Genomic DNA, 144179 nt, shown 5'->3' on the forward strand with positions numbered 1-144179 from the left:
CATGAGATCAGTGTATGGGCGCCTTATATAAACAAGTTTTTTAATATATTAGTGGCCGGAGGGACTTTACCAGACAGCTGGCGGGGAGCAGAAATTATTTTAGTTTTTAAGAAGGGAGATAGATATGATCCTTCTAACTATCGTCCCATTTGTCTTTTAGACATTTTACAAAAAATCTTTTCGAGGCATCTTTTAAATCGAATGGATTTATGGATCGATGAGAACGAGATCTTTACAAAGTTCCAAGCAGGTTTTAGACGGAACACAAGCACGATAGACCAAGTATTTAGGTTTTGTTGCATTTGTTGGAAATATGTTTCTTTACTTAAAGGGCATATTTATGTAGCTTTTGTTGACCTTAGGGCAGCTTTTGATTTAGTTTTGCGGGATCGTTTATGGGATTGTTTGTTTGCACTGGGCTTACCATCATGTATACTCCAGCAGATTAGACGATTACACGACAATAACTTTGCAAGAGTACGTTGGGGCCCGAAAGGGGAATTAACAGAACCCATACCTATCAGACGGGGAGTCTGTCAAGGATGTGTGTTGGCCCCTACACTTTTTTCTTTATTTGTCAACGACATCCCAGAATACTTAGACAAATGCAATAATGATTCCCCAAAACTGAATGGTGTGAGGGTTCCTTCACTCCTATTTGCGGACGATACAATTCTGATTTCGCAAACGCCCATGGGTCTACAAACACTTCTAAATTCCTTTAAAATGTATTGTGATTCAAAAGGCCTAGAAATAAACACACAAAAAAACAAATGCATGTGCATAAATTCCCATAAATCATTTAAAGGGCAATTCTTTCTAAATAACCAGAGGCTTGAACTGGTTTCAAACTTCTCGTATTTTGGGGTTTCCCTAGATTCAACAACCTCATGGAAAACGCAAATTGAAAAAAGTAAAACTATTTTCAATCAGAGTACTTTACCTATTATAAAGCGCCATGGGGCAAGTTTAAGCAAGTCCATCTCACAAGCACTAGAAGTTTTTAAATTTAAGGCTCAATCTGGTGCTTTATATGAAGCAGAAATCTGGGGTGTAAAGGCAGGTAACATCTTTACGATTAATGAAAACACTTTTTATAGAAGGCTTTTGAGATTGCCCAAATGTACACCACTTCCATTATTTATGGACTTAAATATGAAAAGGACAGACCACATTGCATTACTTAGGCCACTTTTGTTCTGGGTCAGACTCTGGAGTACTCTAGATCTTGAAGATTATAGACAAGGAATCTTGGAAGTCAAGAACCTTGATGTTTATACTACTAACCCTTGGCTTAAGTATGTTAAAAATTGGTTTTATCGGATAGGCCTTGCCCATTTTTGGGATGATCCAACATGCTTGAGAGAAAGATGTAAGACTCTGGTCAAGGCAAGATTTTGGTCTTATATAATACACAATTTCCAAAATGGCGATTCATGTAGATCCATTACACGTAGTTTTCTTGACTTCAAGGACTCTCCATTTTTTGAAGACTTTTTAGATGAGATCCAACCACCCCTAGCAAAAAGCCTGTACTTAAAATTTAGATATGGTATACTTAGAACAAAATTTGTACTAACGAGATGGGATAAGCTTTCAGGGCAATCAAAAAATGTAAATTGCACATGCTGTCAGTTAAACCAGAGAGAGGATGACAGCCATATATTGTTTTTCAGTACAGTCTACGAACTAGCGAGGAGGAAATGGATTAAACCCTTGTGTAAAGCCTTAGGTATACGTTCATACTTGGAAGCATATAGGATTGTTAAAACAGACACTGGACGCCTTACAGTCTTTTGTGTTAGCAGATTCCTATTAAGTGCTAGTTATACCCGTAAAAACTTGGCTCTTGATCTGTAGACATTAAATGGGTGCAAATTGCATATAAGCTAGATTGCCCTGATACTGGCTAGTGGTGGTTTTTGTAAAAATATCTGTTTTACTATGCCTATTTTTTAACTTGGATATTTATTGTATTAGTTGATGAATTGTACATTTTCTGCTTCCCATTGACATGTTGAATTGACTGTATGTGTATCCTCCATGCCAAATGTACTGTTGTTGCTTATGCATCTTTTATGGCCGAATGAGCCGAAATAAAGATTAAATGATGATGATGACATGCAAGAGCAACAAGCATACTCTAAAGATAACAGAAATGTCTCTATTATAACCACCAAGAAAATATTAATCCCTTTAAATGTTTGCCTCTAGCTCCACCCCCAAACAACACCCCCTGGCCCGCCCCCTAGCCCACAACCTAACTTGGTGAGTACCTGCACTTATTTTTTTCCATTTAAAGCCCTGGGTCCCATGCCATCAAACCCCAGGGGCGAACATTTTTATTTGTGTATGGTGTATTACTATTATGTTTGTGCGTTATTCCTTCCCTCAAGGTTAGGAGGGATGTAGTGAGCCAACCAGGCTACTACTAATCAATGTATCAGAAATCACCCAGGGGCTGGGCGCGGCTCCTCGGCTATAAATAAAGGATGCGGGGTCGCTCCTGACGGCAGCACGGATCCGGGCTACATCTGGTGTGGTTGTATCCTGCGCCCTATTTAGTAGAAAGCCTACATGCCCATATTGTTCACCCTTACCCCCACACCACAGGGCTTCAATTTTGAACTCAACCGCAGCGCATTAATTGTAACACGCCTCTCCCGAGCTAAGCTTTTAGCAGTAAAGGGATTTCCCACTAGATGGCGATCGAAGGCTGAGGATGCGTCTCAGAGCTAGCGGAAAGGCAGCAGCTGCAGCAGGGCTCCTAAAGCTCCCTGGCCTCGGCCTGACTGCGACAATTTGATCGATGAAACGTCTGGCAGGGCAGCCAGGCAAGAAGCCTGAGAGTGAGGTCACTGGTTTGGGCTTTTCAATTAATTGAAGTATCCCGAGGGATGGAGAGGTCGGAGGATGGCTTGGGCCTCCCGCTTCCCCGCGCACAGCAGTTCCCCTCGCTAGCTTGTGTGGCAAAGGTTTGTTAACGTTTTATACAGCCAATTCTTATTTATTTTGTACATACAGCACATGTACAGGTTAAACTGCGCAATGGCGTGCTTCTCACAGCATATTCTTTAAAAGTTCAACGCGGAGGGGCGTTCATTCAGCAGAATATCTAAAAGTCAATTAAATAACTCACCCCGCTATTTCTAGGCCTGCACTCAGCCCCCCCCCCTTCCCAAATAAGCAAAAAAGCACAGCAGACCTGTCGCATAGTGAACCCCATCATTGTGAACAACTGCACATTCAACGTTTGCATCATTGACGAAATGAAACCTTTTACCATTCTAATAATGGGTTCTCAAAGTTTTATTGGGAAAATACAATTTCCTGTATAAACTCAAGTTCGACAGTGGAGCTGTGAGTAAACAAGCTGCCTCCGTTTACAACATAAGATATTAATCAATCAATCAATACATTTGTGCTGCTATTGCTCGAATAGCCAGGTCTTGAGTAGTCTCCTGAAGGTTAGCAGGTCCTGGGTCTGTCGTAGGAGCAGAGGGAGGGTGTAGGGTGTTTCAGGTCTTGGCGGCGAGGTGGGAGAAGGATCTGCCGCCGGTAGTCGCTCTTCGGATGCAAGGGACTGTGGCGAGGGCGAGGTCGGCTGAGCAGAGCTGGCGGTTCGGGGTGTAGAAGGTGAGTCGTCTGTTGAGGTAAGCCGTACCGGTGTTGTGGAGTGCCTTGTGTGCGTTAGTGAGGAGCTTGAATGTTATCCTCTTGTTGACAGCGAGCCAGTGTAGGTCTCTCAGAAGGGGAGTGGTGTGGCGGGGTACGTCGAGGATCAGGCATGCAGAGGTGTTCTGTATACGTTGTAGTCGATTCAGGAGTTTGGGCGGGGCTCCCGTGTAGAGGGCGTTTCCGTACTCCAGCCTGCTACTGACGAGGGCCTGGGTGACTGTTCTTCTTATTTTGGTGGGGATCCATCTGTAGATCTTGCGGAGCATGCGGAGGGTGTTGAAGCAGGAGGATGAGACGGCGTTGACTTGCTTTGTCATGGAGAGTGTTGAGTCGAGGCTGCTCCCAGTGCGGTCGGCCACCCGGAGTCGTCCCAGGTTGAGGTGTTGGAGCCGAGGATGAGGACCTCCATCTTGTCTGAGTTTGGCTTCAGTCGGCTGTTCTTCAACAATTCGGCGACGGCCTTCATTCCTTCGTGGAGGTTGGATTTGGCGGTGAGGGGATCCTTGGTGAGGGAGAGGATCAGTTGGGTGTCGTCGGCGTAGGAGATGATGTTGAGGTTGTGCTGTCGGGCGACGTGGGCGAGCGGGGCCATGTAGATGTTGAACAGTGTCGGGCTGAGGGACGATCCTTGGGGTACACCGCAGATGAACTCGGAGGCTTTGGATCGGATTGGGGGAGGCGGAAGTTCTGGGTTCTGCTGGAGAGGAAGGAGGTGGTCCATTCCAGAGCCGTGTCTCGGATCCCTGCGTTGTGGAGGCGTGTGCATAGGGTGCGGTGGCAGACTGTATCGAAGGCGGCTGAGAGGTCCAAGAGAATGAGGGCTGCGGTATCGCCGTTGTCCAGCAGGGTCCTGATGTCACCGGTGGAGGCGATGAGGGTAGTTTCGGTGCTGTGATTGCTGCGGAACCCTGACTGGGACGGATCCAGTATGTTGTTCTCTTCAAGGTAGCGGGTCAGTTGTCTGTTGACTATCTTCTCGATTACTAGCCGGGAACGGGAGCAGGGAGATGGGCCGGAAGTTCTTGAGGTCTCTCGGGTCTGCCTTGGATTTCTTGAGTAGGGCGTTGATCTCGGCGTGCTTCCAGCTCTTCGGGAAGGTCGCCGTATCGAGGGAGATGTTGATGACTTTGCAAAGATGCGATGCGATGGTGGCGTTGACTTTGTTGAAGATAGTAAGAGCCTGATGTAGGTAAAGACAAAAACCTGTAACTCATAGAGTCACAGCAATATTAATTTTCATAATGTACAGAGCCATCAGTTCAGGTCACACAAAAACACCTGAAATATATCTTCACTGGGGTCCCAGAATTCTTCGGGTGACGGAGGGTAGAGAGACATAGACAAACCCAGAGGTAGAGGTGGGCACAGAAGGGCACAAAGAGGAAAATAAGTTGAATTAGAAACATACATTTTATATTCAGACAAAGTTCACTTTCTCCGAGGGCCTCTTGGAAAATGAGGTCCGATGTAATTGCCCACTTTGCCCAAGTCCTCTGTTTTTTTGGTGGCATTTCAACTACATCCTTTGATTTACATATATTTTCTTGGTCTGTGTGATACACAGGGTCGAACTGTCCTGTAGGGTAATCATGCAGTGCCTGACAGGCTGGCCTGACAGGTCATTGTGTGGGACATTTTATTGCCTGTTTGAGGGTCTGTTTTATAGTCTGTTGGATTGGTTTTTACTAGCGATTGCCCCAATATTAAAACACGTTGCCTGTAGCAAGGTTCAATCCATTTAGTCTTCCTTACCTTGCAAAACACTCATACAGCATGTTTTTACAAGTTCAAAACTGTCCGAATTTGTAAACATGGGCCACTTTTTTTTACCTTTCTAATTCACTAATGGAGGCCATTTTTATTTTGGTGCCTCGGCCTACTGACCATATTGATCAAACATCATAAGCAAGGAAAAATACAAAATTTGAGGTAATCTTGCATTTTTCTTGTCTTTTATGAGTGGAAGTTCTAAAACTATAATGCTTGTATGCAGAAACAACTTAAACCAATGGATTTATTCTGTAGGAGGGCATCGTCAGCAGAGGTGGTATTCTACAAAGGGGAGTTTTATTCTGTATCTGTATAACTCAGCTTGGACGAACATTCAGGGCACAGATTTATTAAGGGCTTGCGTTGCCCTTGCATCACACAAGTCAACGCAAGGGCAAACCAAGCAGTTAAGTGAGATTTGCTATCCACGCAGGACCCCTTTGCATGACTCAACGTGGCATAGTTAATCTGGAGGAACGCAAGACCGTAATTTTCTGCCTGTTGTTACACTGCCTTGGGAAGGCATTCCGTGGCTGGAGGGTGAGTGTTCCTACACATCTACCCATGGTTTATGGCCGCATTCACAGATTTACTGACAATTGTAATCCTGGGAATGCATCAAAATGCTATGCCTTCCCAAGGGAAGTGTAACGAGGAGAAATATTTTTATTTCTGCTTGTTTTTTCTCTTTCTACTTATGTTGCATTCTGCATCACACATAGAAAGAGGAAAAACCCAAGAGGATTGTTTTTTATGCAAGTAGGTATCCCTTAGTAAATCTGCCCCTCAGACTTCCGTGGCTGTATATACGATGAGGAGAGCCTTGAAATCAGAGTCTAGCTGTAGTGCTTCATGCATTGTTATGACACGTTCCATGGACGCAGGTGTAGGAGCTGTCTTGTTGTTAGGGTTTTGTTTTCTTTACAGTTTTTGGTGTAGGAAGAGCAGGGCTCCTAGGCCAAGGCTATTTTAGCAGTATACTTGAGACTAGAGGTGGCGAAGGCAGCAAAATCAACATATTGAGCCATGGTAAAGCTGAGTCATGGATATGGTTTGGGAACCACCACTACCAATCCTTGTTTCACTATGGATATGGTTTGGTCCGAATATCCAATGTATGAGTTGAGACATGCAAAGGTTTGATATGTAAATTATACAACATACGTTATGCACACGTATAATGGCAACCCTTCCAAACAAAACCAAATATGTTTCTTGGATGTATGACGTTACAACGCATACTTTTACATCGCATGCCTTTACAACGCGGTATTTACAACGAATACCTTTACAACGCATAGTGCTTTGGGGCGCTGGATGGTGAATAGTTTAATTTACTATTCCAACTCCAGTCCCCGTGGATAGTAGGGAAGGTGTTGGACAGTAAATTAAACTTATTCCCTATCCTAGAGCGCCCCCAGCGCAATGCGTTGTAATGGTTTGCGTTGTAAAAGTTGCATCGTAAAGGCACTGCGTGGTAAAAGTTGCGTTGTAAATGATGTTTCCCATGTTTCTTCGGCTTTGACCTGTTATGTTTGTAGAGGGGTGATAATGTTTGATGTAGCAAAGGATTTGTATTAAATCATGCATCCATTTCTTTGTAGTCATGTGACTAGCTTCAATCATGCCTTGGCCGCTAATCCTCCTATCCTAGACAGTTGTGTTGGCATAGCTAACGTGGATGTGGAAATTTGGATATCTGGGGCACTGGATCAAATTGCACTATTGACAGATAGATTAACACAAAGCACTAAGCCTACAACTGATTTTTCAATGACAAACTTCGTGTTCTTAAAAAAGAACTGCAAGTACCTGGAACCCGTATGGCACAGAGACTTTGACACTGCTAGCAAGGCTAATTATCGCTCAGCTCTTAAAGCATATCACAGTCATAGCAGGCATGTTAATCGCGATTTTTATGCCAATAAAATTGCGGCCGCTAAGAATTAATCCTGAGAAATCTTGATTGTTAAGTCCTTATCCTCCTTGGACCGAGTCTCAGGTCTACCCCACCATTAGAGGAAGGCTACAATGCTCTTGCTCAGTTCTTTTTTGATAAAGTAGCTTCCATTTCCTCCACCTTTCTGGAGGCGTCTAGGAATGCCCCTTGCCTCAAGCTATGGTTCAAACCTTCAGTTGACAGCACAAGGCTGCTACAGTTCAAACCCATCAAACCTGATGAACTGTCTCACTTGATGGCGTCTATTAAGTCTGTCTCTCTGCTTGATCCTGCCTCCTCTGCCATTCTGGGTCGAGGAGTGGAAGCAGTACTACATGTGCTCTATGAATTACTTTATAGTTTCTTTGTGGTGACCCAGGTTCTGCTTCGCTGGAGGCATGCTTTGGTAGTCCCTCCATTAAAAAATCCCTTACTAGATCCAACTAAGCCTGAGAACTTTAGGTCGATCTTGCTAAGGAACTTTTGCATATGTTGCAGTCGGGCTATCACCCTCTCTGTAGTGCAGAGCCTGTTGTTTGCCTCTGATTCCATTCTTAAAATTCTTGACAGGGGTGAGACTGCTGCACTACTGATGTTGGACCTGAGTGAGGCCTTTGACACAGTATCGCACAACTTCCCACTTGAGCAGTTGTGGAGCTGCGGTGTAGGTTACAAGGCCCTGCAATGGTTTGCCTTCTTTCATCGGCGACTGACCTTTTAGGTGCTGCAAAACCTTTTCAATCTCTGGTTTTTCCATTGCTGTAGGGGGTGCCTCAGTGCCCTTCATCGAGCCCCACCCTTTTCAATCTATATATGCACCCCCTGGCTGACATCATCGAACGTTACGGTTTTGACATCATATCGTTCGCAACTGATACTCAGCTTATTGTCACCCTCTCACAGAATCACAGAATACAGCCAGTACGGCTAACTCACTGAGGACCTGTTTCTCAGAGGTCGCTCAGTGGACCTCAATTGCCTGAAACTAAATGCAGGGAAAACGGAGGTCCTAGCAGGGGCGGCTCCTCCACAATGGCGGGGGAGCATCACCCCACTGGTTCAGAGCCTGCAGCAAAAAAATAAAACAATATTTCAATATCGTTTTATTTTTAAGCCACTGGCTCAGCAGCATGTGCAGGGAGGGGCGGGGCTGAGGCATGGGAGGGGGAGGAGGGCTTCTAGTGCACGCTCTAAGTGCTCATGTGTGTTTGACCGACCGTCTCTAGCTGACCAAAACTCACATGCGTACTTAGGTTTCTCTAACCCGGCTGTTTTGAACAGCTGGGTTAGAGAAACCCTACCTACGTCTTCGGGGAGGAGAGAGGCAGACATACAGGTGCACCTACGGGAGACGCACCTTGATGCATGTTTGACTACAGGGGTCATTCCAATTTGCCCTCCTCCCATGGGGCATTTATGCTATTGTTGCAGGACTTCAAATTGAGTCCTCCTTTCAGTGGAGTGTGACATAGGTCACCCCACCCAGTGGCATCTTATCACCAGATGGTTGGTAAGAGCGGAGCCCTTCAATTTACTTAGGTCCCAATGAATGCCACGGACCCCACTGGGCCACATGGCAGAAACATGTTGAACACACCATTGACGGTGAGGCAACACTAAACTCCCCACTACACTGTTCTCTTGTATTTAAAGAACAATATAGCTGCTCACCACATTAAAAATAATCTGACAGCTACAATGGCCTTTTAATTCTCACTCACTTTTCACGGACCCCCACTTAGTTTAGAAGTGCATCCCTGTCGCCAGGTGAAAGCCCACCCTCCACCATACCAAGTTTCTGGAGGGCGAGGACCAGTGCTACACATTTTGTGAGATGCCTGTCGTCTCAATTTAAATTCTCTGCACCTAGGTCACCGATTCTGGGAGCAGTCCCATTATGTGTTGAACAAATCCCACAAACTCCCTGATTTGAGTGGAGCATCTTTCTAGCCTGCTCAGGCCAATCCCCACACTGCTCTGCAGCGCAGGGATTGGACAGGGAGTCTGTGACGTAGTCACAGTGTCTGCTGGGATAAGGAAGTCCCTGCACCAATGCGCAATGTGGGAGGCGGCCGGCAGGAGGTAAGTTAAACTTCTCAAAAATATAGTTTATTATTAATATTGTTCCCCCCTGCAGTAATAGTGTGGTGTTGAGAGTCCACTTTAGTTTCATTTTTAGTTTAATTTGTGAATCGAAAAAACAACACAGTGACTGAGTGATGTAACGGAAAGAGCATGGACACTACTGGAGCCATGCAGCACCGACAGAAAACTCCCAGAAAACCTAAACTGCTGTTCCCCAGTGCTGTGTTATTGCAGTTCTGGAGAATGTAAAAACATTGCTACGTTCCCAAAGCATTGAAGGAATTCACAGAGAAGGGGTCACCTAGCAGTGACACAGCCGTGCTAGAGAAAGCTCATTATGCTGCAGTCTTTTGAAGTCCTACCAGTTCATAGAGAAAAGGGCAGCTTTAGAGAAATCACCCTGTCAAGAGACTGCTGGCTCTATGTATTTATTTTTAGGATGCTAGATCACAGGTTTATTATGTATTGCAATCTAATTGCATTTTACTAGCGCTTGCTACCCCTGAAGAGGCGTGGACATGATTTATGTTGGGTAGCACAATACTCTGTAGGCCAAAGTTAGGAGTTAACCTAGTGGTTATTAATTATTGTTGCAGATTTGTCGGTTATTGGATGAGTCCTCTGTTCTAAGGAAACTGAAGAATTCCCTTCACTTTCAAGTGGTGAGGCATTAAGTTAATAAGGGTAAGGGGAAATAATTAAAGTCAGTTAATGCAAATGATAAAAGAGGGGTGAGTAAAGAAGGTTATATATTGTGAGATATTAGGGGGAGGTTAAACAGAATGAGAAATTGTGATTTATGAGAGTGAGTTGAATAGATAGGTAAAAAGGTTTTGATAGTGCATGAATGACCACTCAGAAGGGGAGTTTATGATTTTTATGGAGGGGTATGGTTGGTTTGCTGAAATTAAGTATACAGTAATGGAGTAATGCAACAGGCATGTGAACGGGTAGGGTACACTCGGGCACTAAGGTATGAAGAGTTTGGAGTGCAAGGAGAGTATCATTGAAATCAAGAGAGTATTGATACAGTCTATTGTTTTTTTAGTCATTTGCTATGACTAGCTTTGTAAGTAGTAGTTTGAAAGAAGATCATCTTCCTATTGGGAGCCAGTGTAGAGCCTTCGTTACCAGAGACACCTGAGTTTGTAAATTTACATTTAGATGAAGACTTGCTTAGTGTTGGATAATTTGTGCCCCTCTGATAGTTGAGAGTGAAGTGCAATGATGTAGTCCGTTAGCATAGCCAAGGTTTGAAAGGATGTGTAATGTTGTTGTTTGTATCTCTTGAGGAAATCCAAGATGTGGAAAGATGTGTTTAAGTGTTTTCCATGATTTTTTATGTTTGTGGCTATTTGTGGCACGGTCCCAGTTCCTCCTGCGATAAAGATATATGGTCATAGTTTTTCCAACCAATCACCGCAGGTCAATATGTCACCTTTTGAAGCATTCAACTTCAGGTGATACTGCATTAATAATTCATCTGCAGCTGTGAGCCAGGTGTTATGGTTTGATGTTCTTATGTCCTTAGCGTTTGCCAGTTTTAGACTTATCTTTGTGTCCTGTCTGCAAAGTTGTAGCAGGTGAGTTTGAAACTGGTGATAAGATGTAGTAGTGATCTCATATATATGTTAAAAAGTAGAGGTGAGAAGATAGATTCTTGTGCAAACCCTGTTTTTACACATTAAGGATTTGAAGAGAAAGGCAATGTGTGACTCTTGTATGATCTGTTGTTTTGGTGAGAAGAAATCCAGTTGAGGGTAATGCCATCTATTCCAGCTTCTTTCAGTCTAAGAGGTAATATGACATGATGTACTGTGTCTGTCAAAAGCTGCTGAAAGTTATAGGAGTAGTCATGTAGAAGCACCATTTTTTTACTATGTTTTTTCGGTTGTTCCTAAATTGCAATTAGGTTCAGTTCTTTATCCCTAGATGGAATCCTTTTGAATAAGGTGAAGAAGAAGATGTGCTCCTGGAATGATGCTGTAGAGAGGGTGCAATTACTGCTTAGGAAGGTTTATTAGAGATTTCCTGGCCTTTTTTATGCGAGTCTGATTGTGTTTGTGTGCTATTTGTGGGTGTAGGATGTTGATGTGGTGATGTGTTAAAACAGAATTGAGTTTTGTTGTGAGGTATTTTGGATGATGCTTAATTTGTGTGATTGGTGGTGTTTGCATTACTTTTTTGATTCTTGATAGTGTAATGGGTAAAGAATAGTGGGGTAGAGTGGTAGTTTAGTTTTAGAACTCTAAAATCAGCCATTGATGAGAGTCATTAATTGGTGCATATGAATGATGTGGATGAGTTGGTTTGTGTCATGTTTAGAAGTATTGAGCTGTGCCAAGTGATTAAGGTGTTGGATGAAGAAGGGGTTTGCAAGGATCAGGTTTGTGAAGGATGAAGGTGGAGAGATCAGTGATGTTTTCTGGTGGCAGGGTTGGTTTTGCTGTTAGATGAGGGCTGTTGGTAAATGTAGAATGTGAAGTGTGTTTGCGTTTGTGATGGGGATATTGAGTGTGGGTGAGAGGATGTTAAGGGCTGAGATAGTATTTCATATCAGTTTTGTTATAGGAGATGTTAGTGCTAAACAGAGGGAGGGGTTGTATGAGTTAATATAGGAAGGTGTGATCTGCGGTATGTTAGGGTAAGATAAAAGTAGGGCGAGCGTGTATATATAGGGGTGGGGTCAGCATGCTGTATTGGGAATAGGATTTGTGGAAGAGGGGGGTAGGAGTCTAGCAAGCATCCCCTAACACTTTTAAAAACATACTGAAGCTTTCCTAAGTATCCCAATTTGTCATGAAAAATGCTCAAACATGTATGGTGAGGGTAGTTAAAATGACATTCTGTGTCATACAGTGAAGTCAGTGACAATGTGTCATTGAATGGTTCACTGTAACACATTGAGCTTTATCTGCAGATGATTGGCAATTCTGAGTTTTATTTAGTGTCGAAGATTCGGTAGACCCATCCAATACCTCCATGAAAGCTGAGACACAATGGTTAATCCTTACAAACGTATGTGGTTTGTTACTACAGCAGAGTTCATGATACCCAAGGCTAGGACTCTGAACACCTTTGGTTATCGATGTGTGAGGACAAATCATTGAGTGCTCGGTGACATGTCTGCCATTATCCAAGACATTTTGATGTTACAAAAATTGTAAATATCATATATTTCCTTATGAGGGCTTTATGCCAGCCCTTTTGGCATGTTATTGTATCATTGACATTAGCTGACTTCTACGTGAGTAAGGGCATTCTGCCCTTTCACAAAGAGTTCATCCGTACACAAAGTAGTTCACGTCAATGCCAATGAGTACTATAGCAGTGTGTGCTTTTTGTGACCAAAACATACTTTTGATTTTAGCCAATGTTTCCTTTTGATATTGACAAGGGCACACCACCTTTTCCAACAATACATTTCTGTAAAAAAAAAGACAAAATAAGAATTGACAAGGCAAACGTCTGGCCACAATGCCAGATCTATTGGCTTTTACAATGCTTTTTTTAAATATAGTGATCGGTGTTTTAAAAAAAAATAAAGCCATACACACAATTGTACAAGAAAATCGAACATTTTAAATGTAACATAAAATTACGTTGTTTTTTTTTTGCGATCTGCCTGCAAATGAGTTTGCCTATGACTGGGAGTGAACGAGAGTAAAATTCTGTTGGTGAGGTTTTGTGAAGGTGATATATACTTCACTTAATGATGCCAGAAAGTTTCCCTCACAAAAAGTTTTTGCAAGGATATTCATTAAAGAATTCGAACACAAAAAGTATTTTTCCCCAACAAAGCTTATTCTGTGGAGTTTTTAAGCCTTGTTTTTCCCTTTGTCAAATCTGTAAAATTTTGAAGTTAGATGACTTTTATAAATGTTGCAGGAACGTGGCAGAAGCTAGCTTCAACAAATGTCCACAGCCCTAGCTATTCATAGTTCCTGAAAAAGTAGAAGTATTTGTGGTTTTAAAAATGTGGTTATAGAGTACTAATGAGTGGACAATATACATGGGCCACTTTCAAAACATTTTCAAAAGATGTTTTCAGTTTCCAATGCAACTCATTTTAAAAGGGTTGGACTTCCTCTAAAATGGCACACACAAGTTTAAAAGAATGAATCCTGCTCTCAGAAACAACTGTAATACATGATTGACATTAAGATTTTGATCGCATTTTTGCAATTTGTATTGGCTTCTACAGTGTGGCAAAGGTATGAGCAGACCTGGATCCCATACTTGCTTTTTTTAAGACTAAAACTATATCTCACTGATGAAAGTGCTGGAGGCAGTCAGGTGGCTTAGCTGTCACCAGTGAAATTGTTCTTGGTACAGGACAGGACTGATTAACTGTGGTATAGACTAAGGGGTTTATTGATGAGAGGCTTACACCGCCGGAGCATCACTTTTTTTGATGCTACGGCAGCGCAAGCCTCACAATCATTTCTATGAGGCGACGCAAAGCCACTCAGCGTGGCTTCGCATGGCCTCATAGATATGGAGTAATACAAAGCAGCGCAAGTCGCTGCCTTGCCTTACTCTGCCTGAAGGATGCATTCCATGGGCGTTGCAGTGGGTTTTCCCACGCAGCACCAGTACCCATGGTTATTCACGGTGTCCCTGATTTATTTAATCACTTAAATCTATGTCAGCGCCTAAACCTTATCCCTCCCCGGAGCAGGCATACCAAGGAGAAATATGTTAATTTCTCCTTGTTTTTTCCTCTTTCCATCAGTGCATTCTGCAGCACACATAAGAAGATAAAAACGCCTCATAGGATTGTTTTTGTGCCGGAAGGTGCCCCTTCGTGCACAAAAAAAATCTTGCCTGCCACTGAGGTGCAAGGGCTGCATTGGCACTAGGCAACAAATTGTGTGCCAGCAGAGGGGGGAAGGACAGGAATGCACTGTGTTTCATAAATATGTGCAATCCTGCCTTTTCACATTGGCGTAGGGCAGCGCAGGAAGAAGGCTTGCGGTGCTGCCTTCGCCAATTCCTCATAAATGAGGCCCTCATTTATACCATTTAGGTATAGGCTGAGCAGCAAGGCACCTGCTGTACTGCCCAATGCCAAAGTGAAAGGGCAGGAATGCACAGTATATATGAAATATGGTGCTTTCTTGTCCTTTCCCCCTGCGCTGGTGCAGTTTGCTGCCTAGCGCCAACGTAGGCACCATTGCGCCATGGTGCATGGCTGCCTTGTTTGCAGGCGGGATTGTTCCACACAAAAACAATCCTCTGAGGCATTTTCCTCCACCTATGTTTTCTGCAGAATGCAGCACACATGGAAAGAGGAAAAAACAAGGCGAAATTAACATATTTCTCCTCGCCAGGTCTCACATCAGGAGGCGTTTGGATTTGAAGCTTCCCTAGGTTTACATCACTTTGTAAATCTCGGGCAGCGTCAAATTCCATGGGTGTTGCGCAGGAAACACCACTTACTCATGATTTATGAGGCCACTCAAAGCCACGCAGGGTGGTTTTGCGTTGCTTCATAAATCATTGTGAGAGCCCTGCGTCATGCATGTACCTCTGTAAGTGGTGCAAAAGTGATGCAGGACCCTAATATATAAGCCCCTAAGTAAAAGCAAAGGACTGCTGCTCTAAAGACATAAAAGTAATAGTCAGTGAGGTAAGAAATGCTGGCTCAAGTTTACTCAGGATTTGTGTCAGCGACCAAGTTCTAAACTATGAAGTGAAAATGAATGAGCGAATAACCATATTTGTTGTTCAATACCATCATAGGACGGGATAGCAAATGCACTTTGCTCACTAAAATAAACAGAAGCAACAATATGGAAAGTGAAATCACAAGAATTTGATTAGAACAAATATACAGAATTAAAGCAACTGCCTTTAAATATTTCCTAAACAAACCTACAAGAAATACACTTTGTATAAATCCCTTTGAAATGGATGCATGTCAATCTATATCTGATCCGATGGAAATGAATACTCACACATCTCACATTTAAATACCATTGCTTCAATCTCACTGAACTATACTGGTAAAGGTTAGAGTCAAAGAGGAATTTAGCTTAGATGACAAACATTTACTTCTACATTTTGCATATGTGGATTATCCTAAGAGAAAGGGGGAGGGATTTGAAGAGAGAAGAGGTCACTGTCCACCTTCTCTTGCTCTCCTAACTCAAAGAACAATAGCCAGATTGTGGTCAGCAGAGCATAGAGGTCTGAGCAGCAAGGCACCTTGCTGCTGCCCTATGCCAAAGTGAAAGGGCACCACTTACAGAGGTACATGCGTGCTCCATTCACTGCTCCCGCCTCCCAGCTGCTCCTCCCTCCCACCTCCCCATATATGCCGGCACGCCGAAGGCAAGCCCGTCTGCGCCCATCCGCACCTGGACCGCGCTCAGCGACAGGAACTCTGGACCCCACACACACCACGACACCCGCCTCCGCTACGACTCCAGCACTCTCCACGCACTCAACGCCGGACGATCTCGCACCTGCTGCCTGGCCACCCCGGAACGCACCCAAGGACCCTTCTCCTGACAGAACTGCAGCTTCACCAGCATCCGGCCCGCCAACCCACCCAACATGGGAAACAACTTCCTCAGATGTATCCTGCTCAACACCCGCTCCGCCCGCAAACACGCCGTCGAACTCTGGGACCTACTCGACACCAACGCCCCAGACGTCGCCTTCCTGACTGAGACCTGGCTGAACCCCTCCTCCGCACCTGACATCACCATAGCCAGCCCGGAAGGGTACAAGATCACCCGCAAGAACCGCACCGACGGAAAAGGAGGAGAAATTGCCCTCGTCCACAGAAACACTCTCAAAATCTCGACACACGCCGACAACACACTCAGCACCGCCGAACACCTGCACTTTCAGATCCACACCGACCCCAACACCATCCTCAGAGGCATCCTCATCTATAGACCCCACAGACCCTGACCGCTGTTCTGCGACTCCATCACCGACCTTATCAGCACACACTCCCTCGCCTCCATGGACTACATTCTCCTCGGGGACCTGAACTTCCACCTCGAGAACAACAACAATGCCAACTCCTCCACCCTGATCGACAACCTCGGCAACCTCGGGCTCAGACAACTCGTCACAGCACCCACACACTCCGCCGGGCACACGCTTGACCCCATCTTCTCAGCAAGCACCCATGTCTTTTTCGACCGCACCACCGAACTCCACTGAACCGACCACCACTGCATCCACTTCACCTTCTGGAAACCCACCACACACCACCGCACCCAGCAGATGCCTCGCCGCAGCTGGGGCAAGATCACTGAGGACCAGCTAACCGTCGCCCAGAGCCCACCCGCTGACCCAGACCCCGCAGCCTCAGACAATGGATCAACGACTGCGCCAACACCCTCGCTCCGCTCAAGAAACCCCCGAACACCCACACCAGCAAGAGAGCCAGCTGGTTCACCGAAGACCTCCAGGCATCCTAGCGAACCTGCCGAAAACTAGAAAAAAACTGGACCCGCGAAAGAACACCGGAAAGCTACACATCCCACAGGAACGCCACCCGCCGACACCACCAACTCATCAGATCTTCTAAAAGGACCGCGCCTAGACAACCACGCACACAACAGCAAAGAGCTCTTCAGCATCATGAAGGAACTCTCCAACCCCAGCTCCAACACCAACGTCATCCCACCGTCACAAGACCTGTGCGACTCGCTGGCCACCTTCTTCCATCGCAAGATCACAGACATCCACGACACCTTCGACGCCGACACCACCCCGGCAACAGCCCACACCTCTGCCCCCTCGACCACCACCCGCACCAACCGTCTGCGCGCCTGGACCAACATCAACGACACCATCAAGATCATGAACACCGTCCACTCCGGTTCCCCGGAAGACCTCTGCCCACACCACATCTACAACAAAGCCAGCAGCACCATCTCACCACACCTCTGGAAAATCCTCAACATCTCCTTCGAGACAGCGACCTTCCTGGAGAGCTGGAAGCACGCAGAGATCAACCCCTTACTAAAGAAACCCAAGACGGACCCCAAGGACCTCAAGAACTTCCGACTCATCTCCCTGCTCCCGTTCCCGGCGAAGGTCATCGAAAAGGCCATCAACAAACAACTGACCAGCTTCCTTGAAGAGAACAACATCCTGGACCTATCCCAGTCAGGGTTCCACAGCAACCACAGCACCAAAACTGCCCTCATCGCCGCCACCGACGACATCAGGAACATGCTCGACAACGGAGAAACCGCAGCACTCCTCCTCCTGGACCTGTCAGCCGCTTTCAACACAGTCTGCCACCGCACACTAAGAGCACGCCTCCACGACACCGGAATCCAAGAGAAGGCCCTGGACTGGACCACTTCCTTCCTCTCCGGGAGAACCCAGAGCGTCCACCTCCCCCCCCTTCCGCTCCGAAGCCACCGAGGTTATCTGCGGCATACCCCAAGGCTCATCTCTCAGCCCAACATTGATCAACGTCTACATGGCACCACTCGCCCACGTCACCCGACAGCACAACCTAAACATCATCTCCTAAGCCGACAACACCCAGCTGATCCTCTCGCTCACCAAGGACCCCCACACCGCCAAAACCAACTTCCACGAAGGAATGAAGGCCATCGCCGACTGGGTGAGGAACAGCCGACTGAAGCTGAACTCTGACAAGACGGAGGTCCTCATCCTCGGCTCCGCCCCCTCGGCCTGGGATGGCTCCTGGTGGCCGACGGCACTAGGAGCACCCCCTACACCTACCAACCACGCACGAAACCTAGGGGTCATCCTCGACTCCACAGTCTCCATGACAAAGCAGCTCAACGCCGTCTCCTCCTCCTGCTTCAACACCCTCCGCATGCTTCGCAAGATCATAAACAGGATCCCCACCGAAACTAGAAGGACGGTCACCCAGGCCCTTGTCAGCAGCAGACTGGACTACGGCAACGAACTCTACGCAGGAGCCCCGGCCAAACTCCTGAAACAACTCCAACACATCCAGAACGCCTCCGCACGCCTGATCCTCGACATCCCCCACCGCAGCCACATCACACCTCACCTGAAAGACCTGCACTGGCTCTCCATCAACAAGAGGATAACCTTCAAGCTCCTCACCCACGCACACAAGGCACTCCACGACACCGGACCAGCGTATCTCAACAGACGACTCAGCCTCTACACCCCCGCCCGCCAGCTCCGCTCTATAGATCACGCCCTTGCCACCGTCCCCAGCATCTGAAGAGTGACCGCCAGTGGCAGATCATTCTCCCACCTTGCCGCCAAGATGTGGAACACCCTCCCCATCTGCATACCGCAGACCCCAGACCTTCTAACCTTCAGGAGACTCCTCAAGACCTAGCTCTTCGAACAGTAGCAGCAGCACCCGCACCTCCCTCCCCCCACCCCCCAGCGCCTTGAGACCCTCATGGGTATGTAGTGCGCTTTACAAATGATATGCTTGATTGGCTGATTGATAGAGGTCGAGAAGGCCAGTAAGAAGATATAAGATTGAACAGGAAGGGGACCCAGGAAGTGCATGGTCTTATGAGAACAAACTCAATTTGGAACACATAGAAACACAACTAACATCCACTACAGATCTAGAAACACTAAATTCTGTTCAAAAACTTTATGAGTGGCTACGGGAAGCATTTGATATCCTGATACCACTCAAAACCACACAATAGAACAAAAGAGAACAAGCACCAAACAGAAATAAAAGACATAAAACAACATATTAGAAAGCTGCAACGTGCCTGGCTCAAAACATAAGCTAAACAAGACACACTTCGCCTAGAGAACATTTACAGATTATACAAGTCAACTATAAAAAAGCAAAGAAAAGGTACTATTCAGACAGAATTAAAAAATCCTAAATGTGCAAATAAAAAATTCTATAAAATAGCCAATGAATTTCATAAACCAAATTGCCTAGAAGGAACTCATTCAGTTACTCAAGATTTCACAGACAAACTGGCAAATCATTACAAGGACAAAGCAGACATGTTGGACTCATACTTACTTAAAACAGAGACAAAGCCCCAGCACTAACCCTTTTACGGAACAAAAATCCAAGAATACTCTAACCCAGCCTCTCCGATCCTTCCAACACATTTCACACAATGAATTTATGGACCTGGTCAAAGCAAGCAGGCCTGCCGGCAGCCTATCTGACCCGTGTCCACCACACCCTTTCAAGACAATTCTTCTAACAACCTCTGCTGCCACTCCAGTAAGAAGAATCATCAATGATTTCTTAACTACCCGACTATTTCTAGAAGAACTCAACAAGTCATACATACACCCTTTACTGAAGAAAACAAACTTGGACCCGCTGAACCCTGACAACTATAGACCCATTACAAATGACCATTTCCTGGGCAAACTGATAGAAAGAGCAGCGTTTGCCCAGATGTCACAATTCATTGAAGAGAATTCTATACTTTCAGACTTCCAAACAAGATTCCGTTTGGGAAGAGGCACAGAATTTGCCATCCTTGGCATTTGGGATGACCTGGAGAACACAGTTGACCCCTGCGCTGCTCCTCTTCGACCTCTCGGCTGTCTTTAACACGGTTGACCATGACACTATGATACAAAGACTCAACGAAGCAGGAATAGAGGGGACTGCTCTTGACTGGATCGCGTCCTACCTTTGAAACAGAACTAATGTCATCCATACCCCACCTTTCTCGTCCAAACCATACTCCACAAAAGCTGGGGTCCCTCAAGGCTCTATCATCTTGCCCATGCTTTTCAACATCTACATGAAGTCATTATCGGTACTGATCAATCAATTTCACTTCACGTGCTATTATTATGCAGATGACAGACAAATACTCCTTCAAAAGGAATGTCCCAAAGACATTGGAAAATCGCCAATTTTCAGTTGTCTCAGAGCTGTGGATCAATGGATGACTTGGAGCCATCTCAAACTGAATGCTTCCAAACTGGAAATACACACGTGTGGTGATTGACCCGCTTGCCGCCTGACATGATGAACTGGGATCACGCCTAAAGTATCGAAGGAAGTAAGAAACCTCGGAATGACCATGGACTCCAAGCTATTGATGAATGCCCAAGTGGACAAACTAGCAAGATCAAGCTTTGGTTACTGTAAACACTCTGCAACAAATCTTCCCCTATTTGGAATTTCCACACAAGGTCCAAGCTACCATCTCCCTTGTTCTGTCCAAACTCGATAATGCTAAAAGCCTCTACCACGGATCACCTTTAAAGACCATGAAAAGACTACAACAGATTCAGAACTCGACTGCCAGACTACTCTTGCGTATCAAACCGCAAGACCACATCTCACCTGACTTGAAAGCCCTGCATTGGTTACTGGTTGCCAGAAGATCCACATTCAAGCTGCTTTGTATCACCCACAAAGAGATACGTGGAATGGGACCACTCTTCATCAGAAATAAAATCACCAAACACATTCAAGAAAAGAACATTCGCTCTAAAGAGGCACCTCATCTCAAAATCCCAAGATACAAATAAAAAACCATGAGAGGCACATCCTTCTCTGTTCAAACAGCCAAACTATGGAACTCTTCACCCCCAACATAAGATCCACGGACGACCACCTTATCTTCAAAAAACGACTCAAGAATTGGCTCTTCCCCCACATAAGCACCATACGTAAACAGAAATATGCAGCATATCCCTCTGTATATAAGCATTTATTTGCACTATAGATATGTACCTATATATGTGTATTGCTTTGTATAAACATGTAGAATAATTATGTTTTTTTTTAAAATAAATTAAAAAAAATTAAGTGCAACAACACTTGAAAACCAGAGTTTATCTAATGCATCTTGAATCTATATATACTTACTCCCTTTATGCATCTATATACCTTCCATGGACCTGAACCTATATATTTATTACTTTTTTCCTAAAAAAGCATATTCAATGCACTACCCTATTTCTCATCCTATACCTCTATCAATATCTGTCATGACATGAATATAGGTTAACACTAACCTGGTCAGCCGGATACAGCGGGAGCGATGGAAGATACTATGCTTCCCTTTCCCCCTGGAACCACCTGCGAGTACTGGAAACACTCAGCAGATAACACCACAATAGGGGAAGGGAAAAAAGGGACAAATGAAATATTAAAGACTCAGCAGTGGAAACACTCAACCGAGCGCTGGCTTGGAGTCTTGTAGATCTCACTCCTATGGTAGCCCAGTATTTCCTGTATAGATACACAACATACCACACTTAAGTTTCCACACAATACCTTTAATCTCTATCAATGTAACTATGTGCTGGAGTACACTTACATTTAGAACTGCTGCACGCATTCCATATCCAAAAGGCACAAAAGGTAAAAATAAAGAAAAGAAAACAAGTGATGTCTATATCACCATTCCTCAGTGATATGATAGCCTCTGTGGCACAAAAAACAGATAGACGTTCTGACATCAGATAATTCAATGTACTTATCTGTTACCAGATAGACCTCTGGTAAATGATGTCTGTATCCTTCAATGTTAAAATAAACAAGGTTCTTCTTTTCTACACACACACTGCGTGCAGAATGAATGTACAGATGGAACAGGAAAGTAACCAAACCAAGAATCTGAGCCTCTCAACAGCTCATTGGTACCATGAAATTATTCCTTCCGGTTTCAGGTAGTCAAGAAGCGCGACCGAGCGCTTTGTGTTTTAAATTATCTGCTTCAGCATGAAGAGGTGAAAACAAAGAGCACGTTTGGGCGTTTTTTAAATTATAATATGGAGCTCTTCCTTCTTTCTCAGGAAGCGCTGCTGTGTGCCTCCCATCTTACAGGAAGCACAAAGAACTATTCAACAGTTGAAAGCGCGTCCTTGCGCTTTCCATAAACAAAGGTATGTGCGCCAGCGTGAAGAAAAGGAAAAGTTTCATAGCGGCTTTGCGCTCTCAGTGCGTGAATCCGTTTGCTCCCCAAAGCTTGGCAAGAGCGAAGTTCGTGCTTCAGACAGGAGCTGGAACTCCTCAGTTCTCGCCGTGAATACGAAACTGCAGGGAACTGCAACAGAAAAGCCTGTCAGAATACCGAACGACTCTCTGCTTCGATTTCAGGTGACAAGCACTGGTAGCAGAGCGGGAGGGGCTTATGTACAGAGGAAGACAGACGTGGAGATAGGACTAAAGTCTCTCCTGGCATTCTGGGAGATGTAGTCAAATGCATTCATTCCCTCAATCATGCATCAAGAATCGTTCAGGACTTTCTTCCAGCATGTCTGTATGTAAAAGTGACAATATCTTTAATCTACATATACTTACCTCCTTTATGCATCTATATACTTTCCATGTACTTAGGGATCTATATATTTCTTCTAATTCAGCATATCCAATGCACTACCCTATTTCTCACCCTGTACCTCCCTCAATATATCTTCTACCTCAACTCTCTGACTCATCTCAAACCTCTTTCTACTACTCTTTCCAATGCACTACCCTATTGCTCACCCTATACCTCTAGCAATATATCCTCTACATCCACTCTTTCATTCATCCCAAACCTATACCACTACTATGATACCCAAAATAACCCTTTCTAGACTCTCCCCTACTCCACCCTTCCTTGCATCATCTGACAACTATTTTACTATACAGATCCCCCAAAACAAGCCTTTCTAAACTCGTCCCTCTGACTCTTCTCCTCCACATACCTTTTTACTCATCCCAAGCGTCCTCGTACTACTATGACCTCCAAAACAAACAAAAAAGTCTAAATCCTTCACTTTTATATACCTCTACTAGACACAAGGTAATCTTTAGGCTTCTTTATTCTTACCCTATAATCCTTTTGGCTGGCGCTCCCTCGCGCCGCCCCTCCCCATCCGTTTCCTGCCATGCCTGACCCGGAAGTCCTGGACAGAGTCAGGCATGGTGACACAATATCTCTGCCTTTTGTGATTTATCAGTTACCCAGGTCTTTCTATTCTTTAAAGTCCTTCAGTGAGTCGAACCGGTCTTCGAATGGTCCTCTGTGGCTGGCAAGGAGGACGACGCTTTCTGATTTCATCTGTGTCGATTACACGAAGACGTTCTTTGAGGTTGTCCACTCCTGGGTCTTAGGTGTCCGTGTCTCCGTCTGTTTCGTCTTCTTGATCATATTCCGCTGGATTCCACTTCTTGAAGTCTGACACATTTCTTGTGGTCCTCTTAGTTGTGGAGGCAGCTGTGATCATGGTCCGTTTCCTCTTCACTACTTGTAGCGGGTGGCCATGATAACAGCTGTCAGCTTTAGTTCTCCGTTCCTGCTTAACTAGTACCCAATCTCCTTCTTGAATGTCAGACGTCTTTGCACGACAACGATTATTGGCGTATTATTTCATCTTTGTTTTCTTGTCTCTAACGAGGTTCATCAGTGTCTCATGATTCAGGTGATTTTTGAATTCGGTGAACTCATGTCCATTGAAAGGTGATCCATTGTCTGTCTTCACTATCTTGGGGATTCCCCATGCGGCGCGAACACTTCGTCAAGGATAGGTATGACAGCAGATGCTTTTGTGGATGATAGTCGGTGTGCAATGGGAAATCGGGAATACTCGTCCATGATGACAATGACATATTTCCCAGACTTTAGCGGGCCAAAGAAATCGACCGCTACTTGTTGCCACACGCTGTCCGGGAGATCAGACATCTGCAGTGGAGCGTGTGGTTCTTCTCGCCTTACTAGTTGGCATTGAGGGCAGTCTTGAAGCGTGGCTTGGACCATTTGGTCAAGGGACGGGAACCAAACCCTCTCTCTCAGTGCTTTCTTTGTGGTTACTACGCCTATGTGGCCCTCGTGTGCTAGATTGATGGTCCCTTGCCTTAGTTGGTGAGGGATGACAATCCTTCTGTCTCTTAGTATCAACCCATCTGCACTCATTGTGAGATCATCCTTGACGTGTCTGAAATATGAGAGTTCTTGCATATTAATAGCGAGGGTAGTTTGCGAATTCTCCAGATGTCTCCATGAGTCAGTGCGGATGCGTTGTATGACGTCTTGGAGAGTGGCATCCTTGGCAGTGGCTTCTATATTGGCGTCCAGTGGGACAGCAGGAGGGCGTGCTTGGTTAATAATGAAATGGAGGTGTTCTTCGGCTAGCGAGTTGCGTGTCTGTGTCAGTGCTTGGGGATGACTGTGTCAGTGCTTGGGGATGACGTGATATGTAGTCCGCTGGGTTCTCTGCCTTTCCCGGTTTGTGAATAATGGTGTATGTGAAGTCTTGCAAGCGGATCCCCACCTCTCAATCCTTGGAGGCAGCTTTGCTCTTGGATTGCCGAAGATGGGGATTAAAGCCTGATAGTGAGTGAAAAGTTTGAAGTGCTTCCCAAATACAAATAAGTGGAAGTATTTGCATGCCCACACGACTGCTAGACTTTCCTTCTCCGGTTGGGAGTACGCCTTATCTGTGTCAGTGAGGCTGCGGTTGGCATTGGCTATGATGTGACACTGGTCTCTCTCATCATCATACTGGGCTAGGATGGCACCGAGGCCAACGGGGCTGGCATCGACTGTGATTTTGGTTTTCCGTTTGGGGTTGAAGTAGGCCAAATTGGTGGCAGAGCTCACAGCCTTTTTGATCTTGTTGAAAGTATGCTTGCATGTTTTGGACCAGTGAAACGCCTGGCCTTGTCTCATTAGCTCTCGCAGCGGGTAGCTGATGGTTGCATAGTCTTTGATGTATCGGGCACAATAGCTGGTCATGGCCATGGCCAGGAAGGACCGAATGTCGCTGACATCGCGAGGTTGTGGAGAGTGTCAGTGAGTGCTGAGACTTTTTAGGGATCCGGTCTCATGCTGTCTACAGAGAAGATGTGGCCGTCGAACTTGAGAGTGGACTTGTGGAATTCACACTTGTGTGAGGTTGGCGTTAAGAAGGTCAAGACACACGCGGTCATGGTCTTCGCATGTTGCACCAAATACAAGGATGTCGTCACTATAGTTGAATGAGTTTGGAATGTGGTGGATCACTCGCTGAACGGCTTCTTGAATGATTTCCGCTGCTGAAGAGATACCAAAATAAAGGCATTTATACCTGAAAAGTCCTTGATGGGTGGAAAACATGGTGATGTATCTTGATTTTTCATGGAGTTCAAGCTGGTGGTATCCTTTGTTGAGATCTAATTTTGAGAAGACTGTCGCTCCATTCAGGTGATTAATCATGTTGCTGATATGAGGTCCAGGGTGTCCTTCACAATGGCTGTGATCGTGGCTCGCATGTCCACGCACAGGCGCACTTTGTTCTCATGTCCTCGCTTAGGCATGACTACCACGGGTGACACCCATGGAGTAGGTCCGGATGACCGTTCTATCCTGTCCGCAGGTCTTGAAGCTCGTCATCGACTGCTTGTTGGAGGTGGAACGGTTCTTTCTCGTGGTGTTGGGCCACTGGCATTACTTGCTCATTTATGTTTAGTTTGACTTTGATGTTTGCTAATTTTCCTGTTCCCGAGAACAGCTTCGGGAATGTGTTTATTATATCAGGTGAGTCGGCCACTTTGAATAGTATCTCTACCAGCTTTAGCCATTCTGCTGTGGGTAGGCTGAAGAGGCAGTCAGCAGCTTCAGGACCTTCTATTACATGAATTTGGGCCTGGATTGTCCTGTCCTTGTAAGTTAGCGTTGTGGGAAATCGTCCTAGGCACGGCAGTGGTTCCTTGGACATCCACGTGTAGACGCGCTCTGCGGCTGGTTGTAACTTTGGTTTCGGGCGTATTTTCTCATATTCTGTCGTGCAGATGTAGTTGAGTGACGCTCTTGTGTCCAGAACAAAGTTGGCGGAGTAGTTTCCCATTTGATTGTCTAGTCGGGGGTATTTCTTCAACCGGTCGGGGTCTGCCACCATGCACACGTATTTATCACTGTCTTTTGATATGGTAGTGAAGGCGAATGATTCTCTTGATGTCAACCGGCGAGATCGATATGAGGCCTGTGACTTGGTGCTAGACCTGGACAAGCTAGTTGAGCGGTCTCTCCTTCCATGCAGGCGTGTTCCAGTGCTTCGTTTGGCTGGTCCTGCTTCTTTACGCCGAGTTTGGCACATAGCTTCAAAGTGATTGTCTCTCACGCATCAGTGACATTGTTGTCCCATGGCCGGGCAGGTGCCTATATGTGGGTAGTCCAGGCCACAACGATAGCAGTGTGGTGGTTGTTTCTGGGTGTTGCTGTTTCTGGACCCACCACGGGACATACAAGTAGGCTTACCAGGCCTCCGATGGTCCGACTGACGTCTTACTTCCGTCTGGGACTGAACTCAGAGGGCTTGTTCTCGTTTTTCTGTTTTCCCAGCTTCCATTTTCTTTGCATGTTCTTCGGCTTGATCATTTATACGTGTGAGTTCCTCAATGTCGCCGAGTGAGTAATGTTTCTTTAGTAGCCGGCCGTCGTAGTTAGGGGTGGGCGGAATTTGCGTAATCGTGGTGCGCAAATCTCCGCGAAATGGTAAAAAAATCTCCGTGAACACGCAGAAATTCCACGAACACGCGGAATTGCTTGTTCGCAATGCTTATTAACTGTTCGCAATTGCTGTTTGCGTGCTCGGAGGGACATATCTTGCGAACACGCAATTGAGAACGCAAAGAAGCAAAACATTTCGCGAAGTCGCGGAACCCAGACTTTTGGGCAATTTCGCGTTCTCCGCGGAACGCGAAAATACCCAGATTCCGCGAACGGAACGGAATTTACCACCCAGGCCTAGTCGTAGTGACTCTGATTGGCATCCTTCGATGATGCGTAGGTGAAGCGCATCTTCAGGAAGAGGTGTGGCACAGCGGCCAGGATGCCTAACTCTGGACCACGGGGTTCACGGTTCGATCCCCGGCGCCTGCGGCAGGTCAGCCCAGCACCATGTGACTCTGGGCAATAGCTCCCTTAATCTTCCCGAGGGCCCCCAGCGCCGGGAAACCACTTCGGAGGTAGCTGTGCGCTTTACAAATTCATGGTTATTATTATTATTATCAGTATTAAAGTTGTCAAATACACAGTATCGTGCCAGACGCTTTAGTCGCAAAATGGAATCTCCCATGGATTTGTCTCGTTCTTGGGATGTGAGATTGAAGGTGTAGCATTCATAATTTAGGTTATGTTTGTGAACAAATTTCCTGTTCAGAGCTTCTCTCACGTCTGCATACGACGCGGCATTCGCCGGAGGCAGTTCTTTGATTATTTGTCCAATGTCTTTACCCACTAAGTTTCTTAGTGCTATGAGTTGAAGGTCGGGGTCATTTACTCTTGAGCATTTCATAAAATCTTTTAAGTCCTCTATCCAGCTCATGCTGTTTTCCAGAGGTCAGTATTAGAGGTGCGGGGGATGCAGGAACGATAACCCCATTAGTATGGGTCCATGTGACGCAGCTGGGGTCGGACCTGGTGTTGCATCTCGTCTGGAATCAGGTTGAGTGGACTTGGTGACTTGTTGCTATCTTCACTGTCCCCTCTGATGCTTCCCACAGCGTTTACAAGGTCTCAAGATATCTTTTGGCAGGCTCGGGATGCTTTTGTTTCTGATATTTGCCTGACTTCAAGATGGCCACCGGACTGGTGACAATGCTTTCCTATGGGGGTGCCTGACTTCAAGATGGCCGCCAGATGTGGCTCCTGTATGCTGGTCTAATAATTGGGGAGTTAATGCTCTTACCCCAATGCTGTGCACTTTCATCTGTTTTGATGAATCAGGGGACGGTCTTGTGAGGTGCTCTCGTCGGGGCTGTGAAAGTGAGCCGATCAGCAGTGCTCACTCGCTTTGATGACAGCACGCCTCTTTTTGCGACCGTAGCGACCGTCAGCACCATTATCTCGTCATGCGGGGCTAGAGGGGGTGTCCTCGCATCCCACCTTCGTCACCAGTTTTTGTGTTGCGCATTTAAATAATACGCTGACATGAAGTAATCTTTAGGCTTCTTTATTCTTCCCCTATAATCCTCTTGACTGGCGCTCCCTCCGACGCCCCTCCCCATCCGTTTCCTGCCATGCCTGACCCAGAAGTCCTGGACAGAGTCAGGCATGACGACACAACATCGTTCACTTCTCAAATTTCATATTTCACTGTACTAAGTCACCACTAATCCTTTATGGGTTCTGGAGTAGCATGCTACTTTCCGAAAAGGCGCTTTAACTCTTCATCAGGGGTAGCAAGCACTAAAATGCAAACCTATTTCTCTCTTCTATCCCTCCGCTATCCTTCTCAATCCAAATAACTGACTAATATCCACCACTCAAATTACTTCCATATTTCACTCTACTAATTCACTACTAATCCTTTATGGGTTCCAGGGTAGTGTACTACTCGCCAAAAAAGCGCTTCAACCCCCATCAGGGTTAAAAAGCACTATATAAATGCAAACCTTTTTCCCTCGTCTATCCCTCCGCTATCCTTCTCAATCCAAATAACTGACGAATACCTACCCCTGAAATTACTTTCATATTTCACTCTACTAATTCAGCACTAATCCTTTATGGGTTCCAGGGTAGTGTACTACTCACCAAAAAAGCGCTTCAACACCCCATCATGGGTAACAAGCACTATATAAATGCAAACCTTTTTTCCCTCTTCTATCCTTCCACTATCCTTTGAATCCAAATAACTGACTAACCTATCCACCACTCAAACCACTTTCATATTTCACTATACTAATTCAACACTAATCCTTTATGGGTACCGGAGTAGTGTGCTACTCACCGAAAAAGCACGTTGACGCCTCGTCAGGGGTAGTAAGCATTATATATAAATGAAATAACAATACAATTTCAATGAAATATGTGGTGTGCTACTCACTTACAAGCCACACCTCTCTTGGTCTGTTGGAGAGAGTCCTCTAGTAGCTAAAGGTCCTGGAACGCAGGCGGCCTGTAAGCACAGCAATCACAACCATTGAAAAAAACCAAGTCGTTTTTATTTATTTTTTTATTGTGAAAAGGGTTTCTCACACTTCACTATCACACACAAACTACTACTGAATGGGAATCCACAGTGCCATGCTTTGTATACAAATAATACAAGTCCCGCAGGGCAGAAGCAGTGCAAGTGTATCCTGTGTGTAAAGAAAAGGTAAAGACCCATCACTGCCATACGAGGCACACAGAACACATACGGTAGGAGCAGCAGTAGTACCAACATCTTTACAAACACACAGAAAAGGTAAAGTGATGTTAGCACTGGTGCAGGCTCCACCCAGACACACACATATGCACAAACATATGCATAAATGCATCAAAATAAAATACGAAGTAGCACAAATGCTTTTACACACACTCTTTACGCAGCCAGTGAGCATTTACAGAGTGTGCTTGTTAAATCTCTTGTATTTAATATATCTTAAAAGGGGCTCTTTTCAGTTTCCAATGCCAAATTACTGTGTTCATTCACTTTCGTGTGGAACTTTTGTTAACTTCCCCTTGCTGCCTGCATTTATGATACTTATACTAAAGCTGTTCACACTGTTTAAGCCCCATTCACTGTCAAGATAAGATCTCTTCCCACAGAAAAGGCAGTCAGCTTCTACCAATATGCTGGAATGTTTGCATTTTATTACTTAGTTGTGTAAAGCAGATGGTTTAGCCTTATAATGTTTGTGGCATTTCCTATTCATGCCTCAGTACAGTTCTTTGTACTTTGTAGGCATTTTCGGATTGATTTTCTCAACTTAATCTATTTGATCATTATGATCACATTCTGAATCTTTAATAAACATTGTGTGTTAAAAATAAGGTTAATATACAAAATCTATGCTATATTTTACTACTAATCAGGCAGCCACAAGTGCAGTTACCTTGCAGACAAAGTATCATGATATGAATGGTGCAGCAGACGCAGAAGCACTGGGTCCAAAATTTGTCAGAACTCCATCTAAACACATAATATTGCAATATTTGACTACTAAACAATCAGTCATAATTGCAGTTACCTTGCAGTTAAAAGGTACTTGATTTGAAAGATGCAACAGGTGCAGTGGAACTGGGGCTAAAAGATATAGGAACTCAACTAAACCCAGATTATTGCTAAAATGTCAAACTAACCATTTAGTCACAAGTACAGTTACCTTGCAGACAACAGGGCCATGATTTCAGTGGTGCAGCAGGTGCAGTGACGCCAGTACCAAAAGCTCTAGGCACCCCACTAAACACCTAAAATGCTATATTTTACTACTAAGCAGGCAGTCACAGGTGCAGTTATCTTTAAGGCACTAGGGTCATGATTTGAATGTTGTAGCAGGTGCAGTGGCACCAGGCCAAAAAGTTGTTAGAACTTCCCTACACAAAATATTGCTATATTTGACAACTAAACAGGCAGTTACATTTGCAGTTACCTTGCAATTATAAGGGGCTTGATTTAAATGGTGCAGCAGGTGCAATGGCACGGGGGCAAACATTTGTCATAACTCCCTAAACACAACATATTGCTATATTTTACTACTAAACAGGCAGTCACAAGTACAGTTACCGTGCAGGCAATAGGGTCAATATTTAAATGGCCCTGCAGGTGCAGTGTTACCGGGTCCAAAAGTAGTTATAACTCCTCTAAAAACCTAATACTACTATATTTTACAACTAAACAGGCAGTCATAAGTGCAATTATCTAGCTAGCACTGGGGTCATAATTTCAAGAGTGCAGCACCAACCAAAAGCTCCAGGTGCCCCACTAAACACCTAATATTACAATATTTTATTTGTAAACAGGGAACAAGGAGTGCAGTTACCTTGTAGATAATAGAGTCATGATTTGAATGTTGCAGCAGATGTAGTAGCATCAGTCCCCGAAATAGTCAGAACTCCTCTAAACACATAATGTTGCTATATTTGACTATTAAACAGTCAGTCACAAGTGCAGTTGCCTTGCAGTTAAAAAGGACTTGATTTGAATGGTGCAGCAAGTGCATTGGCTCTGGGGCCAAAAGCTCTAGGTACCCCATTAAGCCGAGATTATTGCTAAATTGTACTACTAAAGAAGACAGTCACAAGGGCAGTAATCTAGCATTCAATAGTGTCATGATTTGAATGGTACATCAGGTGCAGGAGCACCAGGACCAAAAGCTCTAGACACCCCACTAAACACCTAATATTGCTATATTTTACTGCTAACCAGGCAGCCACAAGTGCAGTTAACTTGCAGACAACAGGGTTATGGTTTGAATGGTGCAGCAGGCGCAGTGGTACCAGGCCCAAAAGTTCTCAGAACTCCTCTAAAACCCCAATTTTGCTATATTTTACTGCTATACAGGCAAACACAATTGCAGTTATCTTGCAGTTAAAAGAGGCTTGATTTGAATGGTGCAGCAGGTGCAGTGGCACCAGGACTAAAAGCTCTAGGAACCCCACTAAACGCAGAATACTGCCAAGTTTTAGTACTAAACAGGCAGTCACAAGTGCAGTAATCTAGCCGGCACTAGGGCCATGATTTAAATGGTGCTTTAGGTGCAGTGGTACTGGGATCAAAAGTTGTCAGAACTCCTCTAAACACCAAATATTGCTATATTTAACTACTACATAAGCAGTCACAATTGCAGTTACCTTGCAGATACTAGGATCATGATTTCAAGGGTGCAGAAGGTACAGTGACACCAGGGCCGAAAGCTCTAGGAACCCCTTTAAACACCAAATATTGCAATATTTTACTACTAAACAAGCAGTCACAAGTGCAGTTACCTTACAGGCAATAGGGTCTAGATTTGATTGGTGCAGCAGGTGCAGTGGCACTGGGGCCAAAAGTTGTCAGAACTCTTCTAAACAAATAATATTGCTACTATATCAATTAATTCTATTATTTCTTTTTTCATTTAATTTTTCAAACTTTTTCTATAACTTACCTGCTCTATGCCACTAGTAAAAGCAGAATAACGCCTCTAAACACCAAATATTGCTATATTTTACTACTAAACAGGCAGTCACAAATGCAGTTATCATCATCATCATTATCTTTACTTCGGCTCAATGGACCATAAAAGTGCGTAGTGCAGAAAAAACCTTATACATGCATAAAAAAATCCTACAAACAGATCACAACCAAATACCAATGCACAGTAAAAAAGAAATAAAATCCAGTCATAGAGCAATAATTGACAAATGCTACCCCTGATTAAGACCAAGACCAGGAGACAAAAACCTCTATGAGACAAATCTTTAAAAAGTGCACCTAAAGGGTCCTCTATGCCACCTGAAATGTGTGTATAATTTACATTCCTTCATACCTTTAGTCTCTATTTTGGGTTTTACAGGCCATAAAATTCATCAAAGCATTAAAAGCGCATAAGTTGGATATGTACACATTAGGGTCCAGAGTGAATTAAGTAGCTAATCAGTTAAAAAGAAAGATATTAAAATAGGATTGGTTACTTTATTGACCCCCTGCACGTAGTATCAAAATCAAGTGCCACATTAGCACAGGCCTAGTCTTCATCATCAAAGAAGCCCTGTATTCTGATCAATGTGAGATGTCCATACCATATCCTAGGAACCTTTTCCTAACACACCTTATAGAAAAGAGATATCTAGATACTGCGAATACTATCTTGTAGTGGAGATCGTATGCAGTTATCTTGCAGGCACTAGGGGCATGATTTGAATGGTGCAGCAGGTGCAGTGGCACCAGGTCAAAAAGTTGTCAGAACTCTTCTAAACCAATAATATTGCTACTATATCAATTAATTCTAATTTTTCTTCTTTCATTGCATTTTTCAAACTTTTGCTATGGCTTACCCGAACTATACCACTAGTACATGCACAATATATTGTCTTTTGTATGCATAAACAAGTCATAACAATTCAACAGACTTTCTGTAACTTATATAGTACAACTACTCAACAAGCTACAACTTACAACAAAAAATGGCATATTATTAATCACATAGGTGAAACCTAATGTATTTACCAACGCTTGTTATTCGTGTCATCATCTAAGCAGTAACTGAAATTCAATTGCATTAAAAACAAAAACAATCAAAAAAGGAGCCTAATCATCTCATCATATATGTGGCCTATGACATTTTCAGGTTATAGCCACGTGTTCCCTTTTATTGTTTTTTTTCAATACTGAGCACATTTGTTACCTGCCATAGAACAAGATATAAACATATTTAAAGCTTTTCTACAGTCTAGCTTATAGGTAGGTGGTATTAAAATCCCTCTGATCTCAGGAAGAAGATCTAAACTAAAAAGAGAGAGAGTACACTGGAGGAATTACTTCCCACCTTATCATCTCTGTAGTGGAGCAAATTCTACCAGTTGATTTCTCTAAATTTTTTGACTTCCACAAGGATTCATAGAGTTTTGAATTACCACCCAATTTAGATTAGCTCAAAGTTTATGTTTTGGTGAAGTTCTTTGATCAGGTTTTTTACTCAGTGCACAGTCTGGTCCCTCAGAAATGCTGCTGGTTGCCTTCTGAACACACTGGGCCCAGTCATTAAGAAAACAAGCATTTGAAATGCAATCGGTCTCACCTTTGGGACCTTATATGTATTTAGCTACACAGCACATTAGCCTGGATGCTGAAACATCTACTGTTCTTTAACATGGAGGGAAAGTAAGCACCAAACTGCGCCAGGTATGAGAACACATGGAGAGAAATATTGCCTTTCAGCAGGAGATGGTATCGTCCAAAGCTCTGTTTTTATATAAAATCAGGGCCTTTGTGGTCATATCACTGAAAATTCAAGATTTGAAAAAAATATTATTGCCTACGGGTGCTCGTGGAAGAAATTTTTTATGGACTGGAATCTAGAGAATGCTAAAGTAATTCTGGTATTTTACTGACCTCTGCTGGCTGGTCGTTTTCTATCAAGAAAGTTAAATAGAGGCAGTTGAAAGAAAAATATAAAAAGAAAGTCCCTCAGTAGAAAGCAATTCTGGTATTTTACCTACCTCTACTGGTTGTTTTCTTTGAAGACAGTTAAATAGAGGTAGTTGAACAGAAACAAAAGTCCCTAAGCCGACGCAGACCAGTCCTAGGGCTGATCTCCATAGCCCACAAAGTACATACAAATATAAGTGTATAGTAAAGTATATACAAGAGGTCTCGAATCCTCGACCTTAAAAAAATCACACATTTTCACCAGGAGGTTTATGACTTTGCATGGGCACATATTTCTTAATTTTTGGAATTCACAAAGATTTTGCAAGGTGCCCTTGTTAACTTCAACTGCTGCGTCTCTCCAAGCATACACCTAGAAAACCTTAGTGAATTCTGGCTTACAATCATGCAGACAAATTGATACATGCTTAACTGTAAATAGTGTGCAAGAATGCACAGAAACCTCTGTGCAAGTAAATCATCTTACAAGTCTACTCTAAACCACCTTTTGTGAATTATAAAATCAGTTTTAAACTCATAACAAGCATTGACAAGGCCATTAGATATGACTTTTTTTTTTTTAAGGAAAAGTGTTTAGTAATATGTGGGTGAACTTGCATATGTTGCCCCAGTTCTTGAAAGTAAAATCTCATAATGAAGCAACTTCTCATGCTACAACAAAAAAAAGCTAGAAGTAGTGCTCCTTTGCTGAACAGACTGCATGAGCAGAGATAACCCCATCCAAGCAATGGCTGAAGGGACTGACTCAAAGCCCACACTCTCTCTCTCTGTACTTCTTATTGCATTTTTGTTAAAAATTGATGACATGACGTCTTTTAGATTGCTAAATCTGTACACAGCAAGACATTAAAAAAATTGCATTTTCAGGTTATATTCACGTGTTCCTTTTTGTTGTTTTTTACAATACTGCACACATTTCTTACCTGCCATAGAACTAGATGAAAACATATTTAAAGCTTTTCTGCAGTCTCGCAGCACATGGCCTGCTGCCCAATGGCGTGTTGTTCTGACATAAGTTGCACTTGTAAATAGCTCCGGAAACTGGGGCAATTACATGTATGTGGAGTGCAGGACACAGACCAATGCCTTTCCCTTGGCTGAGAAGAGAAACAAAGGCAGTGAATACCGACTGGCGAAAATCCATTTAGACATCAGCTAAACTCAGCTAGAAATGAAGCGTTTGAAGCCTCTGGGGATGGGGCTAAGTGTGTGTTTGTGGAGCCCCGTGCAATTACGACACCGCCGATGCAATAAAACGCATTACACGTCCATATTTATTATGATGCGGGATTTAAGTACTGCATGTGCAGTTTTTATTTAGACATAAAAGCTAAACGGAGTAAGAGTGTAAAGCGTTTCCCATGGATGAATTAATTGTGATCTTACGAATGCTTTTGTTTTGTCTCACGAAAATAACGCGTTTTCTCTGCAGCCTGAGAGTCACTACAAAGGCTTATCTGCAGAGAGCGCACACGACTGACCCACAACTGACTACTTTACAGAGTTTGACAGGCTATTCTTCATGGTTGTAAAACCTCTTGCTCATTTATAATGATGCAATGTGCTTTAGTGCGCCCCTGATGAAATTAGTGCACAATCCACGGTTTCAGCACAAATCCAAATAGGCGTGCGATCTGCTCAAGTCCGTTGTGATCCTTTCAGGCAAAACTGACTTTTTCGCAGATAGAGTTATGCAGGTTAGTGGTTTGTGGCATTGCCAAATGTGTAGTAATCTCGTCGCACCAGTCCCTTGAAAGTGTCTGAAGCCCACATTTCAGGTATGTTAATATGTGGCTTCTCACGTTTGCAGTATGGTGCTGTGTGGTGTTCACACGATTTCAGTAAGTGGACGTGTGGCATTCCCATGTTTGCTGTATAAATGTAAATGTATGTGTCTTGTAAAGCGCACTGCTGCCCTGAGGCGTCGTGGCGCTGTAGACCACTGGAGAACCCGTCCTGGCTATCGCTGTGAGATGGTCCCTACTGGGTATCTCCAAGGTGAAACCAGGCATCCCCGGCGAATGTGGGGGGCCGTTGTAGAGATGAGGCAAGCTAATGCCCAGAGTTGCGGAGTGTGATCCCTGGTTAGAGTAGGCACAGAGGCGAGAATTATCGAGTCCGCTGACCCTGGTCCACGACCCTGCCGCGTCAGGAATTGAACCCTGGTCCCGGGCCGTTCTCTGCTTCCGGGTCTGCCGCCTCTAGCCAGTGAGCCACACCACTCCATATACTGATGAGCCAGGTGCCCACCTTTCCAGTAATCTATTATGTGGCTTCTCACGTTTGCAGTGCACAGATATATGGATGGGGGCTCATTTACAAACCTCTTCCGTCACCAGTATGTCACTTTTTCCTAGATTAAAATGGACGCACCGGCGGTGCAAGGTGCTTGTAAATAAGCTCCTTGGCATTTACATGCTTTCGGTATGGTAATGCGTGACATTTCCATATTTGCAGTATTTTGTTGAGCTGCATCCTCATTTTTGCTTTATGTTTATCTGTGACATTTCTATGTTTATAAAATACTCATGTGTGACATTTGCATGTTTATAACACTGACCGAGCAGCCTTCCCAGATCTGAAGATTGCTGTTTGGCTGTTTTATTACGATAATTTTAATAGGCTAATGTGTATGACCTCAGGTTTATTTATCAGCACATTTCGCAACAATCTCAATGAACCAATTCGTGAATTTACGCTTTGGTATGTGGGCAACAAAGGATTTGATAGCCTGCTGGAAAGAACAACCAGCATCAAAATCAAGACTGCAGATTGTGCAACTACAAGCATGAATACCTATCACATATTCTCTGTGCATTTCCGAAGTTATTAAAAGAAAGATACTTTTGAAAGAAATATTCATTAATATAAACATGCCAACATGCAGAAAAGCTGTAACCACCTGGTTAGGTGGGTCTTCGATTCCGCTGGTCTGCCGGGTAGTTAAATTCATGAATTTGTACCTAAAGAAATTAGGAAGAATTACAGAAGAAAATCAAATAATTATAGATACAGTAGTATGATGATTATGGTCTTTAAGATGAGGACGATGTTAGGGGTGCAGCACTGTATGGACAATATATTCAGGTCTTGATTTTATGAAGTGTAGAACAATGAACGAAGATTTTTATTCTTTTCATTAACCACTTCCCTGCTGCCGTTGGCCGTCGCGAGCACTACTTTGCTGGTGCTGCGAACATCCAACGGCCGACGCAGCCCCGCCCACTTATTAAAACCGCTACACTGCCACCAAATAACGGCTGCGGTTAAGGTGTTAATGTTCTTTTTTTACATATACATATGGGATACTTTAAGTAATGTAAATGAAATTATACAGTGCAATGGTTTTAAAAGACTGATCATTTGAATAAACTTGACTTTGACTTTGTGTAGTGTTCAAGTTTGAAGTGCATTGATATGTATTATTTTCAAGATTCCATTATGCTGCTGTATGCCATTTCCAAGTTTGCAGTATCCTGACAGGCAGCATTACAACATTTACAGTTCAGTAATATGTGGCATCCCCAGGCCTACAGCAAACTAAAGTATATTGTTTTGCTTCATTCCCGTGTTTGCAGCAGGGAAAAGTGTGACATTCCCATTTTTGCAATACACTGTTGGGTGGCAAACTGAAGTTTGCAGGGAGCTGAGATACAGAATTCCCGATTTTGCGCTGTGCTGACTTTGAACATTACCACTTTTCAGCAATGTGATGAATGGGATTAACAGTACCCTGATATGCAAGATTCACGTGTATACGGCTTGCTAATGTGTTCCATTCCATGCTTGCAGTATGCTGATGGATGACATCTTTACCTTTTAGTACACTGATTCATGATGCATTCCTGTTTTTACAGTGTACTGGTATATGAGTTGTCATGGTTTGCAATGTGTTGTTACGCAAAATTCCATTGTTTGCAATTTTCCTATGCAAGCCATTACTTTATTTTCCACATGGTAATGTGGAGTGAACCTGTGTTTGCGCAAGTCCAGCCTGCTCACTTTTGCAATATGTTCCTATGTTTTCTGCATACTCATGCATAGCTTTCCAAGTTTTAAAGCAAGTTAATGTGCTGCATTCCTATGTTTGCAGTATGCTGAGGTGCGACTTTTTCCACCTTTGCTATTAATATTTTAATATTGTTGTATGCTGTTTTGTGGCATTTATACATATGCTGTTTATTGATGTGTGGAAACCCTAATTTGCTGTGAGTTGATGTGCAGCATTCCCACTTTTGCTCAATGCTGATGTGTGGCCTTTTCCCATTTGCACTATGTTGATATGCTCATTTGCAGCAAGCAAATGTATACAATTCCTATAGTTGAATCAAGCAGATGTGTGGCATTGCAATGTCTATGGTATGCTTATGAGTGACATTTACATGTTTACAGTTTGGTGATATGAGCCATTTCCAGAGCTTTACAATACGCTGGCGTCCAATCGTCCCAATTTTGTAGCATGTTGACGTGTGTAACATTCACACATTTACAGTATGCTGATTACTGACACTCTCACCTTTGCATACTATTGATGCCTGATAGTGTCCTGTTAGCAGTATAGTGATGTGTGAAAATCCTATTTTTAGAGTATACTGATATGTGATATTCAGACATTAACAATATGCTGCTATGAGGCAGTCATATAGTTGTGCAATGCTGTTGTGCGACTATTCTCTGCAGCTTGCTGGCAGTGGCATTAGGGAGGCAATATGGTCTAGTGACTTTGTTGCTGACTGTGGATGCTGTAGACCTTGGTTCTAGGTCCAACCTTAGTCATTTGCCAAATGTAAATGTAAATCCAGTACTTGTATAGCGCACAAATCACCCCCGAAAGGGTATCTCAGCGCTGGGGGCCGTTGGTGTAGGAGAGTAGGGTCTGCTTCCTATGGTCACCCCCACTTTTTGCTTTTGCTTTAATGGTTTTCGACTTAGATGTGGCTGTGGGCCTGCTAATCAGACCCACAGCCCAGATGCACTCTCTCTAAATTCACACCATGTACTCTAGGTACATCCACAATTGGGAATTGGCTCACCTTATCAGCCCCTGTAGAAGTGTACCCTAGGTACTCAGGGCATAGGTGTAACCAAGGCCTACCAGGGGCTGCAGCATGTATTATGCCACCCCTGCCTGGCCACTCAAACTGACACAACTGGCTGATCACTCAGCTGGGGCAAGGTCGTGTAACCACCCCTTGCTTAGGTATAGTATTCCTATATCTACCCTTAAATATAGACACACAGTAACATATAAGTCACTCCTATGGCAGGCCATAACAATCCTGGAGGCAGAGTGCTTGGTTATGTGTGGGATGGTGCTCTAGCATGAGCTGAGCCTGTCTGCAGCTTTCGGAACCATGTCCTTATAGCTGTTCCAGGGTATTGCCATACCATATACTCTTAAGTGCATTATGAACCTTGCGTTTAAATGCTATCTTTGGTTTGGCTTTATCCAAACATGTCGTGTAAGGTGTCATACGCTTTGGAATACTACCCCCTCGTCAATTCTGGCGACGGGGGTAGCATTCCACCCTTCTAGAGGGAGAAGACATGTTGTTGCTGACTATCCCAGTTAAAGTTAACCAGAGCCCCAGCGTCACAAAATGGATGCTGCTGCCACAGACACAAGTCTGACCTCCTGCTGCTGGGAGTCTTTCCAGCGAGGGAGGCCTGGACAATAGGTTTCCTGCCTGGAGAGGTGCGAGCACCACCCTAGACAGGATTTTGTGTATTGGGACAGGGAGGGCTGAATAGAATGAGACATGCCTGGGGCACACTAGGTGCTCCATGCATACCCCAGTTCAAACCGGTTGCTGGGGCACTCCAGCCCCAGCTCTGGCGCGAAACTGCACAAAGGAAAGGGGGTGTAACCACCTCCCTTCCTGGTCCCACCCATAGGAGGGACCTAGTGAGTAAACCAGCCCCCTTTAGTAGTATAAAAAAAGGAGCTGACCCAGGAGACTTTAGATTTGATCCTGAACTGAAACTTGAAACAAAACTCTGGGCCCTTCGACATTCAACCGACTTGAAGACTGAATAATCTCCCTTGTGGCCAAGGAGTGACCACCCAGGGAAACCAGGCACCATCCAGCAACTCGACGGCTTGCTTTGTCCATGTTCCCACTGGAACTCGAGCGCAGAGCCTGACAAGACCTCGACTCCAGGACTCCTCTGACCCCACTGCACGACTCCAGCACAGCTGAGCTCCGTGGAAGGCGTCAGAATCCGTGGAACCAGGCAACTTGGAAAGTCTTCAACTTGCTAACAGCACAGCTCCTGAGGCATCCTCGAAGCTGTGCACTGGGAACTGAGACACTCCGACACCGAGCTCCACCTGCACCGAAGACCAGCCCTCCACGAGATCTGCGTGGGGCCCTTCTGCTTGTGTTCTGCTCGACGCGTTGTCCGGTTGCTGGCCCGTTTGCTAGTAGCCCTCTGACGACGATCCTTGTGAAAATCCATCACTGGTCTGGTTGCTCCAGAATGGCCCTCGCTTTTCTGAAAAGGTGAAATACCTCAGACCCTCCTGGTCTGCACCAGAAGCCTTTTGTGTATCCTGCGTGGGTTGCCTTTGCTTAGGCTTGTTGGCTCCAATCTTGAAGTCGACCTCTCCATCTGCTAGAACCTTCGTGAGACAGCTCCTCTCTAGCACCTGGTCATCCTCGACACCTCTTGGTCGACAAGCTTCACATCCGTACCTGATTGCTACTCGACGACATCTGGTTCCTTGCTGGTTCCACCCAGTCACTGGCTAGTGACCCAGACTCTGTCCCCTCTGCTTTCAGGTCCTCTTCATCCTAGATCCACCCTTGGATCCACCCGGACATCTTCCTCCTGGTCGCCTGCAGCATCTTTCTTCAAGGCTCCATTGAGAACAACGACGAAACCCGACACACTTTGACACCTATGCACTCGCAGCCCGTGGGTGACGTAACGCGAGATTTACTAGTTGTTTCCTCCTAGCTAGACCGGAAGTGCCCTAAATCTTCATTTACTTACCTTCTAAGTTCTAATTGACTAAACATTGACTCCTGCGTGTGTGTAAAGACACAGCACGCGCCGCCTGTGGGCCTCCTACTCCTAACCTAAGGGTCAGATAGTGTATCCCCAGCGATTCTCTAGGCCCTAGGCCTTCTCCTTTCCCAAGTCGTGGTTCTTATACCACTTACTTAGTATATGGTTTTACGCGCCCCTAGGTCCTAACTGTAAATTGTGCTATTTAAAGTATTTCTAAGTGTAACTTGTTATGTAGAGTTCGGAGGAGTGTGTTAGTGAATAAATGTGTATTTTACATATGTATTTTATATATATCCTGTGTGGTGTACTTTCATTTGATATTCAAGGGGTTACATATGGTAAAACAGCTGGCTTTACACGCCCTCAAGAGTCTTTTAGCCTAAGACTGTTCTGTCCACGCTACCACTAGGATAGCTGGTCTATAAGGTTGACTTACAACCATCACCATAAGGGTTGTTTGGACTGGTGCAAGGTGCTCACTAGAATAGTGAACATCATATACCAGGCCAACTTCTCACATTGGTGTGCAGCGGTTGGGATTAGAGCTTGCTGTTGTTTTACCACTTGTAATCTTGGGATATCATTTGAATGATCACATAGGTACTTGTAGGTACATATAAAAACAAGTCTTAGTATACTTAAGTTCTACTGAACTTAGCTGTTGTTGAGCCTGGGCCTAGTACACCCCGACTACAACTCCTAGATAGGTTCTGTAGGAAAACACATAGTGTAGGTAGGTGCAACACCACACCTCACTAGAAACCATGTCTCAGACAGCGAACCCCAGTGGTTCTCTGCCTGCAGAGGTAGATCCCTTGGGGACTGCCTCAAGATATGAAGCCTTAGCCTTCCAAGAATTGAGACAATTGTGTACTTCTAGAAAGCTAAATCAGGGTTCAAACCCTACCCTAAAGTTCTTAGTTGAGCTCTTAGAAGAGTATGATGCTCAAAAGACACTTGACTCAGGTGCTTCAGGTAGCTCAAATGAAGTCCTGCCCTCCACAGAGGATACCACTGATACTATAGTACCAGATGAGATAGAAGAAGTAGAGGAAGATGATTCTGATCCTGAGACAAACAGCCAGGTCCCAGTCAGAAGATGTAGCCAGGCTAACTTAAGCATACATGGGAGTCAGTATGGGCAGCCCTCATACAGACCCCCAAGTGGGCTTAACCAGGGGCAGAGAAGAGGGAGATCCCACTCCAGGTACTCTATCAGATGTCATGCTTCAAATAGCTCTCATGGCCTTCCTCAGAGAGGGATGACTTCCCCTCAGAGAAGGGAACATGAGGCAAAGATGAGAGAGGCTGCTCTTAGGATTGGAAGACAGGAACTTGAGGTTGCCCTGGCCAAAGAGAAGCTTGCTCGTGCTAGAGAGCATAGAGAGAGTGGGTTAGAACCCACTGGTGGCAGCAATATCCCTAAGGATAAGGATAGGTGTGGCATCTTGATGCTACACCTTTTAGATTAGAATGTTCTTACATCAGTGCCAGCAGCCTGCTTAGAATGTTATGATTAGAAAGAGATTGGAGTCCTAATACAATAGACACCTAAGCAAGATTGTGCCCCCCTATAAAGAAGGGGATGACATCCACAAGTGGATTACTGCTTTGGAGAGGGCCTGCAAAGTGCAGCAGGTACCCCAAAGTCAGTGGGCAGCAATCTTATGGCGCTCCTTTTCTGAAAAAGGTAGAGATAAGCTCCTCACAGTTAGTGATGAGGATGCTAACAACTACTCTGTCCTGAAGAGTGCTCTGATTGATGGGTTTGGCCTAACCACTGAACAGTCTAGGTTGATGTTCAGAGATACCCAGAAGACTCAGACTCAGGACTGGACTGATTTTGTTGATTGTGCCACTAAGGCTCTGGAAGGCTGGTTATTGGGAAGTCAAGTTAGGGACTATACAGGATTGTATAATTTGATCATGAGAGAGCAAATCCTTAGCAACTGTCAAAACCAGCTATTGCATCAGTACCTGATTGACTCTGATCTGACCTCTCCACAAGAATCGGGAAAGAAGGCAGACAAATGGGTCAGAACCAGGATTAAGCAGAAAAACCAGAACCAAGGGGGTGATCAGAAAAAGGCAGACCAGAAGGGTCATGAGCAGAAACAAAAAGACCAGAAGTCTTCACCAGGCCCCCAAAAGGCACAGGGGGAGGGTGGCTCCAAAAAGAACAAACAGAAACATGAAGGTCCAAAGAAGCCCTGGTGTGGATACTGTAAATCAGTCTCTCACTGGTTTAGTGAGTGCACCAAGAAGGGCACAGCACTAACCACCAATGCCCCTAAGGCAACTGTTCCCCCTAGTCCAGCTGTTAGTGTTGGTTCCCAGCAAAAGGGTGTAATAGGGTTAACACTGGGAACTGAGGTGGACTCTGGCCTAGTCAGAGTACCAACTCAGGCTGTTCTTGTCTGTGATGGGGACATAGCAATGTCCTCTACTGTAAGTCCCAGTAATCTGAGCAAGTACAGACAGACACCTTTTGTTAATGACAAGATGGCTCAGGCCTACAGGGACACATGTGCCAGTGTCACTATGGTGACACATAACTTTGTGAACCCTGACCAGATCATACTAGGTGAAACCTACCTAGTGACCAACGCTAGCAATGCCACTACCTCCCATAGTATGGCAGTTGTTAACCTCTCCTGGGGAGGGGTAACTGGCCTCAAAAGAGTTGTTGTGAGTTCAGACCTTCCAGTAGAGTGTCTGTTAGGTAATGATCTTGAAACCTCAGTTTGGTCTTAGGTGGAGTATAGGACCCATGCAGAAATGCTGGGAATATCAGCACATGTCCTTGCTGTGACCAGGTCACAGGCCAAAAAGTGCTTACCTGAACCAGTGCTGGATCTTGAAACAATAGACCAGACACTACCCAAGAGAAAGAGCAAGAGGGTTAAGGCAGTGCGTTCCCCCTGCCTCAGGTTGAGGACAGCCCTCCCAGGAGGATGATTCTGAGATCCAAGAGGGAACTGTCCTGGAAGAACTTGAACCTGATCAGGTTGAGTTTCTTGGGACAGGGGGACCCTCAAGGGCAGATCTGAGGCAGGCTCAATTAGATTGTTCCTCTCTTGAACCCCTCAGACAGCAGGCTGCTGCTGAGGCTGCTGGGAATGCTCAAGGTACCCAATAAAGTGTATTGGGATGATGGGCTCCTTTATTCAGAGGCTAGAGACCCCAAGCCTGGTGCTTCCAGGAGGTTGGTTATTGCTCTGCAATTTAGGGGCCTCCTTCTTACCTTGGCCCATGATATTCCCCTAGCAGGACACCTGGGCCAGAACAAGACTTGGGACAGACTTGTCCCTTACTTTCACTGGCCCCATATGGCAGAAGTTACCAAGGACTTTTGTCGCTCGTGTGTTACCTGCCAAGCCAGTGGCAAATCAGGTGGCACAACAAAGGCCCCCCTCATACCATTACCTGTGGTGGGGGTACCCTTTGAGAGAGTGGGGATAGACATTGTAGGACCAGTAGACCCCCAAACAGCATCTGGGCACAGATTTATACTGGTGGTAGTGGATCATGCCACCAGGTATCCAGAAGCTATTCCCCTGAGGACCACAACAGCTCCTGTTGTGGCAAGAGCCCTACTTGGAGTTTTCTCCAGAGTGGGCTTTCCAAAGGAGGTTGTCTCTGACAGAGGTGCAAACTTCATATCAGGATATTTGACTGCAATGTGGAAGGAGTCCCTGATTTCTACCATGAATTGGAGGTGTGACTATTGGCACTGGACCCTGGACTTCTGATAATGGGGGAGATTGCAACTTATTGTTGGATCTCGCCAGGGATAGCACTTCTTCCTCTCCTGACACTAAACCCCGCTCACAATGGGCGCTTCAAGACATATGTAGCCACTTCTCCTTAATAGATGTTGAAAACAAACTACACCCGCATCTTGCGGATTACAGGCACTATTATGGATTCCATAACACATGGACTAGGTTAGACTATTGGTTGGTTTCCCCGGGAGTTGCTGGCTGGATGGGTGGATTAGTTACTCTACTGCACACACTTTCAGACCACTCTACGTTTGTGCTTAAGATTAACTCTCCCAGACCGGGAGGGTTTGAAAGGCAGTGGCGCTTTCCTGGAAGCGCTCTTTTAGATCAGGTTTTTCATGAGGAAATTAGAGAGGCTATTGAGGACTACTTTGAAATTAACACTGGGTCAGTGGACACCTGGGCAGTACTTTGGGAGAGGGTTTAAAGCATATGTCAGGGGCGTCTGTATTGCTAAACATGCAGGGGTCCTGCGAGATCTCAGCTCTGCTTTTAACCGTTTTGAGACAGACATCGCTGCTCTGGACCGAGATTTAATGGTAACTGCATCGGAGGCCGGGGACGCCTGACGCTTAGCTTTACTGCTTGAATTTAGAGAGGCAGCGGAATGAGAGCTATTGTTCCTTAACAAACAGCATGTCGCTAGGCGATATGGGGAGGGCAAGCGACCCAGAAAGATCCTAGCACACACCCTACACCCTCCGCGGGATAAAGCTTACATCACTGAACTCATTGGACCGAATGACACTCTATTGAAATCCACTCCAGACATATGCGACATGTTCCTCTCGTACTACAAAACATTATACACCTCCAGAGTCACAGGGGACCGGCGAGAACAAGGGGAATATCTTGCGGAAATTGCATTGGTCTACCTAAAACGGTATATGCAGGACTTCCTATCTGTTCCCATATCTCAGGAAAGCGTATTGGAGGCAATCGAAGCGTTGCGGGGCTCTTCTGCTCCTGGTCTCGACGGATTCTCGGCGGATTTTTATAAAGCGTATAAAGATATCTTGGTCCCAAGATTAGTTGAGGTGTATGCTGAGGCTCTGGAAGTGGGTAGACTTCATCCAACGTTCAGGGAAGCGGTAATTATCCTTCTGCCCAAACCGGGCAAAGACCCCAAAATCTGTAGCTCCTATATGCCGCTGTCCCTACTGAATCTTGATTAAAAAATATTGGCGAAGGTAATCGCAATTCGGTTATCTTTATTAATGGAATCTATCATTTCTCCAGCCCAATTGGGTTTCATGCCTCATAGATCTACATCACTTAACTTGCGGACTCTGTTCACGGTGCTGCACAGGATTGATCCCAACACGCCTGCCGCCGCTGTGCTCCTTGATGCCGAGAAGGCATTTGACTCCCTAGAATGGCCCTTTTTCCTGCCGGTCATGCGTCGTACGGGTATGCCCGAATGTTTTGTCTCGACGGTTGCTCTCTTATACACCGAACCCACAGCTAGACTGCACCTGAATGGTATGCTTTCCGGTCCTTTTTATCTATCTCGCGGCACGAGGCAGGGATGCCCCTTGTCCCCGTTACTTTTTATACTGGCAATGGACCCACTAGTTCGACACTTTCAAGAAAAACATTTACACCGCGGCTTACAATTTCGCACTGGGCCTCTTCTGGTTTCACTCTACGCTGACGATACCATTTTATATGTTAGACTGCCTCATCTTAACCTCGAACCCCTTATTCGGGAAATTATTCCATTTGGTAGGTTCTCAGGTCTCAGCGTCAATTGGCATAAATCGTTATTTTCCCATTGACTGCTAGCACAACTTCCTGGGACTGTGAATTCCCGCTTGAGTGGTGCCAAGATGCTGTCAAGTGTCTCAGAGTTTATATCCATCTGGACACCGGCACTATGATCAGACTAAATTATGGTAGGGCTATTAGCTCCCTGGAATCGCAGATTGTGAAATGGCTGCGGTTGCCTCTGTCAATGGCCGGGAGAGTGGCTATAATTAAAATGGTAGTCCTTCCTCGGTTTTTATACCTTTTTAATAATATTCCTATTCCTCTCACCCAGACCTTTTTTCTGCAACTGCGTACTCTCCTCTTACATGTCGTTTGGGGGGACAAGATACCGCATGTGAAATGGCAGACCTTGACCCTGCCGTATGAGAGCGGAGGCTTTGGGGTTCCAGACATGTATTTGTATTACCTGTCTGCACAATGTTGTTATGCATATGCCTGGTACCACCCGGACGCACGTGTCCCATATTTGAAACCGGAGGCTGACCTGGTACTCTCGCGGAAGCTTTCCGCTCTCTTACCCACGGGCTTCCCCAGGGATCCCCGCAACATCCAAACGGTCTCCATCACCTGCTGGGCATGGGACAGGCTGCGTAGGCTGTTGGCCCTCCTCCAGTTATATTCTCCGGTGTTGCCACTACCAAATCCTTCATTGCTTCCCATGACGGGGAAGGTCTTGATTCAGCGCACACTTGAGAAATTTCACGTCCACACAATAGGCGACCTGTTTCCTGATGATCATTTCTTCTCGGTGTCGGAGGAGGCTCGATTCAGTGAACGCTCCTTTATGGACACCTTTGTTTTGAAGCGTATGTATTCCATGCTTCGGGCCATGTTCCCTTCCTTTCCGTTGGCTTCTGAGCCGGCCCCACCACTGACCCTGCTTATCGAATGTCCTACAGGTGCACATTTGATCTCAAAACTATACAAACAATGTGTGATGTCCAGGCCATTCTCTGATGCTAAAACACACACTCAGGTACACGTCACACTAGGGGACATACACTCCATGCTGCTGCTGCCACCCCCTGAGATCGCACTGTTGGGGTATGTGGTTAATTTCCTTAGGAAGGTCAGGAAATTGGCAGCGCTAGGATTCCTGTTAGCTAAACGGGAGGTTGCATTACTATGGGGTAGCAATAGGGCTCCTTCACTACAGTCATGGCTTCGCAGCTTAGCGTTTTGCAACACTAATAGCGAGGAATACGCCACGTTGGTCCCTAGCTCTTCGAGACCGGTGGACATTTGGAGACCATACAAGACTTACATTGCTAAGAAACAATCTGAGCATGAATCACAGAAAGCTAGTGGTATTGTTCCTGAGGGGGTCGGCTAGGAGCATTGTCTGGGACAAGCATCCATGGAGTTGAAAAGTCTTTATTACCTAGCACTTGCACTGAAGTTTTATTTGGACTAAGGAGGGCTGATGGTAAGAAATATTTCCGTGTATTGTGTAGGAGAGTAGGGTCTGCAATTCTATGGTCATCCCAGATGTTTGCTTTTTGCTTCACTGGTTTACGACTTTCCCTGGCTGTGGGCCTGCTAATCAGACCCACAGCCTAGCTGTTCTCTCTCTAAATTGACATCCATGTACTTTAGGTGCATTTACCAATTGGTATTGGGGCACCTTATCAGCCCCTGTACAGTGTACCTTAGGTACCCAGGGCAGAGGTGAACCCAAGGCCTACCAGGGGCTGAAGCATGTATTATGCCACCCCTGGCTGGCCATCTAAACAGACACAACTGGCTGGTAAGACAGCTGGGGCAAGGTGGTGTAATCACCCTTTGCTGTAGATATAGTATACGGTATACACCTGTTACAACGCATTTTTTACTCCGCACTACCATTACAACGCGACCATTACTCCGCATACCATTACAACGCATTGCGCTGGGGGGCGCTCTAGGATAGGTAATAAGTATAATTTACTATCCAACACCTTCCCTAGGGTCCACGGGGACTGGAGTTAGAATAGTAAATTATACTTACCACTATCCAGCGCCCCAAGGCGCTATGCGTTGTAACGGTATGCGGAGTAAAAGTCACGTTGTAATGGTCTGCGGAGTAAAAGTATGCGTTGTAACGTCATACATCCATAGTATACCTATATCTAACCCCAAAATGGACACATATACTCCTATCAGTCACTCCTATGGCAGGCCTTATCAATCCTGAAGGCAGAGTGCTTGGAATTATGTGCGATGGTGCTCTAGCATGAGCTGAGCCTGTCTGCAGCTTGCGGAACCAAGTGCTTATAGCTGTTCCATGATAACGCTATACCATATACTCTTAAGTGCATTATAATCCTCGCGGTTATTGCTAACTTTGGCATAGCATTATCAAAACATGTAGAGTAAGGTGTCATGCGAATTGGAATACTACCCCCTCTCCAGTTCTGGCAACGGGGGTAGCATTCCACCCTTTTAGAGGGACACGACATGTATGTAACTGTGAACCCCGGTTAAAGTTAACTCGAGCCTCAGCATCACAAAATGGATGCTGCCACCACAGACACAAGTCTGACCTCCTGCTGCTGGGAGTCCTTCCAGCGAGGGAGGCCTGGACAAAGGGTTTCCTGCCTTGGGAGGTTCTAGCACCACCCCAGACAGGATTTTGTGTATTAGGTAGGACAGGCCTGAAAGGAATGAGACATGCCTGGGGCACACAAGGTGCCCTGTGCATACACCGGTTCAAACCAGTTGCTGGGGCACTCCAGCCCCAGCTCTGGCGCGAAACCGGACAAAAGATAGGGGGTGTAACCACCCCCCTTCCTGGTCCCACCCATGGGAGGGACCTAGTCGCTAGTGCAGCCCCCTTTAGCAGGATAAAGGTAGGAGCTGGTCCCATTCCAAGTTAGATTAATCCTGACAACTTTACAAGAAGAAACTCTGAACTTCGACGTTCTGCTCCACAGAAGACTGAAGAATCTCTCTTGTGGGCAAGGAGTGTCCACCCTGCAACTGCAGGCACCATCAAGCGTCCTAGTGGTTCACTTTGTCGTCCTTCCTGCCGGATCCAGACTTCAGAGCCTGACGAGACCTGGACTTCCAGACCTCTCTGACCTCTACCTACATCTGCAGCTCAGCTGATATCCGTGGGTGCGACGAGACACGTGGGACCTGCCATCTTGAAGAAACTTCACTTCGCTTCCAGCACGACTTCAGAGGCATCCTCGAGAAAGTGCTTTGGGGATTTAGAAGCCCCAGCCCCGAGCAGCTCCTGCACCGAAGACCAGCCCTCCAGCATCCACGAGATCTGCGTGGGGCCCTTTTGCTTGGTTGCTGCTTGACGCGTTGTCTGGTAATTTGCCGGCTGGCTAGTGACCTCCTAGACGACGATCCTTGAAATCTTCACTGCTGGTCTGGTTGCTCCAGACTGCCCTTGCTTCCTTACAAAAGAGAAGCACCCGGACTCTCCTAGTTCGCACCAGACGCCTTTTCCACTCACCGCGTGGGTTGCCTTTGCCAAGGCCTGTTGATGCCGAATCTGGAACAGATACCACCGACAGCGAGAGCCTGCGTGGGACAGCTCGTGCCTCCATCCTGGTCGAAGACACCTCCTGGTCCACGTGGCTGCAGAGTCAAGCGTCCACTCTTCACCTGATCGCGGCGACGACATCTGGTTCCTTCCTGGTTCCACACCGGTCACTGGCTAGTGACTTTGAACATTGTCCCCTCTGCTTTCAGGTCTTCATCTTCCTTGATCCACCCGTGGATCGCTCCGGACTTCTTCCTCCTGGTCGCCTGCAACATTTTTCTCCAAGGCTCCATAGACTTCCACGCGGAAACCCGACACACTTTGACACCTATTCACCCGCAGCCCGTGGGTGAGGTAACAAGAGCATTTCGGTGCTCAAAGGTAGATTGACTCTCCTAGTGTCCAGGTATCCTGTCGTTTTAGTCGTAACTAGTAGGAACTGTCTTTTACTTACCTTTTCGTAATTTGTTCTGTCCATTGACTTTGTTCCGCATCCCACGTGTGAGTTCACACTCTGCACACGCGTTCCGTGGCCCTCCCTTTACTTACGTAAGGTTAGGATAGGGTAGTCCCAGCGAACCTACAGCCTCTGGGCATCTTCATTTTCTAAATTGTTCTATTTATACCATTTACTTAGTATATGGTTTGTCGTGCCCCTAGGGCACCATTGTAATTTTGTGCAACTTATCGTATTTTTCCTAAGAGATTGTCATGTGCTTAGCCCTCTGACCTCATAAAGAGTTCAGAGGTGTTTGTTATTAATAAATATACTGTTTATTTTCATAACAACCTGTGTGGTGTCCTTTCATCTGGTATTCAAGGGGTTATATGTGGTAAAACAGCTGGCTTCACATGCCAAAAGAGTTTAGCCTAAGACTGCTTTGTCCATGCTACCATTAGGATAGCGGGTCTATAAGGTTGACTTACAACCAATCACCATATGGGTTGTTTGGACTGATACAAGGTGATCACTAGAACTAGTGAGCATCATATATCAGGCCAACTTCTCACATATTGTAAATGCCATGTTAAACAACTTATGGTATGTCTTTGATTCTCCCTCGCATTCCAATGTTTACCTACACCAATGGTTGTATCGTGTCATGCATATCACAATGTATATATTTTTTGTTGATGCCGATACTATATACCGCAATGTACTATACACCTTGTCCATGTATGTATAAAACTGAAAAATAAAAAAACAAGTGCTTGTACTCCAAACACCATATGCAATGCTTGCAATACTAATATCATTGTACACTTACATCACAATTCACACATGGATGACAGTTAGCAACAAATCCATGTTGGGGACACATAAATCTGAAAACAAAATCATAATATGCTTTATTAAGCAAAATATTATGATTATTTTAATGCAAAAAAGGCCAATGGCCAGTCCAATGAATTTTGTACTTTTATGGGCCACAAACGTCATGCCCTTCATCACTTGCCTGCACTAGTCATGCAAAGGGACACCTCCCATGGGAGGGGCATCTAAGTGGCAGGCCAGGCACCAAGGGTACAAGACTGGGGAGGACTGGGTTGGGTTTTGGGAGGGATTGAATCAGGAGGGGGGTTGGACAACTGCAGTGGAAGGATCAGATAGAGGGGGGTAGGAGAACTGCAGTGGGAGATCAGATGGAGACGGGGTGGGTCAACTGCAGTGGGAGGGCTAGATGGAAGAGAGGATTGTCTAGGCTTCACAAGTTTGATCCGGTAGTCTGCAAGGGAATGGGGAGGGCAATTGATTTCTAGGGTGTGGAGGTACTGGGCTGGAATGTGGAAGTCTGTGTTTCAGGAGGGGATTGGGACTTTCTGGACCAGGGGGGTTTTGTTTTGGGTGAAGCTTTGGAGGTACTTTTTTTGTGGTGGGCGGTGGGCTGAAGTAAATGGTATGGGTCGCAGGGTCATTTTCTTCTTTTTGGGGGGTTGGGAGGTTTTGGTAGGGGAGAGGTCAAGGGAAATGAGGTGGAGTTTCTGGGCAGAGTGGGTATGAGTAGAGGCAAGGGTAGGGGTTGTGGAGGCAGAGGAATGTGTGGCCTGCTGCGGCATGTCTGAGGAGGGTGGTGTGATGTTTGTTGGTGAGTGTGATGCCTGCCTTATGAGTGTGCTTGCATGTGTGTTTGCTCTGATGTCTGTGTATTTGTGTGCTGCATGTGGATGTTAAGGTGGATGCATGTTTATGTTTGCATGTGCTTTGGTCAGGGAGGGAAGTCAGGATGTGGATGGGGAAGAGGCAGTAGGGGGTGGGAAAGCTGAATCTGGGACAATGCTGCCAGCAGTGTGGAGGTTAGCGCCTGATTGGATCTGTTTAGGGCAGACATGTCCGAGTGAATGCCCTCCACGAATGATACCATTTGTGTAAGGTGATTTTGTCAAGAGCATTAGCATCCTTCCCTTGCATGGGTTCGCTTCCGTATGTGAGCATAGGCTGGAGGCGTGCTTTAATCACCTGTAGGAGGGGGTCAAATGATCGATCAGGGAGAACTTTTTGTAGCGGCTTCATTGAGAAATGAAAAGTAGTTCCCTTCCGTGCTATAGCCTCTAGCTGGGGTTTGAACGAGCCTCTGCTGTCTAATAATACGCCAAGGTATTTATAGTTGGTAACTCGGTCCAGCCTTTGTCCAGCCAAGGACCATGCCAGTTTCTTTGATTTGTTGTAATTCACTGACATAACTTTAGTTTTGTTTAAGTTAATCTTCAAAGCGTTATTTATTGAAAATTGATTAGTAGTGTCCAAGAGATGTTGCAGTCCAATTGGGGAGCGGCTTACCAAGACCAGGCCATCGGCGTAAAGAAGGTTTCATAGCGAGATGTCTCCCAGCCGTGGCGCGTGTGAATTGGTTTTGTCCAATTCTCCGGCCAAGTCTGCCAGGAAAAGATTAAACAACATGGGAGCAAGGACGCATCCTTGTTTTAGACCTTTAGCGGTGTTAATTTGTCTGAAAAGGTGCGTCCCGCTACCAAGTTTGATCTTGACCCAGGTGTTAGTATGGAGTAGTATCAGCTGCTTCAGGAGTGGCCCCGGTATCCCCCACTTGTCCAGTTTCAGCCAGAGTTTGTTTCGATCAACATGATCAAACGCTGCACTATAATCTATAAAGCATAGAAATAGTGAGCTCTTGGTTGTCTTGGCACCGTCTGAGAGTAGGGTTAACGCCATGATGTTTGTGATTGTGCCCTGTCCTCTACAGAATCCAGTTTGGTTGAGGGGAATGATGTGTTTTAGGGTTGCCCACGATGTTAGTTCCTCCAGGAGGAGGCCCACGTAGTACTTTGCCTCTGTCAATTAGGGCTAATCAGAATTAAATAGAAGGATAAGATCATATGAAAGAATTCAGGAATTTTGGAATATAAAAAGTTTACATAAATACAGGTACTAAGTCAACAGGCCTGCCTACCTGTCAGAGGCAGGGTGGTTTTAGAGGTTGGGGAAAGAGAGGTGGCCAATCTATTATTGGAGTAGATATTGCAGCACTGTCCAGAGCAACCCCTCTATTCAACTAAAGGATAAGGTCCACCAAAGTGCCATGGGATCCCCGCCTGGTTGAGGTATTCCGTGAAAACAGAGACGAGACAGGAAAACATTCTACAGAATGTCACAAGGCCACTAAATACCACACATACCCATGGCCTCAGAAGCCTGCCAGCCCTCCCACTCAAAAGAGACCCCGGGGCAGACCAAAGGGCAGTACAAAGAAAATCAGGAGCCTGCCAGTTCTCCCATTCAGAGGAGACTTATAGGCAGATCCAAGGGCAGTTTAAAGAAATGCCACTCACAGAAACAAGTAGTAGGTGCACAATGTTTTTTCTTTAAAACATTTTTTTGGGTGAGTTTTATATAGCGCAAACTAGACCCAAAGATATCAGGTATCAGAGCGCTTAACATAGCACCAGTTTCGTTACACAAGGACACATTACATTTTTGGTAGGCACAGGCCCCCACATGCATCAAGCATTTTTGTATTCGCAAACGGTGCGATTCCTTAAAATCGGCCGTTTGCGAATGCAAAAGTGCTTTTTGGGATGCATGAAGCAATTTTAGAATTCGTAACATGTGTGCGAATTCCAAAATTGCGGGTGCTTTTAAGAAGTCGCAGATGTGCGATTTCTTAAAAGCAATGCATCATTTTTTTAAAAAGTGAAAATTCGCAAATAGGGTGCCAAATTTACCGAGTGGTTGAACCACTCGGTAAATTTGGAAAAAGTGTGTAAAATGTGTAAAATGTTTTTTTTTCAACATTCATGTTACGGACACACATGTCCTTAGGACATGTGTGTGTGCAACATGATGCGAAAAATACATTTCAGGGGTGCATGGGGGGGTCCTTTGGACCCCCCCTGCACCCATGAAATTTTCTAAGTGCCACTCGCAATTTCCATTGACTCCTATGGGCCTTTTGGCCCATAGGAATCAATGGGAATTGCGAAAATTAAGTTAAGAAATCGGTATTTCTTTGGGATTCGGTAAAAATTGCGATTTTTACCGAATCCCAAAAGAATACCGAAAATATTGATGCATATCATTTTGCATTTCTTAATTTGCGATTCCTTATTTTTCGCAAATTAAGAAATGCAAAAAGACACAATGATGCATGTGGGGGAGGGAGATTAAGTGATTTGCCCAGAATCACAGGATGTTGAGCATCTTTGCGAAGAATCAAACCCGGTTTCCCAGCTTCAACGTTAACCGTCACCACAACACTGCAAAATGCCCCCTTAGCAACGCACATACTATAGTTTTGTTAGCTAGTGGACCATCGTCAAACATCGTCACCTTCAGGCCCATTGGATGCACACTGACAGGAACAGATTTAATATATAGACAGATATCCAAACATTGCCATGTATAGCCCTCAAGCAGCCACATTTCCCTTTGCACACTGCTCGGCCCAACATGTCTCTCCAAATAATGTAGGATTTTGTTTGCTTGCAACTTGCATGAGATGACCACAATGCATATCTACATCTGTACGGGGTGCCAGGAGGGTTCATTGGTTGTTCCTCGCTTTGTCAGGAAGAAACATGGGGGGTCGTGTTTCTCCTTCTTGGCGCCCAGGTTCTGGAATGCCCTCCCTGACAACCTTCGATTTTCTCCATCATATTTGGAATTCCACAAAGGTTTGAAGACTTGGTTATTCATCAGAGCGTTTGAGGTCTAAGTTGTTATTTATGTGAACTGCACGGTACTAGCGCCATGAAACCCTTTTGGTATACGTGCGCTCTACAAATTTCCCCAACTAAAACTTCATTAAACCCCACCTTCAAAGTAATAGTTTCCACAGTATTTCGACATCGAGGGCCCTTCACTGGGATCAGGGCCAGCTCTAGGGCAGTGCGAACGGTGCCACTACACCAGGCACTGGAATTCAGGTGGAGCTGCGGTTCCAAGTATATTATGGTCTTAAACGCATTTGTTAGCATTCCTTGCCTCCAGCAAATAAAGTGCATACAATGTAAATAGATCAGTGGGTAACTGTTTTTTCCGGAAGATCCTTTTGTTACTTACAGTTTTATTAGTTACACTCATAATATATAGCAGTGAGATCTGTCACCAAAGAGCTGTAGAATACTACATGGTATAGATTAGAGCGATATATTTTTAGTTCAGTCTTTTATTTTTTTAATGCTGAAAACAGTAGAATTACATTCTTAATAATAAAGTGACCTCCTAACTATGGTGTTATGGTTTAAACGCTGAGTTTGTACTTCTCCAGATCAAGCAGTCTTAAACTATTCAGCCTATCAGTATGGATGACATGAGAATAATACACCTTGTAATTTTCTGTCTTATGAAATTTGTCTTGTACATTGATTTATGCACGTGTGATTGATTGTCTCTCTGTAATGTAGGTTTGATGTAAAGTGTTTTGGCACCCAACCCTTCTATGTTATGGTGACAGTTGCAGGTTTCGGATTGAGTCCACATCCCGTGTAAACCGACGCGGTAACCTCTCTTTGGTAATGTATCAAAGTCACTCACAGTCAGATTATATTTTTTGAACCGCACAGTAGGCATGTCGTCTGTAAGCAATGGAATGCCTTGGACGGATTTCGATAATGCAACAGATGCGGACCTTTCACTTTGTCCGCATGGACTGAAGACCGCCTCTTTGATTTAGATATGTCTGTCGGTTCCCTAGAGCATGCACTTGCCTGCACTAACCGCATGATTCCAAGACCTCCCCATCACTCTGCTGCTATCCCTATCCTCTGTGAGCTACAATGGCACACTGTGGAGAGCGCAATTGCTGCTGGTCACGCTCCTGCCTATTTACAGCCAGCTCTATGGCAAACCAGAGGAGCAGGTGAGTGATGATCAGACAGCATTGTCAGTTTACATGTGCAATAACCATGCACTACTGGCATTAGGAATCCTAGAGATAAACATGTAAACTGTTTTTTTTTTAAAGTTTCTAAGTGTGAATATAACTGTTCAGGGCAAGTACACTACTGTAGAAGTGTATGTACTAGTGTAAACATCATATCAGTGTTCTCATGGGAGTGAGTCATCATTGAGCACTGGTGAAGTGCACAGAATGCCACTTTCCTAACCTTTAGACAGTGTGGGCAAGCTGCTCATGACCTATGTGTACCAGTATTTGCATATCTACACATTGCATGTGAACTAAGGGCCTGTCACTATGTCATCCTTACAGGTCAACTCCCATCGGAAGGTCAAGCTGTGGAGGACCATTGCTAGGACGGTGCGCTCTGTGGGGGGTCACCCGTCGGCGAAGTGCTCACTGAAGGAAACAGTGGCAGGAATTGAGAGGCTGGACCAAGAAGATCACAAGAGTCCATCTGTGCCTGTCACCTCCAGGCAAGAAGGGCGCTTGCGCACCCTTACCCCCAATGCTCCACATCCTTGCGGTGGTCTTCCCTGACCTGGACGGGCAGTTGAGAGGCAGACAGCCGCAAGGAGGGGGTCAGTATGTGCCGTGTTGCACAACATATTCACCCATGCATGTACAAGTATCTTAGTCATCTGGCTCTTTTTCAGGTTGTAAGACAGACAAAACCACTATTCAGTGTTAAAAGATGCATATGCACAAGGATAAGTAGATGCATGGTTATGCCCATTTCATCTGGGACATGTTAGGATAAAATGGTCAGGGTATTGACAGTAGTGCCATGCTCATGCAATCTGAATGCATGAGAACAACATGTGCATGGAGATAACCTTCAGAACAATTGTAAGTGCTCAACATGTGTCAGCACATTGACAAATGTCTGGACTGTTCTCTGTGTGGTCACACCAACTCTGTGAAGTATGTTGATGTTGGAGCACTCAACTGTGAAATCCCATGCTATACATCCAGGTATCAGGTAAAGTCTATGTTGAGGGCTTGGTGAGTACTGATTGGCCAGAGCGCCAAAGTCAGGTCCCAGTACTGGTGCCCAGTATACTCAAATGTATCCCATGGGCACATCACAGGTTTGGTAACTCGTGTCACCTGTCATACTGGCCTTTCACATGGTTAGGTGTCTGATTCCATCCTCTCTATTTCAAAGAATCAGTCCATGTTTCAGGCTCTGTAATAGTGACAACACATGCCATTCAGTGGCTAACAAAGTAGGTCACTGGTGGAAACAGGGGTTTGATTGTAAGGGATGATATCAGATACACATTCACAACAGTGCTCATGTGTGTAAAGAACAAGTTACTTACCTTCGGTAACGCTTTTTCTGGTAGATACTATATCTGCCTGTGGATTCCTCACCTTGTGAATATCCCCCTTGCATCAGCAACATTCGGAAATTCTTTTGTAGCTTCGCGCCGACGTGGATCCGGACGTCACAGAGGCACGGCATCGCACGCGACCTCGCTGACGTCACCGGCGCCTATAACAGGCCCACGCCGGCGTGATGACATCAGTTCCCTTTTTTCCGCGTCGTCGACGCTAACGGTTTTCAGGGATCGTGTAGTAGCTTCCAGTAACTTTGTTACTATTTCTTCGTAATTGTGTCTTTATTACTTTTTCTTCGAGATGTCGTCGAAGAAGACGGGATTTAAAGCCTGCGGCGAATGTGGCAAGACCATGTCAATCACCGACCCCCACGAATGCTGTGTATGGTGTTTGAGCTCGGACCACGATGTCGAGGACTGTTCCTGTTGTAAGAAGATGACTCCAAAAGCCTTAAGAGAGAGGGAGACAAAGCTTCTTATGGCGAAACTCAAGAGCAAAAAAGCTAAGAAGTCGTCAAAATCTCGATCTCGTCGGTCGAGGTCGAGATCGAGGTCGAGGTCTCGTTCGAGGTCACACTCTGAGTCATCATCAGCACACGCTTCGAAGTCTTCGAAGAAGAAACACAGAAGGAAGTCCCATGAGTCACGTCATCACTCTGGGAAGGACTCTAGCTCGAAACCAAAGTCCCAGATCAAGCTCGTGTGTAAAGAAGTGGAGGTTTCGGAATCGGAGCATGAAGAGGCTGTGCATCCAGTTTCACCCGAACCTCAGGAATAGGTCCAGTCTCCAATTCCATCAAATCCTTCTGGTCAGGAGGATGAAGGTGAGGAGCAGGGGGCTGGTGGAGCCGAAGTTCCGGCACCCGATGGTTCATCGACTCCGGCTCCGGCGCCAGAGGAAGAGGTCGACGTCGTATCGACTCCGCCTCCCCGGGAACATCCGAGAGGTCCGTATCCTGAGTTTCCAACTCCAGGTCAGGATCCTTCCCAGTTCCTGAACGCCATGTATGGTGTATATTCAAGGGCAATGTTCCCGTCTGGTGCACCTGTTGGTCCCACAGGTCCTATGGCCTTTAATCTAGGGGTTCCGCAGGCTTATGCCCCTGCACCCTTCATGCCCTTCATGCCGGCTCTACCGCCGCATTGGCATTTTCCGACACCACCGGTCGTCGTCGACTAGTCATACTTGATGCTTTTTAAACCATGCTTTAGTTGCCTTACTGTTAGACTCAGAGATGTCACATGAGCATCAGTTGGAAGTCATTTACCGAAATGAGACGGAAAGCAATACCATTAAGCTCAATAAAGTGTGCACAATGCCAAAAATTAGTGAGGGACATTCAGACTTGGTCTTTAAAAATGTGGACTTCTGCAGTCTTGACAAAATGGTACAAAGTGCTGAATATGAATTTACAAGTAAGATGTTCAGGACTAATAGTCTGTACAGACAATGCATTCAGAAGGCCCAGTGGCATAGTGATCCACATGAAGCATGGGGAAGATGCAGTCATTGGACTTGGCAGTGTGCTGACCTGAGTTCACATGGGAAACTGGTGAAATGTATCCAATGTGGTTCCTCTATATAACACTGTGCATAAATGACACAAGACTGTGGGCCATTTAACACTAGCTATGCCTACTACCTTAGTGGCTCTACTATCAGAGTTAGACATGTGACCTGAAAATCAACTAATTCAGCTACTGGACAGATGAGCAAAATAATTATATGTGTGATATGGCCTATGCAATGACTACACCAGCTTGATGCATGACAAGAAAGATATGAGAGTTGTAACACAAGCCCTAATGGTTCCCAATCATATGAATAGGAATTGCAGAATGGATACTATGTCTCAAATCAATTGTGTGACTAATATTCCCATTATGAGGTCTAAACTCCCTTGCATTAGATGAGGCAGGTTTGTTATGACACAAGGCTGGCAGTACTGGAAGACAGTACATCAGCTGGTACATATTGATGTAGTAGACATTGTGGATGCGGAATTTGAATTAACTATACACAATGTCACTGGCATCATCATGTGTGAGGGTGCATAGATTTACTCGCCTACTAACTTGTAGTATTTACGAAACTGTATCAAATATTTTACCCACAAGCTCGATTGATGTAGTCGTGTCATCTTGGAAGAGTTTTGATGAAACCCATGTACTAAGTACATATGGACGACTGAAGTGATTGATTTTACTTCTTGTTCACAGCATCAGAACCGGCCAGTTGAGGAGACAGCATCACAGAACTTGGGGCAGCAGCTAGCCAAAGTGGTTCCGGTGTTAAGACCGAGCAAGAGGGAACCAGTGGCACGAGGGTGAGGGGAGCCTCCCTGAGGGCATGTCTGACATTACATCTGTCAGCTCGATGACAAGCTCAAGCTCCAGTGAGTACTCCCATGTGGTGGTGGATGACCCAGGGACTGGATCCACTACATAAGAGTCCACCACCACCCCTACTAGCTCCACTCTCCCCCGCTGCTCCCCAGCCCACTATCCGTGGCCACTCCTCTAGAAGGGGAGGGGTCTCCTTCGCGCCATGCACCTCACCCCCTGCCTCTGTCCCCTCTGCTGACCTGAGTGTGGAGGCCATTGAGATCCTGAGGCAGATCTCTGTAGGGCAGACAGCAGTGCTAAATGTCCGCCTAAGGGCATGTATGTCTGCAACATGTCAGCGTTTGAAAAGCAAAAAAAATGCTTTTTCAAGGCTTTTCGGGCTAGATGTAGGTAAATCATTTTTACCGATTTTAAAATACTGAATTTTACCGATTCGGTATTTTAGAATCGGTAAATCTGATGTAGGTACATTTTCGGTATTTTTTACCAAATCGGTAAGACTCTGTAATCACCAAATTGGTATTTACCGATTCGGTAATTGCCATTCATTCCTATGGGCCTGGAGGCCCATAGGAATGAATATCAATTACCGAATCGGTAATTACCGATTCGGTAAATACTGAATAATTCAAGGGTGGCAGGGTGTCACTTTGACACCCTGTTGCACCCCTGATTAGGGCTTGTGTGCCACATGGCACAGGTGTACATGCACAGATTTGCATATACACAGGTATTCGTTATTTACCACCAACTAATAGTTGGTGGTAAATAACGAATCCTTAAAGCCCTGTGACACTGTTTACAGTGCCACCTACATCTTAAAATACAGATTCGGTAATTTTACTGATTTGGTAAATTTACCGATTCTGTAAAATTACTGAATCTGTATTTTAAGAGGCCCTACATCTCAGTATCCAATTACCGGTCGGTAACGCCCGAAAATCGGTATTTTCGGCCGTTACCGACGGGTATTTGGATACCTACATCTGGCCCTTCATTATTTACCACCAACTTTTAGTTGGTGGTAAATAACGAATTCTTAAAGCCCTGTAGCACTGATTACAGTGCTACCTACATCGCATAATACAGATTCGGTAATTTTACAGAATCGGTAATTTTACCGAATCTGTAAACTTACCGAATCTGTAAAATTACCGAATCTGTATTTTAGGTGGCCCTACATCTCATTTTCCAAATACCGGTCGGTAACGGCCGAAATTACCGAATTTCGGCCGTTACCGACCGGTATTTGCATACCTACATCTGGCCCTAAGTGTCCTGATTAGTTCAGCTAAACACATTGTCCTTTGTAAAATGCTATTTCTGAACAATTTCTCAAAGAGGCCAGTGTTCCTCCCGGGGCCTAAAACTGCTTCTAACCTGAAACCTTTGCATGGAAGTTGCAGGCCTAGGCTCTGTGTTTGTTTTTATATAATGTATCCTATTGTTTCCCTATATCACAGACACATACCGTTTTAGTGATAAAACTATACAGTGCACACATCGTATTAAAATATTTATTTCCACCACATTTCAGAATTGCAAAAAAGGTGCTTCGTTTGTACTTTCCTACTTATGAAATATCTTCAGAGTTAATTTACAAAGATTTAAATTTTGTTTTGTGCTAGAAAAAAATAACATCGCACAGACTTTTTCCAGCACACCCCCAGTACCTAGCACGATTTTCACATAAATCCTTCCACACTGAAGTCAGCAAAAGAAAAGAAAACACCAAGCTCACTTGGAAGGCAGTGCCCCACATTTGACTTCTGTTTCTTAATGCACTGCAAATGTGACACAAGAAGAACAAAATTTGAAGGCCTATTTATAGAAAGCGAGCACTTGTAGAACAATAGAGTAAATAGGTTCTGCTCCACAGGAGGTAAAAAGACATTCTGGAAAGCCTAAAACAAATAAAAGCAGCAAATAGCAAGCAACTGTCTGTTATAAAACACAAAGCCAATGGTAAGCAATGGGTGGAATGCATTCCCATGGAAGCTTTCCCAATGTCCCCAAGAAATGTTTGCAAACCCGACAGCTGCACTGTCTGGTATCCTTCAACCCAAAAAGGGTCAGAGGTGCCAGAGCACGGAAGACGACATCACCCTCTCCATCTAGTTCTTTGCTGTAATTATTAATAAAAATTAATGAAGCAGAAATAATCCCCTATCAAACAAGTGCATATTTTAGGTAACAATTCATTAAATGGTCTACTTTTTTTATATCCAGCCTTACAGAGCCAGTAGCCATCAGAGTGGTGGTTTTCTTTCAGATGCAGCAACTTTATGTTGAGTGACTGCAGGCTGAGTGACCACCACGGGCAGCTTCAAGTTTGCCATATTCATTGATGTCATCCACCTTAATTTGTTGTGACTGCTGTGGGCTATAGATTTTGATCAATGGGGCTCTGGTTGCCATTTTTGTACAGTTACATGCTAATTCTCTATTCAAGCTTGAAGCTCCAGTGGATTTAGCTACCACACCTGTTCTGGTCTGCAAGTTGGTTGACTATAGAGAGGTATTTAGCCCACAGTGTGTGGTCGGGCAGGGGTCAAATCTGTGTTGTATAATGCAAGCACAAGTGCATAGCATTATACAACAAATTATTTAATTTTATAATTCACTATACTAATTCACCACTAATCCTTTATGGGTTCCGGGGTAACATGCTACTTGCTGAAAAAACACTTTAACACCTCATCAGGAGTAACAAGAGCTATATAAATGCAAACCTTTTTCCCTCTTCTATCCCTTTGCTAGCCTTCTCAATCCAAATAACTGACTAACAAATCCACCACTTAAATTACTTTCATATTTCACTATACTAATTCACCACTAATACTTTATGGGTTGCAGAGTAGCGTGCTACTGGCCAAAAAAGCACTTCAACACCCCATCAGGGGTAGCAAGCACCATATGAATGCAAACCTTTTTCCCCTCTTCTATCCCTCCACTATCCTTCTCAATCCAAATAACTGACTAACATACCCACCACTCAAATTACTTTCATATTTCACTATACTAATTCACCACTAATACTTTATGGGTTGCTTAGTAGCGTGAGACTGGACAAAAAAGCACGTCAACACCCCATCAGGGTTAGCAAGCACCATATGAATGCAATCCTTTTTCCCTCTCCTATCCCTCCACTATCCTTCTCAATCCAAATAACTGACTAACATATCCACCACTCAAATTACTTTCATATTTCTCTATACCAATTCACCACTAATCCTTTATGGGTTCCAAAATCGCGTGCTACTTGCTGAAAAACACTTCAACACCCCATCAGGAGTAGCAAGCGCTATATAAATGCAAACCTTTTTTCCCTCTTCTATGCCTCCACTGCCGTTCTCAATCCAAATAACTGACTAACATATCCACCACTCAAATTACTTTCATATTTCACTATACTAATTCACCATTAATCCTTTATGGGTTCCAAAGTAGCGTGCTACTCTCCAAAAAAAGCGATTCAACACCCCATCAAGGGCAGTAAGCGCTATATATATGCAAACCTTTTTTGCTTCTATCCCTCCACTATCCTTCTCAATCCAACTAACTGACTAACATATCCACCACTCAAATCACTTTCATATATCACTATACTAATTCATAACTAATCCTTTATGGGTTCCATAGTAGCGTGCTACTCGCCGAAAAAGCGCTTTGACGCCTCATCAAGGGTAATAAGCGCTGTATAAATGCAATTACTATACAATACAATAGATTGAATTTCACATAAAAACTCAGCCATCTGTTGAAAATAAATAGTGGCCAGTGTTTCAGCACTCCTTACAAGCTAAATGGTTTGTCTTCTTAAATGCTCCCTTGCTGTCCAAAATTGTGCAGCATCTTCTTTCAAGAAGCACTATTAAAACACAGTGTGCACATTAGTCATCCGAATTAGCAACACTCATCTAAAACACTGCTGTAAACAGTTGACATTATGGCTGGACCCCCAGGGTCCCACCAGCAGGGGTATAGATTGCCTCTGAGCATCACATGTTGAATCAGTGACACAGGTGAGAGTCGGCAAAATGTGAGCACAGTGCTGGTCCTATTTCTAGGCCCTAGGGTCGCAACTCACTTGTGCTTGTTTTTTCATTCTCAGAAGGAAAAAACAGTGAATAAACCCCCTAGTGATGTAAACAGTTTCTTTCTAGGTGTTTCAAGGATATTTTAAGTGAAGCCATTAGTCAACGACGCAGTGTTAGACACTGTAGAGGTTATGTTGTGCTTGTCTTTTCTGTGCTATACAGTATTTTATTACACTTACATGATGGTGTATTGTGTTTTGCTATGTTGTGTTATGTTTTGTGCTATGCTATGTTACGATGTGTAAAGTTCTGTTGTGCTAAGATGTATTATTGTGTGGTGGGTTATGTTGAGTCACACTGGTATGAGATGTTAGGTTCTGGTGTGATGTGCTATGATTTGTCATTCAACACTACAGTACGACACTGTGTGCTATGTTGTTATATTATTATGTGTTGTATTGCATTGTGCTAGGGTCTGCTGTTCTGTAATATGTTAGGTGTAATATATTGTGTTGTGCTTGCTATGCTGTGTTACGTTCTGGGGTATTTGTGTTATAGTATATCCTTGTGTTGTGCAGTGCTGTGCTGCGTAATGGTATGCTATTTTGTCTTGTATTATGGTGTGTCACGTAATGCTATTCAGTGTTATGTTATATAATGAGGTGTGTTATGATGTGCAGTGCTGTTTTCGCTGTGTTATAGTGTATTGTGTTATGCTGTGCAGTACTACGCTGTGTTATTTTCTGGTATGCTGTGTTGTATTGTGTCATGCTATATTGTGTTATGTTGTATCATGCAATAGTAGATTAGGGTGTGGTGTATTGTGTTGCCCTGTGCTTGTTTTAGGTTGTGTTATGTTGTGCCCTTGTGTCAGCCAAGTAAATAAATCAAAGAACAAACAGTGACTTTCTTTAGAGAGCTGGAGGTCATTTAAATTCCCTATTTTATGTAAGGACCACTTGCTGCCTCATTACCAGAATATAATGGTAACACAAAAAGAACAGTGTTAACCTTCCTTGAAGTACCACGGGCTTCATGAACAACTCGTCCAAACAACAGCAAAGCAGGTAACCCACATGAAAGCCAGAGCTGGAAGGGGTTGATTGAAAGCCTACTCTCTCTATAAATGTACTTAATATGCTTTTAGTGTCTGGCCCTGAGACAGTTATAGCTGTATCACACCAGCTTCATATAATACAAAAATCATAAAGAAAGAAATACATATAACTATGTCTACATGGTGAAGGCTTTGATCAGCCTCTAAACCTGGTTTGCTTAAAAACTATTCAATATCATCAGTTACTTTATTTCGGGAAACTGATTTTCTTGAAAACACTTTCCATATAAATTCAGTTAAACAATACAATAACATATAACAATAAAAAATATTTGAATACAGTATGAGTTAAAAACTTACAGTAATCGTATTTCAATATACAGAATCAAAAAGCATATAAAACAATTTGGACAATAAAACAATTAGAAAATATTCCAATAGCTTTCCATAAACTGCAAACACCCGAGACACTAACTAGTATTTTCGTTGATGCTGTTTCTAATCAACTAAGCAGACATGAGAAATCGTGAGACAGCGTACAAGAAGTACACTAGTGTCGCTCCTAAGAATAATTCTAAGTGCCTCCATGTGCCTGGTAGTACCAATTATCCGACACAACAGAACTAGCCACATCTGCCTCTGTACTGTGTAGGCCCTGAAAAAAAATATGCGGGCTTCAGACTCTTCTCTGCATGGCAAACGTGACACAGTACAGAGGTAACTCCCAACTTCGATCATTATTACAGAACATTTTTGTATTCAGGGTGCCATATCTGAACTGTAAAAAAAGTTTTTAGGTCTCGCCTACGCATCCCACATGCGCTGCATAGGAAAAAGACCACTTGTAACTGATTCAGTTTTGGCCCCACAAACGTGCATGCGTTGCATTGCTTCCAATGGCAACGCGTGCACGTTTGGCGCTTCCCTTGCGGGAGCGAGCTTTGAAACCATATGGTTCCTGCTCGCTCCCGCAAGGGAAACAGGCGCAGGCCCCCTCCTCTCTCCCCTTCCCCTGGTGCCTCCTCTCCTGGTCAGCGCGAGCCGAGTGCTTCTTTTAATAAGCATCAACACTGCGTTACTAACGTGCACGAAGAAAAAGGATGAAATGTCGAACCTACAGTGCCTACTACATGTTAGTAGTGCAAAAAGTCATGTTTCACTTTCTCAAAAGCAGCAGAGAGACGGGACTTAGATTACCGATATGGGAGAAGTGAACCTGTCACTGTGGTATTGCCTGTAGGATCTGTGCAAAGAGTCAGAGATCCTACAGCAGTAACGCCCGGTTGCTTGTTCGATTCTTTTACATTTACTGCTTCGTTGCACCGAATCTAGCAAAGAATTGAGTGACTCATCAAAAATCAAATGGACTACATGTCCCAGTGGCAGCTGCTACTTCCAGAAATGGAGCACGCGGCCCGGTCCGAACGGTGTTCATCTTGACTGTTTAACAGGGACGATATAAAAGCTACGGCCGCTACAGCGTGAAATCAGATACTGCCCCCCACACACACACAGCACCCGCACAAATTCGCAAATCATGTAAATATCAAAGTGTTCTTCAAACTCACTTGTTGCAGCTGCAGCTCACACTGGATAACAACACTTCACGCCAGAAACCCACTCATTCTGCACGGCAGAAACAGTATCTAATCTGGAGGGTGGTGTTGAGGGGCGGAGCCAGCAGGAGGAGCGTCACTGAATAGCAAGTCTGTGCTCTGCAGGGGGCATAATGCATTTGTAATAAGGATATGCATTGAATTTATGGTCGTAGGTTTGAATATTCGTAATATAACTTACAGGTTGAATGTGCCTGCTGCACAGTATCGCACGAAACCGAAGGACACTAGCTTGCATTCTGCGTAAGAGAGCTCAGTGGGCTAGCACGTTTTTTGCAGATATTCATGTGTACATTTCCTGTTCCGATTTCCAAACCTGGTAAAATATTTCAGAGGCACTACACACCCGCAGCACAGAGTTGTAAACGACCTCCAGTGCATGCATTAGACAGCGTTCATGCTTGGCTAATAAAATAGGCTCCCATGAGTTGGGCAGGCTTTACACCTGTTACTAACTTCCGGAACCAATTTGGTTTGAATTGTGCGCATAATCAATGGTCATTATTAGTTTAACTGCACACATAGTCACACGGTTTGCTACACACAGACCTCAAGAAAGTAAACCCTTCTCCTGGGTCATCTTCCGTGCTTGCTCGCACGCATACAGCGCCGTTAGCGTAATTTGAAGAACAAGCATTTGCAATGCAATAGGTCTCGCATTTACGCGGGTTTTAGCTATTACCATTGCAAATAACAATGCCTTTTATTTTTGTTTTTATTTTAAAAACATAAATAAAGGTCATTGTCATTTACAATACCAATAGCTTAAACTCAAGTAATTGCGAGACCTATTGCGTTGCAAATGCTTGTTTTGCTAGACGTAGGTGAGACTAAACCCATAAATGCCTCAAATGCAGGAAAAGGTTTGATTCCAAGAGAATTTTCAGTGTGTGGCTTTGAGCGTCTTCACTCTACTAGTCGAATAATGAATAAGACGAATAATTACTTTTTGGTACCCAGATAATCAAAATGATCCACCTGTTCAATCTTTGCTGCACCGACACTCAGCTCAACTCTAGGGGCCTTTGTTGAATTAAAGATCATAAACTTCTTTTTGGAGCTATAAAGCTCCATTTCTCGCACTTGTTTAACTGTTACTCACATTTTGCTACAGCTCACCACAGCATACAGCATGGTGCAGTGGGTTAGCCCCCTCAGGCATTGACCCTCTTGCACTAAGTGAGAGCATGTTCAATGGTGACATGAGCACATCTGCCTAAAAATAGTGCATTTCAGTGCCAGGTCTGATGGGCCAATACTTCACTTTGCCAAGGCCTTCTTCTTTCCATTCATTGCCCGTTTTCAAAACAATCTTTGCGTGTTTAAATTATGTCCTAAGGTTACATTTTCCTTGCGTCAATAATCATTATCATATGATATGCGTTACAACTAAAATGGAGTTTTATTCCTGTTATAAGCACACCTGCTTGATGGACAGCGTAGGTACAGTTTTATATTATAATAGTAAGCAGTTATTATTTATTATGCAAGCATATTGCTTCCATTTAAATTGTGACATTTTGTTTCTTCTACTTTTATGGTATATGTGTGCAGTTATTCAATTTACACAAAGTCAGACTCGTTTTTATTAATTTGTTTATTTAGTGGAGCTGGGAGATTAAGTGATTTTCCCAGAACCATCGGAAGTTGAGCCTCCGCCGGGACTTGAATCTGGTTTCTCAGTACGGAAGTTAGCAGCTCTGGTAGTTACGCCACATCCTCTCCTTCGTCTGAAGGTGGGTGGGGTTTCAGCTTTGTTTTCTTCCAATGTACTGGTCATAGTACCCCTGAGTGTGTGTTGTTTGGATTGCTGGAAAAACTTGATTTATAGGCCGTTATAGTGTCTCTATCTGTCTGATCTAACCCCTGAGTGTGTGTTGTTTGGATTGCTGGAAAAATGTGATGTATAGGCCGTTATAGTGTCTCTATCTGTCTGATCTATATTAGCACCACGTGATCGTGTGACCGAAGAGGAAGATGGACGGGAAGGTAATAACACCTCTATTACTTGCTGGAATTGTAATTTCAACACGTATTAAGCGCATTTACCCGGTTTCGTGTTCACGTGGAACTAATAGCGGACTTCTTTTGGAAGGCCGTCGCTGCCTGGAAGGCGTGCTCGCGACCCGAAGGAAAACAAACCAGCGCCTTCTGTCAATAACTCCCTTGTCCGGGCACCGTGGGCCCTATGAAGCATATCATCCGATTTGCATCATCTCAGAAACCTGCAAATATGGGTTGGAGGACGAGGGGTGTTAAATGACACAAGTAGGATACATATCTATTTTTCAAAGAATTGTTTCACACAATAGTGGGTACTGGAAGCTTAGCCTGTAGCAATCCACGCGTTGTCCAGTTTCTTAAAATATGCGGCGCAGGGTAGACCCTGTGTGAGGGGAGCAGAAGAAGGAATGAAGGGGGAAGGGTGTAAAGAGCTAAGAATGGAAATTTCTCTTTTAAATAGAGTAGTCTGCACGGTGAATGGACTACACACAATGGCAGCAGGGTCCTTCACACGCCTTTTGTGGTTGTGGAGGGGCTGCTGGGTCCTACCGCCCCCTCCTCCTCCTCTCCCTGGCATGTCCAGATGTGTCAGCCCTCGACGATAACCCAATGGCAGCGCACTAGCTGGGACAGATGGGACAGGAGCACAATGGAGGAGCGCTTTAGCATTCAGCAGGCGCCCCAGCAGCTCAGACCCCCCTCTCCCCCCACCCCTCCGCACCTCCCATTCTCCCCTGAATAATCCTGAAAGCACAGATTCCCTTTTGAGATGGAAAGCTTAGTCAGGGCCCATCTGCTGCGCCCGTCCTTTGTGCGCAGGAGCCTTGGCAAGCGTGTAGGAGCGTCGAACGAGCTGAAAGACAGAACGGGCAGGCCAGAGGTACCCAAATGTCCTTCCGAGAGATTACACAGGCAGCCCATGGGGTAACCAAACATTTAATCTGAAACACTGAAGGGGGCAGGCCCACCGGTGCTCGGCGCTTTTTACAGTATCAAGGGGGCAGGCGGGGGCGCGAGTGGCGAAAGGCTCCCGTTGCCTAAAAGCCTTCACTCGAAAGACTGGGAACATTGTCGATCAAAGCCATAGTTAATCACCACTCTGCTAAGGGAGACAGAGAGATGAAGAGAGACCGATCTGAAGGTTAAAGGTTCATGTCGTTTTGGGCCAACTCAGACTGTCATTCTTCCTAAATCGGTAAAATGAGTATCATTGAGTTAGTTATTAATATCGCATTTTCATAAGCGCTAAATAAAAATTCAGTTGGAATTGTATTCCATACAAATGTTCAATGTGATCATGTCTGGGCGAAAGCAGGCCTTTCCTTTGTACTTGGTTAGTCTGAAAGCCCCCTCCTTCTTGAACAGGGTGTTCCACTGGACAACGAAAATGCACTCTGATCGAAAAAAGGCCTACACTCTTTCAGCTAAACTCCAAGCTTAACTGGTATATTACCTAGGTTTTCAATCCACTAGATATAACATCTATTCGGAACTTGCTGAGCATAGGTTCAAATCGCAGATGAGGCCAGCTGCTCCTTGTTGAATTAAATCAACACCAGGGTTAGAAATTGAGAACAATGTTAACGACACAACACCAAACATAGGTTGGTTCTTAAATACCACACTGGTCGCAAAAATACTGGTCCCAAATTATAACCAGTATTTTGAGACCAGTGTTTAGTACATCTGGTGCAAAGTTCCCACATGCACACTGACCTCTCCCACTTGTCTCAGTTAAACCGTTATGAAGAAATGCTGCATACCGTTCTCATGCAGTGGCAGTTCCCGCGTTCCCACAACTTTCCAACAAATTAGAACAAGTACCCACCTCCTACAAAACCCTGCACTCTTAACCCATCCCACAGATCCTACCTCATTCCAAAGATCCAGCAACTTCACACCTCCAGAGAACCTTTGCTCACACACATCCCAGGAAACATACCTTGATAAACAATCCTGTAGGCCAGAGTTACTTAACCTTATGACTTCTGAGGAGGCGTACTGGAGGCCGAGGACCTCGGCCTAAGCAATGTTTGCGATCTGAACCTCAATACAACATGCACAAATACAGAAAAAGTATACATCAAACAAATACACAAACTATGAAATCTATTAATTAATCCACAAACAAAAAATACAAAGATTATATTTTCAATTGTGATGGAATGGTTGGTGCTTTTCAAAATTAGTTTTTTTCCTTCTAAATGATGAAGTATTTTAGAAAGTCTCAATTGTTTTCCTGGGAGCCCACCACTGTTTCTGAGGAATGCTGGTGATGTTCAATACCTAGGCAGGAGGAGGATGGTGGAAACCCTGCCTCCCTTCCAGCAGGAATACAACTGTGAGCAACTCTACTGCAGCACCGCACACAGCAAAAGCCAAAGGGTGCCAGAGGAAAGTAATGGGCTCAAGGATTGCAACTCCCAGAGCCCCCAGTAGGAGGAGGAAGCCCTGTCCACCTTACAGTTGGGAACTAAAACTGTGTTAGATCTCCTAAACAATGGGAGGCACCGGGGCCATGGATGGGCTCATCCAATGCCCTTCAGTGGCCAGAAGAGACTGGGCCAGGCTACTCCCCTTGGTACCTCAGCAAGAATTGTAGGTGAGGAGGGAAGGAGGGCAAGCATGAGAGGTTTTCTTCCTGCCATAAACCAGCTATGCTTAACCCACCCAGTTTGCTCTGAATGTTGTGCCCTTTGGATTGGCTTTGAAATATACACCCTTTAGCTCCCTAGGAGGAAGTGGTGCACCCTTTATCCGAGCATTGAATGGTCTTTGCTGACCAATTCTGAAATGAACTTATTACATGCAACCGGGATTAGGACATTAAATCTAATGACTCCATGGCCAAGCATAACATTGAAACCCAGGGTGCTGAGGGCACCATACTTAAGTGTAAGTTAGAAAGCCATTCTCCACACAAAGTTGGAAACAGTCTGATGGCATGACCTCTGACCTGGCTTTGGTCAGGAGCTCGCTCCCTCACGCGTGCAGCACCACCTAGCTGTGCCCGTGTCCCTGAACCCCGCCCACGCTGCTGTTCGTGTGTTCAAGGCCCTCCTCCACCCGCATGATTCAGAAAAGGGGGTGGTGATGAACAGAGTGCCTGAATTAAGCAGACCACTCTTACCCAGTCCAAAGATCAGGGCTTGATCCATCACCGTTTTTTAGCTCACTGCACCATCCCAGCTCAGAACCTGACTACATGCAAATTAGTCTGTTCCTGTCCCAGTGCATGATGGGAACAGGGCAAACCAAACTACCAAACCAATTCTTATACTGGGAAGGAAACAAGCTTCCGGGGACCGGTTTCTGCCATTTCAGGCGTCGTCGGCCCGGCTTGCTTGAATCCTGATGGTGCAATGAGCAAGGGACTCACATCTGAGTATACCCTTCCACGCTTATGGTGGACAAAATGATTCAGAAAAGGGGGTGGTGATGAACAGAGTGCCTGAATTAAGCAGACCACTCTTACCCAGTCCAAAGATCAGGGCTTGATCCATCACCGTTTTTTAGCTCACTGCACCATCCCAGCTCAGAACCTGGCTATATGCAAATTAGTCTGTTCCTGTCCCAGTGCATGATGGGAACAGGGCAAACCAAACTACCAAGCCAATTCTTATACTGGGAAGGAAGCAAGCTTCCGGGGACCGGTTTCTGCCATTTCAGGCGTCGTCGGCCCGGCTTGCTTGAATCCTGATGGTGCAATGAGCGAGGGACTCACATCTGAGTATACCCTTCCACGCTTATGGTGGACAAAATGATTCAGAAAAGGGGGTGGTGATGAACAGAGTGCCTGAATTAAGCAGACCACTCTTACCCAGTCCAAAGATCAGGGCTTGATCCATCACCGTTTTTTAGCTCACTGCACCATCCCAGCTCAGAACCTGGCTATATGCAAATTAGTCTGTTCCTGTCCCAGTGCATGATGGGAACAGGGCAAACCAAACTACCAAGCCAATTCTTATACTGGGAAGGAAACAAGCTTCCGGGGACCGGTTTCTGCCATTTCAGGCGTCGTCGGCCCGGCTTGCTTGAATCCTGATGGTGCAATGAGCAAGGGACTCACATCTGAGTATACCCTTCCACGGTTATGGTGGACAAAATGATTCAGAAAAGGGGGTGGTGATGAACAGAGTGCCTGAATTAAGCAGACCACTCTTACCCAGTCCAAAGATCAAGGCTTGATCCATCACCGTTTTTTAGCTCACTGCACCATCCCAGCTCAGAACCTGGCTATATGCAAATTAGTCTGTTCCTGTCCCAGTGCATGATGGGAACAGGGCAAACCAAACTACCAAGCCAAGTCTTATACTGGGAAGGAAACAAGCTTCCAGGGACCGGTTTCTGCCATTTCAGGCGTCGTCGGCCCGGCTTGCTTGAATCCTGATGGTGCAATGAGCAAGGGACTCACATCTGAGTATACCCTTCCACGCTTATGGTGGACAAAATGATTCAGAAAAGGGGGTGGTGATGAACAGAGTGCCTGAATTAAGCAGACCATTCTTACCCAGTCCAAAGATCAGGGCTTGATCCATCACCGTTTTTTAGCTCACTGCACCATCCCAGCTCAGAACCTGGCTATATGCAAATTAGTCTGCTCCTGTCCCAGTGCATGATGGGAACAGGGCAAACCAAACTACCAAGCCAATTCTTATACTGGGAAGGAAACAAGCTTCTGGGGACCGGTTTCTGCCATTTCAGGCGTCGTCGGCCCGGCTTGCTTGAATCCTGATGGTGCAATGAGCAAGGGACTCACATCTGAGTATACCCTTCCACGCTTATGGTGGACAAAATGATTCAGAAAAGGGGGTGGTGATGAACAGAGTGCCTGAATTAAGCAGACCACTCTTACCCAGTCCAAAGATCAGGGCTTGATCCATCACCGTTTTTTAGCTCACTGCACCATCCCAGCTCAGAACCTGGCTATATGCAAATTAGTCTGTTCCTGTCCCAGTGCATGATGGGAACAGGGCAAACCAAACTACCAAGCGAATTCTTATACTGGGAAGCAAACAAGCTTCCGGGGACGGGTTTCTGCCATTTCAGGCGTCGTCGGCCCGGCTTGCTTGAATCCTGATGGTGCAATGAGCAAGGGACTCACATCTGAGTATACCCTTCCACGCTTATGATGGACAAAATGATTCAGAAAAGGGGGTGGTGATGAACAGAGTGCCTGAATTAAGCAGACCACTCTTACCCAGTCCAAAGATCAGGGCTTGATCCATTACCGTTTTTTAGCTCACTGCACCATCCCAGCTCAGAACCTGGCTATATGCAAACTAGTCTGTTCCTGTCCCAGTGCATGATGGGAACAGGGCAAACCAAACTACCAAGCCAATTCTTATACTGGGAAGGAAACAAGCTTCCGGGGACCGGTTTCTGCCATTTCAGGCGTCGTCGGCCCGGCTTGCTTGAATCCTGATGGTGCAATGAGCAAGGGACTCACATCTGAGTATACCCTTCCACGCTTATGGTGGACAAAATGATTCAGAAAAGGGGGTGGTGATGAACAGAGTGCCTGAATTAAGCAGACCACTCTTACCCAGTCCAAAGATCAGGGCTTGATCCATCACCGTTTTTTTGCTCACTGCACCATCCCAGCTCAGAACCTGGCTATATGCAAATTAGTCTGTTCCTGTCCCAGTGCATGATGGGAACAGGGCAAACCAAACTACCAAGCCAATTCTTATACTGGGAAGGAAACAAGCTTCCGGGGACCGGTTTCTGCCATTTCAGGCGTCAGACTAATTTGCATATAGCCAGGTTCTGAGCTGGGATGGGGCAGTGAGCTAAATAACGGTGATGGATCAAGCCCTGATCTTTGGACTGGGTAAGAGTGGTCTGCTTAATTCAGACACTCTGTTCATCACCACCCCCTTTTCTGAATCATTTTGTCCACCATTAGCGTGGAAGGGTATACTCAGACATGAGTCCCTTGCTCACTGCTCCATCAGGATTCAAGCAAGCCGGGCCGACGACGCCTGAAATGGCAGAAACCGGTCCCAGGAAGCTTGCCTCCTTTCTGGTGAAGAATTGGCTTGGTAGTTTGGTCTGCCCTGTTCCCATGATGCACTGGGCCAGGGACAGACTAATTTGCATATAGCCAGGTTCTGAGCTGGGATGGGGCAGTGAGCTAAATAACGGTGATGGATCAAGCCCTGATCTTTGGACTGGGTAAGAGTGGTCTGCTTAATTCAGACACTCTGTTCATCACCACCCCCTTTTCTGAATCATTTTGTCCACCATAAGCGTGGAAGGGTATACTCAGACATGAGTCCCTTGCTCACTGCTCCATCAGGATTCAAGCAAGCCGGGCCGACGACGCCTGAAATGGCAGAAACCGGTCCCCGGAAGCTTGTCTCCTTTCTGGTGAAGAATTGGCTTGGTAGTTTGGTCTGCCCTGTTCCCATGATGCACTGGGCAAGGGACAGACTAATTTGCATATAGCCAGGTTCTGAGCTGGGATGGGGCAGTGAGCTAAATAACGGTGATGGATCAAGCCCTGATCTTTGGACTGGGTAAGAGTGGTCTGCTTAATTCAGACACTCTGTTCATCACCACCCCCTTTTCTGAATCATTTTGTCCACCATAAGCGTGGAAGGGTATACTCAGACATGAGTCCCTTGCTCACTGCTCCATCAGGATTCAAGCAAGCCGGGCCGACGACGCCTGAAATGGCAGAAACCGGTCCCCGGAAGCTTGTCTCCTTTCTGGTGAAGAATTGGCTTGGTAGTTTGGTCTGCCCTGTTCCCATGATGCACTGGGCCAGGGACAGACTAATTTGCATATAGCCAGGTTCTGAGCTGGGATGGGGCAGTGAGCTAAATAACGGTGATGGATCAAGCCTTGGACTGGGTAAGAGTGTTCTGCTTAATTCAGACACTCTGTTCATCACCACCCCCTTTTCTGAATCATTTTGTCCACCATAAGCGTGGAAGGGTATACTCAGACATGAGTCCCTTGCTCACTGCTCCATCAGGATTCAAGCAAGCCGGGCCGACAACGCCCGAAATGGCAGAAACCGGTCCCCGGAAGCTTGTCTCCTTTCTGGTGAAGAATTGGCTTGGTAGTTTGGTCTGCCCTGTTCCCATGATGCACTGGGCCAGGGACAGACTAATTTGCATATAGCCAGGTTCTGAGCTGGGATGGGGCAGTGAGCTAAATAACGGTGATGGATCAAGCCCTGATCTTTGGACTGGGTAAGAGTGGTCTGCTTAATTCAGACACTCTGTTCATCACCACCCCCTTTTCTGAATCATTTTGTCCACCATAAGCGTGGAAGGGTATACTCAGACATGAGTCCCTTGCTCACTGCTCCATCAGGATTCAAGCAAGCCGGGCCGACGACGCCTGAAATGGCAGAAACCGGTCCCCGGAAGCTTGTCTCCTTTCTGGTGAAGAATTGGCTTGGTAGTTTGGTCTGCCCTGTTCCCATGATGCACTGGGCCAGGGACAGACTAATTTGCATATAGCCAGGTTCTGAGCTGGGATGGGGCAGTGAGCTAAATAACGGTGATGGATCAAGCCCTGATCTTTGGACTGGGTAAGAGTGGTCTGCTTAATTCAGACACTCTGTTCATCACCACCCCCTTTTCTGAATCATTTTGTCCACCATAAGCGTGGAAGGGTATACTCAGACATGAGTCCCTTGCTCACTGCTCCATCAGGATTCAAGCAAGCCGGGCCGACGACGCCTGAAATGGCAGAAACCGGTCCCCGGAAGCTTGTCTCCTTTCTGGTGAAGAATTGGCTTGGTAGTTTGGTCTGCCCTGTTCCCATGATGCACTGGGCCAGGGACAGACTAATTTGCATATAGCCAGGTTCTGAGCTGGGATGGGGCAGTGAGCTAAATAACGGTGATGGATCAAGCCCTGATCTTTGGACTGGGTAAGAGTGGTCTGCTTAATTCAGACACTCTGTTCATCACCACCCCCTTTTCTGAATCATTTTGTCCACCATAAGCGTGGAAGGGTATACTCAGACATGAGTCCCTTGCTCACTGCTCCATCAGGATTCAAGCAAGCCGGGCCGACGACGCCTGAAATGGCAGAAACCGGTCCCCGGAAGCTTGTCTCCTTTCTGGTGAAGAATTGGCTTGGTAGTTTGGTCTGCCCTGTTCCCATGATGCACTGGGCCAGGGACAGACTAATTTGCATATAGCCAGGTTCTGAGCTGGGATGGGGCAGTGAGCTAAATAACGGTGATGGATCAAGCCCTGATCTTTGGACTGGGTAAGAGTGGTCTGCTTAATTCAGACACTCTGTTCATCACCACCCCCTTTTCTGAATCATTTTGTCCACCATAAGCGTGGAAGGGTATACTCAGACATGAATCCCTTGCTCACTGCTCCATCAGGATTCAAGCAAGCCGGGCCGACGACGCCTGAAATGGCAGAAACCGGTCCCCGGAAGCTTGTCTCCTTTCTGGTGAAGAATTGGCTTGGTAGTTTGGTCTGCCCTGTTCCCATGATGCACTGGGCCAGGGACAGACTAATTTGCATATAGCCAGGTTCTGAGCTGGGAAGGGGCAGTGAGCTAAATAACGGTGATGGATCAAGCCCTGATCTTTGGACTGGGTAAGAGTGGTCTGCTTAATTCAGACACTCTGTTCATCACCACCCCCTTTTCTTAATCATTTTGTCCACCATAAGCGTGGAAGGGTATACTCAGACATGAGTCCCTTGCTCACTGCTCCATCAGGAGTCAAGCAAGCCGGGCCGACGACGCCTGAAATGGCAGAAACCGGTCCCCGGAAGCTTGTCTCCTTTCTGGTGAAGAATTGGCTTGGTAGTTTGGTCTGCCCTGTTCCCATGATGCACTGGGCCAGGGACAGACTAATTTGCATATAGCCAGGTTCTGAGCTGGGATGGGGCAGTGAGCTAAATAACGGTGATGGATCAAGCCCTGATCTTTGGACTGGGTAAGAGTGGTCTGCTTAATTCAGACACTCTGTTCATCACCACCCCCTTTTCTGAATCATTTTGTCCACCATAAGCGTGGAAGGGTATACTCAGACATGAGTCCCTTGCTCACTGCTCCATCAGGATTCAAGCAAGCCGGGCCGACAATGCCTGAAATGGCAGAAAACGGTCCCCGGAAGCTTCTCTCCTTTCTGGTGAAGAATTGGCTTGGTAGTTTGGTCTGCCCTGTTCCCATGATGCACTGGGCCAGGGACAGACTAATTTGCATATAGCCAGGTTCTGAGCTGGGATGGGGCAGTGAGCTAAATAACGGTGTTGGATCAAGCCCTGATCTTTGGACTGGGTAAGAGTGGTCTGCTTAATTCAGACACTCTGTTCATCACCACCCCCTTTTCTGAATCATTTTGTCCACCATAAGCGTGGAAGGGTATACTCAGACATGAGTCCCTTGCTCACTGCTCCATCAGGATTCAAGCAAGCCGGGCCGACGACGCCTGAAATGGCAGAAACCGGTCCCCGGAAGCTTGTCTCCTTTCTGGTGAAGAATTGGCTTGGTAGTTTGGTCTGCCCTGTTCCCATGATGCACTGGGCCAGGGACAGACTAATTTGCATACAGCCAGGTTCTGAGCTGGGATGGGGCAGTGAGCTAAATAATGGTGATGGATCAAGCCCTGATCTTTGGACTGGGTAAGAGTGGTCTGCTTAATTCAGACACTCTGTTCATCACCACCCCCTTTTCTGAATCATTTTGTCCACCATAAGCGTGGAAGGGTATACTCAGACATGAGTCCCTTGCTCACTGCTCCATCAGGATTCAAGCAAGCCGGGCCGACGACGCCTGAAATGGCAGAAACCGGTCCCCGGAAGCTTGTCTCCTTTCTGGTGAAGAATTGGCTTGGTAGTTTGGTCTGCCCTGTTCCCATGATGCACTGGGCCAGGGACAGACTAATTTGCATATAGCCAGGTTCTGAGCTGGGATGGGGCAGTGAGCTAAATAACGGTGATGGATCAAGCCCTGATCTTTGGACTGGGTAAGAGTGGTCTGCTTAATTCAGACACTCTGTTCATCACCACCCCCTTTTCTGAATCATTTTGTCCACCATAAGCGTGGAAGGGTATACTCAGACATGAGTCCCTTGCTCACTGCTCCATCAGGATTCAAGCAAGCCGGGCCGACGACGCCTGAAATGGCAGAAACCGGTCCCCGGAAGCTTGTCTCCTTTCTGGTGAAGAATTGGCTTGATAGTTTGGTCTGCCCTGTTCCCATGATGCACTTGGCCAGGGACAGACCAATTTGGATATAGCCAGGTTCTGAGCTGGGATGGGGCAGTGAGCTAAATAACGGTGATGGATCAAGCCCTGATCTTTGGACTGGGTAAGAGTGGTCTGCTTAATTCAGACACTCTGTTCATCACCACCCCCTTTTCTGAATCATCTCCTCCACCCGCAGGCACCCGCCTGCGCCTCATCCCTGGTGTCTAGTGGGCTGCTGGTAAGCGTTCCTAGACTTGTATATGTGTTGTGCCTTGTTTTATTGTGCCTTGCTTTTACTGTGCTGCTATTGCGATCGTTTTTCATTTTGTGCCTTTTTTGTGCCATTTTCTCCCCTTGTGCGCTCCCCTTGCTGGCTCTCCCTGAGCCGCTCTCAGCCTTCCCGTCACTGCGTCCCTGCGGCTCGCCCCCCTAGCGCCCCATTCGCTTTCCCCTCCCGCCTCCCAGCTGCTCCTCCCTTCTTAATGACGGTCGCTGTGCGACCGAGTCGCTGGCGCACCAGAGGCGCGCCAGAGGCAAGCCCGTCTGCAACCGTCCGCGCCTGGAACGCGCCCAGCACCAGAACCCCTGGACCCCGAAGCCGCCACAACACCAGACTGCACTACGACTCCAGCACCCTCCACGCACTCAACCCTGGACGAGATCACTCCTGCTACCGGGCCACCCCGAAGCGCTCCCAAGGGCCCTTCACCTGCCGGAACTGCAGCTTCACCAGCATCTGGCCCGCCAAACCATCAGCAAGAGAACCCAACCACCTCCGATGCATCCTCCTCAACACCCGCTCCGCTCGCAACACGGCATAGAACTCTGGGACCTCCTAGACTCAACCACCCCTGACGTCGCCTTCCTGACGGAGACCTGGCTGAACACCACCTCGACACCAGACATCGCCATAGCCATCTCAGAAGGCTACAAGGTCTCCCGCAGAGACCGCACCAACGGAGTGGGAGGGGGAATCGCCATCATCCACAAGGACACCCTCAGAGTCTCGACCAACACCGACGACACCCTCACCACCGCCGAGCACATGCACTTCCAGATCCATACCGACCCCAACACCACCCTCAGAGGAACACTCGTCTACAGACCACCCGGACCACAACCACAGTTCAGCAACTCCATCGCCGACCTCATCAGCACGCACGCCCTCGCCTCCACGGACTACATCCTCCGCGGGGACCTGAACTTTCACCTCGAGAACAACAACAATGCCAACTCCACCGCCCTGATCCACAACCTCGCCAACCTCAGACTCAAACAACTCGTGACGACACCCACCCACGCCGCTGGACACACACTGGACCCCATCTTCTCCGCAAGTCCCCACGTCTCCTTCAACCACACCACCGAACCCCACTGGACAGAGCACAGATGCGTCCACTTCACCTTCAGGAAACCCACCACACACCACCGCACCCAACAGATGCCACGCTGCTGCTGGGGCAAGGTCACCGAGGACCAACTGACCACCACCCTCTCCCTGGGACCACCCGCCGACCCCACCGACCCCGATACCGCCGCCATCAACCTCAAACAGTGTATCAACGACTGCACCGACACCCTCGCCCCACTCAAGACCTCCGCCACAAATCACACCAACAAGAAAGCCGTATGGTTCACCGAAGACCTCCGGACCTCCAAGCGCACCTGTCGGAAGCTGGAGAAGAGCTGGCTCCACGACCGAACACCAGACAGATTCACAGCCCACAAGAACGCCACCCGCAGACACCACCAACTCATCAGGACCGCCAAGAGGACCGCCTAGACAGCAACGCACACAACAGCAAAGAGCTTTTCAACATCGTGAAAGAACTCTCCAACCCCAGCTTCAACACCAATGACATTCCACCATCACAAGACCTGTGCAACTCCCTGGCCACCTTCTTTCACCGCAAGATCACCGACATCCACGACAGCTTCGACACCGCCACCCCCACATCCACCGCCGAGACCACCCCCCCTGCGACCACCACCCGCACCAATCTCCTGACCACTTGGTCCAACGTCAGCAACGAAGACACCATCAAGACCATGAACTCCATCCACTCCGGATCCCCATCTGACCCATGCACTCACCACGTTTTCAACAAAGCCAGCACAGCCATCGCACCCCATCTCTGGAAAACAATCAACATCTCCTTCGAGACAGCAACCTTCCCAGAGAGCTGGAAGCTCGCCGAGATCAACGCCCTACTGAAGAAACCCAAGGCAGACCCCAACGACCTCAAGAACTTCCGACCCATCTCCCTGCTCCCTTTCCCGGTGAAAGTCACGGAGAAGATCGTCAACGGACAGCTGACCCGCTACCTCGAAGACAACAACATCCTGGACCCATCCCAGTCCGGCTTCCGCAGCAACCACAGCACCGAGACCGCCTTCATCGCCGACATCGACGACATCAAGATCCTTATGGACAAAAAAGAAACAGCCGCCCTCATCCTTCTGGACCTATCAGCAGCCTTCGACACGGTCTGCCATCGCACCCTAACAGCACGCCTCCATGACGCCGGAATCCAAGAGAAGGCCCTGGCCTGGACCACATCCTTCCTCTCCGGCAGAACCCAGAGCGTCCGCCTCCCACCCTTCCGCTCCAAGACCACCGAGATAATCTGCGGCGTTCCACAGGGATCATCCCTCAGCCCAACGCTGTTCAATATCTACATGGCACCACTCGCCCACGTTGCACGATAACACAGCCTCAACATCATCTCCTACGCCAACAACACCCAGCTGATCATATCCCTCACCAAAGACCCCCACACCGCCAAAGCCAACCTCCACAGAGGAATGAAGGCCGTCGCCGAATGGATGAAGGACAGCAGGCTGAAGCTGAATTCTGACAAGACGGAGGTCCTCATCCTCAGCCCCACCCCCTCAGCCTGGGACGACTCCTGGTGGCCAACATCGCTAGAAACAGCCCCAGAATCCACCGACCACGTACGCAACCTGGGGGTCATCCTCGATTCCGCCCTCTCCATGACCAAGCAGGTCAACGCCGCCTCCGCTTCCTGCTTCCACACCCTCCGAATGCTCCGCAGGATCTTCAAATGGATCCCCTCCGACACGAGAAAAACAGTCACCCAGGCCCTCGTCACCAGCAGACTAAACTACGGGAACGCCCTCTATGCAGGAACAACAACCAAGCTCTTGAGACGGCTGCAACGCATCCAGAACGCCTCGGCACGACTGATCCTCGATGTCCCCCGACGCGGCCACATCACACCACACCTGAGAGGCCTGCATTGTCTCCCTGTCAACAACAGGATCACCTTCAAGCTCCTCATTCATGCACACAAAGCCCTACACAACGCCGGACCAGCATACCTCAACGACCGACTCAGCTTCTACACCCCCACCCGCAGCCTCCGCTCTACCAACCTCGCCCTCGCCACAGTCCCACGCATCCGGAAAACCACCGCCGGCGGCAGATTCTTCTCCTACCTCGCCGCCAAGACCTGGAGCACTATCCCTACCAGCCTACGACAGACCCAGGACCTGCTGGCCTTCAGAAGACTTCTCATGACCTGGCTTTTCGATCAGTAGCAGCCCCCCCTCCTCCCCTCCTCTCCCCCAGCGCCTTGAGACCCTCACGGGTATGTAGCGTGCTTTACAAATGAAATGATTGATTGATTGATTGATTGATGGCCACTCCAGGTGGATGTCAAACACCATGCCCTCTCCCGTTCTATGGCAACTCTGTCAGATGTAACGCATTTTAAAAGCATGACCAGGGCTATTTCTGCTGACATACCAGTTGTGGCAGAAACTCCCAAGAATATTGTGTCACTATTCCTTGCTCAAACTCTTTCAGCCCACTAGCAGACTTCCCAGAGAACAGTGGTAAAATAGGCATGGATGTCAGTCACATCAAAATAAGAGACTCAAATAAAAAGAGTCTTGCCCGCACTTCCTCTTGGCTTTGAGTAATTTCAGAAGCCGCAAGGAAGCCTGTTGGAAGCCACAAGCAAGCCAGATTGAAGCCTGCTTCCAGGGGCTTAAGCAGCACCTGTTAGACCACTTTGGACTACAAGTCCAAGACCCTCCTCTTCACCGGCGCATAAAAGCACATCTCGGCACCACAGCAGGTGAAGCCACAAGGAAGTCTGTTTCTTGCTTTATTCCAGGGGGTTAAGCGGCACCTGTTGGACCTCTGGGGACTACGAGTCCCAAGACCCCCCTCTTCATCAGTGCATAAAAACACATCACTGCACTGCTAGGTGGAGCCACAACGAAGCCCGTTTGTAGCCTGCTGTCAGGGGGTTAAGCTGCACCTGTTGGACCACTGGGGACTACAAGTCCAAGACCCTTCTCTTCACTGGCGCATAAAAGTGTGTCACTGCACTGCCGGATGCGTGCGGGCGAAGCATGGGCCAAGGCCGGGGCCATCCATGCCCGTGGGAGCCCGGAGGAGGCTGGGCCCCACCTCTGACGAGTCAGTTTTGGGGAAAGTATCCAGGAAAATCTTCAGGACAAGTTTTGACAACATCTGCTTTCTTCCAGAGATGGGTAAGAGGAAGACCATTAACGATCAAGGTGGGGGGGCCACATCAACTACCCAAGATGCCTTTTCATCTAGGACCATGTAATGAGGTAAACTCAGAACCCGACGAAGAGAGCAACAAATTCAAGATGGTGACCACGATAGACGAACCCAGAAGTGAGAGCTGAGTCGAATGGTCCGCGTGCGTCGTGGGAGCGTCACCAGTCAAGAAGGGGTCGGAAGGACAACGCGAAAGAGAAGGAGTTCAACAGGTCCGGAAGAAGATTGAGTGAGAAGAGGATCGGAGGAAGACACGCAGACTGGTTCTCGTAAGGAGGAGGTTCGAGGAGAAGTCCCGGAGGGTGCCGACATCTTGAGGAAGGAGGAAGACGCTGGAGCGAACGCACGCTCGCAGAGCACTGCTTTTGAGGCCGGTTCTCCCAGGAAGGACGAGGAGATGGGGTCTCCCTGCACCACTTCCCAGGAGGGTCGTGGGCTCAAGCAAAGCCTGCTGCATGCTATGTTTATTTAAAGGGTTGGTGGGTAGGGTTAAGGGCCACTCCGACCTGAGCACAATTGTTACCTTCACTTAGGCACCTCATATTAGGGTAGGAGCACTGATTTCCCTCCTTTCTTTTTGTATGTCAGGAAAGACAGTAGCCTGACTGTTCTTTATTTGTTTCCCTTTTGGGTTGTCTGCGTCCTAACTGAGAGCCATTAACCAGGAAGAAGAAGGATAAAGTCACCAAAGGACGAAGAGGCCAAGGAGAGGACATTTATTTTTAGCTGACTCAAAGCTACATCGTATTTCCTCACCAAGAATTTGCTTATGTTGGATAAAGAATCCTTGTGTATGTGTTAAAAACATACAGAATAAAAGAGAACAAATACCCTGACACCTATCAGCAGTTTTGTCTAACGGTGGGTCTGGGACGCTCAACAGGCAAACCTCATCACAGGCCACAAAACTACTCTCATATGAGATTGAGTTGACTGAACATCGACTATCCCTAAAGGAGGGTAGGAGTGCTCCAGAGCTATCGCAGACTACACTTGATCCCTCCCTTGACCTTATGGCCAGGCAGCCCAGCGAATCCTCCCTCCCTGCGTTAGCCTCTGCAGCCGTATCGGTTTCATCAGTCCAGCTGAACCAGTCCACACAACCTGCTGCCAAGAGGAAAAGGGGGGCAAAGCACAAAACCAACCTGCGATAAGAAGCTCCAAAATTGCCAAAAAGGGTCATTCACAGGATCAGAGCATAATAACCCCCCCCCCCCATCCCCAGCTCTAAGAGCTTCTATCAACCAAAATACTGCTTGACAGGCTTTTGAAAATTGAGGAGAAACTGGACACTTTTATCACCAATACCAAAACGCACATGGCCCTACCACCTCTCCCTATTGCCTATGCCCCCCCTGTGGCCGAAGGGAACAGAATGTTGTGCCATTTTCAACCCCTCTCTAGCCTCTCCAATCTGTGTTACCCCCTACCTTTACCCACCCTGAAGTAATTGGTAAATCCTAGGGCTGTAAGTTGCATTCCTACGCCCAGAACAGATCTAAATAGGGTGACAAATAACTTAGGTGTGGCAAGGAAACGTTGCGGGCAGCAGACAAAATGTAGGCCAAATAGCACAATCCTGAGAGCCCAATTTAGTAATGGACCTCCCTCCCGCTGCTTCCCCATTGATTCTGGTGTTGGTAAACGTCCTGGCGCTGAGGGAAGGCCAAAGGGAAGATACTGCTCAACTCTTGGATACATCTCTTCACTGGCTGATCACTTGGGCCCCTATTTTTGATGGTCCTAGGGGGCTGGCCAGACACATTATTATGGCGAGGAGGTGAGTTGGGTGGGTACTTCAGCGAAAGCAATCCAGGGGGATCGCGTTGTGGTAAACCCAAATAACACATACACACTAACCTCAGCAGATGCCATGGGTGGGAACCAGAGGCTCGGGGCTAAGGGGCAAGCCAGCCTCCACTCTACTATGAATCCACAAAAGAAGACTGCCTCTAGATTGTCTTCCTAAATGTATCTACAGAGTTAGGGGGAGATGCGTTGCCATTAGGGGCATCTCATAAAACGTTACGGACTGGCCTCACACACCGCCCGGTTTCATGCTTCATCATCGGCTGTCATCGCCCTCTAAAAACTTGGTTTGATAGAGGGAGGGGAAAACACCTGGAGACAGGGATGCACTTCTAAATCTAAGTAATAGCCGTGGGGGGGGTGAAAAAGTGTATTAAAAACCATTACCCTTGCCCATATCCTAAGTTTATTCAGGGATCAAAGGTATGGTAGTTAAAAGAAGTGGTCGGTGATATGGGATATTTATCTCCCTTCACCGTGTTATAAAGGGTCGACATGTTTCTGCTAAAGTGTCCCCGAAGGGTACGCAGCATTCTTCAGGACCAAAGGGGAGGTTATTACCTAGAGGTCCACTTTCCGGCACCTAGTGTCAGAAAATGGATCTGCTACTAATGTGTGAAGGGGCTGTGAATTACAAGTACCCTTCTTGGTGTAGTAACCTAATGAGTGACTCCTATGATCTAGCCTACTTGCTCCATGGGAGGCCAGAGGTGGAAGGACCTACTGAGACTTTTGTCTAACTATTTTTACAATAATAATTTTGGGGGAAATATGAAGGGCGTGGTGGACCACTCAGATATCGAAATTCAAAATAGTACTAGCGCTTCTTATGGGAAAGATGTGAACATTCTGTGGGTTGGAGACTTTAATACCCAGCCATGCCAGTTCAATGAAAATAGGGTATGTGGTCTTGTGGACACTTTGGGAGACCCCATTGGTCACTTTACCCACCATAATTATGGCAACAGCTTAAATACATTGTTAATTTCTAGAAACCTGTTAATCATCAATAAAGTAAACCCCAATACAGATAACCTAGTTAAGACCTTCTCAAGAAACGATTACGAATCAACACATGATTTCGTAATAGTTTCAGGCACACTTCAGGCTAATATTAAACAAGATGAAATCAAGTCATCCTTATTTAGTGATCATGCAATTCTCTTTGCCTCGATGGAGAAATGCATTGCCCACCCATAAAATTAGGAAACCCATCTTGGGCAGGAAAAATGGCTTCCAGTTAAAATGGAATCAAATTGACAAAGGGGAAATAGTCCAGCTAATTTTAAATAACAATTTAGAGTCAGTAATGAGATGCTTGGACCCTAATAACACCCCAGAACAAATCACCTCTGGTTTGGGGATTTTTCTTGGCAAACTAAAAAAGGCATTGACATGTGTAAAACAATCTAATGCTACCCCGCTTACTCGATGGATCGAGCATTCCTGTACTCATTCACTAAAATCTTTGCACAAAGCCCTGAATGCACGCTCACGAAACAGTGTGGTGATAGCATCTCTTACCTGGAAGCCAGGAAGCTAAGGGAGAGAACTTTGAGAGAAGAGGTGTGGGAAAACTTAGAAAAGGCAGCACTATCTAAATCCGGGTGTGACTTCTGGAAAACAATTAATGCTCCGTTTTTCAAAAATCATGAAGATACCACACTAGACGTTTATGTGGGAGAAGAAGACTGGGTGGCCCATTTTGAGCAGGTTTTTGGCTCTGGGGAGAATGGAGCAGCAGAAAACCCACCTATATCCCTTCCCCTTTCAAAGTATTTAACATTCTTCCTGAAAGAGATACAATCCGGCCTGGGTAAATGTATAGGTGGGAAGGCCCCGGGCCCAGATAGGGTCCCAATTGACCTATTCCTAACACAGCAGGACCTGTGGACCCCCCTTTTCATGAATGTGCTAAATGCAATAGCAAAAACAGGCCCCCTACGGTCCTGGTCTACCAGTACAATAATCCCAGTCTTCAAACAGGGATATAAGAAGAATGCCCAGAACTATCGTCCAGTCTCCTTACTGGACACAACAACAAAGGTAATGGGACGCTTATTGCTACATAGACTGGAAGAGTGGACGATGTTACTCACTTTTCTCACACAGAGTAGGGAGAGAAACTTAATGAGTTACTTTTTAAATATGATTTAGGTTTTCGCAATGAATTTGGAGACAGGCCAGTTGAAGTAACTTGCACACTTGATGGCTGTATGGGAAAAAGCGTTATGGACTTTTTTCTTTTCCCTAAGCGCTATTCTGCCTTGGTTAAAAATTTCTATTACACAACATTGCAATGAGCGACCATTTCCCCCAGAGCCTAGTGCTGGACACTAACTTTGTAAATAGGCAAGGGGTTTGTCATCATATTTTAGCTGCAGAGAATATACAGCTCTCCCGTTTGAATGTCTTTACCCTGCACTGGTATATGGTTGAACCATCTAGATTTCTAGAACAACAAATCCTCCATCAGAGAAGGGCTTTTTGACTATGTCTGGATGAGTTAGCAGAAGCTAGTACAGCTATAGAGGACTTTAACCAAGTTACTAAGGAAATGAAGGCAGGACGAACCGCCAACAAGAAGAGCGGGGCTTGAATTCCCAGGGTTGGTTTGATCACACCTGTACCCAGGTCCACAAAAATCTGAAGGAGCCCTAAAAGAGACACATAGGAACACCACAGAAGTACAGAATTGTAGGCGGGCCTATAGGCTAGCTTAAAAAAATCGTAAAAAAAGGCCTTAAAGAGGAGGCCTGGGAAAAACTGTATGAGTGAAGACAAAATAAGGACACTAAAGCATTCTGCCATGTTATAAACTCCCCGTCTTTAGTGATGCTGATAAGCTCAAAATGAAGGTTGCAATAACTAAAGATTCAGCCGACCTGACATCACTTCGCTGATTGTTTCACCGATCTGCCCGATTCAGCCGACCTGACATCACTTCGCTGATTGTTTCACCGATTCTGCCCGATTCAGCCGACCTGACATCACTTCGCTGATTGTTTCACCGATTCACGTGCTTATGAGGACACTGAGTATTAACTAACAAATATTAAGTCCAAATACAAGCACATCGGTCATTAGGAAATGTGAACATTTTAAATTTTAAAATCAGAGTCTTTTAAAACTGTTGTTTTATCCTTACTGTTCTTAATTCATTTTTACATTGCAATGGTTTTAAGTAACTATGCTGAATAAAGATTACTTACTTACTTACTTACTTAAATAACTAAAGAAGACTGGGTAGCTCACTTTTCTAAACTATATACTGGCTCAACTGAAAGTGGTCAAAATAGTTCTGCTTCTGTGCCGATTGCTGATTCCACCATGTCCACGTTTTTGCCAAAACACTTTCATTTTAACTTCACACTGGGTGAAGTGAATCAGGCTCTGGGATCAAGTAAGGGAGGCAAAGCACCAGGGCCCTATTGAATTCCGATTGACCTTTACAAATCCAATTCCGATTTCTCGGGCCCTCTTCTGACTGTGTTTTTTAGACCCTGCCAGAGTGTTGGATTCCCAAACTCCTGGTCTGAATCTCATATGGTGCCAATATTAAACAAGCATTGGCATAACCAAAAGGTCTCGCTTTTGGGACCTTTCATTTATTTATTTAAAGAGTTTTATATTGTGCTGCATAACTAAACACTTATAAGGTCCCAAAAGCGAGACCTATTGGCTATGCCAATGCTTGTTTACCATATGTGGCCATGGGACATCTTTTGGCCACATATGGGACTGCAACATGGCTAGGTAAAAAACATTGGCATTTATAATGTGCAAGATGGCGGCCGCAACAGCGGCTGTGTGAGGTGCCTGCTCTCTGCTCCCGGTCGGAAAAAGGGAGAAAAAGTCTATGGTGTTCACGCAGTCTGCCCCGGCTTTTGTAAGCATAGATGGGGGTTCTTTTCTGATTCCGGCAATCTAAAAACGAGGAATATACAAAGCTCTGCTGTAACAGTTGCAGTATCCAGACAAACGAGTGGCGGACGGCTGACGGCTGACGGTTTCAGCCTGGGACGCGCGCCGCTCATGGTTGCACCGTTTTTATTCAATGTCAGATCATTCCTCAGATGAGAGTATCGATAAGGATTGGGCAGAATACCCGGGTGAAAGCAGCATGGATGAAGACTCTAGAATAATTGAAACTTCCTCGGGGTCTACGACAACTGTAAAAAAACATAGAGCTAGAAAATCTACAGGCACTAAGAATAAGGCATCTGACTCTAGCGGCGCGACTGTGGAAGCTATGCTCCAAGATGGATGTTATGGAACTGAGCAATCTAATGAGCCGCATACTGACTCTGAGGTGACTTTAGCTATGATTTATAATACAATGGTAGCTCATAGGAGCGGAGTCAAAAATGGAAATTGCTCGCACACAAACTACATGGAGAAAGGTGCAAAACGCTGTCAGGCAAATTACCAAGATCTGTTCTGATATTTCCTCTAGAGTCACTGAAGCAGAGACTAGAATATCCGTGCTTGAGGATGAAGTTGCGGCACAAAAAGCAGAGCTTAGTGCTATAAAAGCTCAACGGGATGATATAAGCTTTAAACTTACTGAGTTGGAAAGCCAATCGCACAGGAGCAATCTGCGAGTTCTGAAGGTCCCAGAAGAAATGGGGGGCCCTGATGTACGGAAATTCATTTGTGATCTCTTTCAGGATGCCTTTCCCGAGTTGACTTCGTGGGACTGGTCTACTGTTATTGAACGGGCGCACCTCTTTCCTTTTATAATTAGGAAAGAAAAGCAATCAGAGGTGGAACGGCCCAGAGCAATATTGGTCCGTTTTAATAATTTATTGGCAAGAGAGGCAGTTTTTGGTCTTGCTAGACCTGATAAGCAGAGGTACGCAAAGGGCTGCAGCTTTTTTGTGCGGCCAGATTTTTGTCCAGCCACTGTCTCTAAACGTTGGCATTTGCGTCAACTGATTGCAGGATTTCAGGAGAAGGGAGCAACCGTGTATCTACAAAATCCAGCGAAATTAAAAGTGACTGTTAAAGGACAAACTAAACTATTTTTTTCAGAGATAGTGGCAAAGGATTATTTGATGACATTGTAAAAACTGCACTTGAACACATTTCATCTCTTTGCCTTGTTTGATAGTTTCTTAAAGAGTTTGCGATGTTTCCGTGCTGATAATTATGCCATCTCTAGTGCATAAAGTCCAACTTCAGAGATTAGGCTGCAGGTTTTTTTTTTTTATTCTTGAGTGAACACTGTTAAATCGAGGAAGATGTAAATGTTAAAATGATATTCCTCTTCTTTTTTCCGACCAAGAAAGGGAGTAGAGGGGTACTTTGAGTTCCCAGGGACTAATGGTCCTTGTGCCCCATGTGGTGGGATGGGTGGGTGGGGTGGAGGGGTGGTTGCTGGTGTGGGTGATGGAGGGGGGTGGGGTGTAAGTCAGTAGTAGTTATCCTTGAATGGTTAGTAAAGTGGATAATTTCAATATGTCTGTGTGACATGAGTCAAAATAGGGAAGCATTATCTTCATAATATGTGAGATATAATAATGGATAGAAAAGTGAAAATTTGTATGTTGAATATCAACGGCCTTAATGGTTTCAAGAAAAAGGGGATTTTACGCAAAATAATTCAATTATCACAAATAAATATTCTGTGTTTACAAGAAACACATATTTCTTGGGATAAGAAACTCGTTGAAAAATGTAGGTCTCGAATTATTAGTATGCACAAAGCAGACTGGGATAAAAAGAGGGGTTGCTATTTTCATGAAACAGGGTTTAGGGAAATGTGTTAGAACACTAGCAGACAAATGGGGGAGATGGGGACTGGCAGAAATCAATATTGATGATAACAGGTTTACTATCTGCTCTCTGTATGGCCCGAACCTAGACGATAATGAGGTAATGAATTCGATTAATTTAGAGCTTGCAGCTTGGCATCAACTAATAATTTTCTGTGGTGATTTGAATGTCCATATTGAAGCTGATTTTAATATTAGGACAAGCTGGAATTATAAAGGCCGTAAGATTAGGACCTGTAGAGCTCTTCGGGAATTAGTCTTAGGGAACGGGCTTATTGATGTCTGGAACAGACTGCGATCCTCTGAGCCCGGGTATACTTTTTTTTCGGCTCCACATCAAAAGTTGGTACGCTCAGATTATTTTTTTATTTCTCAAGATTTTATTGAGAAGGCTAATATTGATAAGAACTTGTCTCAGACCATAATCCTGTGTTATTGGAAATACAACTACTCTCCCAAAACAAAGGTTATTATAGAAAGTGGTTGTTTCAAAGGAATTTGTTAATGGATGATGATTATCTTGTATATATGGCTAAAATTATTAAGGAGTTTTTCTTATGTAATAATGATACAGCTTCTATTCAAACTGTTTGGGACACCTTCAAATAAATATTCAGAGGAGAAACGCTCAGTTATTCCAATTTTCAGCAGAAAAATAAACAGTGTAAATTCAAGAAAGGACTAGATAGGGTGATGAGGGCAGAGTTAAAATTGGCTGCTAATATTAAATCTGGCCAAGGTATTGAAGATGCCCAACGTACTCTAACTACTGAACGGGCCGTAGCTTATTCCTATTTAGCTGACCAGGCAGCATCCAAATACAAGCAATACAAGACAGAATGTTACGAACTAAATGAGCAAATGGGTAGAATGTTAGCACAAAGGCTTAGACAGAAGGCAGCTCTCAATGATATCATAAAAATTACTGATCTAAATGGGGAAACTCAGGAATCCAAAGTGGGAGTATTAAAGGCGTTTCATGATTTTTATCAGTTGCTATATAATAAGCCGAACTATGGTACTGGTGTAGTAAGCAATGCTTTAGAATACTTGGTAAACCTCGACAACACGAAACTTCTGGAAATACATAAAGCTGTACTAGCTGCCCCCATCATTTGGGAAGAGATCGAATTGGCTATCCTGGGTCTTGCCCCAGGGACAGCAATGGGACCAGATAATATACTGCTGGAATTTTATCGTACTTTTCGTACATGCTAAAACCGGAGCTACTTAAGGTGTACCGGCAGGCTTTTCTGGGTTACCCACCTGATTCTTGGTCCCTGGCCACTATTTTTGTTTTTAAGAAAAAAGGAAAGGAGGGTACTGAGCTAGGGTCATATAGACCGATCTCTCTTATTACCTCGGACAGCAAGATCTTTTCTAAGATTCTTGCTAACAGATTAAATGATTTTATGCCCAGGCTGGTCTCTAAGATACAACATGGATTTATTAAAAAAAGGGACATAGCCTGAAGCCCAAGTCACTTTCGGCTTATTTCTCCATAGAACGGGCTCATCGGGTACCGGGGGGGGAAGGCCCAGGCCCGGCGCCCCGCCGCGACCCTTGATTGCCAGAGTCTTTAATTTTCGGGACCGCTACAGTATCCTGCAGACCTCAAGAACTGGCCCGCCGGTCAAAAATGACAACTAGGAGGTGTCCTTCTTTCCCGATTTTACTGCCTGAGTCCAGGCACAGCGGAGGAGTTTCCAGGCAGTTAAACGGGAGCTGCGCAGCAGAGACATTAAGTACGCAATGCTTTTTCCTGCAAAATTGAGGATAGAACGGGACGGTAAATCATGGTTCTTTGACTCGCCGGATGTGGCCTGGGACTGGTTGGAAGGCTGGACGAAGGTCGGAAGCAAGAACGGCAATCGAAGGGGAGGGACGGACCAGAGAGACAGTGCGGCTTCCAGCCGGGCAGCGATGGAGGATACAGTGGAGTCAAGTGGTCTGAATAAGCAGGAATAAGATCTCTTTTGCCTCACTGCAGGCCGAACATTGTGAACTCACGCAAGTATTGCGGGGGGGGGCGGGGGGTGATGTAAGTGCAAATTTGGTTCCTTTTTTTGGGAGATTCTGTTAAGTTGCAGATGACTCTGAGTATGTAATTTGTATTACTTGCCGATTGTTTAGATATGTCATGAGGTATTATGTGGAACTATGGTAGTGTTAAGGGCTGTATCTGTTAGAAGACAATTTAAAAGGCCATTGAACAGAGGGCTCAGTTCCCCTTTGCGTTTTTAGCATGGTTAAGTGGGGTTCAGGCACTCTGCCCTGTTGGGGGGTGGGTAGCTGTATATCCACAGGCAGGGGGGCAGGGAGGGGGGCGAGGAGAAGGGGGGAAAGAGTTCATGGGGAGGGGGGGCGTTGTTTGTTTCTTGCAAAGCTGGAAAGTTAATGAGGAAAATGATGTCACTGTATGATGAGGTTTTCAACATAAATGTGAGTTTCTGTTCTGGGCTGTATTTTGCTGTTGTGCTCTGTGAGGTGCATATTAGGGAGATTGATCTACAACACTGGATTGATTTTGATGGCAGACATGGGTCCTGTGCACAATGCTACAAGAGTTAATGTCCCCCCACCGGCGCCGGTGTCCCCCATGACTTTAATCACCTGGAATGTCCTTGGGTTAGGCGACAAAATTAAAAGAGGATTGGTGTTGCAATATATACGTAGAGCGGCACCTGCAGTAGCCTTGCTTCAAGAAACACATCTGATGGGCTCGGCATGTAAGGCTTTGGACCGCTGGGGCTACTCGATGGTGGTGCACTCTGAGTTCTCTACTGGCTCCAGAGGGGTTGAAATACTAGTTCGTAAGAGGTTCCCCTAATTATCCAGCAGGTTTGGAGGGACGTGCAGGGACGTTTTGCAGCTATCTCTTGCCAATGGGAAGGGAAAAGATTTAATATAGTGTCAGTATACATTCCACCAGCTCTCCACTCCGTGGCTCTTCTGGCCCTTAGTGCGTTTTTGTTGGCATTGCCAGTGGGGGAGCTCATTATGGGCGGCGACTTAATGCAGTTTTAAATGTGGAGCTAGATCGCTATCCGGTCAGGCCGCAGGGGACGGGGAAATCCTGATAGAATGGTTTCTTGGCTGCGCTCGGACTAACAGACGGGTGGAGATACGCTCATCCTACTGACCGTGCATATACCTTTCACTCAGGTGTTCTTTATAGTCTCTTCCGTATTGATTTTTTTTCCTGACTGCAGACAGCCTCCCGCATTTGACTGAGACACACATACGGCCGAGGGGCATCTCTGACCACTCGCCGGTTGTTTTGACATATTCTTCCTAGGTCAAGGCTCGAAAACGAGTCTTCCCGATTTCCCCTGGGTATCTGCAGGTCCCAAAAATTAGAAAAGAACTTATTGCCGTCACGAAACATTATTTTCAGGAAAATGTGGGTAGCTGTATATCCACAGGCAGGGGAGCAGGGAGGGGGCGAGGAGAAGGGGGAAAGAGTTCATGGGGAGGGGGGGGCGTTGTTTGTTTCTTGCAAAGCTGGAAAGTTAATGAGGAAAATGATGTCACTGTATGATGAGGTTTTCTACATAAATTTGAGTTTCTGTTCTGGGCTGTATTTTGCTGTTGTGCTCTGTGAGGTGCATATTAGGGAGATTGATTTACAACACTGGATTGACGTTGATGGCAGACATCGGTACTGTGCACAATGCTACAGGAGTTAATGTCCTCCCACCGGCCCCGGTGTCCCCCATGACTTTAATCACCTGAAATGTCCATGGGTTAGGCGACAAAATTAAAAGAGGATTGGTGTTGCAATATATACGTAGAGCGGCACCTGCAGTAGCCTTGCTTCAAGAAACTCATCTGATGGGCTCGGGATGTAAGGCTTTGGACTGCTGGGGCTACTCGATGGTGGTGCACTCTGAGTTCTCTACTGGCTCCAGAGGGGTTGGCATACTGGTTCGCAAGCGGTTTCCCCTAATTATCCAGCAGGTTTGGAGGGACGTGCAAAGTCGTTTTGCAGCTATCTCTTGCCAATGGGAAGGGAAAAGATTTAATATAGTGTCAGTATACATTCCACCAGCTCTCCACTCCGTGGCTCTTCTGGCCCTTAGTGCGTTTTTGTTGGCCTTGCCAGTGGGGGAGCTCATTATGGACGGCGACTTTAATGCAGTTTTAAATGTGGAGCTAGATCGCTATCCGGTCAGGCCGCAGGGGACGGTGAAATCCCGATTGAATGGTTTCTTGGCTGCGCTCGGACTAACAGACGGGTGGAGATTCGCTCATCCTACTGACTGTGCATATACCTTTCACTCAGGTGTTCATGATAGTCTCTCCCGTATTGATTTTGTTTTCCTGACTGCGGGCAGCCTCCCGCATTTGACTGAGACACACATAAGGCTAAGGGGCATCTCTGAACACTCTCCGGTTGTTTTGACATATTCTTCCTACGTCAAGGCTCGAAAACGAGTCTTCCCGATTTCCCCAGGGTATCTGCAGGTCCCAAAAATTAGAAAAGAACTTATTGCTGTCACGAAACATTATTTTCAGGAAAATGTGGACTCTGTGCGTTCGCCGGGAATCCTTTGGGAGGCCTATAAGACTGTATTGAGAGGACAGGCTATTGCCTCCATAACGGGTCATAAGCGGGCAGCTAGACTTGAGATGGATACGATGGAATCCGACTTGCTCGGACTGCAGATGCGGCATGAGCTGGACCCTACGGCGGAGTCAGCACGGCTGCTGCGTATTAAACAGGGCGAACTCGCTGAACATCAGGGGGAACAAGTTAGATTGAGGCTCCAACACACTCGTCACACTATTTATGAAAATGGGGATAAGGCTGGGAAGCTTCTGGCCTGGTTAGATCAGAAGGAGAAGGCTCAGAAGACGATAGCGCAGCTTCGCTCCTCCCCAGACGTGGTAGTCTCTACCCCTGTAGACATAGTTGATACGTTGGCCAACTACTACGAGCAAGTATACACCTCAACTTCGTGTTTCACGACGGAGGAGGCTCAGGCCTACATTAAAGACATACAAATGCCGACGCTGTCAGAAGAGGATGCCCTACACTTAGACACCGCATTTACAAAAGAGGAAGTGGCGGCTGCGATTCATTCCCTGCAATCTGTTAAGGCTATGGGGCCCAACGGGATCCCCTTAGAGTTCTATAAACGTGATTCTGAGGTAGCGGTTCCACATCTCTTGGCTATGTTCTCGGACAGTTTACACAAGGGGGAATTGCCGTGGGATCAACGCCTTGCCACAATCGTTGCCATACTAAAGCCTGGTAAGCCTCCGGATGAGTGTACTTCATACCGTCCGATATCGTTACTGAATGCTGAAGCCAAAATTTTGGCCAAAATGATAGCTAACTGGTTAACCCCACATCTTGAGATGTTGATCCATCCTGACCAGTCTGGCTTTATGCCAAACAGGAACACAGCTCTTAATCTGCGCAGGGTCCACGCAGTGATGGCCCAAATTCCAATTCTTTCGGAACCTGCAGTGATCCTGTCATTGGACGCCCGAATGGCGTTCGACATGGTAGAATGGCCTTATTTATTTGCGGTTCTCCAGCATCTTGGTTTTGGCCCTAATTTTTGTGCGTGGGTGAAACTGCTCTATACCAATCCACTAGCGCATGTGGTAGCTAACGGCCACATCTCCAGAGATTTCCCACTTGGGCGCAGCACACGCCAGAGGTGCCCATTGTCACCCTTGCTCTTTGCTCTTGTCCTGGAACCGCTGGCGGCTTGGATCCGGTGGGACCCTAGTGTGAAGGGGCTTAATTGGACTGCGGCATGGGAGGACCGCATATCGCTATACGCGGACGATATCCTCTTGTACCTTACCCAACCCAGGCACTCGATTATACTACTTCTTCACTTCTTCGACGTCTTTGGGCGAGTATCGGGGTATACTATTAATTTGTCCAAGTCTGTTCTCTTTGTTCTTAAGGGTCCCCCGCCACAACTCCCGGCAGGCTGCCAATTGATTATTTCTGAGGATTCTTTCAAATATTTGGGCGTGTGGGTGGCATCTACTCCGGAGGCTTTCTTTACATGTAACTTGGCACCCTCACTTGAGCATTTTTGCTCTGACGTGCACCATTGGCACTCCCTGCCCTTGACCCTCCTGGGTAAGGCGGCGCTCTATAAAATGAAAACACTGCCTCGGCTGCTCTATATCCTAGAAAATACCCCTTTTTCGGTCCCCCAAAAATACTTTAGGACCGTGGACACTCTAGTTTCCGGCCTTCTGTGGGGGAGTAAACCGGCGCGCATTTCCCAACAGAAACTAATCCGGGGTTGGTACGACGGTGGACTTGCCCTCCCTGATATTCAATTGTACTACTGGGCGGCACAGTTGAAGATTATCAATCAATGGCTCCACGCACCTCAGACTGAACCCGCATTCAGAGCTGATAGGTATGACTTGGGTGGGGGGGTGATGGCTGCACTTTATGACAGGGGGGGGCGCTGTGGCCTTGATTGGCCCTACGTCCCACACTGTTCAATTGTGGTACGAAGCCCAGGCCCGCTTTAAATGTAAAAATGTCATTACACAAATGACTCTGCTCTGGGCATCAAGTCAACTTGGCCGTATATGCAAGACTAGGGGCTTTCAGGCATGGGATCTGATTGGTATCTCCACAGTGGGAGATCTTTGGAAAAGAGGTGCCATGCTCACATTTGAGCAACCTGTGCAACAACATGATTTGGCTCCCACTGAACGATTCCGATATCTGCAAATCAGTCATGCCTTGGGATCTCTTATCAAGCCCGGAGACAACGTCCCGGAATCCACCCCGCTAGAAGATAGGCTCCTCATGGAGCACATGCCCAAAAAAGCGACTTCTTTTGTTTACCGTAAGCTTATTAACAACCTACCGGACCCAACTCTAAAACTTAAGGATAAATGTACTGTGGAGGTGGGTGAGCTTGATGAGTTGGACTGGCAAACGGCGCTTTCCTCCCCTAGAGAAGTTGCTATTCCTTCCACACTCCGGCTGGTTCAATTGAAAATATTGCATCGAGTGTATTATACCAGGGTTACACTACACGCGATGGGGAACCCAGTTATTATAAAAAAACAAAATTTAAAATGATGCTAACCGCATTTCAAATTTGGAAGCAGTTCAAAAAAAGATTCAACTGTTGCCTAGACCTGAACCACTATACACCTATGCTGAACAACAAAGGCTCTACCTGAAAATTTCAGAGGCCCTTTAATGCTGAGATGGCACTCCGTTGGAGTGTCCAGATTAGGAGATTTATATCAGGACGGCCAACTTGTCTCTTATTCCTATTTGCAGCAAAAATATAATCTCTTGAGAATAGATTTTTTAAAATATCTTCAAATTCGAAGTTTTCTGGAGGCTAAATGCTAGAATGTAGTAGAAAGGGAAGCAGGATTGGTGTAATATATCAGATGATGGTAAACAGACTACACGATGATTTGAGTGTATATATAGACAAATGGCAAAGAAAATTAGAAATTGAGAATGTTGACCTGCTTAGAGCAATAGATTTATCGAGTAGTGTTAAATTTAATGTATCGTTTAAAAGCCAACATTTCATGTCCATCTTTGATTTATATTACACTCCTGCTAAGTTGGCTAAATGGAAAGCAAAAAGTGGAGATAAGTGCAATTGGTGTAGTTATACTGCTGCGGATTCTATCCATATGTTTTTTACCTATCCTAAATTACTTCAATTTATCATGGAAGTACAATTTTTTCTTAATAATAGCTATGGGATACAAGTGGAATTTTCCGCAGAATTAGCAAGTCTTGGAATCCAGTCAGATCAAATTGGTAAAAGAACTACTGAAGAAGAAGGTTTTTTTATTTATTTGTATGTCTGTATATCGATATTGTATAACTTCTCGTTGGTTAGATTCTGATACTCCAGTCTTTCATCATTGGCAGTCAAAAATATTATCTATTTACCAACTTGAGAATGCGGTATATAAACTAAAGGGGTTGAAAAGATAGGCATATGGACAAAAACTCTGGGCTCCAATTTCTAACTGGATATGTTTGGCTTTCTTTTTCTTTTTTTTTCTTTTTTCTCATTGTGTTTTCTTCAATATAAGATGATGCTTTGCTGGATTTCTATATTTCTGTGTACGATGAATTATATTATGTATAACTATCTGCTGACATAAAATATATATTTGGGAGTTATTGGCATTATATATATATATATATATGTATATATATCAATGCTCGAAGGTGTCCACCTTTGAGTAGCACGCGAACAGCAGCTTGGTCCCCGTCCTCACCTACACATAAATAAAGCTGCTGCTCGCGTGCTACTCACAAGGTGGACAACCTGGAGCGTGAATATATATATATATATATATATATATATATATATATATATATATATATATATATATATATATATATATATATATATATATATATATATATATATATATATAATGCCAATAACTCCCAAGTCCAACAAATGCAAACCCACAGAAAAGTTCTATCAAGCCAGTCATCCAGTCTCTTAATAGATTGCGAATAAAATGTTAGGTTCCCGTGGCTGCCTAAATAAATCAAAAGGCAATGCAAGACTAAGAATGCAAGCTTGCTTGGGTGGGAATAGCGATCTATAGGTAATAAGTACCTATGGCTGGTGTAAAGGCAAACAGGAGTATTCGCTTACATGAGAAAGTTAAAGCACGGCCCTTATGGAATGGGCGCTGCGCTGATAGTTAAAATGCTTATAGCGTGGTGGGAGGGGGCTGCGGGCCAGAGCGGGATCCACGTAAAGGAGACCATGGGGGGAGTGCAACAGGAAGGGTGCTCTGAGCGACCACAGCTATCCCACTAGAAGCAGCCCTCTGTGATGTATAATTGTCAGCCTCAAAATAGCGGTCTTTCTTTGAATAATAGTAGACATCTTGCTGCAGTATATCATTGAAATACCAACTGCGTTTTAGTGACTAAAGAGGACATTAGCATACATAAGAAAGTAAAACACAGCGTGGCGCTCGTAGAATGAGCACTGCACTGATAGTTGACATGTTTACAGCACGCCAGGAGGGAGCTGTCAACGGCGAGCGCCATTGTTGACTGTGCGCCTGTGTTAATGTAAAAACAGGCATCGTGCTGAAACCTTAAGCGCGTAGAGAAGGGGTGGCAGGCACCATTATTGACTGTGCGCCCTGCTTTTAACCTAAAAGGGTGAATTTGCAGAGGTCTGCAGGTAATTTAAATAAAGAAAAATGTTTGTCTGCAGAGTGCACAGCAACTGAAAGGCGCTAGTAAACCATGTTAAAGATAAAGCTCGTTCTGGAAGAAGAAAAACAAGCATTGGCCGCGCGGGAGGTGGGGAGGGGGAGAAGCGGGAGTTGTGTGTGCGCTCGGCCAATGCTTACAAAAAACAAGCATTGCGAGCAGGCACCCGCGAGGGGGGGTGCGGCCGAGAGCAGGCAGCGTTTCCCTTGTGGGAGCGTGCAACCAAATGGCGCTGTGCGCTCCCGCAAGGGAAACGCCAAATGTGCATGCGTTGCCATTGAAGGCAATGCAACGCATGCATGTTTTTGCCCGAAAAAGCTAATCAATTCCAAGAGGTCTCTTCCTACAGCAACGCATGCGCGTTGCGTAGGCGAGACCTAAAAAGGGACCTGTAACTGTCCCGCGCACTACAGACCCATATCTATGCTAGACTCTTTAGTCAAAGTTGTAGGTCGCATACTCCTATGCAGATTAAAGGAGTGGGCGGTCTGTAACAACATTATATCGGATTTTCATATGGGTTTCTCCAGGGAATTGGAACCACGGAACAAGCCATTAATCTGAACTTACTGGTGGGCAAATATACACATATAAAACATGATCATTTGTTTTGAGTTTTTGTGGCTCTATCCTCTGCATTCGAATATGTTGTTCACGATAAACTTTGGTCTGTCATGACTTCAATGGGTATAGACATCGCTATTATTAACTTCCTTAGATATCTGTACTCAATCAGCTCCACAAAGATCCGTTTTGGTACACAATCTTTTGATATCAGAAAAGGGGTTCATCAAGGGTGCGTACTCTCTCCTTTTCTATTCAATCTATACATTAATAGCCTGGGTAGCACCCTTGCGAACACATGCACCGATCTGTCCCAAATAGGACACCTGCCTATACCGGTTCTGCTCTACGCGGACAATGCAGTGCTTATGGCCTGCACTCCACAGGCTTTGCAGAGTCTCCTAGACAAATTTGTACATGTTATGGGGAATTTGGGGTTATTAATCAATATAAGCAAAACCTTTGTTATGAAAGCTGGCCAAAGAAAATCTAAGGGGCATAATATTTTAATAGGAAAAACGATGTTATCACAAACGCCGTCTTTCTCGTACTTGGGGATTTATTTGATGGTGAAGGGAACTGGAGAAGCGCAATAAGCTCGAGAAGGATGCACTTTCTTAAATCAATCACAGGCCTGTGCAATTTTTCAAGGAAACTGGGCTGTAAAGATCCTAAAGAAATGTTAACCATTTACAATGCTAAATGTCGATCAATTGCAATGTATGGTTCTGAGCTGTGGGGGCATGTAAACTTGGATTCATTACAGATGTGAGAAATTGGTTTCTTTAAAAATCTCCTTGGGCTCCCAACTAGCTGTTCTAACTTTGCATGCCACTCGGAATGAATTAGGAGCTCATTTTCCTGTGTGCCTGCTGTTGCATTTCACCAGAGTAATGCCTTGAAGTCTGCCCGGCGAGGGAGTAAGAAGGACCAGGGAACTACAATTCCCTACTTGCCAAGCGGCGCGGTAACTGCCACCATCACCGCAACGTCATCACACACGCCAGGAGGCGCTTAACTTGTGGTAGGGGCTCCCGCAGCACGGGACGCACGCGGGCATGCCCGGGCAAAGCCCCGGCCAAGGGCGGGCCGGTCTGCGCCCGTCCGAGACTGGATGAGGCTGGGCTAGGCCATCCCTCTCGGTCCTGTGATCGAAAGAAACAATTCTCCGGTAAGACTTTTAAAAATCTTATGACCTTGTACCACGGCATAATAAGCGAAATGGGAGAAAGGAAATTGGCAGTAACAACCAAGGGGAAGCCTGTGGCTAAAACAGCACCTATTTCAAATTATTTGAAAAGACCGATGGGTATCATTAATAATGAGATTGTCCAGGTCGAGGAGCAACTTGCCGCTACCAAACCGCCAATGAATGCTGTCCAAAAGGAGGCTAAATCTGTCCTTGTGGAGGATGGTGAAAATAGCACTGGTTCTGAGCTTGAAATACAGGACTCAGGCGCCGAGAATGGTAGGATAAATAGCAACCCGAAGGACAATAGCTTCGATCTTTCTAACCTACCTAAGTCAGATTTTGCAATTAGGCCTGGGCCTTGTGTATTAACAATTTCCCCTGAAATATTGGTAGTATCCAAATCACCAGAACTGATTTCACCACCTGCGAAGAGGTGTAAGCAGCAAACTGCACCAGCACCGTTAAAAACAGCCCCCAGAAACCCCCCAAAAAAGGTGAAGACATCAAAACAGGATGAAAGAAATTCTCTGATAGATCCTGAAGATGCAGCACTACATATGCAAGGCATCTAGACACTCTTTAAAATGCTACATGGGAAGATAGATACCATCGAGAGGCGAGTTATGTAAAAACAGTGCAAAAAGATATCTCTACACTAATGGAACTGGTCATAGCTTTTTGGACATCAAATGTTAACAATATATGCCAGAGACCCATGCTAAACAGGAAGGATAAGGAATCACAGCAAAATGAGCAAAGCTCCAGAAGTGAAGTAGTAGAGACTAATAGACATGAACCCCCTGTATTGAAAAGTAAGGAAGTACCAGGATTGTCTAGATTACAACCAGCTACTAATAGAATAAATGGTAGTCTACAAAATTGTAAAAATAATACCCAATTTATTGATAGCAACCATTGATCGAAGACACATCAGGGGGATCTTTTAGGCTTGCCCCCCCCCCAAGCTACCCCCTATGTCATTGTCTTAAAAAACTCCCCAAGACTTTGTGAAAATGTTATTGAAACATGGGATTCACTGAAGAACCAGGTTGTACATGTACACTGGTTCTCCAGTAACACCCCTTGTAGCCCTAGGCTCTTATTCCAAGAAATAGTTATGTTAAGAGGAGTAAGTGGATGGGTAAAGGGGAAAAGTTATGTGAGGGGGACTGCATTGTAGTAAATTTCCGCCATCCTGAAGTGTTAGGACGCCTATTGGAAGAGGTCTCTGTAAAATATTCCTGGCGATATGATGATTGTAACGAGGGTATTATTGCTTTACCCCTTGGATACTTCTATAGTCCTGAGCCATCCCTTCAAATAGGCAGAACTAACTGCACCCCTGCTAATTTTAGGTTACCACTTATGCCTAATAGGTTTGCCCTCCTTGGAAGCTGCAGCGAGGTTGATTGACTGGGCTTAAAAACAATAAAATTAGATGATAGCTCTAAATCAACTAGATATACCTAGGGAAGAAGTGTGTAAGACAGTGGTGAAGATGAACACAGGTAATCCTTGTATCCCTATAAAAGGAACAGAAGTAAACCCTATAAAAGTGTCGCAACTAAACTCATGTAGTGATCCTACTTCTCAAAACAGCCTGATTGGGGTAGCTCCAACGGGCTGTTCACTGGTCGAGTCACTACAAATGATGTCATGGAATATTGCAGGGGTCAAAAATAAATTGCAAAACTAAGTTTGGCTAAAAAGTATTCACCACGGCTCCTTCATTCTTTTACAGGAATCTTAGGCGCCTGAAGCTTTTTATTTTAATGGTTTTAAAACATTTTTTTCTAATGCAATACCGTCTAAGGCGGGGAGAAAGAGTGGAGGCCTGGCAGTTTTCATTTCTATATTAGCACCCCTGACTCTAAAGACAATCTACACAAACTCACAGTACTTTCAGCTCCTGCTTGTTACTGTCAAAGGAAATCAGAATATTATACTCATTAATTTTTACAACAATATTTTTGACAAGACAAGAGATAATTTAAAAACTGGAGGTAAAATTGGATACATTTTTGAAAGAACTGAGGGGCGACAGTATTATAATTTGGGCAGGGGATTTCAACAGTGAAATATGTGAATATATTTTAGGGGATCAATGTGGTTATGAAGACGTACTTCGCGACCAAATCACTCATTTCCCTCACAATCTGTATGGCAAAGCCATTAATCATGCTATATATTTAAATTTAATTTACAAAAATGGAGCCAGGACCCTATGAGGGAGCATATGTTAAAAATAAATATGAAGGGGCCAGGTTGTCTTCATGTATCAACCATTTTTTAATATTCAGAAATTGCGGGTGTCTGGTTGAAAAATATTTTATACAACCCAGTCTGCTAAGTGACCATCATCCTGTCCTGCTAACACTAAACTCCAAATTATATCACAGAGTGAAGATAACTTCCCTTCCAACTAACATTAAAACACAAGGGGCCAGATGTAGGTGTTGTATTCAAAAAAGGGGGAGAGAGGAGATCTTAATCGATCAAGAGGGCAGATTTACCACTTAAAGGAAGTGGAAGGTCCAAGCCACAGTTGTTGCCCTAGTGATGTATGCAACAAAAGGAGATACTGGGCTGTTCCTGGGGTATGAGTGCAGGTCAATGGTGTGTGGATATAGAATGGTGGTTAAATGATAACCATCCAATGGGTATCCATTTTGTTGGCTATAATGGCCTCACACACCCTTGCAGGTGTCATGCTTCATCATGGGCCGGTGCTCCTCGTTGGGTGGGCGGTGCAATACATAACGGGCTACACCTCAAAAGAGGGGCTCTTTGGCGGAGATCTTTTTCCAACTGCCCATGGGTGAAGTGTGGGTGAGGGGCCAGAAATGGTAGTAGACGGATGGTGAAGTTAAAATAGCGCAGGAGTTCCAGAAGGAACTTTATTCTGATGGTCCCATGCGTTAATTAAAAACAATAGTTAGTCTAGGAGTTATGGAAAGTAATGTTTGCCGTACTCAAGACTATACTACAACGTGGTGATAATGGTCGACATGTTTCTCGCATAGGGCGTAGTTACCCGCGATTCATCAGGACCTAAAGAATTACTATCTACTGTGTTTCTGATCTGCCCTAGTATCAGTGCTCACATCAATAGTATGGAAAGTACCTGTTTATACAATGTTCCAAGCCTAGAGGTCAGTGGTAACATGTATCAACAGTTCCTGGCGGGAACGACATCGGTGATTAAAGCCTCTGTTGCTAAGGTTGATTCTCCCGTGTCAGCATAGGTAGGCCTACCCTTCTCCGCCAGGACCGGATGTAGGTGGCCATTTACCGACCGGTAACGGCCGATTTCGGCCGTTACCGACCGGTAAATGGGTTATTGGTATGTAGGGGGCCAATTTTACCGATTCGGTAAATTTACCGAATCGGTAAATTTACCGAATCGGTAAAATACCGAATCGATATTTTTACTGATTCGGTAACTTCCAGATGTAGGTGGGACTCTTCTGAGTCCCAAAGGCCTTTCAGATTCGGTATTTTACCACCCAATCAAATTGGGTGGTAAAATATCGAATCCAGGTGTGCATGCACATGTGTGCATGCACACCTATGCCATGTGACAGACAGACATGCCCTTAGGGCATGTCTGTGTGCCACATGGCACACATGCCTGTATTTGGGGTGCTAGAGGGTGTCAAAGTGACACCCCCTGCACCCTTGCTGGAATCGGTATTTACCGAATCGGTAAATACCGATTCGGTAATGCCCATTGATTCATATGGGCTTCAATGCCCATAGGAATCAATGGGCATTACCGAATCGGTATTTACCGATTCGGTAAATACCGATTTTTACAGATTCGGTAATTCAATTACCGAATTTACCTACATCTCCCTCCTTCTATTTTACCGATTCATGAATACCGAATCGGTAAAATTCGGTATTTAGGAGTCTGTAAAATAGAATTACCTACATCTGGCCCAAGGTGAAAATGGGATATCGATAAAGTCGACAGGCGTAGATACCACAATTTGTGTGGAGAATATAATGCAAAAAAATAACCATCATATAAAAAAATGTTGGGATATACTATCTAGTATCATAGATATTGTTTCGGCCTTCCAAAATATCTCTGACTCAATTTCCAAGGAATTGAAAGTTAAAAATAAGAAAAATAGTGATGATTGTGTTGGTTTAACCATCACTGTTCCAGATTAAACAGGGACTTGAAGGAAGAATTAAAAAAGTAAACCAAGGAATAGAGAAAAATGTGTTGTCTTCGGAAGAGCTATAAGCAAGCTTTAAAGATGAGAAAAATTGAAATTGGGGAGAACAATTAGGGTTAATCTGAACCAAGCAGAAGAGACGAGGAACTCTATCCTCTCATGGAAAACTATTGACCAAACCTCGTTTAAAGATGCCTCTTCGGCATACTCCCTTGCGGGGTGCCACAGGGGGAAACATCCATCACAACGCAACTTTTACGACGCACTACCATTACAATGCAGGATTTACAGCGCAAGTCATTACAACGACTTGCTCTGGAGGGCGCTGTAGGATAGGGATTAGTTTAATTAACTATCCAAAACCTTCCCTACTATCCACAGGGACTGGAGTTGGAATAGTAAATTAAGCTATTCCACTATCCAGCGCCCCCCAACGCAAGTCGTTGTAACGACTTGCGTTGTAAAACCTGCGTTGTAAAGGCATGCGTAGTAAAAGCATGCGTTGTGATGACATACATCCGCCACAGGGCTCTTCTCTTAGCCCAACGCTTTTCAACATATATGTGGCACCTCTAGCGGATGTCATTAGATCTTTCGGCTTCCAACTCACCTCCTATGCTGACGATACACAAATTGTGTTGTCATTGACCAAAGGAGGTGAGAAAGAGACTGGGGATCGTTTCCATGAGTGTATGAGTGCCATATCCAGCTGGATGTCCTCCAACTGTCTAAAGCTTAACTCTAATAAGACTGAGGTCTTAAAGTTCGGGAGTAATCCACTGGTGTGGACACCGGAATGGTGGCCAGAAGATCTGGGCCATTGCCCTATACCCGCTAAGAAGGCCAAAAACCTGGTGGTATTTGTGGATAACAAACTCACCATGGGGGATCAAGTAAGCTTGGTGACTTCAGCCTGCTTTATGATTCTTAGAAACATAAGGAAAATCAAGTTCTTCCTGACCGAGAGCAATCTCAAGACAATGGTCATGGCCCTCATAACATCACGTTTGCACTATTGTAATAGCCTATATTTCAACATACAAAAACAACACATGAATAGGCTCCAATTAGTCCAAAACCCAGCAGCTAGACTGCTGTCCGGAACTCCTACATTTGTTTCCGTTAAAGGTGAGCTTAAGAAGCTACACTGGCTCCCAATGAAACAAAGAACTGCCTTTAAGGCTCTCTGCATAGTTTTCAAAGCTATTAACGGAATCGGCCCGGAGTTCCTTAGGCAAAAGTTTCACTGATGCGTTCAACAACACCCACAACAGCAAGGAACTTTTCAACATCCTCAAAGAATTCACCAACCCCACCACAGCATCCAACGACATCACCCCCTCCCAAGACCTCTGCGACACGCTATCCTCCTTCTTCTACAACAAAATAGCCGACATCCACAACAGCTTCAAGTTCACTCCCAGCGATCAACCCTCCCCACACCCCTCAGATACCACTCCGCCAACCAACTACCTTAGCGCCTGGAACACAATAACCACCGAAGACACCATCCGCCTAATGAACTCCATCCACTCTGGCTCGCCAACCGACCCCTGCCCCCACCACATCTTCAACAAAGCTGACTCCATCATCGCACCCCATCTTCGTGATGTCATCAACTGCTCGTTCAACTCTGCCACCTTTCCAGAAAGCTGGAAACACGCCGAACTCTGCGCCCTCTTGAAGAAACCCACAGCAGACCCCTCCGAACTCAAAAACTACCGACCCATATCCCTCCTCCCTTTCCCTGCCAAAGTCATTGAGAAAGCCGTCAACAGCCAGCTCGCCTCCTTCCTTGAATCCAACAACTCCCTCGATCCATCTCAATCCGGATTTCGAGCCAAACACAGCACCGAAACCGCCCTCATTGCAGCGACAGACGACATCCGAACAATACTGGATAAAGGAGAAACTGCGGCCCTCATTCTACTCGACCTTTCCGCCGCTTTCGACACGGTCTGCCACAACACCCTTATACAACGCCTCAGCAACATCGGCATACAAGGAAAAGCCTTGGACTGGATCATCTCGTTCCTCGCCGGGAGAACTCAAAGAGTCCGACTTCCCCCATTCAACTCAGAAGCCACAGAAGTCATATGCGGAGTACCACAAGGATCATCACTCAGTCCCACCCTCTTCAACGTTTACATGAGCCCACTCGCATCCATCGCACGCCAACACAACCTCAACATCATCTCTTACGCCGACGACACCCAATTAATCCTTTCCCTCACCAATGACCAATGACTTGTGGGACACCCCCGCGCCGCACGGCCACCAGCTGCTGCGTGTGCCCCCAGTGCCTGCCTCTGCCTCAGCGCCGGCCTCGCTGCCGCCTTGAGCGATCCCCGTTGGTTTTCTCCCGTTTTTGCCCGACATTTGTGCTTGTTTCTTTGTGTGCCGTAAGATCGTCAGCTTAACTGTTTTCACCCTTTTTTGCCCGACATTTGTGCTTGTTTCTTTGTGTGCCGTAAGATCGTCAGCTTAACTGTTTTCACCCGTTTTGACCAGAATTGTTGCCTGTATTTTTCTGTGCCGTTGCCTCTTAGTGTTTTGACCCCCATTGTGCATTGTGCCTGTCTCCTTCCTGATTGCCCGCCTACCTCGCCTACCTCGCCGCCCTCCGCTCTCCCTCCCCGCTCCCGCTTCCCGCCACCGCCATTAGCCCCGCCCCTTTCTCTTCTGTTCCCTCCCCGCTCCCGCCTCCCAGCTGCTCCGCCCACCCGCGCACTTGGCCTTAAATGGCGACCGTGCGACGCAGGTGAGTGTGACCCACTTGTGGGACACCCCCGCGCCGCACGGCCACCAGCTGCTGCGTGTGCCCCCAGTGCCTGCCTCTGCCTCAGCGCCGGCCTCGCTGCCGCCTTGAGCGATCCCCGTTGGTTTTCTCCCGTTTTTGCCCGACATTTGTGCTTGTTTCTTTGTGTGCCGTAAGATCGTCAGCTTAACTGTTTTCACCCTTTTTTGCCCGACATTTGTGCTTGTTTCTTTGTGTGCCGTAAGATCGTCAGCTTAACTGTTTTCACCCGTTTTGACCAGAATTGTTGCCTGTATTTTTCTGTGCCGTTGCCTCTTAGTGTTTTGACCCCCATTGTGCATTGTGCCTGTCTCCTTCCTGATTGCCCGCCTACCTCGCCGCCCTCCGCTCTCCCTCCCCGCTCCCGCTTCCCACCACCGCCATTAGCCCCGCCCCTTTCTCTTCTGTTCCCTCCCCGTTCCCGCCTCCCAGCTGCTCCGCCCACCCGCGCACTTGGCCTTAAATGGCGACCGTGCGACGCAGGTGAGTGTGACCCACTTGTGGGACACCCCCGCGCCGCACGGCCACCAGCTGCTGCGTGTGCCCCCAGTGCCTGCCTCTGCCTCAGCGCCGGCCTCGCTGCCGCCTTGAGCGATCCCCGTTGGTTTTCTCCCGTTTTTGCCCGACATTTGTGCTTGTTTCTTTGTGTGCCGTAAGATCGTCAGCTTAACTGTTTTCACCCTTTTTTGCCCGACATTTGTGCTTGTTTCTTTGTGTGCCGTAAGATCGTCAGCTTAACTGTTTTCACCCGTTTTGACCAGAATTGTTGCCTGTATTTTTCTGTGCCGTTGCCTCTTAGTGTTTTGACCCCCATTGTGCATTGTGCCTGTCTCCTTCCTGATTGCCCGCCTACCTCGCCGCCCTCCGCTCTCCCTCCCCGCTCCCGCTTCCCGCCACCGCCATTAGCCCCGCCCCTTTCTCTTCTGTTCCCTCCCCGCTCCCGCCTCCCAGCTGCTCCGCCCACCCACGCACTTGGCCTTAAATGGCGACCGTGCGACGCAGGTGAGTGTGACCCACTTGTGGGACACCCCCGCGCCGCACGGCCACCAGCTGCTGCGTGTGCCCCCAGTGCCTGCCTCTGCCTCAGCGCCGGCCTCGCTGCCGCCTTGAGCGATCCCCGTTGGTTTTCTCCCGTTTTTGCCCGACATTTGTGCTTGTTTCTTTGTGTGCCGTAAGATCGTCAGCTTAACTGTTTTCACCCTTTTTTGCCCGACATTTGTGCTTGTTTCTTTGTGTGCCGTAAGATCGTCAGCTTAACTGTTTTCACCCGTTTTGACCAGAATTGTTGCCTGTATTTTTCTGTGCCGTTGCCTCTTAGTGTTTTGACCCCCATTGTGCATTGTGCCTGTCTCCTTCCTGATTGCCCGCCTACCTCGCCGCCCTCCGCTCTCCCTCCCCGCTCCCGCTTCCCGCCACCGCCATTAGCCCCGCCCCTTTCTCTTCTGTTCCCTCCCCGCTCCCGCCTCCCAGCTGCTCCGCCCACCCGCGCACTTCGCCTTAAATGGCGACCGTGCGAACGCGCAGCGGTCACGCGCAGCGGGCGCGCCGATTGTGCGCCGAAGGCGTGCCAAAGGTAAGCCCGTCCGTGACCGGATCGCGCCCAGCGCCAGGACCCCTGGACCTCGAAGATCCCGACCGACCCGCAGGACGTACTCAGCCGCCACCCTCAGCGCACTCAACACCGGCCGACGCCCAGAGTGCCACCAAGCCACACCACGACGCACCCAGGGACCCTTCAGCTGCCACGCCTGCAAGTTCTCCTGCATCCGGACCTGCCTCGCACCAGCACCCGCCAAGTCGAACTCCAGCAGCACCCACCTCAAGTGCATCCTGCTCAACACCCGCTCCGTCCACAGACACGCCATCGAACTCTGGAACCTTCTAGACGCCACAGCCCCTGACGTTGCCTTCCTCACGGAGACCTGGATGAACGCCTCTTCAGCTCCCGACATCGCCATCGCTATCCCAGAGGGCTACAAGATCGTCCGGAGGGACCGAAACGCCAACCAGATGGGAGGAGGCATCGCCATCATCCACAGGAACACCATCCGTCTCACGACCAGCACCGACAAACCCTGACCAGCGCCGAACACCTGCATTTCCAGATCCACACCAACCCGAACACCACCCTCAGAGGCACCCTGATCTACCGACCCCCCGGACCACGCACCCAATTCAGCGAGGACATCGCCGACTTCGTCAGCCCGCATGCCCTCCCCTCCGCCGACTACATCCTCCTGGGAGACCTCAACTTCCATCTGGAGAACAACAACGACCACAACACCAGCACCCTGCTCGACAACCTCGCCAACCTGGGACTGAAGCAACTGGTGTCCACCCCCACCCACCTCGCCGGACACACACTCGACGCAGTCTTCGCTTCCAGCACAGACATCGACTTCAGCCACGCCACAGAGCTTCAATGGACGGACCACAGCTGCGTCCACTTCACCTTCAAGAGAACGACGACCCACCACCACCAGCAACAGGCCGCCCGCAGAAGCTGGAGCAAGATCACAGCAGACCAACTCGCCACCTCCCTGAGCCAGCACCCTCCTGCCAGCTCAGCGGACCCCAGCCAGGCCGCTGACAACCTCACAAAGTGGATCAGCAACTGCGCGGACGAACTCGCCCCACTGAGGACCCCGCCTAGCAGACCCGGCAGCAAGAAGGCTCCATGGTTCACCGACGAACTCAAGAGCTCCAAGAAGAACTGCCGAGCCCTCGAGAAAGTCTGGAGAAGGGAACTGACACCGGACAACAGGACCTCCTTCAAGCTGGCCACCCGGAAACACCACCAGCTGATCCGCGCCGCCAAGAAAACAGCATTCAAGGACAGGTTGGACAACAACGCACACAACTGCAAGGAACTCTTCAACATCGTGAAAGAGCTTTCCAACCCCAGCGCAGGAAACAACGACATCACCCCATCGCAAGACCTCTGCAACTCCCTGGCTTCATACTTCCACAACAAGATCGCGGACATACACAACAGCTTCAACAACCAACCAACGCACACCATGACCGAACAACCACCCCCCACCACCACCCTCCACGCCTGGACCCCGATCAGCACCGAAGACACCATCCGCACGATGAACTCCATCCACTCCGGATCACCGACCGACCCCTGCCCGCACCACGTCTTCAACAAGGCCGACGCTGTCATCGCACCCCACCTGCGAGACATCATCAACACATCCTTCGACACCACCATCTTCCCTGAGAGCTGGAAACACGCCGAACTCAGCGCTCTACTCAAGAAACCAACAGCGGACCCCACCGACTTCAAGAACTACCGCCCCATCTCACTCCTCCCGTTTCCAGCCAAAGTCATCGAGAAGACCGTCAACAAGCAGATGGCCGCCTTCCTCGAGACGAACGGATCCCTCGACCCCTCACAGTCCGGCTTCCGAGCCAATCACAGCACCGAGACCGCCCTCATCGCCGCCACCGATGACATCCGAGCCCTGATGGACAATGGAGAAACAGCGGCCCTCATCCTCCTAGACCTCTCCGCGGCATTCGACACGGTCTGCCACCGCACCCTAGTACGGCGCCTCAGCAACATCGGAATCCAGGACAAGGCGCTGGAATGGATCATCTCCTTCCTCGACGGAAGAACACAGAGAGTCCGCCTACCACCGTACAAGTCAGAGGCCTCCGAAGTCATCTGTGGCGTCCCTCAAGGATCATCTCTGAGCCCCACCCTCTTCAACGTCTACATGAGCCCCCTCGCGGCCATCGTACGCAAACACAACCTCAGCATAATCTCCTACGCCGACGACACCCAGCTGATCCTCTCCCTGACCAACGACCCCACCGCCGCCAGAGCCAACCTGCACGAAGGGATGAAAGAGGTAGCCGAGTGGATGACGACCAGCCGCCTGAAACTGAACTCGGACAAGACGGAGGTCCTCATCCTGGGCCCCTCACCCTCCGCCTGGGACGACTCCTGGTGGCCTCCCGCCCTGGGCACCGCACCCAAACCGACAGACCATGCACGCAACCTGGGCTTCATCCTGGACTCCTCCCTCTCCATGACCAGGCAAGTCAACAACGTCTCCTCGGCGTGCTTCAACATCCTACGCATGCTACGGAAGATCTTCTGGTGGATCCCCACCGAGACCAGGAAGATCGTCACCCAGGCCCTCGTCACCAGCCGACTGGACTACGGCAACGCCCTCTACGCCGGTACCACCGCCAAGCTCCAGAAGAGACTCCAGCGGATCCAGAACGCCTCAGCCAGACTCATCCTCGACATCCCACGAACCAATCACATCTCCGGACATCTGAGAGACCTTCACTGGCTCCCCGTCAACAAAAGAATCACCTTCCGCCTCCTCACCCACGCACACAAAGCCCTACACGACCAAGGCCCGAGCTACCTCAACAGCCGAGTCAACTTCTACGCTCCCAAACGCCACCTCCGATCAGCCAACCACGCCCTCGCCGCCGTCCCCCGCATCCGAAGAGCGACTACAGGAGGAAGCTCCTTCTCCTACCTGGCTGCCAAGACCTGGAACTCCCTGCCGACCGACCTGCGCCTGACCCAAGACCACCTCTCCTTCAGGAAGAAGCTGAAGACCTGGCTGTTCGAGCAGTAGCGGCACCCCCCCCCCCCCAGCGCCTTGAGACCCTACGGGTATGTAGCGCGCTTTACAAGTGTCATTGATTGATTGATTGAATGACCCGAACACCGCCAAAACCAATCTTCACGAAGGCATGAAAGAAGTAGCCGAATGGATGAAACAAAGCCGCCTAAAACTCAATTCAGACAAAACTGAAGTGCTCATACTAGGATCCTCACCATCTGCCTGGGACGACTCTTGGTGGCCTTCCGCGCTGGGCACAGCATCCACTCCCACAGACCACGCACGTAACCTTGGCTTCATCCTAGACTCCTCTCTCTCGATGTCCAGACAAGTCAACGCCGTCTCATCCTCCTGCTTCAACGTTCTTCGCATCCTCAAAAAGATCTTCCGCTGGATCCCCCTCGAAACAAGAAAGACTGTGACTCACGCACTGGTCACGAGTCGGCTGGATTATGGTAACACTCTATACGCCGGAATCACAGCAAAATTACAGAAAAAACTCCAACGCATCCAAAACTCATCAGCGAAACTCATATTGGACATCCCTCGCTGAGACCACATCACCAGACACCTAAAGAACCTCCACTGGCTTCCCGTCAACAAAAGAATTACGTTCCGTCTTCTCACCCACGCACACAAGGCCCTCTACAACCTAGGACCCGAATGCCTCAACACTCGACTATCTTTCTACAAACCCACCCGCCAACTAAGATCGTCCAATCAAGCCCTCGCCACAGTCCCACTCATCCGAAAATCCACCATGGGTGGCAGATCCTTTTCCTTCCTGGCTGCCAAGACCTGGAACTCACTCCCCTCTCACCTTCGCCTCACTCAAAACCACATCTCATTCAGAAAAGAACTTAAAACCTGGCTATTCGACAAATAATTAACCCCCTCCCCAAGCGCCTTGAGACCCTCTGGGTGAGTAGTGCGCTATATAAATGCCTGAACTTGAACTTGAACTTGGGAGAACGGTACGATCTACCAGTGCTAAACAAGTGCAAGTCTCCATGCCAAAAAGAGTAAACTGGGGAGGCAGGTGTTTTACTCACTGTGCCTGGAGGACTTGGAATGTGCTTCCCTTTTCCCTCAAAACTGCCCCAAATCTGTTCCGGAAGAGCCTGAAAACATGGCTTTTTTCACAGTAGCATTCAGCTTCCCAGGAAGACCAGCACTTAGCGCCAGGACACCCAAGGGTAATCATGCGCTCTACAAGTGCAAATAACATAACATAACGTAACAAAACTAGTTACTCCAGCAGAATGGTAAACTCCCTTTGAAAATATATTTAATCTCTCACAACAGTTGATGGAAATTGAAGAAAATCGATATATTACTTTGACAAACAAACCCAAAATAGAAATAATCTCCATAGAAGAGATAAAAACAGCTTTAAAAAATAGTGCACGTGGGAAGGCTGCAGGGCCGGATGGGATCCCTATTGATGTTTTTAAACACGATGAAAAACTTTGGTTCCCCATTTTAGTTTACCTGTTTAATGCTATTATTAACGGGGTGCTACCACTAACTTGGGCTGAAAGTGTGATTGTCCCTATTTCGAAAAAAGGTGATAGAGGTAGTGCAAAATGCTACCGGACAATATACCTGCCTCTATCTGTCTCTGTCTGTCTCTGTCTCTCTCTCCGTCTGTCTCTGCCTCTGTCTGTCCCTGCCTCTCTCTGTCCCTCCCTCTCTCTGTCCCTGTCTCTATCTCTGTCTCTCTCTCTCTCTGTCTCTCTCTCTGTCTGTCTCTCTCTGCCTGTCTCTCTCTGCCTGTCTCCCTCTATCTGTCTCCCGCTCTCTGTCTCCCTCTCCGTCTCTCTATCTCTGTCAGTCTCTGCCTCTATCTGTCAGCCCCTATCCCTGTCTCTCCCTCTCTGTCTGTCCATGTCTGTCTCTATCTCTGTCTGTCTCTGTCTGTCTCTGCCTGTCTTTGTCTGTCTCTGCCTCTATCTGTCTCTACCTCTATCTGTCTCTGCCTCTATCTGTCCCTGCCTCTATCTGTCCCTGCCTCTATCTGTGTCTCTGCCTCTATCTCTGTCTCTGCCTCTATCTGTCTCTATAGCTGGTTGTCTCTGTCTGTCTCTACCTCTATCTGTCTCTGCCTCTATCTGTCTCTGCCTCTGGCAGTCTGTCCCTGTCTCTTCCTCTATCTAGCTCTCTCTGTCCCTGTCTCTGCCACTATCTGTCTCTGTCTCTAGCTTTCTCTGCCTCTATCTAGCTCTGTCTCTATATGTCTTTATCTGTCTCTGTCTTGCCTCTATCTGTCTCTGTCTCTATCTGTCAGTCTGTCCCTGTCTCTGTCTGTCTCTGTCTATCTCTGTCTCTATCTGTCTCTGCCTCTATCTGTTTGTCCCTGTCTCTGCCTCTGTCTGTCTCTGTCTCTATCTCTGTCTGTCTCTGCCTCTATCTGTCTCTGCATCTATCTTTCTCTGCCTCTATCTGTCTCAGCTTCTCTCTTTCCCTACCTCTATATCAGTCTCTATCTCTGTCTCTCTCTCTCTGTCTCCCTCTCTCTGCCTCTCTATCTCTCTGTCTGTCTCCCTCTATCTGTCTCCCTCCCTCTGTCTCCCTATCTGTCAGCCCCTGTCCCTGTCTCTGCCTCCATCTGTCTCTGTCTGTCCCTGTCTGTCTCTATCTCGGACTGTCTCTGCCTGTCTCAGTCTGTCTCTGCCTCTATCTGTCCCTGCCTCTATCTCTGTCTCTATCGCTGTCTGTCTCGGTCTGTCTCTATCTGTCTCTGCCTCTATCTGTCTGTCTGTCTCTGCCTCTATCTAGCTCTCTCTGCCCCTGTCTCTATCTGTCTCTGCCTCTCTCTGTCTCTGTCTCTACCTGTCTCTGTCTCTGCCTCTATATATCTCTGTCTCTATCTGTCAGTCTGTCCCTGTCTGTCTCTTTCTATCTCTGTCTCTATCTGTCTCTGTCAGTTTCTGTGCCTCTGTAAACATCACATCACAGGCTCTTAATGCACACCTCATCCGGCTCTTACTCCCTGCTGCCCTCCGTCACCTCACCCGGCTCCCACTCCCTGGTGCTCTCCGTCACCTCACCCGGCTCTCACTCCCTGCTGCCCTCCATCACCTCACCCGGCTCTCATTCCTTGCTGCCCTCTGTCACCTCACCCGGCTCTCACGCCCTGCTGCCCTCTGTCACCTCACCCGGCTCTCACACCCTGCTGTCCTCGGTCACTCTATGATTTCACAGCTTGGATCATAGCGCATATAATGAATTGCCCTAAAACACAGGACTTATGTTTGTGCTCATTTTCATATTCTACACACTATTATCTTCATGTTCCAATTGGCGATTGCTATGTCTGTGATCGTGTTACTTGTTGTTGATGGGCTGTAACTGGAAAACAAACTTTTCTCTCTCTCACTCTCTCACTCTCATTCTGTTTCTCTTTCTCTCTTCTGCTGTCTCTTTTCTTTTCATCTGTGTCACTCTTTCTCTTTACCTTATTTTCCTGCCTGTGACTGTGTTTCTCCATGAATTGTCTCTTTTCTAGTTTTTTGCTCTATCCTCCCCATCATTTTTAACAGGACACACTGACAGCTTGCATGACTCTTTTTAATGGAAAATCTCAGTGAAATGCAGGGCCACATGCAGCATCACCTAGTTGTCTTTGGCAATAATATGATTATTCCATGTTAGTTTCTGACACACTTAATACCAAGTTAGCAGTTTACCCCTTCATTATACAGCAGCCCCCGATTTCCTTTGCAGTTTGCCATCCACTTTCACCCTCTGTCACCTCACCCCACGTGTGTCAGCCCGGCTGAGACAGCTGCCCGGGCGCCCACACAGCCGCACCCGAGTACTTCACAGGTCTTTAAAAGACCATTTACTGCTAACAAGGCTTTGTTGTATTTCACCTCTTCTCAGCGCCCCTGTGGCTCTACTCTGCCTATCCCTGGAATTGCCTGGCCCCCACAGAGCAGAGTCTCTTGGAGTCTGCGTTGCTGCGGTGTTTGTGGACACTCTTAAAAAAAAACAGGTACTATGTCTGCAAGGTCCGTGGGCCGCCAAGGAAGGCTTGCCGGGCCGCTCTAAACTATTGGGCAGAGTTCTGTTAGCCAGGTTGGAATGCTGGATAAAAGATAAAAACATCTTAATAGACACCCAGTACGGTTTTAGAATGGGTATTGGAACGGTGGAGCAATGCATAAACCTTGAGCTGCTTATAGGGAAATACACACTGGCCAAAGAAGGTTTACTCCACCTTTGTTTTATCGACCTCTCTAGTGTAAACCATACCAAGTTATGGCAAACTTTAGCAGAGATGGGTGCCCCCAGCGACATTATAATTTATTTAGCATAGATATATGCCCATCTAACCTCAAAAATACGCTAAGGCCTGAAGGGGGAAAGCACTACGCACTTTAGAGTTATTAGAGGAATTAGAAAAGGCTGCGTCCTAGCCCCTCTTTTATTCTCCCTCTACATTAATGGTATTGATCTTTTATTACAGAGTCTGCAAGCCCATGCCTCTGTTATTGGTAAACGTGTCACCCAAGTTTTATTATATGCAGATGATGCAGTCCTAATATCCAGGACTGCAAGTGGCCTCCAACTTTTGGTAGATAATTTTACAAACCTCATGACTAAAAGAGACCTAAAAATAAACCTGAGCAAAACACTAGTCATGACATGTGGGAAAATGAAAACAAAGAGTAGAAACCATAATGTTGGGGGAACCCCTATTGAAAGGACATCTACCTTTTCTTATCTAGGGTTACTTTTTAATAGCAAAGGACCATGGACTGCACATGTAAATTCCTGTAAATTAGAGTTTGTGAGATCAAGTGAGGCTCTTTTTAGATTTTCTCAGAAAATAGGGAACACGCCTATACGTGAGATATTAAAGTCATACGGGAGCAAGTGCATCACAGGGGTTTGCTATGGTGGAGCGCTCTGGGGTATCGCCCCATTACAAACCCTTGAGAATACATTTTTGAGAAGGTTTTATTGGTCCCAAATTCAACAGCTACTTATATAGCTCACAAGGAGTTAGACACACCATACATGAGAGACCTGATCAACGTAGCTGCCCTCATATTGTTGCATCAAATCTGGACTAAAGAAGAAGCTCACTTTACTAAAGACATAATCTTGGACTGCCTTAAAGTAGTTTATCATAGGAATATACCATGGTTGCACTATATCTGCAACCTCTTAGCAGAGTGCAACATGGAAATAAATTTTCAAGGATCCCGTGAGCCTCAAGACCCATAGAAAATGGAGCTCAAGAGGGGATTCCTGAAATCCAGAGAAAATAGGAGCGTAGCTGAATTTAGTACAAAATCTGGTGTCAAATCTTATTGTGAAGGACCAATCTTTTCTGGCACCCAACTATTCCTCATTTTTACAAGAAATGTACAGCACAGATTTTCCTTGACAAGATTAAGGCTGAGCACGCTCCACTTTCAAGTAGCCTTCCCAGAGATGGGTAAGTTGAGCCGAAATCTACCTAAGTGCCCGTGTGATGGTAAAACCCGCCAGAGTACTTTGGATTTTATACTTTTTGTAATTTTTACAGGGACATCAGAAAATTAATTTTACAACCCCTTTTTATCACTAATAAGCTGTACTCTTATAAGTCTGCTTTTTATCACGTCTGTAACCTGGAAAATGTATTGATATGTAACTCAGTTATCCTTTTCACTCAAATGGCAATTAAACGGACAAAGGATCTTACATATTTGGAAATGCTAAATTATGAACTTGACTAGACTGAATTTTTTTATACATCTTAATATTATATTTTTGATATAAAGTTTTTAAAGATAATATGCTGCTATTTTTGAGGTTCAAACTTAATTGTATGTATTTTTGTGGCCTCTGTGACGACCCGTAATCCATACTGTGTATACTTCCTAACATTTAATGATATCTTTTGTTTACACTTGTGAGGAAATGCGCTCCCATGAAAATCGGTGATTTGAACTGCATCTTATTAAAACTTATGATTAAATGTTTTTATCTGTAGAATGCTTTTATGGATATATATTTATATACCGAATAAAACTTATTTGATTTTGAATTGGGAGCAACTTATTAGGCAGATCTGACAAAGGTACAGTCAGTCCTTCTCTGGAACAAGATTTGGACTTCGGAGTATATGAATTTTTATCGTGCTGTTGTACAGGACTGCTGTGACTTGGAGCTTGCTCTGAAATTTCCATGGTTAAAATTTCTCAAGAGATTTATGTCTGACATTAGCCATCCTGAATATTTTAACGAACCTGAATCCCTGAAGCACATTACGGTGGACATCACTAGAATAGAATGTCTAAACCTACTGGAAAAATAATAATAATAATAATAATATCCACATTTGGAAAGCGCACAATCACCCGTTAGGGTCTCTAGGCGCTGGGGGCCGTCGGGAAGATTAAGCAAGCTATTGCCCAGAGTCACATGGTGCTGGGCTAATCTGCCGCCGGTGCCGGGGATCGAACCGTGATCCCCAGATTCCAGAGTCAGTCGCCCTGGCCGCGGCGCTACACCTCTGAGATTATCAGTGGAACTGGTCAAACCAACTGTACAGTATAACCAAATAGTTTTGACCAGTTTCTCGATTCAGCCGTATTTAATGAGTGTTCTTAATGCCCAACATAGGTTTGTCTTGACGCATCTCAGGCTTGATATCATTCCCCGTTTGACAAGCTTCCCAAACCCTAATAATTGGTCACGACCATTAATGTATTTCCCCTGTGATAAGATGTCTGAACAATCAACCATGCATGTACTGTCCTTTTGTAAAATTTATAAGGATCTGAGGATTTCCTTTATCAAGCACCTATTGGAATCCCTAAATTTTAGGCAATGTAGACCGGCGTATTTATACCTACAATTAATTCCGAACCTGTACACATGCATGGCATTAGCAAGAGTCTTGAGGGCTGCTATTTCCAGAAGGAAGTCATTAACTGCTGTATGCTAAATTGTGCATGTTTTTATCTGCATTTGTTTTTAAACTTTCAATTTTTAAAATGTATTGTTATGTATACTTTTATGATTCACCTTCTGAATCGAATAAAGATGATTTGATTGATTGATTGATTGATTGATTGAGTAGGCCAGCGAGAAAAATATCTTGATAGAAGAACAATATGGGTTCCAAGAAGGGAAAGGCACAATTGATCAGTGCCTAAGCCTGAGCTTGACAATTGATACGCACACCAGAGCTGAGGGGGGGCAAATCTTTCTGGCATTTATGGACCTTAGTGCCGTATTTGATTCCATGTCCCATATTAAACTATGGGACCTCATAGCTTCTACGGGGATCGATGCCACCTAAAGCATCAGTTCGCTACGGCAAAAACGGAGGATGCACTCGCCCCTTTAAGATCAGCAGGGGAGTTAGAGAAGGGTGCATTCTTGCCCCCTTCCTATTCTCTATTTACACTAATGGGGTTAGGGAAGACCTAGGGGGGTCTGTGCCGGCTGTACCCATTTTTGATGGCCGCAGCATGCCGATACTGGTATATGCAGACAATGCCATCCTGATTGCGAGAACAGGTTTGGCCCTCCAGCGTTTAATAAGAGACTATGTAGCCTTATGGCCTTATTAGAATTGCAGGTAAATGAGTCGAAATACTTTATTCTTGTACCAAGATTGCTGGTGGGGAAAAAACACCTTCCTTTCACAGTGGCACTCGAAATTTGGAGGTGATAGATTCATTTCCTTACCTTGGGGGCGTTTTTGACAAGTCACAATGTTGGGCAAAAATGGTTGACAATAGGGCTCTAGTGATGAAGAGGAGTGTAGGGGCAATCTCATCCTTCACTAGAAGGCTGGGACTAAAACTGATTGAAACTATCAAAACAATCTACCAAGCTAAAACAGTTTCCGCTGCCTCTAATGGGGCAGGTTTTTAGGGTACGGCAGCTGTAACCCGTCTCCAAAATCTGGAAGATAGTTTCCTCAAGGGCATAGCCTCTCTCCCCAAGTCCTCTCCAAACTATACATGTCACCTAAAGTTTGGAGTGCCCTATCTGACTGACTTTTTTAGAGATATGGGAAACCCAATAAACCCTTGTAGGATGGGCAATGAATAGTACAAAGTAAAAATAGTCTACAAGGGATTTTGCTTCTGGATCAATTTTGTTTTTTTCAATTCAATTAGGCAAGTTAGTCAAATAAGATCAAACTCAGACGTGTCCACAGGACAACAAACATCAAATGTATGTAAGGAATAGAGAGCACACGGAAAATCCTATTTGTATAGAAATAGTTTATATATTTTGTATATCAAAAATGTATTCAAGGGGATACATAAAAAGGAGTAAATCAACAGCAAAAATGTCATGAAAAGATGTATAAATCAATTAGACATTTCATAACATCCACCAGCTCCTTTAAATAAACAGAGAGCAACTGTAAACCAGCAGTGACTAAACGTTACTCTTCAGACAATAAATGTCTTTGGAGATGTATAGGGGTGGTCGGAATTTGCGTAATCGCATTATGCAAATCTCCGCAAAAAGGTAAAAAATCTCCGCGAACAAGCAGAAATTCCGCGAACACGCGGAATTGCTTGATCGCGAAGCTTTTTTACTGTTCGCAATCGCTGTTTGCGTGCTCGGGGGGAAATATCTCGCGAACACGCATTTGAGAACGCGAACAAGCAAAAAATTTCACGGAGTTGCAATTTCGCGTTCTCCAGGGAAAGGGAAATTACCCAAATTAACCAAATTCCACGAGCGGAACGGAATTTGCCTCCCAGGCCTAGCATGTATTGTGCCACCCCTGGTTTGCCGTACAAACTGACACCACAGGTCTATTCACACAGCCTGGGTAAGGTGGTGTAATCACCCCGTACTTAGATATAGTATACCTATATCTCTATACCTATATAGACACATATACACCTATAAGCCACTCCTAAAGCAGACCTCGACAATCCTGGAGGTAGAGTGCTTGGTTTTATGTGAGAGGGTGCCCTAGGATGAGCTGAACACCTCTGCAGCTTTCAGAACCATCTCCTTATAGCAGTTCTGTGATATAGCCATACCATATACTCTTAAGTGCATTATAATCCTCGCGGTTAATGCTAACTTTGGTTTGGCTTTATCAAAACATGTTGTGTAAGGTGTCAAACACTTGGAATACTACCCCCCCCCCCCACCAGTCCTAGTGGCGGGGGTAGCATTCCACCCTTCTAGAGGGAGAAGACATTTAGTTACTGGTAAACCCGGTTAAAATTAAACAGAGCCTCAGCATCACAAAATGGATGCTGCTGCCACAGACACGAGTCTTCCCTCCTGCTGCTGGATGAAACTCAGGCAGGGGAGGCCTGGACAATAGGTTTCCTGTCCAGGGAGGTGCTGGCACCTCCCCAGAGAGGCTTTAGTGTATTGGGGCAGGGAGGGCTGCATTCAGTGAATGCTTTCCAGACACTGCCTGGGGCACACTAGGTGCTCCATGCATTTCCCAGTTTAAACTGGTTGCTGGGGCACTCTGTCCCAGCTCTGGCGCGAAACTGGACAAAGGGAAAGGGGTGTAACCACCCCCTTCCCAGGTCTACCCTCAGGAGGGACCTTACAGGTAGTCCAACCCCTAACCTGAGTATAAGTATAGGAGCTGTGTCCCTAGGATTTAGATTACCCTGGACGAAACCTTGAAACACAAATCCTGGACCTTCGACATTCCATTTTGACTGGAAGACGGAAGACATCTCTCTTGTGGTCAAGGAGTGACCACCATGTTCAAACAGGCACCAACAGCAACTTTACCAGTCTGCATTTTCAAGGCTCCCGCCGGATCCTGAAGAATCTGCGACACAGGACATAAACTTCCAGATATCACTGACGCTGCTCGACGGTCCCAGCAAAGCTGAGACCCGTGGCGGACAGGAGAGACGTGGGACCGGAACTCGTGAACATCCTGCATTTTGCTAACTGCATCGACTCCCGAGGTATCTCGCAGTTGTGCATTGGGGTACGAGAAGCCTCAGACCGAAGCACCAATGTCAGCGAAGCTCAGGCCTCCACACTCCATGAGTGTCCCGTGGGGCCCGCTCTTGCATTTCAGCTTGACGCGTCTTCCCGGTTCCTAGTCTGTGGGCTAGTGAGCCCCCTGAAGACTCCATTTTTAATCTAACTTGCTTTCCTGGTTGCTCCAGGCTTGCTCCAGCTTCCCTGCAAAGAAGAAGCCCCACAGATATTGCTGGTCTGCACCAAAGCCAATCTTGACATCCTGCGTGGATTGCATTTTGCCAAGGCTTGTTGGGTCAAATCCGGATACTAACACCCCAGTCAACTAGATCTATTGTGGGCCAGCTCGAATCCAGCTTCTGGTCATCGTCGACACCTCCTAGACCTCGTGACTGAAGAGACAAGCATCACTTCTTTACCTGAAATCAACCGACATCGCCTTGTTCCTTCCTGGTTCTATCCTGATCACTGGCAAGTGACCCAGACTCTGTCCCTTCTGCTTTCGGGTTCTTCAGATCTTCGATCCACCCTTGGATCCACTCGGACACTTTTCCTCTGGTCGCCTGCAGCACTTCTTTGCAGCTCTCTATTTAAATCGACGACGAAAAACGACATCAAAAGACACGTATGCATCCGGCTTCCGTGGGTGAGGTAACACGAGTACTCTGGTAGTCTGAAGGGTATTGGCCCTCCTAGTGTCTAAGTCTAAAAGGGTTTCATCGCAGTCCATCCGGAAGTATCCTTAAATTGTATAATTGTAACTTCTTCATTTCCCATAGAAAGTCAATGGTAACTCGCGGCTGTGTATAGGCACTGCAGGCGTCTCCTTGGGCCTCCTACTTCCGAACCTTTGGTTGTTTGGAGTAGCCCCAGCGATTCCCTAGCGCCCAAGGCCTACTTTCAATTCCAGACGTGGTTCTTATACCACTATTTTAGTCTATGGTTTGTGAGGCCCCTAGGGAAAAACGTATACTGTGTAACTTATCGTATGCTAATTGAGTAACTTGTATTGTACTTTTACCTCTGATCTCATAAAGAGTGCAGAGGGGTTGTGCTTAGAATAAATACATATATATTTGATTCATACCTTGTGGGGTGTCCTTTCATTTGGTACTCAAGGGATTATAATTGGTAAAACAACTTGCTTAACATCGCCTACGAAGTCTTAGCCTGATGACTGCTAGTCCATGCTACCACTAAGGTAAGCTTTCTATAAGGTTGACTTTATAACCACCATCAATAAGGGACGATTAGACTGGTGCAAGGTGCCCACTAGAACTAGTGGACATCATTTGCCAGGCTAACTTCTCACATTGGTGTGCAGCGGATGGGATAAGAGCTTGCATTGTTTTACCAAATAATCTTGAGAATATCATTTGAAAATCACATCAAGGTACCTGTAGGCACATATGAATCAAGTCTTATAATACATACGTTCTACTGAACTTAGCAGTTGTAGGTGTTAAGGGCTTAGCACACCCTGACTACAACTCCTAGAGAGGTTCTAGCAGGAAACAAGTAGTGTAGGTAGGTGCACACACCACACCACACTAGTCATGTCTTTGAAAGCAGGGCCTAGTGAACCTCTGCCAGAAGACAACCCAAGGTTGCCTTCAAAGTATGACTCATTCACTTTTCAGGAATTGAGAAGCTCGTGTGTAGTCATAAAGTTAAGACAAGGACAGAGTCCAACCTTTCAACACCTGGAAGATATCTTAGTGTTAGATGATGTGGAAATAGTATTGGACCCAGATAGCCAGGGTAGTAAAGAGGGGGGCCATCCTTCATTAGAAGCAAATCCTAGTGGGGGTCCCCACCTGGATGAGGATGCTGATGATGAGGATGTAGATCAGGATGAGGTAGATAACCCCAACCTGGGAAACACAGGACTATCTGGAGGAGGAGATGGACTAGGAAGGCCTCCCTCCAGACCTTCAGGTAGGCCTAATGGTGATCCCAGAAGGCCCAGATCCCTTTCCAGTTGATCTGAGCATTCTGACTCATCAGTAGGGTCCAATGCCTCAGCTCTAATGAGAATGACTTCCCCTCAGAAGAGAACATAAAGCTAGAATGAAATAAGTCAAGCTTAGGATCAAGAGGCAAGAAGTTGCCCTTTCAAAAGAGACCCTAGATCTTGAGAGAGAGAAGAAATTGTGTGGGCTAGAGCCCACTGGTGGCAGCACCAACCCTAGTGGTAGGGAAAGGTCTCATGACCATAGAAACCTGAACAAAATTGTATCTCCCTATCAGATTGGGGATGACATCCACAAGTGGATAACTGCTTTGGAGAGGACCTGCAAAGTACAGCAGGTACCCCAAAATCAGTGGGCAGCAATTTTGTGGCTCTCCTTTGCAAACAAAGGTAGAGACAAGCTCCTCACTGTTAGAGAAGAGGATCTTGACAACTACTATGTCCTGAAGAGTGCTCTGATAGATGGGTTTGGCCTAAACACTGAACAGTACAGGTTGCTGTTCAGAGACACCCAGAACACACAGACTCAGGACTGGACATATTTTGTAGATTGTGCTACTAAGGCTCTGAAAGGGTGGTTACTGAGCAGTAAAGTAAGTGACTATACAGGATTAAATAACCTTATAATGAGAGAACAGATTCTTAATAATTGTCAGAACCAGTTATTGCATCAGCACTTGGTTGACTCTGATTTGACCTCTCCCCAAGAATCGGGTAAGAAGGCAGACAAATGGATCAGAACCAGGGTGAGGCAGAAGGTACAGAACCAAGGTTGTGACCAGAAGAAGCAAGACCAAAAGGGTGGGGAGAAAAAAAAGACCAGAAGTCTTCTCAAGGTCCCCAAAACGCTTCTAATGGTGGGGGTTCCCAACAATCCAAAAAAAAAAAGCTCCAAAGAAACCATGGTGCAAAGTTTGTAAAGTAAATACTCACTGGACCAGTGATTGCACCAAGAAGGAGGCAGCTCCAGCCACAATTGCCCCTAAAGCAACTGTTCCTCCTAGTTCAGCTACAAGTGGTGGTTCTCAACAGAAGGGTGTAGTAGGGTTAACCCTGGGAACTGGGATGGATTCTGGCCTAGTCAGAATACCAACTCAACCTGTTTTGATCTGCGATGTGGACATACCCATGTCCTCTACTGTGAGTCCCAGTAACTTGGGCAAGTACAGACAAACTCCTTTGATTAACGATAAAGTGGCTCAGGCCTACAGGGACACCTGTGCTAGTGTCACCATGGTGACACCCAGCTTTGTGAACCCTGGACAGATCATACTAGGTAAGAATTACCTAGTGACCAATGCTAGCAATGTCACTACCACACACAGTATGGCAGTTGTTAATTTTTCCTGGGGAGGGGTAACTGGCCTAAAGAAGGTTGTTGTTAGCTCAGACCTCCCTGTAGAAGTTTGCTTGGCAATGACCTAGAGACTTCAGCCTGGTCTGAAGTGGAGTATAGGACACATGCAGAAATGTTAGGCATCTCAGCACATGTGCTAGCTGTGACTAGGTCACAGGTCAGAAATTGCAACACTGAACAGGCTCTGGATTCTGAAATAATGGACCAGTTGCCTACCAGGAGGAGAAGCAGTACAGTTAAGGCAGTGCCTTTTCCCTTGCCTCAGGATGAGGATCAACCTTCTGAGGAAGCTGATTGTGAGACCCACGAAGGAACTGTCCTAGAAGAGCTTGAGCCTGATCAAGTTGAGTTTCTTGGGACAGGGGGACCTTCCAGGGCAGATCTGAGGCAGGCGCAGTTGGACTGCCCTTCTCTTGAACCCCTCAGACAGCAAGCTGCTGCTGAGGCTGCAGGGAATGCTAGTGGAACACATAGAGTCTATTGGGATGAAGGGCTCCTGTATTCAGAGGCTAGAGACCCCAAAACTGGAGCTTCCAGGAGGTTGGTCATACCTTTGGCATTCAGGGGCTTCCTTTTGACACTAGCCCATGACATTCCCCTTGCAGGACATCTTGGCCAGAACAAGACTTGGGACAGGGTTGTCCCTCACTTGTACTGGCCTCACATGTCAGAAGACACCAAGGAGTTTTGTCGCTCCTGTGTCACCTGCCAAGTCAGTGGCAAATCAGGTGGCACTACAAAGGCCCCCCCTTATACCACTATCTGTGGAGGGGTTCCCTTTGAACGTGTAGGGATTGACATTGTTGGACCAATGGATCCCCAAACAGCCTCTGGGCACAGGTTTATTCTGGTGGTAGTGGATCATGCCACCAGATACCCAGAAGCTATTCCACTTAGGACCACAACAGCACCTGTTGTGGCAAGAGCCCTTTTGGGAGTTTTCTCAAGAGTGGGTTTCCCTAAGGAGGTTGTTTCAGACAGAGGTGCAAACTTCATGTCTAGTTACCTGACTGCAATGTGGAAGGAGTGTGGGGTGAACTATAAGTTCACCACACCCTATCACCCACAATGCAATGGTCTAGTTGAGAGATTCAACAAGACCTTAAAGGGCATGCTTAAGTGTCTCTCTGAAACGCTCAGGCAGAGATGGGACATCCTACTGCCTTGCCTTTTGTTTGCTTATAGAGAGGTCCCACTAAAGGTGGTTGGCTACAGCCCTTTTGAACTTTTGTTGGGCATCCTGTAAGAGGACCCCTTTGTCTGGTGAAGGAAGGATGGGAGTTACCTCTCAAACTTCCCAAACAAGACATTGTGGACTATGTACTTGGTCTCCGCTCCAGGATGGCTGAGTATATGACAAAGGCATCCAAAAATCTTGAGGCTAGTCAGGAAGTGCAAAAGGTCTGGCATGACCAAAAGGCTGTGCTGGCTGTTTACCAGCCCGGACTAGAGGGTGGGGGTGTTGGAGCCTGTGGTCCCAGCAGCTCTCCAAGACAAGTGGAGTGGACCCCACACTATTGTTGAACAGAAGGGAGAGGTAACCTATTTGGTTGACCATGGAACTCCCAGGAGCTCCCACAGGGTGATTCATGTCAACAGACTGAAAACATATGTTGACAGGGCAGACATGGGCTTGCTCATGGCTACTAATGAAGGACAGGAGGAAGAGAGTGACCCTCTCCCAGACCTGCTCTCTCAGAACCCTGACGATGGGTCAGTTGATGGTGTAGCCATGGCAGGCAGCCTCACTAATCAGCAGCAGAGGGACTGCAGACAAGTTCTGCCGGCCTACAGACATATGTTTTCGCTGACTCCAAGTCAGACTACCTGGTGCCCTCATGAAGTGGACACTGGAGACAGTCTGCCTGTTAAAAGTAAGATTTACAGGCAACCTGATCATGTCAGTGACTATCAGGACAGAGGTCCAAAAGATGTTGTAATTGGGAGTCATTGAACCCTCAGAGAGCCCTTGGGCCAGTCCAGTAGTCCTGGTGCCTAAACCTCACACCCAAGATGGTAAGAGAGAGATGAGGTTTTGCGTGGATTACAGAGGTCTCAATGCTGTCACTGAGACAGATGCCCGTCCAATACCCAGGGCAGATGAGCTCATAGACAGATTGGCAACTGCCAAGTTTTTGAGCACACTAACCTGACAGCTGGCTACTGGCAGATCAGACGAGCTGATGATGCAAAGTCAAAGACAGCATTTTCAACCCCAGGGGGACATTATCAATTTGTGGTAATGCCCTTCGGTCTGAAAAATGCACCTGCCACATTTCAAAAGTTGGTGAACCAAGTCCTCTCAGGCCTGGATGACTACTTTGCAGTTTATCTAGATGATAATGCTGTTGTTAGCTTCACCTGGGAAGATCACCTGATCCACCTGAAAAATGTTTTGGAGGCCCTGCAAAAGGCAGGCTTAGCTATCAAGGCTACCAAGTGCCAGATAGGGCAGAGTCAGGTTGTATACCTGGGCCACCTTGTAGGTGGAGGCCAGGTTCACCCATTGCAAAGCAAGATCCAGACCATAATGGACTGGACTGCTCCAACACCCAGACTCAGGTCAGAGCTTGCTTGGGCCTGACTGGGCATTACAGGAAATTTATAAAGGGGTATGGTTCCATTGTGACACCCCTTAACGACTTAACTTCCAAGAAAATGCCTAAGAAAGTTCAGTGGACAGCTGTCAAAAGACATTTGATTACCTGAAGCAGGCCATGTGCACTGCACCAATTCTGCAACGTCCAGACTACTCCAAAGAATTAATTGCTCAAACAGATGCTTCTGAGATGGGAGTGGGGGCTGTGCTATCACAATTGAATAAATATGGTCAAGACCAGCCAGTAGCTTTTATTAGCAGAAGGCTGACCCCTAGAGAGAAACATTGGTGAGCTATTGAGGGGGGAGGCCTTTGCTGTGGTTTGGGCACTGAAGAAGCTGAGGCCATACTTGTTTGGTACTCACTTCAAAATTCAGACAGACCATAAGCCCCTCTTATGGCTAAAACAGATGAAGGGTGAAAATCCCAAACTGCTCAGGTGGTCCATTTCCCTACAGGGGATGGACTTTACAGTCGAACATAGACCTGGGAGTAACCATGCCAATGCAGATGGTCTCTCCAGATATTTCCACTTAGAACATGAAGACTCAACTGGTCAAGGTTAGTTTAATGTCCCTGCGTTGGGGGGGGGGGTGTAGGAGAGTAGGGTCTGCTTCGTATGGTTACCCCCACGTTTTTCTGTGATTCTCTGTTTTTTTTACTTTAGTCTGGCTGTGGCCCTGCTAATCAAGACCACAGCCTAGCTGTTCTCTCTCTAAATTGATACCATGCACTTTAGGTACATACCAGATTGGTTACTGGGTCACCCTTGGGAGCCCCTGTATAGTGTACCCAGGGCATAGGTGCACCCTAGGCCTACCAGGGGCTGTAGCATGTATTGTAACACCCCTGGATTGCCGTACAAACTGACACCACAGGTCTGTTCACACAGCCTGGGTAAGGTGGTGTAATCACCCCTTATTGAGATATAGTATACCCATATCTCTATACCTATACAGACACATATACACCTATAAGCTACTCCTCAGGCAGACCTCGACAATCCTGGAGGTAGAGTGCTTGGTTTTATGTGAGAGGGTGCCCTAGCATGAGCTGAGCCCCTCTGCAGCTTTCGGAACCATCTCCTTATAGCTGTACTATGATATAGCCATACCATATACTCTTAAGTGCATTATAATCCTCGCGGTTAATGCTAACTTTGGTTTGGCTTTATCAAAACATTCGTGTAAGGTGTCAAACACTTTGGAATACAACTCCCCACCAGTCCAGGTGGCGGGGGTAGCATTCCACCCTTCTAGAGGTAGAAGACATGTAGTTACTGGTAAACCCGGTTAAAATTAAACAGAGCCTCAGCATCACAAAATGGATGCTGCTGACACAGACACAAGTCTGCCCTCCTGCTGCTGGATGAAACTCCAGCAGGGGAAGCCTGGACAGTAGGTTTCCTGTCCAGGGAGGTGCTGGCACCTCCCCAGACAGGCTTTGGTGTATTGGGGCAGGGAGGGCTGCATTCAGTGAATGCTTTCCAGACACTGCCTGGGGCACACCAGGTGCTCCATGCATTTCCCAGTTTAAACCGGTTGCTGGGGCACTCTGCCCCAGCTCTGGCACAAAACTGGACAAAGGGAAAGGGGTGTAACCACCCCCTTCCCAGGTCCACCAATAGGAGGGACCTTACAGGTAGTCCAACCCCTAAACTGAGTATAAGTATAGGAGCTGTGTCCTTAGGATTTAATTACCCTGGACGAAACTTTGAAACACAAATCCTGGACCTTCGACATTCCATTTTGACTGGAAGATGGAAGACATCTCCCTTGTGGTCAAGGAGTGACCACCCTGTTCAAACAGGCACCAACAGCAGTCTACATTTTCATGGCACCTGCCGAATCCCGAAGAATCTGCGACACAGGACACGGACTTCCAGACATCTCTAACGCTGCTTGACGATCCCAGCAAAGCTGAGACCCGTGGTGGACACGAGAGAGGTGGGACCGGAACTTGTGGACATCCTGCATTTTGCTAACTGCATCGAGTCCTGAGGTATCTCGCAGTTGTGCATTGGGGTACAAGCCCCAGACCCAAGCACCATTTGCACCAAAGCTCAGGCCTCCGCACTCCACGAGTGTCTCGTGGGGCCCGCTCTTGCATTTCAGCTCGGCGCATCTTCCCATTTCCTAATCTGTTGGCTAGTGAGCCCCCTGAAGACTCCATTTTAAATCTAACTTGCTTTCCTGATTGCTCCAGGCTTGCTCCAGCTTCTCTGCAAAGGAAAAGCGCCACAGACCTTGCTGGTCTGCACCGAAGCCAATCTCGACATCCTGCGTGGATTGCGTTTGCCAAGGCTTGTTGGGTCCAATCCGGATACCAACACCGCAGTCAACTAGATCTATTGTAGGTCAGCTCGAATCCAGCTCCTGGTCATCGTCGACACCTACTGGACCTCGTGGCTGAAGGGACAAGCATCACTTCTTCACCTGAAATCAACCAACATCGGCTTGTTACTTCCTGGTTCCATCCTGGTCATTGGCAAGTGACCCAGACTCTGTCCCTTCTGCTTTCAGGTTCTTCAGATCTTCGATCCACCCTTGGATCCACCCGGACACTTTTCCTCTGGTCGCCGGCAGCACTTCTTTGCAGCTCTCTATTTAAATCGACGACAAAACCCGACATCAAAACACACCTATGCACCCGGCTTCGTGGGTGAGGTAACACGAGTACTGTGGTAGTCTCGAGGGTATTTGCCCTCCTAGTGTCTAAGTCTAAAAGGGTTTCATCGTAGTCCATCCAGAAGTATCCTTAAATTGTATAATTTTAACTTCTTCATTTCCCATGGAAAGTCAATGGTAACTCGCAGCTGTGTTTAGACACTGCACGCGTCTCCCCTACTTCCAAACCTTTGGTTGTTTAGAGTACCCCCAGCGATTCCCTAGGCCCTAGGCCTACTTTCTATTCCAGACGTGGTTCTTATACCACTATTTTAGTATATGGTTTGTGAGGCCCCTATGGCAAAACGTATACTGTGCAACTTATCGTATGCTAATTGAGTAACTAGTATTGTACTTTTACCTCTGATCTCATAAAGAGTGCAGAGGGGTTGTGTTTAGAATAAATACATATATATTTGATATATACCTTGTGTGGTGTCCTTTCATTTGGTACTCAAGGGATTATAATTGGTAAAATAACTTGCTTAACATCGCCTACGAAGTCTTAGCCTGATGACTGCTGCTCCACGCTACCACTAGGATAGCTTTCTATAAGGTTGACTTAACAACCACCATCAATAAGGGTCGATTAGACTGGTGCAAGGTGCCCACTAGAACTAGTGGACAGCATATGCCAGGCTAACTTCTCACAGAAGGTTTTGGTGTTGTCTGAACTGGTCAGTTGTTTCAAAGAGTTTATCTGGTTGGTTACTTGTGTTATTGAGTTCTGACCTGAAGAATGTTGCTTTTGCATTCCATATCGTCTTCTTGTACTTGTTTCTTCTTTGCCTTAGGTATATCAGCTGGGTTGTCTGAAGTTGTTGCCTCCGTAGCATTTCTGCTAATCTGAGGCTTCTCATTTAGGTTATGATTATACCAGGGTTGAGATATATATTTTCTTGCCTTTTCAGGTGCAATGCAGTAATTGTCTGGTTGTAGTGATCAGTTAGAATATGGATGTCACATACTTCATGCCAGAGGAGGCGGGTGTCTCTGGCACAGAAAAGTTAGATTATCTCAGTTTAAGTTTCTGGTGTCACTTACCCAGTGTTTGGGTTTGACTCCTTGCCCTTTAACTGTCTGTGTTGGTGCTGTGAGGTTGAATATGATCTGGTGGTGGTCTGAGCATTCTGACAGGATGATGGATTCAATGTTCAGCACTCCTTCCTTGGATATTATGAAATCCAGTGTAGCTGCTTTGGTGTGTGTCACTACAATACAAAGTCAGGCATCCTTATTCCCCTGAGTGTCACTGATTCAAATATTACATGCACAGATTTCCTAAAATGTCGAGAATTCGGCATTGAATGAGTTAGACTAACTGAAGGGTGGTCCAATAGTATCCCCTTGTTATGGCAAACATATGATGAGAGACAGTCTGCCTAGGGTTAACAACGTTCACCCCAGTTGGGAATCGGTTGAAAATCCACTCATTTTAAAAGGACTTTCTCTATTATATTAGAATGTGAGAGTCTATTGTCTAAATGTGGTGATCCAAACTGGTGCAGGCATATAGCTAATCATCAAATATGCCTGTTTCAAGAAACCTGGTTTCTAGAGCCTATACAATGTAGGGACATATAAACATATTCATTCCCACAGTCTCCACAAACAGAGACAGTCCATTGGGTGGTTTAGATATTTAGGTGGATATTAGGCTGAATTGAAATGTTAAAGTAATTGATATTGACACAAGGGATGTACAATATACTGAATTGCCATTGCCCTTGAGTGATTCACTAGTCTTAAACATTTACAATCCACTTGGCACCCATGCTGATGAACAAGCCACAATTTTGAATATTTTGGACAGACAATATTCTCATGAACAGGAAGGCAGTTGCAGTCCTCACTGTTCCTCTATTCTAATATTGACAGATTATTTTAACACAAGTTTTGAGCCCATAGTTGGTCTTATGGACCTGGTAAGTGAATAGGATGAAATGTTGGCTCTCCCTCTTTCACAGTCACCTATTAGAAAATAACTGTGAGAAGCTGGCCTGGTATATGATGTCCACTTATGTAAGTGGGCCCCTTGCACCAGTCTAGACAAGCTTTATGGTGATTTAAGAGGTCTTAGACAACCTTAGAAAGCTCTTTAAGTGGTAGCTGTGGAGTACAGCCTTCAGGCTTAGTCCAAAAGGAGTGTAAAAGCAGATTGTTTTACCAGAATGCAATCTTATAGTATAGATTAAGTGAAAAATAACTACACCAAGTATTTTTAAAAATATGTATTTATTTTATAATACTCTCTAGTACATTCCAATAGCTCTTGCACAGAGATAAACACAATGCACACACTACTTTAGCAAATAAACTCAGTAATAAAACGAAATACACACTGGCATCAGGGGGGACCAAATTATATACTAAGAAAGTGGTATAAGGACCACAACTCGAGTCAAGCCAATGTTGAGAGGGCACAGAAGTGCTGGGACCCCAAGGAACCACCCGAGGTGAGTAGATAGGGACCCCACAGAGAGCGTGTGCAGGGTGGAAAAACGCCTATGTGCTCCCTACAACTCTATTTGCATGTCGCGATTTTTTAAGATTAAGGACCCTTCCCAGTGGACCCTGAAGAAACCCCTTGGAAGACAGAAGGTTGGACAACCACCCCACCCATGGATACCCTAGTACCCATGTTACCTACACTAGGGAACCCGTTTGCATACATGTGAACTGGTGTCAGAATCCGCAGTCGAACCCAATAGAGGACTTCAGGAAAGTGTCGATGCCAGAAGAGGAGAAAGTGTCAGTGGGAATCCAAATGTGGATTCTTGAAGAAGAGCGCCTGAAAGCAGAGGGGACAGAGTCTATGCCACTCAGGAGTAACCAGGAGACTTGGAAGACGAATGCCCTCCGATGTTGGGTGCTTAAGGGAAGATGACAATGACCTTGACCTTGACTCTGCAACTGTGAGGACCAGGCGATGCTGATGAAGACCAGGACCAAAGTATGAGCTGTCATTTGAAGGATGTTGAATGCTGAGGGGTCAGTGTCCAGTGGGAGCACCAACAAGCCTTGGCAAAGGTAAACCATGCAGGAATCAAAGAAGGAGCAACGTCTGCACCAGCAAGGTCCAGGGGGCTCACCAAAGGCAGGAGAGTCAGGGCCGACCCCAACTAATTCGGGAATCCCAAAAGTAACATGTGTGACCCTTAAGTGGGCCCACAGGCCGGAGGCACTGGAGTTGCACGAGGACCTCAAGCAGGTCACCAAAAGATGCAGGCCGCGATGTACACGATGCGGTGTGGCTGAAGATTCTGGTCCCTGGAAGTGCTCGAGGTTCGGGCTACTTGGAGCCCGAAGACCTTCTTGCAAAGAATCCAACAAACCTTTGCAACTGCAAGTTGGACATGGTGCACAGGGACTCCACTATTGCAACCTCCTCGAGCGATACTGGCCTCAAAGTTGGTGAGGGGTCAGGCCTCGAGAGCTGTGGAAAACCACCATCTGTGTTGCAGAGCCCACGAAGCCTGGAGGAGCTCAGGATATGCAGACCGGTTGACTTAGTTGCAGTGCCTGCAAATGCAGGGGAGTGACTCTTTCACTCCAAGGGAGATTACTTCAGGTGTATTTCATGCTTCACAGGCCTTGAAAGGTTTCTGCATGATGTACAGGCACATACGGTGAAGCAATCTGGAAGGGAGACGAAGTCAGGCCCAAACGAAGTCCAGTGAAGTCCAGAGTGCCCAGACAATAGAAGTGCAGTGGTGTCTTATCTGAATCTTATCCCACGACGAATCTAGGGACCTACACCCAGGTAAGCCCTTAAGTACCCTAGGGAAGGGGTTGGGAAGATTAAGGGGACCCTCGCATGGGAGAGTCTGGACAGGGGGAAGGTCCTTGGTCCAATTTTACGCCAGAGCGGGAGTCAACGGTTCCCAGAACTGGTGTGAACTGGACTATGCACAGGGACATTCTACTGTTAAAAGAAATTGTTTTCCTAAGTTGTGCCAAAACATTTTTGCTATATTAGAAAGGACTTTGAATGAGAGAAATTAATATCTAGTTATGACAAACTCCATGATGAACTGCAGCAATGAAGTATCCTTTTCAGTGGTCATAGTCGACCTAAACTAGACTTGGGTACCCACAATTGATAAGATGCTCACTGTAGAAGAGCAAAAAGACTACTTTTGGATTCATTAAAGTAATTATTTGGGAGAGGGGTTGGCCTAACGGCTAAGGCGTTCAACCTCGGACCTGGGGATCTGGGTTCGAGTCTCGGTAACGACGCCAAAAACCCCCTGTGATTCTGGGCAAATCACTTAATCTCCCCGTGCCTAAAATGAATGTGTGTCTGTCCTCATGTAACGTAACTGGTGCTATGTAAAGCGCTCTGATAACTGATTCGGTTCGGTTCTAGTTCGCGCTATATAAAACTCTGCAAAAAAAAAAAAAAAAAAATAAGCAGAAACCTTACAAGAATTATTGAAAAGTAAAAAAGGAAGGCTAGATGTTAGATATATGGGCTCAACTTCTTGAGGCATCTAGGCTTAAAGTTCGCCTGGATTTCTGCAAATTGTCAAATGTAATTCAGTATCTGAATCAGGAGGTATTTTTTTCTTTCTATGCCCCTAAACAAGAATTACATAAATAACTATTTAATACCTTGGCTAAGGAATTTAGGAGTTAGGAGGTATGAGAATGCACTACGGGTATGACAAACAGTTAACATCCAATTTGGTGTTTTTAGGTCAAAACCTACCATACAATGCAGCTGTCTGGTTGCTAAAGACTTCTTGGGGACATTCGCAAAGCTTCCCTGTGAATGCATCCCTCCCATTACTTACCATTGGCTTTGTTGTGTTTTGTAACTCACAGTTACTTGCTTCCTATTTGCTGGCTTTCTTTGTTTTAGGCAGTCCTGCATGTCTTTGTCCCTCCTGTAGAGCATAGCATGTTTACTGTATTCTTCCATGAGTGCTCACTGTCTGCAAACAGGCCTTTAAATGTTGTTCTAAAATGCCAGGCCCTGTCTCCTGAGGGAGCTTGGTGTTTACTTTTTTTCTATGACTTCAAAGTGAGAGGATATATCTGACAATCTGGTGGTGTGACAAGAAAGGCTTTTTCTAGCACAGAACGAAATTTAAATGACTGTAAATTAAATGTACAAATATTTCAGAATATATCAGATTTAGGAAAGCCCAAACAAAGCACATTTTTGTAATTATGCAGGGTACTGGAAACAAATATTTTAATACTATCAAAAATAATCAATAGTCGAGGCAAGATGGCGTCCGCAGATCGGGCACGCGTTTGAGCAGTTCCCGGGCAGCCCACCTATCCCGCTGATTCTCCGGCAGAGAATGCACAGTAGCGATGGCGGCATGCGGGGGATTGGCATTATTCAACCTGTTTGGTGGTATGCTCGATGCCACCGCGGAAAGTGAAGTACGCAAAATCTGCTGAGAGCACCGAGTGCGCTGGCAGCAAGCGGCAGCAAGCAGCACCTGGGTGATTGACTCGCCTGCGCTGGATTCGCTGCTGGCGGCGTTCGCACTACGTAGACTGCTGTAGTGCTTGGATACGAGCTCCAAGAGGAGGGGGATCCCTGTGGCCGGCGGAGAGGCAGATTCTGAACTTAACAGTTGGATGTGTTTTGCTCTCTGTTCTTTCACCGCGATACCGGCGCTGGATTTATTGTTAAATTGTGAAATTGGAACTGTCAATCAAGGCTCCGGTGAGTGTGTTAGGGGCAGCGAGCATTAGAACTGCTGTGTTTAAGCCTCTCGCGGCAGGCTTTTCAAGACTTGCAGGAGTGCGAAAGCGTTAGAAGGGGGTGCCCTCTCGCACTTGAAGTGTAAATTAAATACTTTGTGGCCCTCGGGCTGTACAATTCGGAACGGCAGTACGCTAGCAGCCCAGTGGGGCAAGCGGGAACTAGCAATGCCAACAAAAACGGCCCATGGGGGAAAACAAGAGGTAGTGGAGAAGCGCAAGTGGGAGTGCGGTGCTAGCGGGGAAAGGCCCAAAAGAGATGCTTTGAGATGAACATCAGGAGGCCACTTCGCAAGGCAAGAGCCTTACCCATGGGACTCCTAAGATTCCACAGATTTTCCAAGTGGCCGTTGGTAAGAAACTATCAGTATCAACGTCAGCTCCTCCAAAGACGACCCTTATTTCTGAAGTCCAGAAGGGGGAGGAGAGCTGGCTGCTGGGACTCCTGGGGAGTGTCCTTTGGTGCTGGAAGACACTGAACAGGTTCAGATTAATACTGCCGCAAGTAATGAATATGCTTCAATGGAAGGAAATGGCGCTATACCGGATGAAAGGAATGAAGCCACCAGTAGCAAGGAAAGTGAGTTCTACTCCTTGTCGGAGCATTCAGAAGGGTCTGATATTGAGGAGGATTTCCAGTTGCAGGGAAACAGGTCTTCAGGCAGCTCCCTATAAGTACTGGTAATCTCCATGAGAAAGGCCTTGAGAAACCCCATTGGGGGACTGTATCCACAGAAACTCTCACTGTACGGAAAAAGATTAAAGAAGGAGAGGGTTGGACCGGAAATGGTTGAGGTGCCTGAATTGGAGCTCTCTGTAGGAGGGCAAATGTTTGAGGGATTGCATCTCTCCGATCAGGCAACTGGGGGTGTACCGGAGGAAATACAAGGTCAAATATCATTGGAAGCAATCTACAGATGTATTTCTGATCACAGGATATAAACACGGGTAGAGAATTCTAAAACGCACACCGCTTGCAGGAAGTTGCAGAATACAGTGAGACGCCTGGCTAAAACTTGCAATGACTTCATGGAGAGAATGACGGAGGCAGAGACCTGCATTCGTTGTTAGAAGATCAAATGTTGGCGCAGAAGGATCTTGTAGCTGATATAAAAGCTAATAAAGATGATGTTCATGATAAACTTGTTGAGGTCTAGTGACTAGGTACTCTAGAGAGTTCTCGTGTAACGGTAAACTGCTATCCCCTGCCAGTGAAGTAAGGAATTTTCATTCAGGCGTAGTCCGATTTCTATATCCATGTTAAAACGCTGTGGTCACGTGGGGCGCGATGTTCCCTGCTCCATATAGAGGAAGTACTGGCGTGTGGTGGCCCCGTTTATTCCAACCATGATGGCGGCCCCGTGCGTTGTTGTTTGAAAGGATTCACACGTAGTAGAGGTAACTTAGCGCGGTGACGCTCGATATTACGGCTAAGCCTAGATGTAGTTCTGTTGTTTTTCCTGATGTAAATCTGAGACTTGCCCTTACGGGGATGATTTTTATCTTTTGTTTGTAGCGACCTTTGGAAAATATACAGAGGAGAGACTGACCCGGATGCGAATGAAAACGCACCATAACCAGGTGTTTATAAGGTAGGAGACTCTGGGTATGTGCTATGTGTGTGCACATTGTGAACTTCAGCGTATTGTTAGAATAGGATATCTAGGTGTTGCTGCAATCGCTTACTGGCTTATGCGCATTGCTTTACAGAAGTAGTGGTTGTACCTCAAGTGATTGGTTACCAGCTGCTGCCGGATTGAGCTTGCTTGTAAGTGATAAGAACTAAGCCACATTGGTGTATATGATTTGCCATGCCATTGTTGTTACAGTGAATTGCACGAATGTTGGTTTTATTCACTCGGTGGATGCTATTGGTGGTTCTCCACTAGCACGTAGAAGTTGTGATTGGGTCTCTTGGTCTCTTTATTTTGCTTTGTAAGTTGGTTGGGATTTGGTGAGGATAAATTTAATTCACACTCTTTTCCCTTTATTTGTTGCGTTTTTGTTTTGTTCTGGACACTTAACGTTATTTGTTTAACGCTTGGAGCACGGTGGGTGCTGGAGATGGATCGTGTAAGGAGGACTAGAGGGCACAGAGTATATGACTAGGTCTTTTAATCTAGGCTTTTTTATTGTGTTATATGTACTTTAAGGTTGTTTATCGCCCTGTCCTGAAGAGGCCAGACTTATCGGAAGGCCGAAACGCGACCGCGTCAACACTTTCCATATGGAGGAGTCCTTGTATAAAAATTAATTTTGGAAATTAATGCCTTATGACACACTTGTTGATTTAGGTTCTGTAAATCTGTGCATTGAACCAGTGGTGTCCGACTACCTCCTAGTGCACCCCCTATAGCTAATGGGAGGGCACTTAGCCTTTGCTACAATATTTTCCTAAGGGTGAAAAATTATTTAGTTTTTTTGTTCTTCTTTTGATTTTTGTCTAAAGTGTTATTGTTGTTTGCTGTATATAGTTGTGTATATATGGATGTATATGGTGTATTAAGTATTGATACAAAAACATTTTTTTTGTGTTTGTTTAAAAGAAAAAAGAGAATAAGAAATAAGATAAAAATAACTTATGCTGAATACAAAAAATAAAATGTGTAATCATGTCCCCTTGTGCGAGTGATGATGTACAGAATGTTTCATTAACTTCACAGTGAACATTTGGCATATAAATAGGTGAATTAATTGTCCCCTATTTTCTAATAGTGCAGAATTTGTTCCTCCTTTTTCCATTGTTTTTGTTCCTTGCATAATAAACTTGTGGACATGGAAAACCGGCTGCACCGCAATAACCTTCGCATTTTAGGTGTGCTGGAAGGACTAGAGGATACAGAAAAGGGGGTGGTGATGAACAGAGTGTCTGAATTAAGCAGACCACTCTTACCCAGTCCAAAGATCAGGGCTTGATCCATCACCGTTATTTATCTCACTGCCCCATCCCAGCTCAGAACCTGTCTATATGCAAATTAGTCTGTCCCTGGCCCAGTGCATCATGGGAACAGGGCAGACCAAACTACCAAGCCAATTCTTCACCAGAAAGGAGACAAGCTACCGGGGACCGGTTTCTGGCATTTCAGCCTCTTCGGCCCGGCTTGCTTGAATCCTGATGGAGCAGTGAGAAAGGGACTCATGTCTGAGTATACCCTGCCACACCTATAGTGGCCAAAAACGATACAGAAAAGGGGGTGGTGATGAACAGAGTGTCTGAATTAAGCAGACCACTCTTACCCAGTCCAAAGATCAGGGCTTGATCCATCACCGTTATTTATCTCACTGCCCCATCCCAGCTCAGAACCTGGCTATATGCAAATTAGTCTGTCCCTGGCCCAGTGCATCATGGGAACAGGGCAGACCAAACTACCAAGCCAATTCTTCACCAGAAAGGAGACAAGCTACCGGGGACCGGTTTCTGGCATTTCAGCCTCTTCGGCCCGGCTTGCTTGAATCCTGATGGAGCAGTGAGAAAGGGACTCAAAATTATTTAGTTTTTTTGTTCTTCTTTTGATTTTTGTCTAAAGTGTTATTGTTGTTTGCTGTATATAGTTGTGTATATATGGATGTATAAGGTGTATTAAGTATTGATACAAAAACATTTTTTTTGTGTTTGTTTAAAAGAAAAAAGAGAATAAGAAATAAGATAAAAATAACTTATGCTGAATACAAAAAATAAAATGTGTAATCATGTCCCCTTGTGCGAGTGATGATGTACAGAATGTTTCATTAACTTCACAGTGAACATTTGGCATATAAATAGGTGAATTAATTGTCCCCTATTTTCTAATAGTGCAGAATTTGTTCCTCCTTTTTCCATTGTTTTTGTTCCTTGCATAATAAACTTGTGGACATGGAAAACCGGCTGCACCGCAATAACCTTCGCATTTTAGGTGTGCTGGAAGGACTAGAGGGGCAAGATGTCCGAAAATTTGTAATTGAGATGTTTGGGGAAGCGCTCCCTGAACTTAAAGAATGGAAATGGACACAGGAAATACAACAAGCGCATAGATTTCCTTTTTGGCAACGGATAGCCAAAAATGGTCAATCGTCGCAGCACCCAAGGGCGATTCTGATTTCGCTAAACAATTTCCGGGCCCGACAGGCAGTGTATAACTTGGCACGACCCGATAAGCAAAGGTCCGGCAAGGGGACACAATTTTTTGTTAGACCGACTACTGTCACTCTACAGTGGAAAAAAGATGGCAGTTGTTCTAGTTGATAAATCCATTACAAGCAAAAGGCGCACAAATGTTCCTACTACAACCAGCTACTCTAAAAGTTGTCAATAGGGTTCAGACACGTTTTTTCACCTCTGAGGTTGTAGCTAAAGAATATCTACAATCTTTATGATAATGATGACCAGGAATGATGTTTAGGGAATACTAGCCCGAAATTATAGATGTGTTATATATTGGATGGAATAGTACACAGCCTGATAGTGTAGCCGTACATATTAGGAAGATGCGGGATGGGTGAGCAATAGGTGGGCTTTTCACCGAGCATCACAAGGATGATTGGCCCTAAGGCCTCATTGATGGGGGAGGGTCATGGGGTGGGGAGCTTTTGGGGTAGGTGGTGTCGGTGTTTTTGTGGGGAGCTAGGGTATCGGTGGGTGTCAGGTAAAAGGTAAAAATTCAGTTCATAGCTTATCTTTCAGGAATTATGTGATATATACTGATATATTGATTGTTGTGAGATACAAATATACTAATGGCGGATAAGGGGAGCGATAGGAGGCTGCGCATATTCACATTTAATGTTTGTGGACTGAATAACGCTCTTAAGAGGAAGTGAGTTTCTGCTGATTTAAGGTTAATAAACCCTGATATTATCTGTTTACAAGAGAGGCATGTTCCCTGGGCTGATCGAAAGATATTATCTGAGTTGGGGTTCACGTTAATAGCTGCTTCCAGACAATCTACTATAAATAGGGGAGTGGCGATTTTAGCACGTCGTGAAATATCTGGTACTGGTAGGGAGAAGGTTGACAATTTGAGGAGGTGGGCCATTATGGAATGTATTATAGGGGGAATTAGGATAGTTCTTTGTACAGTATTCAGCTCAAACTTGGACGAGTCCGAGACTTTGGAATTTTTAAATGTCGAGCTGGCGTTGTGCGGAACCCCGCTGATAATGCGTGGGGACTTCAACATACATGGGGATGGGCAGATGTGGGATTCTCCGTTGGCGAAGTATATTGGGCGCAAACCAAAAGTATATAGGGCCTTACAATAGCTCCTGCAGAATCATGGGTTAGTAGATGGATGGGCTGTTGTTAATCGTGGGGATCCTGGGTATACGTTATATTCATGCCCGCACAATAAATTTGTCCGGTTAGACTATGTCTTTCTGTCTCAGCCATTCACTTTTGGAGCAAAGATGCAGGTATGGCCACGCTTCACGTCGGATCACGGTCCCGTGGTCTTAAGGGAAAGTCGGTGTTTCACTTTTAATAAGAAGCTTCTAGTGGATGACGAATATATTCGTCATATACAAACTTGGGCTAAATTATTTCTTGAGAGCAACAGAGGCTCGGCTGCCCAACCAATGGTTTGGGATGCATTGAAAGCTGGGCTAAGAGATGAAACGCTCGGCTGTGGTTGGGCTAGGCAGAGACAACTCAAGAAGCGAATGCTGGATTTACTTGAGGAGCTAAAGACAGCAGAGCGGGAACTTATTCAAGCAGTTAGAGTTAATGCTGACATTAAAGAACCGCAAACTAAGATTGTTGCAAGGCCAGGATTAATGGGATATGGTGTCAGGAAATAGCTGCTCAGTTTAAAACGTATAAAGAAGAAAGGTATGACTATGGCGAGGCAACTGGTCGATGTTTAGCTGAAAGACTGTAGCAGACAAGTAGCCCAGAGAATTGAAATCTTGCAAGATGGTAAAGGGGACATAGTTGAGACTATGGAAGGAATACTGGAGGTATTCCATTCTTATTATAAAGAATTATATACTCAAGACTCAGTGGAACAGGCTAATATAGAG

Source organism: Lissotriton helveticus, chromosome 9 (assembly GCF_964261635.1).
Source record: "Lissotriton helveticus chromosome 9, aLisHel1.1, whole genome shotgun sequence".
NCBI lineage: Eukaryota > Metazoa > Chordata > Amphibia > Caudata > Salamandridae > Lissotriton > Lissotriton helveticus.